General features: G+C 45.2%; 4 protein-coding genes across 16 annotated transcripts in view; 3 read left to right on the forward strand and 1 right to left on the reverse strand.

Annotated features, from left to right (window-relative positions):
- The window catches only part of LOC115172812 (ADP-dependent glucokinase), an 18181-nt gene extending 10062 nt beyond the window's left edge, over positions 1-8119 (forward strand). Inside the window, exons 5-6 of the mRNA XM_029730581.1 lie at positions 4641-4777; positions 5524-8119. Coding sequence (XP_029586441.1) covers positions 4641-4777; positions 5524-6230 — 844 coding nt within the window. The 3' untranslated portion in view covers positions 6231-8119. The remainder of the gene's footprint in view (positions 1-4640; positions 4778-5523) is intronic.
- Positions 8120-16941: 8822 nt separating this feature from the next.
- LOC115172814 (homeobox-containing protein 1) lies at positions 16942-40013 on the forward strand. 7 transcript variants are annotated; one of them, XM_029730584.1, is made up of 10 exons: positions 16942-17192; positions 23334-23894; positions 32543-32628; positions 32989-33099; positions 34952-35108; positions 35658-35812; positions 37940-38035; positions 38661-38752; positions 38926-39009; positions 39455-40013. In XM_029730584.1, the coding sequence occupies exons 2-10, from the start codon at positions 23335-23337 to the stop codon at positions 39821-39823; spliced, it is 1710 nt and encodes a 569-aa protein (XP_029586444.1). In that variant the 5' UTR covers positions 16942-17192; position 23334; the 3' UTR covers positions 39824-40013. The 7 variants fall into 7 exon arrangements, with proteins under 7 accessions (XP_029586444.1, XP_029586442.1, XP_029586445.1 ...); XM_029730582.1 differs by having other exon boundaries at positions 16943-17192; positions 38658-38752; XM_029730585.1 differs by having other exon boundaries at positions 16943-17192; positions 38664-38752.
- A 4351-nt stretch (positions 40014-44364) lies between these two features.
- Positions 44365-118679, reverse strand: LOC115172815 (kinesin-like protein KIF13B). Of its 7 annotated transcripts, none has more exons than XM_029730594.1 (40): positions 118575-118679; positions 117513-117873; positions 102751-102844; positions 82276-82288; positions 80602-80662; positions 79926-80018; positions 79604-79784; positions 78191-78278; positions 77494-77628; positions 72318-72430; positions 72000-72111; positions 71544-71756; positions 70227-70337; positions 69884-70018; positions 69656-69786; positions 68198-68284; positions 67798-67991; positions 67273-67552; positions 66218-66380; positions 65951-66097; positions 65396-65545; positions 64004-64129; positions 63589-63762; positions 63069-63241; positions 62351-62483; positions 61027-61176; positions 60432-60461; positions 60068-60167; positions 59575-59701; positions 59402-59457; positions 58415-58539; positions 57833-58108; positions 57404-57556; positions 57091-57168; positions 56915-56968; positions 56668-56782; positions 55512-55645; positions 52296-52358; positions 51161-51869; positions 44365-50048 (listed from the first exon to the last, which is right to left on the reverse strand). In XM_029730594.1, the coding sequence occupies exons 2-40, from the start codon at positions 117580-117582 to the stop codon at positions 49840-49842; spliced, it is 5556 nt and encodes a 1851-aa protein (XP_029586454.1). In that variant the 5' UTR covers positions 117583-117873; positions 118575-118679; the 3' UTR covers positions 44365-49839. The 7 variants fall into 7 exon arrangements, with proteins under 7 accessions (XP_029586454.1, XP_029586453.1, XP_029586450.1 ...); XM_029730593.1 differs by having other exon boundaries at positions 118509-118667; XM_029730590.1 differs by having other exon boundaries at positions 118476-118667.
- A 9928-nt stretch (positions 118680-128607) lies between these two features.
- Positions 128608-129598, forward strand: LOC115172153 (tripartite motif-containing protein 35-like). The gene is made up of 3 exons (XM_029729314.1): positions 128608-128618; positions 128704-128822; positions 129039-129598. The coding sequence occupies exons 1-3, from the start codon at positions 128608-128610 to the stop codon at positions 129578-129580; spliced, it is 672 nt and encodes a 223-aa protein (XP_029585174.1). The 3' UTR covers positions 129581-129598.
- The last annotated feature ends 14581 nt before the right edge of the window (positions 129599-144179 follow it).

The raw sequence follows: 144179 nt of genomic DNA on the forward strand, positions 1-144179 counted from the left end.
AACCATGTTTAAAACTCATCCTGGGTCGCTAATTATTGGTTGATAACAAACAACATTGTTCAGTCATGATACCTAGCTAGCTAACAACCTGGTAACTTGACAGTAGTTTTAGGCACATTTGATTTATACAGGAAGAAAGGAAAAGGGTCTGCTACTCATAAGATGTGCTTCAAAAGGTAGGATTCATATAGGCATAATGTAAGTCTAAACTATATCAAAAATCTATTTCTTTCTGCTGCTCCTTCAATTCTGTTTGGTGCCCAATGTTTTAAAAGTAGGGAGCAGTGTGTGTATTTGTGTTTGTGGGAGAGCGAGGGTGGTGTGTTTTTATGAGAGTGAGGGAGACAGTGGGTGTCTGTGTTAACTGAAGAGTAAAGAAGGTTTCATGCAGTGTTTTCTCCTTACTGACAATGATATGCAGATCATCATGCAGTGTTTTCTCCTTACTGACAATGATATGCAGATCATCATGCAGTGTTTTCTCCTTACTGACAATGATATGCAGATCATCATGCAGTGTTTTCTCCTTACTGACAATGATATGCAGATCATCATGCAGTGTTTTCTCCTTACTGACAATGATATGCAGATCATCATGCAGTGTTTTCTCCTTACTGACAATGATATGCAGATCATCATGCAGTGTTTTCTACTTACTGACAATGATATGCAGATCATCATGCAGTGTTTTCTACTTACTGACAATGATATGCAGATCATCATGCAGTGTTTTCTCCTTACTGACAATGATATGCAGATCATCATGCAGTGTTTTCTACTTACTGACAATGATATGCAGATCATCATGCAGTGTTTTCTACTTACTGACAATGATATGCAGATCATCATGCAGTGTTTTCTCCTTACTGACAATGATATGCAGATCATCATGCAGTGTTTTCTCCTTACTGACAATGATATGCAGATCATCATGCATGTATGTCACAGGAGGTTGGTGACACCTTAATTGGGGAGGACAGGCTCGTGGTAATAGCTGTTGCAGAATGAGTGGAACGGTATCAAACTATGTGTTTGATGCCGTTCCATTCGCGTTGTTCCTTGTTCCAGCTATTATTATGAGCCGTCCTTCCTTCAGCAGCCTCCACTGATGTATTTTCGTCCAGCCAAATTGCAGGTAGGCCTTTGCAAATATGAGCAAATCAGCCATTCTATGCAGTATTCTACTGAACAGTGTGATGTTAAATTCAATGTGTTGTATTGAGTAGAAGTGTGAATTTCAATGACAGGTTTTTGGAGAATGTTTAGAAAACAAGAACAAGCGTTTGGGAGACGCGGTGAACAGGATGTTTAATTTTGTTCCCCGTGGTATCGCGATACTACTCGCCCACAGGTTGAAGTGTTTGTTGATAGCCTATGCGTATTGGCTACAGCCTGTCATGTTCAGACCGATGCCGACATGAGGCGCCTAAAAATGTAGCCGAATTTGAATAGGCTAAACGGCAGTCATGTTTGACAAATATAATTTAGGATCATTATTAGTACACTACATGACCAAAAGTATGTGACACCTGCTCGTCGCACATCTCATGCTGAAATCATGGGCATTAATATGGAGTGGTGAAGCGTGATTCATCACTCCAGAGAACGCGCTTCCACTGCTCGAAAGTCCAGTGGCGGCGAGCTTTACACCACTCCAGCCAACACTTGTCATTGCGCATGGTGATCTTAGGCTTGTGTGCGGCTGCTCGGCCATGGAAACCCATTTCATGAAGCTCCTGACAGAACAGTCCTTGTGCTGAGGTTGCTTCCAAGGGTAGTTTGGAACTCGGTAGTGAGTGTTGCAACCCGAGGACAGACGATTTTTACGTGCTTCAGCACTCTGCGGTCCCGTTCTGTGAGCTTGTGAGGCCTACCACTTCGCGGCTGATCTGTTGTTGCTCTTAGACGTTTCCACTTCACAATAACACACTTACAGTTGACCGGAGCAGCTCTAGCATGGCAGAAATTTTTGGAAAGGTGGCATCCTATGACTGTGCCACATTGAAAGTCACTGAGCTCTTCAGTAAGGCTATTCTACTGCCAATGTTTGACTATTGAGTTAGCATTTTTTTTACACCTCTCAGTAGTGGGTGTGGCTGGAATAGCCGAATCCACTCATTTGAAGGGGTATCCACATACTTTTGTATGTACAGTGCATTCGAAAGGTATTCAGACCCCTTGACTTTTTCCACATTTTTGTTTTACTTTAGTCTTATTCTAAAATTGATTAAATAGTTTTTTTTCCCTCATCAAGTATTCAGACCCTTTACTTAGTACTTTGTTGAAGGACCTTTGGCAGCGATTATAGCCTAGTCTTCTTGGGTATGACACTACAAGCTTGGCACATCTGTATTTGGGGAGTTTCTCCCATTTATTTTCTGCAGATCTCCTCCAGCTCTGTCAGGTTGGATGGGGAGCGTTGCTGCACAGCTATTTTCAGGTCTCTCCAGTGATGTTCGATCAGGGCTCTGGCTGGGCCACTCAAGGACATTCAGAGACTTGTCCTGAAGCCACTCCTGCGTTGTCTTGGCTGTGTGCTTAGGGTCGTTGTCCTTTTGGAAGGTGAACCTTCGCCCCATTCTGAGGTCCTGAGCGCTCTGGAGCAAGTTTTCATCAAGGATCTCTCTGTACTTTGCTCCGGTCATCTTTGCCTCAATCCTGACTAGTGTCCCAGTCCCTGCAACTGAAAAACATCCCCACAGCATGATGCTGCAACCACCATGTTTCACCGTTGGGATGGTGCCAGGTTTCCTCCAGACATGACGCTTGGCATTCAGGCCAAAGAGTTCAATCTTGGTTTCATCAGAACAGAGAATCTTGTTTCTCATGGTCTGAGAGTCCTTTAGGTGCCTTTTGGCAAACTCCAAGCGAGATGTCATGTGCCTTTTACTGAGGAGTGGCTTCCGTCTGGCCACTCTACCATAAAGGCCTGATTGGTGGAGTTCTGCAGAGATGGTTGTCCATCTGGAAGGTTCTCCCATCTCCACAGAGGAACTCTGGAGCTCTGTCGGAGTGAACATCAGGTTCTTGGTCACCTCCCTGACCAAGGCCCTTCTCCCCTGATTGCTCAGTTTGGCCGGACAGTCAGCTCTAGGAAGAGTCTTGGTGGTTCCAAACTTTTTCCATTTAAGAATGATAGAGGCCACTGTGTTCTTGGGGACCTTCAATGATGCAGACATTTTTTGGTACCCTTCCCCAGATCTGTGCCTCGACATAATCTTGTCTTGGAGCTCTACAGACAATTCCTTTGACCTCATGGCTTGGTTTTTGCTTTGACATGCACTGTCAAATGTGGGACCTTAATATAGACAGGTGTGTGCCTTTCCAAATCATGTCCAATCAATCGAATTTACCACAGGTGAACTCTAATCAACTTGTAGGAACACCTTAAGGATGACCAATGGGAACAGGATGCACCTGAGCCCAATTTCGAGTATCATAGCAAAGGGTCTGAATACTTATGTAAATAAGGTATTTGTTTTATTTTTTAATAAAAAAAACAATGTATTTTTCTAAACCAGTTTTCACTTTGTCATTTATGAGATATTGTGTGTAGGTTAGTTCGGATTTGTATTTATTTCATCCATTTTAGAATAAGGCTGTAACGTAACAAAATGTGGGAAAAGTGATGGGTTCTGAATACTTGCCAAAGGCTCTGTATAGTGTATCTAAAGGCTTGATTCTGTCTATACTTGAGGCAGTGTTCATTCTGATAGGAGAGAAAGGGCTGTTACGCACTGCAATGTCACCCACCTTGCAATCTGAGCGGAGGCAGTCAACATTTTGAAACTATTGAACCATAAACTTAAAACATAGACGCTTTTTGTCATTTTATGAGGCATGTCTTACCTTGTTCCAACCATAGGATTGTCGAGGGGATTGTTTTATAAACACTTCCTCATATGCCATTGAAACCAGTATTTCTCTCGTTCTCAACATTCTTTCATTGTCCAGCAGCCAAAGACACAGTCCTAGTTATATTAACAACCCATGCTTGTTGTCTCATCTTTAGATCTTCCCTCTTTCTACTTTTCTGAAGGATATTTTCATCTGTCATATGAAACCACTTGCATTGGCAGTACACTTTTGAGAATGGTATTTTCCGGCTAATTGTGTTTTTGAACATTTGTGCTTACTGCCGTGTCGCATTGCTGCGTTTATAATGTGAAGAAATAGCTTATCAACATTAAGCTAAACGTTCTGATTTGTTGCATCATCCTCATTTGCTTTTTTTGATGTACAGTGGTTTAATAAATGTTTGAAATATTTATTTATTGCACAGAACGACAAGATGACATGCAATGCCTGTGAGAAGGACCCGATCACGTGGCGGGCATTGGCTAATAAGAATTTAGATATCTGAGAGCGCCATGTGAGTGAGAGGTGCTTCGAAACTCAGCGATTGGAAGGCGGGAGAAGGGAATTCATTATTATATTCAGCCCAAGGGCACAATGGCCACTTTGGCCGCAAGGCATATATTCTTTTATGGGGAATTATGGCCACACAAGGGCGTTGATGCCGGGAAATCCGAGGCCTGAAGTACCTGTAATATAGTCCATTATGACCATTGCCTTGTGTCACTAACGTGTGTGTGTGTGTGTGTGTGTGTGTGTGTGTGTGTGTGTGTGTGTGTGTCCAGGTACATAGTCCACAGTGATGACCATAACCCATACCTAGCGTCACTGGAGGACTTTGAGGATAAGCTGCAGGACTTCCATCCTGACCTGCTAGTGATGGGCGGGCTCCAAATGATGGACAGCTTCCCCTTCCAACAAGGTGAGGGGATACTTCACCACCTTGTCCGCTACTGAGCTCGGTCTCCAATAGGGAGGCCTGGGCCCGTATCCACAAGCCTTTGAGTAGGAGTGTTGTTCTAGAATCAGCTTTATCTTTTAGATCAAAATGAATAAGATTACATGGACAGGCGGGGACCTGATCCTGAATCAGCACTCCTACTCTGAGACGCTTTGTGGATACTGGCTCGGAGGTGTTTTCAGAGCAGTGCTGGTTCCCATTGAGTAACAGACTGTTGGTATTTTAGTGGTTTGTGTTTCTGTGAGGCAGATTGAGGGGAGAGCAGGCGATTGAGGGGAGGGTTGTTTTCCAGTGATGTGCAGACTGTTGGTATTAAAGGGGATTAACATGCCTGCCTCTATACAGTAGCTCTGTAGCCTCACACACAGGCCACTGGCCCCCAGTCGGCATGGGAAGGCTCTGTAGCCTCACACACAGGCCACTGGCCCCCAGTCGGCGTGGGAAAGCTCTGTAGCCTCACACACAGGCCACTGGTCCCCAGTCAGCATGGGAAAGCTCTGTAGCCTCACACACAGGCCACTGGCCCCCAGTCGGCATGGGAAAGCTCTGTAGCCTCACACACAGGCCACTGGCCCCCAGTCGGTGTGGGAAAGCACATACCGGGAGTGTTTGTGTGTTGGGGTGTATCCAATGTTGTGTCAACACGGCTTTGTGATGTCAGACTGGTTTAACTACTTTTGATAATTTATCTTTCGCTCTCTCTTCAGGTGAGAGGGAAAACCTGCTCTCTCGGCTTGGCAATCTCCTCTCCTCCTCCTCCCCTCGGACGGGCGTCCATTTTGAGATGGCCAGCTTCGTGGATGAGGGTCTAATGGGGGACCTGCTGCGTCTGGTCCTGCCCCACGCCGACTCCCTGGGGATGAACGAGCAGGAGCTGCCCAACCTGCTCAGCCTTTTGAGGGGCTCTAACGTCACCGTACTCTCTGACCCTAACCCCCGCGTTGCTACCGTCCTCGACCAGATGAGGGAGCTCTACCGCCTGGTCAACCAGCGCTACCGCCATGCTAATGAGGATAGCGGCGTAGACGCTAATGCAGCTAGCGCTAAAGGCCGGCTGCTGTCCAGGCTCCACGTGCACACGTTGGCGTTCCAGGCCATGATCGTGACGCGTGGCTCCCAGTGGAAGAACACCATGTCGGCCGTGGCCAAGGCCTCGCTTACTGCCAACCGCCACGTGTGCGGCTCGCCGGACATCGACCCCAGCAAGGCGCGGCTCATCATGGACGAGTCATTCTCTGTGAGCCGGCAGGAGGGCAGCCAGCGGATCCCTCTAGAGGAGACCAGGCCTGTCAGCTGCTGGGACGAGGATGACTATGAGATCTGTGTGGCGCCCAACCTAGTGTGCACAGATGTTTACCAGACTGCAGGGGGAGGGGACAACATCTCTGCCGCAGGACTGGTGCTGCAGATCTGAGCCGACTTTAGCGACCAACGGCTAACTCTAGCAAAGAGATCCCCTAACATGTGAAGTCTTTTATCATTCTGGTTTTAGGTGTGTTGTTTGTGTTGCCGGTGCAATGCAAATGCTGTGTGCAGTGTGTCTAGCAGGGCTGAGCCTACTCCTCTTCTGTGCTTTTAGCTGTCCTCTGCCTACTCTCCCCCCTTTCCTCCTGTGCTCCTCTTTCTCCTGTCCTCTCTCTGAGCAGTATGACCTGACACATCCACACACACTCATACACTCTCTCATTCCATCAGGTGGAGCTCATCTCATAATCTCACTCATATCATATGGGACCTATTTCCTCAACCAGGGCCACGTTCCGTAGCCAAATGTTGCAGATAGAAATACCACGAATAGAGCTGACGTGATTCCTTACTCTACATGTCAGAGGCATATTTGTTCTACATAGAAATATGCTATCTGAATATCCAAAACGTTGCGTCCTACTGAACGCTCCCCCCATGTGTGTGTGTGTGTCTTCCTTTGACGTGTGTTTGTCAGGTGTGTTAAGGTCCAGACACTATTCACGTACACGTCACATATACACTCCCTGTAGAGCGTTACATATATACATATCTGGTGTCCATAGCTATTCCATTCTGTTCCAGGATATCCACGCACAAAACAAACATTCCAACAGTTTCACCATTTCAGCCAAAACATTCTATAGTTTTTTTCTGAAAGGAAAGCTTTCCTTTGATATGACTGTTTTCATGTTAACCTGATTTAGAGCTGGTGGCATACGGGCCTTATTTCATGTATCTAGCGCCTGTACACATAATGCACTGTGATGTTGTCATCTTCAGTCTGAATCCTATGTAATGATTGACAACCACAGGGGAGTGTTTCTCTGTTATGTCTGTAATGTGAAAGAGAGACTTTTTTTTTTTACCCTTGACATGAGCGTGTATTCTTCTCATAACCTCCTCACTCTCCGTATACTGCCTGCATCCTATCATATCATTGAGTCATACACACATTAGGTGCTTAAGTTGTGTGTTTGAATGATTCTCGCATGGGCCACATACAAGGCGCTTTGGATAAAAGCATCTGCAAATTAAGTATGCTATATCAGACAAACAAGTTTGTGTCATTTAGATGTGTTTTCTCTGCAGAACAGCCCATATGATCTCTTTACCTGGGCCCATATTCATAAAGATTCTTGGAGAAGGAGTAATAATCTAGGATCAGTTATCTTTTAGCTCATAGGCAATTGATTAAGTTTACATGGACCGGGGTTAACCTGATCCTAGATCAGCACTTCTACTATGAAACTCCTTATGAATACAGGCCCTGTTCTAAAGGGGGACTGGGTGCATCCTACCAGTCTAAAGTGGCTTTCTCTCCTTGTTTCCTTTATTTAATTGGTCAGAAAGAACTGCACCTATCCCCAATCATATAAGTTGAGATGAGTTGCAGAGGGAAGGGAGGAAGCTGCTGTGTACTACTGAGATGCAGCATGAAGCCTGTAGGCTTGGCAGGGTTTCTCCACTGTCCTCTTAAGGCGGTTGCATTTATTTTAGTCCACCCGTCTGCGTGTGTGTTCCTGCTTCTCTGCAACTGCTTGTACACACCCATGTTGTGTGTGCGGATGTATTTGCATGAGTGTGCATGCTTGCAGAATATATTTGCTCGAGTGAATGAATGTGTGTGTTGCTCTGGCCAGCTGACGTAATTGTTGTCTCAGGGATTATCTGACCTGTGCTGTTAAGGAGGTGTGGAATATCTGGGTCCGTCTTTCTGGAGGCTCTGGGATAGACACTTCCAGATGGATCGCAGTACATGGAAGGAAGGATGGCTCATGGCCAGGTGAATTGGTTTGTTCTGAGTGACTTGGGCGAAATAAAGAAACACACATTCCATCTTGTGGTGTCTATCCTGTCTGTTATTTACACAAAGTTATTTTCAGCTCATCCAAGCCATGTCTGAATCTGTCAAACCCACAATGAGGACACACTCAAAGGGTAGACCCTTTTCATTGGTGTGTTCAAAGATACTGAGTCGTTATTGAATGAGATTTTGTAGATTTGTGAAATGTATGCTATTTGGCGACATCTGCTGTTCCGATTGTTGGGAATTTATTCAAGCTGCCATCAATCAAAATCAACATAGGTCACTACTTTTCAAATGTTTAGTTGTTTACATGGTTACACAAATACTCCCGAGTCGATATTCACGTAATAATAAGGAATTCCCCTCGACCACACCTGCAAATTGGGGATAAAATATTTTCAATTGACCCCCATTGTAAAAGAGACAACTTTTTTGTTATACTGAAATAACAAAACATACCGAAAGCTGCTTTGTTGTTCAATGTAATGTTACACTGAACAAAAAATATAAACGCAACTTGCAACAATTTCAAAGATTTCACTGAGCTACAGGTCATATAAGGAAATCAGTCTATTTAAATAAATAAGTTAGGCCCTAATCTATGGATTTCACATGACTGGGAATACAGATATGCATCTGTTGGACACAGACGCCTTCTAAAAAAGGTAGGGGTGTGGATCAGAAAACCAGTCAGTATCTGGTGTGACCACCATTTGCCTCATGCAGCCCGCCACATCTTCGCATAGAGTTGATCAGGCTGTTGATCCACTCCTCTCCCATAGGGCGGCCCACAATTGGCCCAGTGTCGTCCGGGTTATGGGTTGGCCGGCGTAGGCCGTCATTGTAAATAAGAATTTGTTCTTAGCTGACTTGCCTAGATAAATAAACAATTCAATGGCTGTGTGAATTTGCTGGATAGCCCTGCTGGAAAATCCAGTTTGGAACCGTAGCGGTGTGTGGTACAATCACTGGCATAACTCCCCCTCCCCTCATGCCGTGCGACCGTGAGATATAGGCCTAAAGGCCAGGACAATAAGAAGACACAGTGGCAGAATGAATTCAACTATACCTTTGTTTTATTTTATTTAAGTAGGCAAGTCAGTTCAGAACAAAATCTTATTTTACAATGGCGGCCTACCCCCCCGGCCAAACCCTCCTGTAACCTAGATGACGCTGGGCCAATTGTGCGCCGCCCTATGGGACTCCAGATCACAGCCGGTTGTGATACAGCCCGGGATCGAACCAGGGTCTGTAGTGATGCCTCTAGCACTGAGGTGCAGTGCCTTAGACCGCTGTGCCACTTGGATAGCAACCTCTGTCCAGTGAAGACCACAAAGCATATTGCATGTACAGCAACAGAAAATTACATGACCTACTGCATGGTCAAGCAAGTTAATGTTTACGACATTTTCGGACTACTAAACAACTATGGATTTAGAACCATAGAGAGTTACCGTAACTCGCAAAGAAAACAGGAGCTGCCTCCACTATTCCAGCACCATTTCAACTTCATTAAAATCACCTCTGCTTAGTCTAATACAGTAACAACTAAAATATACCAAAAACAATTTAGTCCAATCAACATCAGCTAAATATGATGTGGGTGTCCATGTTTCTGATTTATGTGTGTGTGTGTGTGTGTGTGCGTTCGCGCAGTAGAAAAACACGTTGACTCACGAAACAGTCTGTCACTCTGTCATACAGTACACGCTGTTATTATTTGTTGTCCTAGGCTACCTGGTTAAAATTCTTGCTGGCTATCCTAACTTCCAATCATGGGCAACGTTAGCTAGTTAACATTAGCCTCCTATATCTAATTTCCATCCTCTCGAGCCAGGGGCACAACAATGTATGAATTAATTGTTGGATCAGAATCGCCGTTATAATCATTGGCCAGTATGGATCCCTATCTCCATCAATCGTTAATTTAGGAAAGGGCCAATTTTAGTTAGCTGGCTAGCTAGCCATCGGAGGACAACAACACAACAAGATGCAACAATTTAAGTTTTTCTGTCAATGATGTATGCTCTCAATGGGATTTGATCGGAACGACGCCAAATCCAAGCTGGCTTCCCTTGACACTTTTTTGGGGTGTGCCAGGACCATTCACATTTGAGCTTGCTTAGTTTAGCTCAACAATGATTGGCACATTTTTTATACTTTTTTTTAATCAAGGGAGGCCAGATGCTCGCTGGCTTCCCTTGCCTTCAACGCTACAGCCGGCAACAATGTCATACTGGTTTGGACCAGACAGCACCAGATAGATGGCCTACAGACAGAGGGGCGCTGTTTCACTCGCTCAGATGCTTTCTCCTATGAGATACATCAAATCAAATTGTATTTGTCACATGTGCCGAATACAACAGGTGTAGGCCTTAAAGTGAAATGCTTACTTACAAGCCCTTAACCAACAATGCAGTTCAAGAAATAGAGTTAAGAAAATATTTACTAAATAAACTAAAGTAAAAAATAAAATCAAAAGTAACACAACAAAATATCAATAACCAGGCTATATACAGGTTAATGTATACATTAAGTCTCTTGCGAATTAAAGGAAAAGTATCTATTCTAGGTATTCTATTGTTTACAAAAATTATTACAAAGTCTGATTGTTGTGGCTACTAATCTTAGATGTCAAATTAGCCGCTTGATGCTTGAATGAATGTTGACTGCATTGTACACGCTTGGCAAACAGTCTTGGAGAGGAGGGCAGGGTTACTTGGTATATACTACAGGTGAGTCTTGGAGAGGAGGGGTAGGATTACCTGGTATATACTACAGGTGAGTCTTGGAGAGGAGGGTAGGATTACCTGGTATATACTACAGGTGAGTCTTGGAGAGGAGGGCAGGGTTACTTGGTATATACTACAGGTGAGTCTTGGAGAGGAGGGCAGGGTTACTTGGTATATACTACAGGTGAGTCTTGGAGAGGAGGGTAGGGTTACCTGGTATATACTACAGGTGAGTCTTGGAGAGGAGGGCAGGGTTACCTGGTATATACTACAGGTGAGTCTTGGAGAGGAGGGCAGGGTTACTTGGTATATACTACAGGTGAGTCTTGGAGAGGAGGGCAGGGTTACCTGGTATATACTACAGGTGAGTCTTGGAGAGGAGGGCAGGGTTACTTGGTATATACTACAGGTGAGTCTTGGAGAGGAGGGTAGGGTTACCTGGTATATACTACAGGTGAGTCTTGGAGAGGAGGGCAGGGTTACTTGGTATATACTACAGGTGAGTCTTGGAGAGGAGGGTAGGATTACCTGGTATATACTACAGGTGAGTCTTGGAGAGGAGGGGTAAGATTTACCTGGTATATACTACAAGTGAGTCTTGGAGGAGGGGTAGGATTACTTGGTATATACTATAGGTGAGTCTTGGAGAGGAGGGTAGGATTAACTGGTATATACTACAGGTGAGTCTTGGAGAGGAGGGTAGGATTACCTGGTATATACTACAGGTGAGTCTTGGAGAGGAGGGTAGGATTACCTGGTATATACTACAGGTGAGTCTTGGAGAGGAGGGTAGGATCACCTGGTATATACTACAGGTGAGTCTTGGAGAGGAGGGTAGGATCACCTGGTATATACTACAGGTGAGTCTTGGAGAGGAGGGTAGGATTACCTGGTATATACTACAGGTGAGTCTTGGAGAGGAGGGGTAAGATTTACCTGGTATATACTACAGGTGAGTCTTGGAGAGGAGGGTAGGATTACCTGGTATACAGTACAGGTGAGTCTTGGAGAGGAGGGGTAGTTTTACCTGGTATATACTACAGGTGAGTCTTGGAGAGGAGGGCAGGGTTGCCTGGTATATACTACAGGTGAGTCTTGGAGAGGAGGGTAGGGTTACCTGGTATATACTACAGGTGAGTCTTGGAGAGGAGGGTAGGGTTACCTGGTATATACTACAGGTGAGTCTTGGAGAGGAGGGCAGGGTTACCTGGTATATACTACAGGTGAGTCTTGGAGAGGAGGGCAGGGTTACCTGGTATATACTACAGGTGAGTCTTGGAGAGGAGGGCAGGGTTACTTGGTATATACTACAGGTGAGTCTTGGAGAGGAGGGCAGGGTTACCTGGTATATACTACAGGTGAGTCTTGGAGAGGAGGGATAGGATTACCTGGTATATACTACAGGTGAGTCTTGGAGAGGAGGGTAGGATTACCTGGTATACAGTACAGGTGAGTCTTGGAGAGGAGGGGTAGGATTACCTGGTATATAGTACAGGTGAGTCTTGGAGAGGAGGGCAGGGTTGCCTGGTATATACTACAGGTGAGTCTTGGAGAGGAGGGTTAGGATTACGTGGTAAATACAGTACAGGTGAGTCTTGGAGAGGAGGGTAGGATTACCTGGTATATATAGTACAGGTGAGTCTTGGAGAGGAGGGTAGGATTACTTGGTATAGTGCAGGAGACAATGTCATAATTATCCAAATCTAGGGACAGGCCCGCTGGCCAAAAACCAGTTGAATCAACGTTGTTTCCACGTCATTGCAACCCCAAAAATGTATGTGATGACATTGAATCAACGTGGAAAACTATTTGGATTTGCAAGAAGTCATCAATGTAAGGGCATTTAATATTTTTTTCACCCAACTTTTAACCTAAATCCAATGACGGTAAATATTTTTTGTTGATTTCACGCTAGTTGACAACTCAATCAAATGTAAATCAAAACTACACGTAAAAATAAGTGTTCAGTTAATGTTGGTTTGCCTGTAGAACAATAGGGGAGACAGTCCTTTCTTCTTGGTCCAAAAATACTCCTGATGAAGTCCCTGATGAAATGATGTTCACTGAAGTAGTTTAAACCTATACGGTTATGTTTTCCAGATCCATATTGCTTCTACATTTGCATTGCTTGATGTTTGGGGGTTTAGGCTGGGTTTCTGTATAGCACTTTGTGACATCTGCTGATGTAAAAAGGGCTTTATAAATACATTTGATTGATTGGTTCATATTGGAGAGGGGGTTTTCAGGCAGGCTGGATGGGCCCTACTGTTCACCCAGTTCAACTTCTCCCTCTCCTACCGGCTGGGATCAATGAACATCAAGCCAGATGCACTGTCACGCCACTATAGCCCCACGACTACTACCCCAGAACCTGAGACCATCCTTCCCACCTCGTGCCTGGCGACGGCACTCAGCTGGGGAATAGGGAAGCAGGTTCGGGAGGCGCAGCATTCCCAGCCGAACCCCGGGGGGGGTAACCGGATGTTCGTGCCTGACGCGGTCTTGGAGTGGGCCCACTCCCCCAGACTTGCCTGCCACCCAGGCTCCCGTCGGACCTTGGCTTTTCTGCGACAATGCTTTTGGTTGCCTGCCATGGTCCCTGACATCTCCACATTCGTCCCCGCTTGCACGTTTTGTGCACAAAACAAGACTCCTCAGCAAGCGCCGCCTGGTCTCCTCCAACCCCTCACCGTCCCTGGTCTCACATTTCCCTGGACTTTGTCACAAGTCTTTCCCCGTCTGATGGCAACACCGCCATCCTGACTGTGGTGGATCGCTTTTCCAAGGCCACCCATTTCATTCCTCTCTGGAAGCTACCCTCTGACAAGGAGACGGCCCAGCTCATGGTGCAGCACTTCTTCCTGATCCATGGACTGCCCGTGGACATGGTCTCCAACCGGGGTCCTCAGTTTTCGTCCCGGTTCTGTAAGGTTTTCTGCACCCTCATTGGGTCGTCGGCAAGCCTGTCCTCCGGGTTCTACCCCCAGTCCAACGGCTAGTCGGAGCGAGCCAACCAGGACCTCGAGACTACTCTGCGCTGCCTGGTCTCCGCCAACCCCACCACCTGGAGCCAGCAACTTGTGTGCGTGGAAAACGCCGGCAACACCCTTCCCTGCTCTGCCACGGACCTATCGCCATTTGAGTGTTCCCTGGGGTATCAGCCCCCCTCTTCCCCGAGCAGGAAGAAGAGGTCAGCATACCTTCTGCCCAGATGTTTGTCCGCCGCTCTCGTCATACCTGGAGGAAAGCTCAGTCGGCCCTCTTCAAAACCACCTCCATGTATCGACGACAAGCGGATTGCCACCGGACCCCGGCATCGTCTCGGGCAGAAGGTATGGCTATACACCCGGGATCTGCCCCTCCGGGTGGAATCCCGCAAACTCTCCCCCTGGTTTATTGTCCCGTTTCCCATCTCCAAAATTATTAGCCCCTCTGCTGTTCGTCTTCTGTTGCCCCGAACCCTTCGTATATATCCCACCTTTCATGTGTTCAGAGTTAAACCCATGTCTCACAGCCCTTTGTCTTCTGTTTCCAGGCCCACACCTCTCCCCCGTCTCAACGACGGCCAACTGGTGTACATGGTGAGGCGTCTCCTGAAGGTTCGACATTGGAGAAGGGGGTTCCAGTACCTGGTTGACTAGAAGGGTTATGGCCCAGAGGAGAGGTGCTGGGTCCCCTCCAGGGACATCCTGGGCCCAGGCCTCATCGCGGATTTCCAACGCAGACACCCCGGTCAACCAGGTATGTGCCCAGGTATGATGCCAGGTGGCGGCCCTATGACGCCTGGGTCCCCCTTATTCATCAAACCTACCAGCGTTTGTTCCCCTGCTCCTGCCTGTTTTCCTGCTCCTGTTTTCTAGTCCTTCCCGGTTTTGACCGTTCTGCCTGCCCTGACCCTGGGACTGCCTGCCGTTCTGGAGCCTTTATACGTTCTCTAGATTATTGACCCCTGCCTGCCTTGACCTGTCGTTTGCCTGCCCTTGTTAGGAATAAACTTTTGTTTCTTCAACTCTGTCTGCTTCTGGGTCATACCTCAAACGTGATACCCTTAATGTCAAACAGAATGTATCTAGAACTTACAATGTTCTCAATATACCACATTAATGTTCTAGATGTGTTTTATGGGATGTTGGAAGAACATTAGTGTCCAGTTTTCTGACGGTTAGGAGAATATTCCATCAACGTTCCACCAAACATAAACAGAACATGGTTGCCATGTTCTCAGAATGTAAGATAATAATGTTCTAGACATGCTTTATGGGAACATCGCAAAAATATTTCTGTGTCAGTTGTCAAGATGTTGCCAGATAGTCCCAAAGATAATTTTTTGGGGGGGGGGAATGTTATTACATATCACGCCTTGTTACTGTTGCCAAGCACATCAAGGCTCTGATTGGTGAACCACTGATTCATTCACAGCTCTTTTTGTCTGTTGGCAAGGTTACTCATACTCAGAGTGCTTTTAACATACAGAGTTTTCAAGTTACATATTTGACACATTATTACATTGTGCATTTTTATACAGTAATTGTTAGTCAAATGTATTTGATGACAGGTAAGATGACTGAGAATACATTCTCATTTACAGCAACAACCTGGGGAATAGTTACAGGGGAGAGGAATTTGCCAGTTGGAAGCTGGGGATGATTAAGTGGCCATGATGGTATGAGGGCCAGATTGGGAATTTAGCCAGGATACCAGGGTCAACATCCCTACTCGTACAATAAGTCCTAGAATAAGAGCTAGAACAAAGCAACCATGTCTGTCGGCGGAGGGTTGACAAGATATTAACTGCTTATCCTCAATTTTTTTATGAGAAATATTACTATGAAAATTCCAGATTCTCTACATAACCAAATAATATATAACTCAGACACCCATACATACCCCACAAGTCATGCCACCACAGTCCCCAGGTCCAAAACGAATTCACGGCAATGCACAGTGTTATACAGAGCCATAATCACATGTAACTCCCATCCATCTCCAATTCCTCAAGCAAACAGCAAATTACCTTTAGAAAAGTTATAAAACAACATCTCATGGCACAATAGGTATTGTGAAATTATACACACACACAGACACACTCTAATACACACATTATTCTTTAGTTATATTGTTAGTACTTTGTTATATAAAATATGTGTGTGACTGTTCTTGTCTATAAGCGTATCAGTGTTTTGTTACTTGTCGTGTTTTATATTTTTGTGTACTCCAGGAAGAATAGCTGCTGCTTCGGCAAAAGCTAATGGGGATCCAAATATGACAATAGGGGCGGGGCGTCAGGGCCTCTTGAAATCCTTGCCGCCCAGAGTGTTGAAAGCCACCAACAAAGCCACCAACAAATTAACAAAGACAACATTTTAAAGCATCTCTCAATCCGTTTGGTCGCTGAGCGAATTGAAAAAGCAACTACTCTCTAAAGAGGTAGGTGAGTTGTGGTGTTAAAAATGTTTGATTGGACTGTTGTGCAATACAGTGAGCTATGATGTCATAAAGGGCATCCAACATGTCACCCCAATCTAATTATGATGATCGCCCTCCTTTATGACATCACTACTATACGATAAATTGAATGTTGATGATTTCAACAGGGTGATAGATTGAAATGTGTCTATGGAATAGAGTTTTCTCTGATTCCAGTATTACCTGTAGTGAGTAGGTAGACAATAACATGGCCAACAGAGAAAGTCTGTTTTAACACTTTGCTTCTTCCCTTATAGAGAGCTTACTGTTAAGTTAGGCTTGAAAGGGTGATTGGTTCTTACCCTCCATCATGTCTGTGACTCCAATCCTGCCCTTTCCCTCTCCCTAACCACAGACTAAACAGGCACTCAGCTACCGTGTATCTCTCTCTCCCAGACCAGGACCACATAAGCACACACACACACAACTCGATGAGAACACGTTAATAATAAAGCAGTTGATTGTGGTCTAATTTAGTGAATAACTTTCTCAACTTTTTGGAAAGCAGTAACTCTGATAAAGTTTGATTGCCTCATTAGTCAACAAGTCCGCCAGGGGGCGGTCAAAGTCAATCAAATATACTGTTACAAACAAAGCGTTTATCAAGGGTGCATTCAAGATCATATGTTTCTGGGACGTTGCTGCAACAGCAATTTCCAAAACTACGAATCCCAGGGAACCTCACCGCGCTTGCTATGTCAATATGGCCACTGTCAGACAGACAAAGGCACATCAATCTCGCCACGAAATGAAATTAGCAGACTAGAGGACGGCTGTCATTGTGAAAACCGTCTGGTGTCTGTTCCCGTGTCGGGGATATAGAAGAGGACTTGTCGCAAGGACCAACTAAACACCGGTTTATTAAATGCTGTGGTGGACGGGGGACCTAGATTCTAAGATCAAGGTAAGACTTGCATGACTGGTTAGCTAGCATAACTAGCATTTCTTCAGGCTCGCCCGCAGTCATTGGCACTGGTCCCAATGCTAGTCAGCAAGCTAACTTGAATAGCTAGCTAGCTAAACGTTGCTGGTCAGTGGTAGAGGAGGGGCGAGAGGTTTTACTCCGCCCAAAATCTGTCCACGATAATAAGCCCACGAAGTAAAGAATTTGTCTATGGAGGTCAATGAGAGTGTGGTCAACAAAACATTTAATTGCTAATTTGCTACGTGAGGCTTATTTAATATAATAGACATGTCGTAGTGGTTAGGTTAATGCACTGATATAAGTGGCATTTCGGTAATTTGGGGTAAAAAATACTTTTATATTGGAGTTGTGCCTGTTGTCATAGAGACGGACTCATCATGGATATAACCCGTTTTAGCATGGACATTGCTATTGAGAGCTTTCACCATTTTAAAAGTAGTCAACTAGGTGGGGATTCCTATGAGTTAGGAGCAATCAGCCAATGAAGAAGAAAAGGTATCTATCTATCTATCTATCTATCTATCTATCTATCTATCTATCTATCTATCTATCTGTGTCCTGTTCACATGCAATATATGTCCTCTCATTGGCTAGAATGGTGGTGCATATTCATTAAGTAAGCCATTTACTGTTTTTAAGAAGCAAACGGAGCAAAACGAGTTTATATTGGACAAATTCAGGTAAGTCCCTCCCCGTTTTGTTCCGTTTGCTTCCGTTTAATAAACGTTTTGTAACAGAATTTGCGTAAAGAATACGCCCCTGGTCTTGCCTTCTCCCGCCTGCCTTCTATCCATCGTTAGATTGGTCTTTATATCCATTGTCAGTGGTCACTTTATAGCTAATGCCAGGTCAGCTTTTATGAAGTCGTTGGAAAAGTCTGCTTGCTCTATGGAGGTTGTAAAGATTACTAGCTAGCTAACTAACGAGATGTCATAGCTACAACAAAGATTTGTATAACTAAACCAAGATAGACCACAGCCTGTCATTTCCAATAAGACCAAATGAGTCCTAGTGGGCAGAACCAAGCACGACCTAGTGAGATCCTATGTATGTGTTCTAGCATGTATCCGCATATTTTCTCTGTGAAGTTCGCGTGTGCAATAACTACATTTGCCTTTGCAGTCCTTCTAAACAATGTGATTAAAAAAAAAACATTTTAAGGGTAAAGTCAACAAAACTTGGGCCAACAGATTCTAGTTTGGGGAACAGAACTGTATTGAGATAAAATGTTTCATTGATGAGAACATTTGCAGAATTTCTGCCTAAATCCATCTTCTCCCACAGCCGGACAGTGGGCTTCCTGTCACTACCATATTTAGTAGTGAGTGGAAACGCCAAGTGGATGCTTCACATTTACACATCCGGTGAAATATCTGTGTCATTGTTCCATCGGTGGCTACAACATTAGCTTATATATTTGCCAAGCTAACTAACTAGCTAGTAATTAACGGTACCCTGTAGCTATTTGTCATTGAACAACCATACTGCCATACTCAACTAATTAGATCACTAGCTAGCAACATGAATTTTGAACACAAGCCATGCCATACTCAACTAATTAGATAGTTCATGTCAAACAGAGCTATTTGCAAAGGTTGGCTAAGTAAGCTAGAGCTGGACTGTGATTGAACACCCCTCCTGTCCCCAAACACTTAGCAAACAGTTGTCAACTCTTACCCCTGGGGTGTTAGCTTGCTGTTTATCTACAGGTTATACATATGGTTTTTGCATTGCATAACTGTCTGGACTGTGTTTGAGTTATTAGATTGTGCGATTGAGTGGATCGTCCACGCCATATGATACATGGGCGTTCGTTTCCCTGTTGATTCACCGTGATTGTCATTTGAGTCACCATGTTGAAAGCCCCCACTTAATTTTAATCTAGACACGCACCTAATACCAAACTGACACCCCTTTTGAAATAAAACATTCTATTTTTTACATTATGCACTCTCATCACATACTTTGAGGCATTTGACTATAGCTTTTGAAAGTAAGCAGCCATAACAGGGGAAAAAGGTTGGTTTAACTACAACCACAAGCTAAAGATTGACTTTTCAACCAAATGTTTGCTTGCCATTGATTAAACCAATTACTTTGGATGACAGTAAACTGTTCCAACTCTGGTCAATGTTTGAGTCTCCCTAGTTAAGCATGCACATGTTTCCTCTAGTCCAAATTTGTATATCATTACTCAGGTTACCCATTGCATTTCCCTGTGTAGGCTCTGTGTTGCAAGACTAGATTAGCAGTCAGTGTTTGCAATACAAAACCACAGCACAGACAGACACCAAATTCACCAGTGGTGTAGGCCTTTTCATTACGCCGATTCTGTTTTGCAACAGAAACCGTTTACTCCAAACGGAAAACGTTTTGCACCGAAAACAAGAGTTTCTATTGGACAAATTCAGGTAGGTTTCCCCCTTTTTCATTCTGTTTGCTTCCGTTGATTCCTAAACTGTAAACAGTTTCCGTTGGAAGATGGTGTATAATGAATACACCCCAGTATCCACCTTTCACCAGGTACCTGGTAACCCAAAAGGTTTCTAGGCACAGGGAGTGAGGGAAAGTTTGCCATTTGCTGTGAAGCTACTAGCTAGTGGCTACCTTCCACATCTGGCTAAATACATCTTCCTGGCACCTACTCTTTTCCAGGGGTCCTAACGATTCAACTAAACAGTTTACAAGCTTGGAATGGTTTATTAGGCATGGAAAAATGTGTAGCTGCAGGCTAAGCTCTTTTAGCTTGTGTACCAGTCTGTTTGTGCTATCATGCCACTCCTTTCAACTCCTTGTCATGCCAAACAGTTGGAATGATGGCACAAACAGATCTGGGACCAGGCTACGATATTTTGCTCTCGAGGACTATAATTTCCTTGGCATTGCAGTTTCCAGCACAAACATGGTACAATAGATGCGAAGAGGTCAGTGGAATGCAGACCGTGGGGGATAGAAGGACGCCGGATTGGCACACGTTCAACCAATCTGATCTAACAATCAGTCATGATTGATGTATTGTAACAGACTGACAATGTGGCTACTAAAGTCCCATTTTGATATATTTGGCTATTTTCACTGCGTATCATTTAGCAGTTGTTACTTTTCAGGTTTAGAAGAAGTGACTGCTAAATGCTAACTCCCGTTCATATGAACTGGTAGCATAGCTAGCATACAGAAATCTGTGGTGGTAGTCCAAGTTGTTTTTTTAACTGCAATGCAGTTGATTGGTGAAGATGATATGAACATGTGTTGGGGTTGACATCCATACAATCATTCTACTCAAATGTTTTACCTCAACATGGTGTGAAATACACATAGAAACAATAGCCTAAATGTAGGCACATTTTGCTGTGTGGCAATGAGATGCTGGATCTTTCCCCCATGCATTTCTATTGTTTGGGTTGAGTTCCGCATCTATGGTTTCACAATCGTAATATGCTAATAGTTGCATCCACTTGTGTAGTATAAGTCACCCAGTCAGACTCAAACATGCTCAGTGCATGTGTAAGACTTCATGTTTTTTCTGCTGAGTGTGTTCTGACACACAAACATTTTAAAAGCCATGAGGCTCTCAGGGCATAGTCAAGTGGGCATAGATTTCTCTCTCTCTTCATGCCGCCCTTCATCCCTCTCTCCCTCCGGTCTTTCTGCTGAGTAGACATCTATAAAGATAATTGACCAGTGCTAGTCAACTCAGCAGTACAGAGACTCTGCACCAGAGGAAGACAGGAAGGTCAGGGAGTTAAAGATTTGTGGAGAAACTTGTTTTACTGAACCAAGGAGTAGCAGCTTGACTCCAGCCCAGGGTTTGGAAATTGCAGACTGACTAACTACAATTGTTTCTCATGGTTTCTTCTTTTTGTTCCTGCCCACACCTAGCTGGCACACCTGATTCAACTAGTCAAGCCCTTGATGATTAGCCCAGTTCATTTATTAGTTGTGGGTTGTGTTTGCACTGGGCTAGAGCAGAACATGTAGGGTAGGTGTTGGTGTGTTGTATAAGGCTGTACATAACATATAGGCTATATGCAGGTCTCATTAGCACAGATAGAACAATGAGCCAGATGTTTCACCGGATGTATAAATGTAAAGAATCCGGTTTGCATTTCCACTCACTACCAAATATGGTGGTGAGAGGAAGCCCAGTGGCTGGCAGTGGGAGAGTATGGAGCGAGATGGATTTTTGCTGACATTTTGAAAATTATGTCATCTATGACGCATTTGATCTCAATGCAGTTTTATTTTCCCAAAACTAGAATCTATTACAAACAAAGTGGACTAAGTTTTGTAGACTTTACACTTTGCGAAAGTTTCTAAAAATGCCATTGTTTAGGTGTGCAAGGGTGAATTGAGTTATTGCACACCCGCACTACAGAGCAGGAAATCCCTAATGGAAATAGAACGCAGCAAACAGGATCTAGCTAGCTCGTGCTCGGCTCTGCCCACCTTGCTTGTTCTGCCTACTATAATTAATTTGCTCCCATTGGAAACGACAGGCTGTGGTCTATCTTGGGTTAGTTATCTTTGTAACTATTATGTAATATGGATTAAGACTAAGTCTAGTCCTTCTCCACCAGCCTTCATTCAGTAGGTCTAGACACTAGCCTGTGTGTGTGTGTGTGTGTGTGTGTCCTGGCTGTGTATGTATGTTTTGCACACTACTGTATGTACTTGTCTGTCAGTGATATCCTATACACTGTCCTATGACTCATCCCCGCTCTCTTTTAAAGGGAAAATGTGGAGGTTGGCCGCTTGGGACAGAGATTTTTCTTGGCGTTTTTCCCAAGTCACACTGTCTCTTAACCCCCTCCCTTTGCCTCTCAATCTTTCTTCTCTCTCTCTCTCTCTCTCTCTATCTCTTATGCATGTGTTTTCTGTCAGTTCTTTCTCTCTCTCACACATAAGGTTCACTCTCTCTTTCTATTTCCATCTCTCTCACCCTCCTCCTCCATTCACACTATCTAAGTCTGTCTCTCTGTGTCTGTCTCTCTCTCACCCTCCTCCCCCCATTCACACTATCTCTGTCTGTAATAATCCATTTAATGTCTGTGCTGCAGCTCCTGAACCAGTCTTCTCTAAGCATGCTGCCGATGAGGTGATAAAGTGTGTAAGCTGTATGGTGTTTGTTCCTGAGTGCATACGTGTCTCAGCGTAGTCTTTTTGTAAGAGCTGCCATGGTCTCCCGCATAATAATAGGTTATGTCAACATGTCTTATGTCTATGCAGCAGTTTTCTGGATGTATACCAGACAGGGCCTAAGGGGATGGTAGTAGTTTTCTGGATGTATACCAGACAGGGCCTAAGGGAGATGGTAGTAGTTTTCTGGATGTATACCAGACAGGGTCTAAGGGGATGGTAGTAGTTTTCTGGATGTATACCAGACAGGGTCTAAGGGGATGGTAGTAGTTTTCTGGATGTATACCAGACAGGGTCTAAGGGGATGGTAGTAGTTTTCTGGATGTATACCAGACAGGGCCTAAGGGAGATGGTAGTAGTTTTCTGGACAGGGCCTAAGGGAGATGGTAGTAGTTTTCTGGACAGGGCCTAAGGGAGATGGTAGTAGTTTTCTGGACAGGGCCTAAGGGAGATGGTAGTAGTTTTCTGGACAGGGCCTAAGGGAGATGGTAGTAGTTTTCTGGACAGGGCCTAAGGGAGATGGTAGTAGTTTTCTGGACAGGGCCTAAGGGAGATGGTAGTAGTTTTCTGGACAGGGCCTAAGGGAGATGGTAGTAGTTTTCTGGACAGGGCCTAAGGGAGATGGTAGTAGTTTTCTGGACAGGGCCTAAGGGAGATGGTAGTAGTTTTCTGGACAGGGCCTAAGGGAGATGGTAGTAGTTTTCTGGACAGGGCCTAAGGGAGATGGTAGTAGTTTTCTGGACAGGGCCTAAGGGAGATGGTAGTAGTTTTCTGGACAGGGCCTAAGGGAGATGGTAGTAGTTTTCTGGATAGGGCTATATACAATACAGCAACAGCCCCCATCTCTCCAACCATTCATCAATCCCTGAATGTATCATCCACAGTCTTGTCCCTCTCTCCTCCTTTCTCCATTCATCCTATCTAAAATCTCTTTTCTCTCACTCCATCTAAACCCTCCTCCTCTCCTCCTCTCTTCCTCTCCAGGATGTCTCGGTATACCGACGAGCCTCGTTTCACCATCGAGCAGATTGACCTGCTTCAGCGGCTGAGGAGGACAGGGATGACCAAGCCAGAGCTCCTCCACGCCCTGGACATCCTGGACAGACTGGATCACCAGCACGGACACAAGTTCGGACGGCGTCCCCAGCCCGCCCATCAGGGGCCGACGCCCAATTACAACACTAATACAACGTCTTCTTCGGCGTCCTCATCAACGTCCACGACCGCCACACAAACTGGTTACCTGGGGAATGGGAGTGGAAGTGGCGGGAGTGGCCTGTCGCCGTCCCCTAGCAACGACTATGATATGTCACCGCCCCCTCCGGCGGTTGTATCCGCCCCGGTTGCTATGGCAGTGGTGGCGCAGAACGGGCGTGGGGTTGGTGGCGGCGACGAGCTGGTTGCCATGACGAACGGGAAGTTGTCTCCACCACGGTTTTCTGACAATGTAGGCGCTGTGAGTGGCGGCGTGACGGGGAGCGGCTACGGGTTTGAGGCCAGCGAGGAGGAACTAGACGTGGAAGACAAAGTGGAGGAACTCCTGAGGTGAGGAGGAGGAGCCTGGGTTTTTTCTGAACACATCAATAGGAACAACATGAGAACCAAACAAACTACATTTTACACCACCTCAACCTGTCTTAATAAGAATCCTCATTTTTGTTTGGGGTTTTTAATGTTTTCTAGTGAACTAGACCCTGAGCCCAGAGTTTAGTAATGCATTAGGTGACACCTGTCACTAAACATAGGCACCACATCAGTCACACACACACACACACACACACACGCACGCGCGCCCTGTCCGTCAACCTTTTTGCTGCTCTTTTGTATTGTGTGTTGTTTGCAGTGATAAAGTCAGTATTGATTTAGATGGAGTGATGAAAATGAAATGAAAGGGAAGGAGAGAGAAATGCCAATGAATTTCTGGCAGCTCAGCGCTGCCTCTGATTCTCTCACGTTTTCCATGAAGAGGAATCAATATAAATGTAAATGAGAAGGCAGTGTATCGACAGACAGAAGAAAAGACTGTGTGTGTTTCCAGTGTTTTCACAGACACGTCACATCTATGGGAATCGCTCTCGCTCTCCCACCCTCGCTCTCCCACCCTCGCTCTCCCACCCTCGCTCTCGCTCTCCCCCCTCGCTCTCGCTCTCCCACCCTCGCTCTCCCACCCTCGCTCTCCCTCTCGCTCTCCCCCCCTCGCTCTCGCTCTCCCACCCTCGCTCTCCCCCCTCGCTCTCGCTCTCCCCCCTCGCTCTCGCTCTCCCCCCTCGCTCTCGCTCTCCCACCCTCGCTCTCGCTCTCCCGCTCTCGCTCTCCCACCCTCGCTCTCGCTCTCCCACCCTCGCTCTCGCTCTCCCACCCTCGCTCTCCCCCCCTCGCTCTCGCTCTCCCCCCCTCGCTCTCGCTCTCCCCCCCCTGCTCTCGCTCTCCCCCCCCTGCTCTCGCTCTCCCCCCCTGCTCTCGCTCTCCCCTCCTGCTCTCGCTCTCCCCCCCTCGCTCTCGCTCCCCCCCCCCGCTCTCGCTCTCCCACCCTCGCTCTCCCCCCCTCGCTCTCGCTCCCCCCCCCGCTCTCGCTCTCCCACCCTCGCTCTCGCTCTCCCCCCCTGCTCTCGCTCTCCCACCCTCGCTCTCGCTCTCCCACCCTCGCTCTCGCTCTCCCCCCCTGCTCTCGCTCTCCCACCCTCGCTCTCCCCCCCTCGCTTTCGCTCCCCCCCCCCGCTCTCGCTCTCCCACCCTCGCTCTCCCACCCACCCTCGCTCTCCCACCCTCGCTCTCGCTCTCCCCCCCCCTGCTCTCGCTCTCCCACCCCTCGCTCTCCCACCCCTCGCTCTCGCTCTCCCCCCCTGCTCTCGCTCTCCCACCCTCGCTCTCGCTCTCCCACCCTCGCTCTCCCGCCCTCGCTCTCCCGCTCTCGCTCTCCCCCCCGCTCTCTCGCCCTCGCTCTCCCCCCCCTCGCCCTCGCTCTCCCCCCTCGCTCTCCCCCCCCTCGCCCTCGCTCTCCCCCCCGCTCTCGCTCTCCCACCCTCGCTCTCCCCCCCTCGCTCTCGCTCCCCCCCCCCGCTCTCGCTCTCCCACCCCCCCCCCGCTCTCGCTCTCCCACCCTCGCTCTCCCACCCTCGCTCTCGCTCTCCCCCCCCTGCTCTCGCTCTCCCACCCTCGCTCTCGCTCTCCCACCCTCGCTCTCGCTCTCCCCCCCCGCTCTCGCTCTCCCACCCTCGCTCTCCCCCCCCTCGCTCTCGCTCCCCCCCCCCCCGCTCTCGCTCTCCCACCCTCGCTCTCCCACCCACCCTCGCTCTCCCGCTCTCGCTCTCCCCCCCCCTGCTCTCGCTCTCCCACCCTCGCTCTCCCACCCTCGCTCTCGCTCTCCCCCCCTGCTCTCGCTCTCCCACCCTCGCTCTCCCACCCTCGCTCTCCCGCCCTCGCTCTCCCGCTCTCGCTCTCCCCCCCGCTCTCTCGCCCTCGCTCTCCCCCCCTCGCCCTCGCTCTCCCCCCTCGCTCTCCCCCCCTCGCCCTCGCTCTCCCCCTCGCTCTCGCTCTCCCTCTCCCACCCTCGCTCTCGCTCTCCCCCCCTCGCTCTCGCTTTCCCACCCTCGCTCTCCCACCCTCGCTCTGCCACCCTCGCTCTCCCACCCTCGCTCTCCCCCCCTCGCTCTCCCCCCCTCGCTCTCCCCCCCTCGCTCTCGCTCTCCCGCTCTCGCTCTCCCACCCTCGCTCTCCCGCTCTCGCTCTCCCCCCCTCGCTCTCCCCCCCCTCGCTCTCCCCCCCTCGCTCTCCCTCTCGCTCTCCCACCCTTGCTCTCCCACCCTCGCTCTCGCTCTCCCGCTCTCGCTCTCCCGCTCTCGCTCTCCCGCTCTCGCTCTCCCGCTCTCGCTCTCGCTCTCCCCCCTCGCTCTCGCTCTCCCACCCTCGCTCTCGCTCTCCCACCCTCGCTCTCCCCCCTCGCTCTCGCTCTCCCACCCTCGCTCTCGCTCTCCCACCCTCGCTCTCCCCCCCCTCGCCCTCGCTGTCCCCCCCCTCGCCCTCGCTCTCCCCCCCTCGCCCTCGCTCTCCCCCCCTCGCCCTCGCTCTCCCCCCCTCGCCCTCGCTCTCCCCCCCCTCGCTCTCGCTCTCCCGCCCTCGCTCTCCCGCTCTCCCCCCTCGCTCTCGCTCTCCCACCCTCGCCCTCGCTCTCCCCCCCTCGCCCTCGCTTTCCCCCCCTCGCTCTGCCACCCTCGCTCTCCCACCCTCGCTCTCCCCCCCTCGCTCTCCCACCCTCGCTCTCCCCCCCTCGCTCTCCCACCCTCGCTCTCCCCCCCTCGCTCTCGCTCTCCCCCCCTCGCTCTCGCTCTCCCACCCTCGCTCTCCCGCTCTCGCTCTCCCCCCCCTCGCTCTCCCCCCCCTCGCTCTCCCCCCCCTCGCTCTCGCTCTCCCCCCCTCGCTCTCGCTCTCCCTCTCGCTCTCCCACTCCCGCTCTCGCTCTCCGCTCTCGCTCTCGCTCTCGCTCTCGCTCTCCCCCCTCGCTCTCGCTCTCCCACCCTCGCTCTCGCTCTCCCGCCCTCGCTCTCCCCCCCTCGCCCTCGCTCTCCCCCCCTCGCCCTCGCTCTCCCCCCCTCGCCCTCGCTCTCCCCCCCTCGCTCTCGCTCTCCCGCCCTCGCTCTCCCCCCTCGCTCTCGCTCTCCCACCCTCGCTCTCCCCCCCTCGCCCTCGCTCTCCCCCCCTCGCCCTCGCTCTCCCGCCCTCGCTCTCGCTCTCCCACCCGCTCTCGCTCTCCCACCCTCGCTCTCCCCCCTCGCTCTCGCTCTCCCACCCTCGCTCTCCCACCCTCCCTCTCGCTCTCCCACCCTCGCTCTCCCACCCTCCCTCTCGCTCTCCCACCCTCGCGCGCACTGTCTTTTGTCACATTCACACATAACCATAAATGATGTTATTTTCTTCTAAAGTGTTGTTTCTGGATGGGTTTTGAGCTTATGAATCTGATGGATTTATGCTGCCAGTAGATGCCAACGTTTCAAATAGGCCTAGCTTGTGTATCACTAGCTATCACCAGCTAACAGGGAAGAAATCTGAGGGCGAGCACGGAGCGTGACTGGGCCAAGCTACAACAGCTTGTGAAGTTGCTGGATTTGCGAAAAGCTCCAAACTGACATCCAGTCGCTGTCTGATTTGGTTCTGTGCCTTCTCAACCTTGAGGCACACTTGCAGTCAACTACTGTTGCAAAACAGTTGGCACAGGTCCTCCTGAAGTCACTGTGTGAGCACTTCACATGCATACTGACTCCTGGGAATATCTTCCATCCAACCCCTGCAGCAGCTTGCCTGATGGACCAAGTGTGTGTCTGCCGCTTTGCTCAACAGAGATGAAGTCCCTGATGAGGCAAGCAGAGTATTTTGTACTTCAGGAAATCAGAGGGTACAGCTGTGGAGCGGCAGGACCCCAGGAAGATGCCAACACGATGAATCCAGCAAGCATCTCCACCACAGTGCTTCAGAAGTATAGCTTCCTCATTGAAGATTGTGTCTGAGTCACTGTCCAGCCGGAGGGTCAGACTGGCAGAGCATTACGTGTTGAAATACCTGGAAAAGGTAAAGAGGGGGCATGTTTACAGACTCACCTGTCCAGCTCTGGCAGGCAAGGATGGCTGGTTATTGAAAGCTGTGCTCTGTGGCACTGCATCTGGTATCTGCCCCTGTGGACAACTGTCATCAGGCTTGACAAACCCAATGATCACCTCTTTGGAACTTTGAACCAACTTTGTACCAGAATATTGGTTGGTTGAACAGAAACACACACAAGCTGTCTGGCTGTGAACTGATAGATTTGTAATGCTTATGTTTTTGCTGCTGTTGCAGCTGTTTTCATGAACCCTGTTGGAAGAGGTTAGTCAGTGATACATGTTTAATATTACATCAACATAACATGTCAAATGTGCCATGACTTCATTAGTTGATCCCCCCCCCTTTCTTTCTGTCAGGTAAAGATGCATGATGATTCTTACATCTACTAAAGTAAAAACAACAACATAGGATTGGTGTAAACATGGGCAAGAGTTTCCTTCCAACATATTTCTTGCAAAGCAAAACCTATTAATCCAAGTCACGTTAGGATTGATTTATAATTTAAACCTAACCAAAACTATGTCCTGGCCATGGAGTTGTGTGGAGTCCTCTATTGGCCAAAAGCCAATGTTGGCAATGGCAGTTCCATTGAGGACTTACACCATTTTTATTTAGTCAACTCGGAACTTCCAGCTTCATTGGCTGATCCGCCCTGATGACCAGGTTGGAGTCGTGACAGCCGGTTCATCAGGAGGGATCAGCCAATGAATTTTACTTGTGAAGAAGAGAATTTGACTTTCAGATGGAGAAGGCCTCAATGGCACTGCCCATGCTCTCACAAACACCATCATGACACAGATGCAGAGATGTTATGTCTATGGTCCTGGCCCATCACCTTATGTATTAGTGCCCCCCAGTGGCAAGAAGTGACATCACAAAAAACACACCATACGCCTACATCATCTAAATGGCTCCTCGCCTCCCAGGCTGCTGTCTGTCCCTAACACTGAAACTAACATTGACACTGAAATTAAATCATATGAACAGGAAATAGAAATGTGTTTATGGAACTGAAACTATACTGAACAAAAATATAAATGCAACAATTTCAAAGATTTTACTGAGTTACTTTTCATATACTGTAATGAAATCAGTCAATTTAAATTAATTCATTAGGCCCTAATCTATGAAATTCACATCAAATCAAATGTATTTATAAAGCCCTTCTTACATCAGCTGATCTCTCAAAGTGCTGTACAGAAACCCAGCCTAAAACCCCAAACAGCAAGCAATGCGGGTGTAGAAGCACGGTGGCTAGGAAAAACTCCCTAGAAAGGCCAGAACCTAGGAAGAAGCCTAGAGAGGAACCAGGCTATGAGGGGTGGCCAGTCCTCTTCTGGCTGTACCGGGTGGAGATTATAACAGAACATGGCCAAGATGTTCAAATGTTCATAAATGACCAGCATGGTCAAATAATAATACACATGACTGGGAATAGAGATATGCATCTGTTGGCCACAGATACCTTTAAAAATATAAAGGTCGGGGCCTGTATCAGAAAACCAGTCAGTATCTGGGGTGAACTTAATTTGCCTCATGCAGCGCGACACAGTTCCTTCGCATAGAGTTGATCAGGCTGCTGATTGTGGCCTATGGAATGTTGTCCCACTCCTCTTCAATGGCTGTGCGAAGTTGCCGGATATTGGCAGGAACTGGAACACTGTCATACACGTGTATCCAGAACATCCCAAACAGGGCCTAAAATTTACTTTTTGGTCCACCAGCCACTGGCAGGTAGATTTAAAAATCTACCAGCCACTCAAATATTTTTGCTACTAAACATTTTTTCTGTTAAAATTACACCAACAAAACACCAAAAAATTGATTAGCATGCTTTGTAATGTTTCTAAAAAAAATAGATATATATTACTAATAAGAAGCAATGTGGTATATTGTTGAATTACATTTTTTGTACCTGACTCTCTTAAACAAAATATCACAGATGAGACAAAAATATTCACCTGCCCCTTTAAGGGTGGGATGTTACCGTAGTAACGCGACTCCTGTCATGTTTGCGCGCGTGCGTCCGCCATCGTGTGCAAATGTATTTTGTTCCCTCACACCAAACGTGATCAGAACACGCAGGTTGAAATATCAAAACAAACTGAACCAATTATATTCATTTGGGGATAGGTCGAAAAGCATTAAACATTTATGGCAATTTAGCTAGCTTGCAGTTGCCATCTAATTTATCCTATTTAGCTAGCTAGCTGCTAGCTGCTGCTGTTGCTAGCTAATTTGTCCTGTGATATACACATTGAGTTGTTATTTTACCTGAAATGCACAAGGTCCTCTACTCCGACAATTAATCCACAGATAAAACGGTCAACCGAATCGTTTCTAGTCATCTCTCCTCCTTCCAGGCTTTTTCATCTTTGGACTTTATATGATGATTGGCAACTAACTTTCATAATAAGGTGTATTACCACAACTGACCTCAGTTCATCTTTCAATCACCCACGTGGGTATAACCAATGAGGAGCTGGCATGTGGGTATATGCTTCTAAAAGCCAATGAGGAGATGATAGAGGCAGGACTTGCAGCGTGTTCTACGCCACAATAGAATCAACTTCTATTTTAGCGCCTGGCAACGCAGACGTTCGTTGGCTCGCGTGAGCAGTGTGGATGCAATGATTGAATAACGTGTGTGTAAATTTATTTTGTAACGCTCGCGCACGCGACTGGTGTGGTCAGCATGATTGAGTCTGACTAGTAGAGGCATTGTCATCTCTTCCCTGGCAGTTAAAATTCAAACATCGAAAACAACCTAGCTTGTGAACAAAACAATGTAAATAGCCAAGAAACACAAGTATATTAGACCAACTTTTATGCATGTGCGCAGCTCTTCACGTGCACACAGCCCCCAGGCAGGCAGTGTTGCAGCGCGAGTTGGGATAGGCAATATAGGATTCGTAGTTCTTTGACTTTGTGGGAATATTTTACCAGCTATGAAACAAAACGGCAGACTTTCTTCAAACAGCTACTGCAGCATTTATTTTACTATAAATATGATCATACTTGACTATTTTTATTCCAATTGTGTTCGTTGTCTGTAGCCCATACCATAACACCACCGCCATCGAAGGTGAGCATTTGCCTACTGAAGTCGGTTACGACGCCAAACTGCTGTCAGGTCAAGACCCCGGTGAGGACGACGAACATACAGATTAGCTTCCCTGAGACGGTTTCTGACAGTTTGTGCAGAAATTATTTGGTTGTGCAAACCCACAGTTTCATCAGCTGTCCGGGTAGCTGGTCTCAGACAATCCCACATGTGAAGAAGCCGGATGAGGAGGTGCTGGGCTGGTGTGGTTGTGAGACCGGTTGGACAAACTGCCAAATTCTCTAAAATTATGGATGCGGCTTATGGTAGAGAAATTAACATTACATTCTCTGGCAACAGCTCTGGTGAACATTCCTGCAGTCAGCATGCCAATTGCATGCTCCCTCAACTTGAGACATCTGTGGCATTGTGTTGTGTGACAAAACTGCACATTTTAGTGGCATTTTACTGTCCCCCAGCACAAGGTGCACTTGTGTAATGATCATGCTGTTTAATCAGCTTCTTGATATGCCACACCTGTTAGGTGGATGGATTATCTTGGCAAAGGAGAAATGCTCACTAACAGGGATGTAAACAAATTAGTGCACAAAATTTGAGAGAGACGCTTTTTGTGCCTATGGAAAATTACGGGATCTTTTATTTCAGGTCATGAAACATTCAAATGTTTCATGAGTAGTAAACTTGACTGATACTGTATATAATTACACAATTGGAATAAAAATAGTCAAGTATGATCATATTTATAGTAAAATAAATGCTGCAGTAGCTGTTTTCGAAGTAAGTCTGCCAAAAAAAAGTAAGCCAGCCCCAAAAAAATATACAAATATTTGTTTTATTCAGTGTAAATAAGAGTAAATCTAAAAAGTCTAAAGTTTTATCTAACAAACTAATAATAATAATAATAACAAAATAATTATATACAGTATCAGTCAAGTTTACTACTCATTCAAGGGCTTTTCTTTATTTTTACTATTTTCTACATTTTAGAATAATAGTGAAGACATAAACAATGGAATAACCAAAAAACCAAAATATATTTTAGATTCTTCAAAGTAGCTACCCTTTGTTCAAAGCTGTCAATCTTGGCATTCTCTCAACCAGCTTCATGCGGAATGCTTTTCCAACAGTCTTGAAGGAGTATATTAAAACAAAATGACAACTATAATAACCTTGGCATACACTCATTTTCTCTGCACTTACCACTATTCTCCTTGCTTTCTCTCAGCCCCTTATTTCCTTATTTTTATTCAGTCTTTCCTTCCTATCCAACTCAATTGTACTTTCCAGTCTCCCGCTCTTCATGGCTTATCTTCATTTTCTCATTTCCTCTCCGTCTTTCCACAGTCACCTCTCTTTTCCTTACACCATCCTATCTCTAGCTTCCTAGTAAAGGGAACAATGTTCTCTTTTCTATGTTTTTTCTATTTTTCCTCTCTTTCTCTCGCTCTCTTTCACTCTCCCGCTCTCACTCTTTCTCTCTCTCGCTCGCTCTCTCACTCTCTCACACTCTCACTCTTTCTCTCTCTCCCTCCAGAAGGGACAGTGCCATAATCAAGGAGGAGATCAAGGCGTTCTTGGGGAACAGGCGCATCTCTCAGGCTGTGGTGGCTCAGGTCACAGGTCAGTATGCTTCCTAATACAGCACACTACACTATGTTGGAGTGGAACTGTGCTCACTTTGGTGTACACTTAAAACAGAGTTGTCATCATGATTTCTAGGAGTGTTGGTGTGGCTTGAATGACACATAGCAAGTACTTCATCCACTGTATATGCATTGGCTAGTTAATAAATCTTGCTTTCTGTGCTCTTCCTCCCTTTCCCTCCCCCATATTTTTCTCTCTCGGTCTCTTTCTGTCCCCCCCCCCCCTCCCTGCCTCCCTCTCCCCCCCCTCCCTGCCTCCCCCCCTCCCTGCCTCCCTGCCTCCCCCCCTCCCTGCCTCCCCCCCTCCCTGCCTCCCTGCCTCCCCCCCTTCCTCCAGGTATCAGTCAGAGTCGTATCTCCCACTGGCTGCTGCAGCAGGGCTCGGACCTTAGCGAACAGAAGAAGAGGGCCTTCTACCGCTGGTACCAGCTGGAGAAGACCACCCCTGGTAATGCCCACCACCACCACCCGCATGCCCAGTCCCACCACCACCTCCACGTCCTCCACCCGTTGGCAGACCCCCTCCTCAGCCCCCCCACCTCCAGCCTCCTCCCGTCTGTCCAGTCCCTCTTCAGTTGTTCCACCCGTTCCATCCACTATTAGACACTCTGATTCTGCACAAACTAGAGAGGGCAGAAGGGGTTATACGATGACAACTGATGGGTGAGTCCATTGACTATTTCTTGACATTCTAGGGCTGGAAAGTAATGATTGCCCTTCCAAATCCTTGCTATCTATCCCTAAACTGTTACTTTGGCCCAATGTAATGCACTTTTCTAGGGGGCACTAATGCCAAATCTGTCTTTGTTTGTAGTCACTACATGTGACTACACTACCCATATGCCCTCTTGCGCCCCCTCTGTTTCAATGGACATAGCTTCTCCGCAGTATTAAAGTCCTTCCCCCAAACTGTTCCAGTCAGTATTTGTCCTGCCCCAAATCCTTTTACAGCACCTTTCAAACTCCCCTACAACCTGTTTCTGCCCCCACAACCCCATTGTGTGTCTGACTCCATCCTGTGTCCAAATGTGTCACTTCCCATTTCCTGTGTCCCTCCCTGCCCTCTGGGTGCAGCAGCCAATAAGCTATCACAGCCACAAATATTCAAATGCTCATTAGTGGCAGGTGTTTATGAGTAGTAGTATTTGTAGTTGTATAGCTACGATGTTGCTACTACAATTGAGTAGAAATGTAAAGTGCTTTAAGCGCTGTATAAACCTCATTGAATACGTTATTATGATGACTATAGCTAGGCCTAAAAGAGTACTGGTGTCTGACTGTATATGACCATGGTGAAAAACAGATTTTTAATAAAAAGCAAACTTGTGAAATCACACCGGCCTCTGTGTCTGTGTTGAGGGGAGGGTGTAGTGGCGCGCCCTGGTGGACTGTGTATGTCACAGCACCTATAGACAATTACTGTAAGTGTGTACAGTGCTACATACAGCAGAGTATTTACATCCGGGCTTCCAGCCCTGCTGTACTGCAGGTTGTTCTTCTTTCTCCCTAGTCATTGATTGATTGATTGGTCCATGCCACTGATTGGCCCAATAGTCCACTGTAAGGTCTTTATCAGTCCCTGATTAGAGGGGAAGAAACAGCAGTGGTGTGGAACTCGAGGCCCCGATTTTAAAGCCTGCTGATCTGTGTTGACTGTATTGATCTAGATGGATAACATATTATTGTAGTTTATTATTTTAGTTACAATTTAAAAAAAAAAACATGCCTAGATGTGAGTCATAGATTTGCAGTCAGGAAGTAATACATGTAGGTTCTAGTCTCAAGCACAAGCAAAAACATCGTCACATGAGTTACATATTTATATGTAAACAATCACATTCCCAACCCACCTTTCCCTGGCTGTGTGTGTGTGTGTCACAGCCAACCAGCAGCTTTCCTTGTTCATTAGGTTAATGCTCTGTGGTGCTATGCCAGAAACACCAACACTCACTACATACTGTAAACGGACCCATATTTCTGTCCAGACACACACACACACTACATTTGATGAGGCTTCAGAGGGGGTTCACTGTGAATTACTGTCTACAGTCCAGGTTCTTTTATAGTCGCCACACAGCCAATATAACACTCTAAAGTTATTGTTCTTCTATACAATAGGGTGCTGAATCATCATAAATGTACTCATCAACAATGAAAATCACAGCCTTTTCCAAATAGATTTCAAACATTCTGAACGTTTCACCTCACTAAATACACCCATGGCTAGTTACATCATGGTTGTATTTCCATGGTTACATCATGGTTGTATTTCCATGGTTACATCATGGTTGTGTCTCCAGGTGCAACTCTGACGATGCGACCCGCCCCCATGGCTCTGGAGGACGGGGTGGAGTTGCGGCAGACTCCACCCCCTATAAGCTCCACCCCCGGGAGCTTCCGTCTGCGCAGAGGCAGTCGCTTTACCTGGAGGAAAGAATGTCTGTCTGTGATGGAGAGGTGAGGAGGAGAGAGGGAGGGGTGATGGAGAGGTGAGGAGGAGAGAGGGAGGGGTGATGGAGAGGTGAGGAGGAGAGAGGGAGGGGTGATGGGGAAAGAGTTGAGGAGGGGGGGAAAGAATGTCTGTCTGTGATGGAGAGGTGAGGAGGAGAGAGGGAGGGGTGATGGAGAGGTGAGGAGGAGAGAGGGAGGGGTGATGGTGAGGAGGAGAGAGGGAGTGGTGATGGGGAAAGAGTTGAGGAGGAGGAGGGAAAGAATGTCTGTCTGTGATGGAGAGGTGAGGAGGAGAGAGGGAGGGGTGATGGAGAGGTGAGGAGGAGAGAGGGAGGGGTGATGGAGAGGTGAGGAGGAGAGAGGGAGGGGTGATGGAGAGGTGAGGAGGAGCGAGGGAGTGGTGATGGAGAAAGAGTTGAGGAGGGAAAGGTTGAAAGGGAGGCAGATGGGACGTGTTGTTGTGCTAGATAAGGGAAAGGAGCTTCCGTTACATTTGGAACAAAGTGAATATTGCCTAGTAAATAGTGTTGTGGTTATTTGTGTTTTCTCTTCCAGTTACTTCAATGAGAACCAGTACCCTGATGAAGCTAAAAGAGAGGAGATCGCTAACGCCTGCAACGCTGTCATCCAGAAGCCAGGTGAGAACCAGAAGCCAGGTGAGAACCAGAAGCCAGGTGAGAACCAGAAGCCAGGTGAGAACCAGAAGCCAGGTGAGAACCAGCAGGAGGAAAGTTTAGAGAAAGGACAGTGCCTTCAGAAAGTATGCAAACTCCTTTACTTTTTCCCCCAATATTTTTTTACAAAGTAAGATTAAAATGGATTTAATTGTAATTTTGTGTCAACTATCTACACAAAATACAATTTAATGCAATTTTTTATTCATGGAAAATATAACCCTACCTTGATTAGATAAGTATTCAACCCCGTGAGTAAATGCATGTTACAATCACCTTTGGCAGCGATTACAGCTGAGTCTTTCTGGGGCATTTATCAATCATGTGTAGGCACAAATCTGAGCTTAAACCTTGGGTTCATTTCCACAAGAAGATTTATCAATATGATTGTTTGCTTGAGAGTGTGTGTAAATGTACGCACAGCCATGACCATGAGTAGGCACAGTGCCAAGTGGTGGAATAAGGAAACTGCTTGTCAAGCGCAGAATGGGGAAAATATATGTTGAAATTGTGAGAGTAATAATTCAATCATTTTCGATTTCATTGTGAATTCATGTAACATATTTTGACAGTATATAAGCTGTATAATTTGACCACATCAGGGCATTCGTTACCATTATAATCTATATAAAATAGGTCTACAGTAATGTGTTAAATTCAAGGCATGTGTGAAATTGTTGAAATACTATTAAATCCTGAGATCTTGCTCTGTTGGAAGATTTGGCACAAGCTGCATTTCGCAGAGAGCGTGTTTTTAGAGACAGAAACCAACATGTCAGCAGCAGCTTGCTGATCGGAATCTCACAGCCCTCGACGAGCCAATGTTTTGGAGTCGGTCATCAGCAAGACGAACAGTAACATACAATTTCCATACACCATCACACAACAGGTTGAAGTCAAGAGGGGTTTCTTTGCCATCAATGGGTTCCCGAATACGAACAGAGCAATAGACGGCCCCCACATCGCCGTAAAAGCGCCATCCAAAAGCGAGTTCAACTATGTGAACAGAAAAGGCTTCCACTCTTAATGTGCAGGTGACAGGTGATTCACCAAAAACGCTGCTGATTGGTGGTGGCCAGTTGGAACGCACGACTCGTTCATTCTGCAGAACAGAAGTGTTGGCCTAGACACCTACAGGAGGGAGCTGTTGAGGATGGTTTGTGTTGCTTATTGGTTAGTGTTGCCTACTCTGAAGTATACTAAACAAAAATATAAACGAGCTGAAATTACAGATCCCATTTTTCCATACACACAAAAATGTGGGACGCAAATTTGTTTACATCCCTGTGAGTGAGCGTTTCTCCTTTGCCGACATAATTTATCCACCTGACAGGTGTGCCATATCAAAAAGGTGATTAAACTGCATGATCATTGCACAGGTGCACCTTGTACTGGGGACAATAAAAGACCACTCTAAAATGTGCAGTTTTGTCACACAACACAATGCCACAGATGTCTCAAGTTTTGAGAGAATGTGCAATTGGCATGCTGATTGCAGATAATTGCAAGTTAATTTCTCTACCATAAGCTGCCTCCAACGTCCTTTTAGAGAATTTGGCAGTACATCCAACCGGCCTCACAACCACAGACCACATGTAACCATGCCAGCCCAGGACCTCCACATCCGGCTTCTTCATCTGTGGGATCGTCTGAGGCCAGCCACCCGGACAGCTGATGAAACTGAGGAGTATTTCTGTCTGTAATAAAGGCCTTTTGTGGGGAAAAACTCATTCTGATTGGCTGGGCCTGGCTCCCCAATCATGTGAAATCCATAGATTAGGGCATAACACATTTATTTCAATTGACTTATTTCCTTATGAACTGTAACTCAGTAAAATCGTTGCAATTTGTGTTTATATTTTTGTACAGTATATGTGACTTGTTAAGCGCATTTTTACTCCTGAACTTATTTAGGCTTGCCATTACAAAAGGGTTGACTCTCAAAATACTTACTGACTCTCGACATTTCAGCTTTACATTTTTTATTCATTTGTAAACATTTCTAAAAACATAAATCCACTTTGACATTGAGGTATTGTGTGTAGACACAAAATTCAGGCTGTAACACAAAGTGGAAAAAGTCGAGGGGTATGAATACTTTCTGAAGGCACTGTATATTGAGTAAATACACTTTCAACACAGAATGTGTGTTTGTGAGTGCAGGGAAGAAGCTGTCTGATCTGGAGAAGGTCACGTCTCTGAAGGTCTACAACTGGTTCGCCAACCGCCGCAAAGAGATCAAGAGACGTGCCAACATAGGTAACGTTTACGACCCCCTCGGGGTGTGTATCTGTGTGTGTGGTAGAGAGTCTGTGTGTCAGTGTGTGTGGTAGAGAGTCTGTGTGTCGGTGTGTGTGGTAGAGAGCCTGTGTATCTGTGTGTGTGGTAGAGAGTCTGTGTGTCCGTGGTAGAGAGTCTGTGTGTCGGTGTCCGTGGTAGAGAGTCTGTGTGTCGGTGTCCGTGGTAGAGAGTCTGTGTGTCGGTGTCCGTGGTAGAGAGCCTGTGTGTCGGTGTCCGTGGTAGAGAGCCTGTGTGTCGGTGTCCGTGGTAGAGAGCCTGTGTGTCGTGTCCGTGGTAGAGAGCCTGTGTGTCGGTGTCCGTGGTAGAGAGCCTGTGTGTCGGTGTCCGTGGTAGAGAGCCTGTGTGTCCGTGGTAGAGAGCCTGTGTGTCCGTGGTAGAGAGCCTGTGTGTCGGTGTCCGTGGTAGAGAGCCTGTGTGTCGGTGTCCGTGGTAGAGAGCCTGTGTGTCGGTGTCTGTGGTAGAGAGCCTGTGTGTCGGTGTCCGTGGTAGAGAGCCTGTGTGTCCGTGGTAGAGAGCCTGTGTGTCGGTGTCCGTGGTAGATATCAGATATGTTATGATCAGGTCTGTTTTTTTTCCGAAGAAGCAGCAATCCTGGAGAGCCATGGGATCGAAGTCCAGAGCCCTGGAGGACACTCCAACAGCGACGAAATCGACGGGAATGACTTCTCTGACCAGGTAACCACCAGTAAGAAATTGGAGTGGTCCAGAACCCATGCACTTTGTTGTATCTGACAGGTGGTCTATGATACACATGATGGATCACCCCTGAGAAAGTGAAATGGTCTCTCCCAGTTTGTGTTGTAGCCAAGGTGCGTGGTTTAACACCTTGCCTCTTTGTTTACCTACAGGGCTGTGAGGTTCCTCTGTTTGAAAAGAGAGTTGTGACCAGACCTTTCAGTCTCAGTCGACGAGACCTGTCCTCTCCCACACAGGTACTGTATCCTGTTACAACTCCTATTGTATCATGGTTTACATATTCCTACTGTACTCCATGTTTGGTACAGAATTTTTTCTCTATACCAAATCTGTTAGACGGGTAGCTAACCAGCAAGTGGGGGGGGAAAACAAATTCTTATCATTTGTTTGCATGCGTTTGACTATGCGAACCAGTTGTCTTCCGTAACCGAACAAGGGTGCATCTCAAGCAGATTCTCCATCTGAAAATACAGGAAAGTGGAAATCAACCTGTTAGACTTTGCTTTTGCTATCCCTGTCTTTCAGGTCAGTGTAGGTCAGGGGCCTCAAACCCAGATGTGCTCTGTGAACTGATTTGTGGTTCTGCTAGGCAAATGTGCTGCTCACTTGTCTGTGTCGGCGGGTAGAAGACCACAGATGTGTAAACATGACCCATGACTCCTCCCCCTCTTGCGGTTGCAGGTGCCCACCCTGCTGCCAAGCTGGCTGGCGGCTTGGCCCGGCTCGGGCAGGGGGGGCTTGGCCGCCCACAGGGCCAGCTCTCTGATTTGCCGCTCCTTGCTCTCGGGAGCGGGTCTCGCTCAGGGGGCAGGGACGGAAGGTTCCAGACTGACAGGTGTGTCCTGGTCTGCCCCCTCCCCCCCCTCCCTCCAGGACGACTCCTCCACCAATCACAGCAATGCCCTGGAGCACCAGGACCCCATCACTCTCGCAGTGGAGATGGCGGCCGTCAATCATAGCATCCTCGCCCTGGCCACGCAGGCGGGGGGAGGATTGGCCCTAGGCGGGACAGGCAGTGACATCAAGACCGAGGTGGTGGAACCCAACTAGAGGGTGGGGGGGAGACTGTGGATGAGTGGGAGGGATGAGAGGGAGGGAAAGGTATGTGTGTATACATGACCATATGAAAGGAGGAGGGAAAGGTGTATGTATGACAGTATGAAAGCGGGAGTGAAAGATGTGTGTGTGTGTACATCACAGTAAGAAAGAGGGAGTGAAGTGTGTGTGTGTGTACATCACAGTAAGAAAGAGGGAGTGAAAGGTGTGTGTGTGTACATCACAGTAAGAAAGAGGGAGTGAAAGGTGTGTGTGTGTGTACATCACAGTAAGAAAGAGGGAGTGAAAGGTGTGTGTGGTGTGTGTACATCACAGTAAGAAAGAGGGAGTGAAAGGTGTGTGTGTGTGTACATCACAGTAAGAAAGAGGGAGTGAAAGGTGTGTGTGTGTGTGTGTGTGTGTGTACATCACAGCAAGAAAAAGGGAGTGAAAGGTGTGTGTGTGTGTGTGTGCATCACAGTAAGAAAGAGGGAGTGTATACTACCGTTTAAAAGTTTGGGGTCACTTAGAAATGTCCTTGTTTTTGAAAGAAAATTTAAAAAATTGTCCATTAAAATAACATCAAGTTGATCAGAAATACAGTGTAGACATTGCTTATGTTGTAAATGACTATTGTAGCTGGAAACGGCTGATTTCTAATGAAATATCTACATAGGCGTACAGAGGCCCATTATCAGCAACCATCACTCCTGTGTTCCAATGGCACGTTGTGTTAGCTAATCCAAGTTTATCATTTTAAAAGGCTAATTGATCATTAGAAAACCCTTTTGCAATTATGTTAGCACAGCTGAAAACTGTTGTTCTGATTAGAAACAATAAAACTGGCCTTCTTTAGACTAGTTGAGTATCTGAAACATCAGCATTTATGGGTTCGATTACAGGCTCAAAATGGCCAGAAACAAATAACTTTCTTCTGAAAATCGTCAGTCTATTCCATGAGAGAAATTGCCAAGAAACTGAAGATCTCGTACAACGCTGTGTACTACTCCCTTCACAGAACAGCGCAAACTGGCTCTAACCAGAATAAAATGAGGAGTAGGAGGCCCCGATGCACAACTGAGCAAGAGGACATTACAGTGTCTAGTTTGCGAAACAGACGCCTCACAAGTCCTCAACTGGCTGCTTCATTAGTAGTACCCACAAAACACCAGTCTCAACATCAACAGTGAAGAGGCGACTCCGGGATGCTGGCCTTCTAGGCAGAGTTCCTCTGTCCAGTGTCTGTGTTCTTTTGCCCATCTTAATCTTTTATTTTTATTGGCCAGTCTGAGATATGGCTTTTCCTTTGCAACTCTGCCTAGAAGGCCAGCATCCTGGAGTCGCCTGTTGACGTTGAGACTGGTGTTTTGTGGGTACTATTTAATGAAGATGCCAGTTGAGGACTTGTGAGGCGCCTGTTTCGCAAACTAGACACTCTAATGTACTTGTCCTCTTGCTCAGTTGTGCACCGGGGCCTCCCACTCCTCTTTCTATTCTGGTTAGAGACAGTTTGCGCTGTTCTGTGAAGGGAGTAGTACACAGCGTTGTACGAGATCTTCAGTTTCTTGGCAATTTCTTGCATGGAATAGCCTTAATTTCTCAGAACAAGAATAGACTGACGAGTTTCAAAAGAAAGTGCTTTGTTCCTGGCCATTTTGAGCCTGTAATTGAACCCATAAATGCTGATGCTCCAGATACTCAACTAGTCTAAAGATGGACAGTTTTATTGCTTCTTTAATCAGGACCACAGTTTTCAGCTGTGCTAAAATAATTGCAAAAGGGTTTTCTAATGATCAATTAGCCTTGTAAAATTATAATCTTGTATTAGCTAACACAAGTGATGGTTGCTGATAATGGGCCTCTGTACGCCCATGTAGATATTTCATAAAAAATCAGCCGTTTCCAGTTACAATAGTAATTTACAACATTAACAATGTCTACACTGTATTTCTAATCAATTTGATGTTATTTTAAATGGACAAAAAATGTGCTTTTCTTTCAACAACAAGGACATTTCTCAGTGACCCCAAATGTTTGAATGGTAGTGTATACGTGACTGTGAGAAAGAGAGTGTACATGGGGATGAGGTTATAGTGGAGTATGAAAACATTGTTTGTCATGGTGCAAGTAGAGCTTATTGGAATGTTATGCTGTAAATCAGGAGTGTCAAACTAATTTTGCCCTACGGGTCCTACCTCCACCCTATCCCCTCCCTAATACCTCTACCACCCTAGTAAACCCTTTTAGACTGTTCTAGAGGTGTTGGGAGGCCTGGTTCTACCTCCACCCCTATCCCCAAATAGCTATACCTCGTTACCCCCTAGTACCCCTTTTAGACTGTTCTGGAGGAATTGCGTTGGCAAGTCTGGTCCTGAAGGTGTGGGTGTAGGTATGGTATATGCTCTTGTCTGTGTGGGTCTAAAGATTCAGAATAGTTTATTATGGAACCCTGCACACCTCCCTCTGAGCATGGAGGACCCCTGCCTTGGCACCTTCTCCCCAAGGTGCTCTGCACACTTTGATTCTCTCATCGCTCTCACTCCCTATGCCCGTCATCACTCTCTTTGTCTCCCACCTCCAACTTCGCAGTATAAGGGAGACGGGAAGCGGTGAGGGTTTTCAACAGGCCTCTGGAGATGGGAAGCGGTGAGGGTTTTCAACAGGCCTCTGGAGACGGGAAGCGTTTAACAGGCCTCTGGAGACGGGAAGCGTTTAACAGGCCTCTGGAGAAGCTTATATATTCCCTACATGTATTTCCTTGTTGTAGCACTACCTAAACTGGTTAGGTTTAAAGCCAGTGAGATCAGATATTCATTATATTATTGCTTACGAATGATGCTATAAAAAACTGCCCCTAAATTGTTAATAATTAAGGGAATAGATAGAATCATGTTCGCTAGTGAGAGGGGCCTTGTATGTGCTTGTTATGGGGGTAACTATAAGCATATTGTAGCTGTACCCAAAGCATTTGTTTTTAGCTTTTAACCTTAATTTAAGGCAATCGACTGATGTTATAATCACGTTCCCCAGTTGAAAGGAAATTATTTACGCTTTTAAAAGATTGCCAATCAAGGGTGCATTATAAATGTCCCTATTGGTACTGGGAGTAACGCAAGCACTTATTTTTCTATCTGCTTTATATGCCATGACGTGTTCTACACACAAGCTGTTATCTAAGATATTTACTTTTAGATTGTATTTTAAAAAGACACTTTATGGGAGAAACTACATGGCGCTTCAGTTTCCTCCCCTCGTAGCTTATTGGTCATCCTGAGTGATTGACAGACCAGGCAGGCAATAGGAGGAAGGAAGACTGATCTGCTGGCTGACACATGTTCAAGGGTTAGGGGTAATTTGGTGTTTTAAACACCATCACCCCTTCCCTATTAGCTAATTCCCCTCAACTCCCAGGTCACTGCTTTTAATGTGAAATAAGTTATATAGATGAACAACTTTGATTTAACATTTACAGGGGTAGTTCACCTTGAAATTCAAGTTGACTGGTTTAGTTGTGTAGGTCCTATAATGATTACATCTGTAGACCTCAATCCCAAACGATTTGGAAACTTTCTCATTGCCAGATCTACACAACGATTGGAGTGATGCCCCCTGCTTATCGTTAGACTACTTCTAAAGTATTGACAAATGTCTCTCGTGACACTGTTAGCTGACCAGCGCGCATGCAAGATTCAACTAACATTGTTTGGGGTGAACTGTCCCTTTAAGTCATCCAGTATGTATTGAATGACAGCCAAGCTGACCCGAGGACAGTTTCTGCTGCTTCAGAACCAGAGGTTCTGCTAGCCATTGACCTAGTGCTTTGTTCTAATCAAATATGTATCTTACAAGATAAGAGATTTCAGTTTTACTTCCATGTGTAAAATTCTGCCAAACAGGAATGTATATTAGATTCATGAAATGCTTTTTATTTTTTATATCATGTTTTGTGTTCGTTTTCCATTTGATATAGGCACAATCTGCCTTGTGTGTTTTGTATTGCATCACTCAAAGGCAAAGCTTCTTCCTTCAGGTTTCTGAGGTCTTTACTAGTCTCTCAAGACCGTTAACCTGAGACTTAATGCCACATTAAGTAGCGTTCACTGACGGATCAGTCAAAGCTCTGCATATTAAACCAGGTGAAAAGGTTGCATTTGCTCAAGAGTGCTACTCAATGAACTTTAACCTGTGTGGAAGGTGCTTTGCCTTTGACGTTCCGAAGGAACGGATATCGCCAGTCCTTGTATTCACATTATGTATGAGTGTTAAATGAGTCCTGTTCTCCTACTTCAGAATTTAGTGCCTTTTTTGGACAGTAGACTGTTCTGTAATGAATATGTAGAAAACTATGCCTTTGTTACATTCTCATTTGTTTACTGTACCTACTAGAGAATAAAGAATGATTGATGAACAATGTGTGGTTTTGTTGAGCTGCATGATTTCACAAAATGTGTATCAACTGGTTCAAATCTTGAACTTGAGCTGCACATTTAACTCGAATGCGTGGCTTCTGGAAGATTACCCAGCGTTATCCATAAAATAACTGCAGACGATAGAAATTACATCAATTCATTTTTTTATTCTTTCCTTTACAGAGAGATTATTGTCCAGGCGATTAAAAAAGACCAATGCATTATTATTCTTTGGATTTCAGCATAGAATTACACAGAACAATTAAATTAAAACCCAAACTTGCGCTCAGATTGTTAAGTCTTAATATGCAAATATATACAGTCAAGCCTACACGCATTCGCTCACAGAAATACTCAAATACACTTCATGACAACACAATCATATGCGCAAATGATTGATTATAATAATAACTCAAGACTCCAGGACAAGGCACAAACCAGAGCTGGTCTCAAGTGATTCGTTATGTCCAAATTGGAACCCTATTCTCTACACACTATTAAAAAGTGCACTATATGGGGAGTAGGGTGCCATTTCATGACGAAACCGTTGTACAAATGGTCTGAAGATCGGGCCCAATTCCATTTCTGTCCCTTCCTCCAGCTCAAACCCCTTTAGTATTGGACAGAAATGGAACGTGGCTGCTGAGTTGGGGGTAAAGATTCTCTGCTCTAGTTGATGTCTGTGTTGGGGTAAAGATTCTCTGCTCTAGTTGATGTCTGTGTTGGGGTAAAGATTCTCTGCTCTAGTTGACATCTGTGTTGGGGTAAAGATTCTCTGCTCTAGTTGACATCTGTGTTGGGGTAAAGATTCTCTGCTCTAGTTGACATCTGTGTTGGGGTAAAGATTCTCTGCCCTAGTTGACATCTGTGTTGGGGTAAAGATTCTCTGCTCTAGTTGATGTCTGTGTTGGGGTAAAGATTCTCTTCTCTAGTTGACATCTGTGTTGGGGTAAAGATTCTCTGCTCTAGTTGACATCTGTGTTGGGGTAAAGATTCTCTTCTCTAGTTGACATCTGTGTTGGGGTAAAGATTCTCTGCTCTAGTTGACATCTGTGTTGGGGTAAAGATTCTCTGCTCTAGTTGATGTCTGTGTTGGGGTAAAGATTCTCTGCTCTAGTTGACATCTGTGTTGGGGTAAAGATTCTCTGCTCTAGTTGATGCCTGTGTTGGGGTAAAGATTCTCTGCTCTAGTTGATGCCTGTGTTGGGGTAAAGATTCTCTTCTCTAGTTGACATCTGTGTTGGGGTAAAGATTCTCTTCTCTAGTTGACATCTGTGTTGGGGTAAAGATTCTCTTCTCTAGTTGACATCTGTGTTGGGGTAAAGATTCTCTGCTCTAGTTGATGTCTGTGTTGGGGTAAAGATTCTCTGCTCTAGTTGACATCTGTGTTGGGGTAAAGATTCTCTGCTCTAGTATCCTCTACTAACGTGAGCTCCCATGGTCCCATGTGGCAGTGGGTCTGATGTAGTGTGAAGAAAGTCTTACAATATACAGGTCTCTCTATGGCGGGAGTTTAAAGGTTTGCAGTTATTGAGTCTCGCATTGCCAGACTGGGTTTAATAACTAAAAACCTCAGAGGGGGACAGACTGACTGACTTGTAGACTGAAGGCCACATAAAGGCAGGTGTTATATTGCTCTGAGCTCTGGACCAGGGTTGCCAAAGATATACAGGAAATGCATACTCTTGAAATATTATTTCCCCCATAACGATTTGTTGCATCTGTGTCCTTGGGCCTTTAAAAATATATGCTCACAGTAGCACTTGATAAAAAACAAAAGAACATGCCTTCTGTGGAATGATGAAAGGGTAACTGTATAGACGGATCCTTAATCAGGTATAGACAGTCTAAGGGTCAAACTCAATACAATACAGGGGTGTATTCATTAGTTGCAGACCGTAGCAAAAAGTGGTTTTCCATTTACTCCACACAAGAGTTTCTATTGGACCAATTCAGGTAGGTCCCTCCCCGCTTTGTTTCGTTTGCTTCTGGTTCCTAGTGAATACACCCCTGATGTGGTTCTGAGCGCAAACAGTCACATCCATATATGGTCAAATATAAAGTCCATGATGACGCCTATTGAAATGAAAGCCAGAGGATGCATGTATGACAAATGACTTCCTCTTCCTGTCGTTACACAGCATTCAGGTACACGTACCTGCTTTTCAGTAGAAAAATGGATGCACTACTGTAAGTCGCACTGGTTAAGAGCGTCTGCTAAATTACAAACAAATAAAAAATGGTGAATTTTTACAGAAATGAGGACGGTTTCCGCAAATGCGGGAACATTGCCTTTAAAAGGTGCATAGCTGACAAAGTGTGAACAGATTGAATCCCGGCCTCACTGCAACTATTTTGAGTCAGAAGCGAAGACTCCACTGGCAATGTGAAATTCCCGATAAGTTACTTAATAATGAAATGTGTTTGAATCAGAGCTACTTCCTGATATGAGAGAGACAGAGAAAAAGAACGAGGCACGGAAATAAAGAAATAGATAAGCCTGAAGTGATCTCAAAACACTCTTCAGTCTCTGTGCAGAGAGGCGTGAAGACAAGGCCAAATCCATCCGATACACCACCTGCTCTCTCTTCATTACAACACCGCGCGTTCACACACACACACACACATACACACACACACACACACACACACACACACACACACACACACACACACACACACACACACACACACACACAGTTCCCCTCCTATTACCACAAGTATGATCACTTGGTAAACGCTTGACGACAAACTTAAAAAAAAAGCCTAGCTATAGAAAGAGCAATGTAAAGTGTCTGACCAACTTGGGGACAGTACATGACAATAAATAAGCACTTCCTACGTTCCATCTCTCTATCTATTGGCCAGTCATCGGCCCATAGACGACGACTCCTTACTCTCTCCCATCTCAAGTGGTGTATAGAAGGCTAAAAATCAATTCCCAAAAGGAACTAGAATGTCAATGATCGAATCCATATACAGTTATATAACAGTGGCTATAGCAGCACCATTTCTCATAAAATCACTTGTGCAAGCAACAATTTTTTTCAGTACAATTTAGAAGGCTTTATCTATTTCACATGATAAAGGCATATGTACAACCATTAAAATATATATAACAATGCAAATTTAGGCTTCTCTTAAATCAGATGATAAAGAGAAAAGAAATGTCATAGCGTTGGGGTGAAGGGGTTTAGCTTTCAGATCCTTCATGTTTCAGATCCTTCATGTTTCAGATCCTTCATGTTTCAGATCCTTCATGTGGCTGCTCCTTCATGTTTCAGATCCTTCATGTTTCAGATCCTTCATGTTTCAGATCCTTCATGTGGCTGCTCCTTCATGTTTCAGATCCTTCATGTTTCAGATCCTTCATGTGGCTGCTCCTTCATGTTTCAGATCCTTCATGTTTCAGATCCTTCATGTTTCAGATCCTTCATGTGGCTGCTCCTTCATGTTTCAGATCCTTCATGTTTCAGATCCTTCATGTTTCAGATCCTTCATGTGGCTGCTCCTTCATGTTTCAGATCCTTCATGTTTCAGATCCTTCATGTTTCAGATCCTTCATGTGGCTGCTCCTTCATGTTTCAGATCCTTCATGTTTCAGATCCTTCATGTGGCTGCTCCTTCATGTTTCAGATCCTTCATGTTTCAGATCCTTCATGTGGCTGCTCCTTCATGTTTCAGATCCTTCATGTTTCAGATCCTTCATGTTTCAGATCCTTCATGTTTCAGATCCTTCATGTGGCTGCTCCATGCTTGCTGGATGGACTAGTGTTAAAACCCATTCTGCATCTCGTTACAGTTTGTACCTCCGCTCACTAGGTGAGAATACACAGTTTACATTTCTATTCAATGGAATTTCAAAAAGAGGCAATCTGCAGTTGTTACATCCATTTCTGGATGTTTAAATGAATGATATACACCCATTGATTAATCTGAGAGCGGTTACATTTCTCCAGTCCCATTCCTATTTACCAAAACTGTGGCGGGGACACCACTTTGTTGTTGTTTGAACTGCAGATTGCCCTTTTAAGTATTAACTTCAAATGTCTAATAAAAATGAGATTCACTACATTGTAAGAACTTCAGGGATCAATTAACATTTGAAATAAAATTCCATAGTTTCAAACGAAATAACTTGTAAAACAATGCTCCCAAAGCCATCGACTCAGTATGTAAATGATAGACCCTATTACAGATCTGTATCTTCACACAAATGGTGAATGTATGCATAGAGATCTTTATCCCCCAAACACAAATCAAATGACCAGCATAAAACATACCAGATCCTACCTTCCATCCAACATCCACACGTTACATAAAGCTCCATACACACAAGGCCAGCTGTCCAGCATACACCATACATACCACCGATACTTCCTCAAACAGTTCTAGAACCAAAGACAACCATTCTGCTAACACACATCACCACAGTCAGTCACCGTGCAAAATCTCCCAGTGAGCACTTGGATGTTAAAAAGACATTAAGAAAACCAATTTTTCTCCCTGGGCTTCTCATAGTGGAACCATCCTTCAACTGACTTCTCAACGTGAAATTTAAAACCAACGGTTATTACTTTTGCACAAACCACATCGTCATAACGACGGAGCTTCATCTTTCAGATCAGCCGGAAACGTGCACACACACAGACGTGCATATACACACACGCACAGGGATCATACTGTAAATTGCCATGGTTAAATTCAGCTTCAAGGGCCCAACTTTTAAAACACAGGCACACACACACACACACAAATCTTCTCACAGGTACGTCCATGTCGACTCTGCAGTCCCTGAGATCACCTCACACTTACACAAGGCATTCTCGTCAAAGCTCAACAGAGGGAGAAATGTGTCGAATAAAACCACTAAGAAATATAACAAAGAAAAAAACTCGAAGGCACATTCTGGAAGAATCCATCATTTCAGATGAATGACTTCACACAGGGGAAACAGATACAGTAACTGTTAATGTCAGTCCACAAAAAGGACTGATAATTTCATTTAGTTAAAAGGGACAGTTCCATTCAAAAATGGGGGGGTAAAATGGACAGTTCCATTGAAAAAAGAGGGGCGTTCCGGACAGAGTCCGGTGGAATAGTAGTCTCATTCTTTCAGAAGGATTCTCGAAGTGTGACCAGAGTTTGATGACGTCAGAGAAAGTGATGTCATCACTTCAGAACCTGAACCTTGGCCCGAGGAGAAACAGTTTCTATTGGCCACCCTGTGGGTCACTTCATACAGACAGCAACACTCTGTAGACTACTTCAGGTGCTGTGGAACCACTCAGGGCCTGTGCCCAATCCATACCACAGGCAGCACCACCAGTGCTGTGTCCAGATGGGGAGACAGCAGGGGCTTGTTGGGTAAAGGTCTTCCCTATTGAAATGAACCCAGACAGATCTAACCCAGAGCATTAAGGTACATAGCTATGGGTGGGCATAGGACAGGGACCCTTTCCATTAGATGCAGTAGTATTGCATAGTTAGGGGGAGATTGAGAGAGAGGGTGCTAAGCGAGACGGAGGCTTAGAAACAGGATGTGTGGGTTTTCTAGTTGATCCGAGCCAGAGGGATGTGTAGAATAATGGTCTCTCCCAGCCAGGCCTGTTTCTCTCCAGTTCAGCTGCTCCAGGACTTGCGGTTCTCCCCTCTCCTGTTAGTGGACTCTCCCCGCAGAACGGGCTGGTAGAACTCACCACTGCGCTGGTTCTCCGGGTTCCGTTTGGTGGAACGCTCCCGTCGGAGAACCCGGTCGGGACGCACCAGGACACCGTAACCAGGATTACAGCGGAAGTAGTGGCGCCCGCCTACGGAGCCGTCGTTCTTACCTGTAGAGAGAGAATAAGAGAAAGGGGTGAGGGGTAGACAAGGAAGAGAGTTGGTTTAGTACCGTAATTTCCGGACTATTAAGCGCACCTGAATATGAGCCGCACCCACTGAATTTAAAAAAACATATATTTTGAACATAAATAAGCCGCACATGTCTATAAGCCGCAGGTGCCTACCGGTACATTGAAACAAATGAACTTTACACAGGCTTTAACGAAACACGGCTTGTAACAAAAATAAATAGGCTTTAACGAAACACGGCTTGTAACAAAAATAAATAGGCTTTAACGAAACACGGCTTGTAACAAAAATAAATATGCTTTAATGAAACACAGCTTGTAACAAAAATAAATAGGCTTTAACGAAACACGGCTTGTAACAAAAATAAATAGGCTTTAACGAAACACAGCTTGTAACAAAAATAAATAGGCTTTTACGAAACACGGCTTGTAACAAAAAATTAGCAGTAAGCTTCAGTTGTCTTTTTGCACTGAGTCAATTCCTCACGCTGCTGTTTCCAACGTCTTATCATCGACTCATTAAGACCAAGCTCCCGTGCAGCAGCTCTATTTCCTTTTCCAACAGACAGATCAATCGCCTTCAACTTGAAAGCTGCATCATATGCATTTCTCTGTGTCTTTGCCATGATGAGGGTGACAAAATGACTACCGTAATCAGAATGATGGGAAGTTTGAGAGCGCTCGATTTAATCTAAACAGTAAACAAAAAAGTTTTTGACCTTAACCCGTTCGGCAATTTCATTGGTCTAATGAAAGCTTCATGCCACCAAAAAACTGAGCACGTCACAGAATGTGTTTTTTTGGCGAGCAAAAATTTGAAAGCGGGAAAAATCCATATATTAGCCGCGTCATTGTTTAAGCCGCGAGGTTCGAAGCGTGGGAAAAAAGTTGCGGCTTATAGTCCGGAATTTACGGTACTTTTATTTCCTAAACTAAGCATTGCCTGCTCTGATGATTCTCATGTACATGTGGACAAGGCCCTCTAGATTTGTTATTTTCAGGCTATTTGCTTAGAGTTACATTTCTTCTAGTGTCATTATGTTGAGTCATGCAATTCTGTGTGAACAGTAAACACACATACACAAACACACCTGAGGGCGAGTCAAGCTCCACCCCGACCCACACGCCCTCGGCGAACTCAGTGTTGCCCACGTAGCGCACTGTCCCGCCCTTATTGGCTCCCACCGTCACGCACACCCCCTCTCTCAGCCAATCAGGTAGCACGTAGTCGCAGCCGCCATCCTCGTCGTCCAGGACGATTTCCAGTCTCTCCAGACTCCCTTGTCTTCCTCCTCCTCCTCCTCCTCCTCTCGCCTCCACTTCCTCCCCCAGGATGCGCTGCTGGAACGACTTCAGGTCCGACGCCGACACCCTCTGTACGGAGAAGGGCTTGTTGCCTGTGGTGACGCTGTAGCCGGGACCTGTGGTGGCCATTTTGTTGTCATACTGAGGAGAGGCAGCAGTAACACCGTTCCGTTCAGCTCGCTGCTGCTGCTGGGTTCTGGGTAACGTAGTTTCAGGAGCATCAATCCCCTTTAGACCCACCCCTGCATCTAGGAGGGTGAGGGAGGAGGAGGGGCGGAGGGGGGTGGCAGGGTGGTCACCAGCAGCGCTGGCTGAAGCCTCGGTCAGGGTCGCCGTGGAAACACTAGTGGAGAAGTAGCCGCTGGAGGCCTCGCTGATGGGGCTGAGGGGATAGTCATGCTGGGAGGACAGAACAGGAAGAGGGGCTTCGGTGGACTCTGACCACCTGTCATTGGTCAGGGCCGGGATAAGGGCGGTCCTCCCTACCTTAGCAACCTACGGGGAGGAATCGCGGCAATCACACCACAACAGGAATTTAAGAACTCCAACAAACTTAAGACTGACTGGAGCAAACCAGGACATCATGATGCCAACACAATTATCAATATCATAATGATCATCACCACCATCTTCATCATCATGAGATCCTCAGATCCCCTAGCTTACTACCAACCATAGCTTCATATTACAGTCAATACACTGTCTCAGCCTGGAGAGTTGTTGTAAACTAACTGATTTCAACTAATCAACTACAACTAGACTGATCTCTAACAAACTACAACTCCCAGTGACCACAAGAAGTTGAAAAGACATCTTTTTAAACATATTTTTAACATACTCATAGGGAGTAGAACATTGAACAAGGGGGAGCAGGCAGGAGGAGGGTTGAAAAGAGATGACAGACTGACAGAGGGTTCTTACCGATTCTATCCGGTTCCTGCTGTCTTCAGGCCCCGTCGTCTGCATGATGATACGAGGTGTGTGCTGCCAGGAAGAGAGAGAAACACAATTATTGTTCAAATGATTGAATTTTCAATTATTCACTGAAATACATGAGTATTGTCTCACATTGTCCATAACTTTACGAGTTAATGTAAACATTCAAAAGCTCAGTTGATTATATTCAGCTCTTGACAAAAATGGTTTTAATCCCCAAATTTTTTTCTAAATCCATAGTGGAATTATCTATCTTTAAAGAATGACAAACAGATGGTGGTATTACTAAAGATATATCGTCTCTATGGAAATTAAATAGCAAGCTTAGTATATCCTACATCCAGTGTTCAGCGACTTTTGACTTCATTATATATGGCCATAACCAACTCAGTGGCATGTGGTTTGAGTGTCTGCCCTGAGATTGGAAGGTTGAGAGTTCAATCCCCGGCCGAGTCAAACCAAAAACAGGCAGTGAGCATTAAGGAGATAGATTGGGGGAAAGGCCCTGTCAGTTGTTTGTTCTTCCTTTACCTTAAGGCTTGGACACGCCGAGAGCACTCAGCACCTTTGAAAAAATGTGTGCAAATCGATTCTACATGTAGAAACAGTCAAAATGTCCACCGGCTGGTTTGGGCTGGGCGATATGGCCTAAAAACCACCCCCAAATTGTTTTACTTTTAGCCGATTCACAATACAGTGCATTCGGAAAGTATTCAGACCCTTCCCCTTTTCCACATTTTGTTACTGTAATAGGAATTTTAATGTTTGTGCTTTTCTTATAACCAATTTCTGTGTTCATGCAAGTGACTGACTGAACAAATCCTCACTATCAGTAGCTGCAATTTGGCAGTACGCCCAGACCTTGTTTTGAGAACGAACTACAGATATCTCAGTTTCAAGGTCTTAGCTTAGAGAGAAGAAGCCTCGTGAGGTATTGGTCTGTCACATGTTATGAACCAGTATTGGTCGGTCACATTAATGAAACAAAACGGTAATGATGAATTAATGATGCTAAATCATGCAAATATAACTTGTCTGTGTATAGCCGTACATAACTGCTGGGACTGCCCCGGCAGAGCTCCTGATTGACGTGTACTATGGTGCATTGTGGTGGACAGAACCTCTCCAGCACACTGACAAACAATGATTCATTTAAGATCAACTTTGAGTAACCTTGTGTAAGAATTTCCACAACATTACCTTACAGCCTTCTTCTAAAATGGATTAAATCGTTTTTTTCCCCTGATCAATCTACACACAATACCCCATAATGACAAAGCGAAAACAGTTTAGAAATGTTTGTTAATGTATATTAAAAAAACGGAAATACCATATTTACATAAGTATTCAGACCCTTTGCTATGAGAATCGAAATTGAGCTCAGGTGCATCCCGTTTCATCCTTGAGATGTTTCTACAACTTGATTAAGTCCACCTGTGGTAAATTCAATTGATTGGCGGCACACACCTGTCTATATAAGGTCCCACAGTTGACAGTGCTTGTCAGAGCAAAAACCAAGCCATGAGGTCAAAGGAATTGTCTGTAGAGCTCCGAGACAGGATTATGTCGAGGCACAGATCTAGGGAAGGGTACCAAAACATTTCTGCAGCATTGAAGGTCCCCAAGAACACAGTGGCCTCCCATCATTCTTAAATGGAAGAAGTTTGGAACCACCAATACTTTTTCTTGAGCTGGCCGCCTGGCCAAACTAAGCAATCAGGAAGAAAGGCCTTGGTCAGGGAGGTGACCAAGAACCTGATGTTCACTGACAGAGCTCTACAGTTCCTATGTGGAGATGGGAGAACCTTCCAGAAGGACAACCATCTCTGCAGCACTCCACCAATCAGGCATTTATGGTAGAGTGGCCGGACAGAAGCCACTCCTCAGTAAAAGGCACATGACAGTCCACTTGGAGTTTGCCAAAAGGCACATAAAGACTCTCAGACCATGAGAAACAAGATTCTCTGGTCTGATGAAACCAAGATTGAACTTTTTGGCATGAATGCCAAGTGTCACGTCTGGAGGAAACCTGGCACCATCCCTACGGTGAAGCATAGTGGTGGCAGCATCATGCTGTGGGGATGTTTTTCAGTGGCAGGGACTGGGAGAGTAGTTAGGGTCGAGGCAAATATAAACAGAGCAAAGTACAGAGAGATCCTTGATGAAAATGTGCTCAGGACCTCAGACTGGGATGAAGGTTCACCTTCCAACAGGACAACGACCCTAAGCACACAGCCAAGACAATGCAGGAGTGGCTTCAGGACAAATCTCTGAATGTCCTTGAGTGGCCCAGCCAGAGCCCAGACTTGAACCTGATCAAACATCTCTGGAGAGACCTGAAAATAGCTGTACAGCAACACTCCCAATCCAACCTGAGAGAACTTCAGAGGATCTGGAGAGAAGAATGGTGTGCCAAGCTTGTAGCGTCATACCCAAGACTTGAGGCTGTAATTGCTGAAGGTGCTTCAACAAAGTACTGAGTAAAGGGTCTGAAAACTTAACTAAATGTGATTTAATTTTTTTCTTGTTAAGAAATTTGCAAAAATTTCTTAAAACCTGGTTTGCTTTGTCATTACGGGGTATTGTGTGTAGATTGATGAGGGAGGAAAAAATACATTTTAGAATAAGGCTGTAATGTAACAAAATGTGGAGAAAGTCAAAGGGTCTGAATACTTTCCGAAGGCACTGTACCTCACCCCCTCAGTCCTTATTGCTTAATAATAGCACTAAACCGCTCTATCCCCAGTCTGTCTTCTGAGAGAGGTTTCATCTGGAAGCTGAGTAACATTCACTGGTCTAGATGGGACTTCCTCTGAACGCCCTAAATACCATCTCCACTTTCCTCTGCTCAAATGCAGATGATGATGGGTCTCATTGTGATAGCAGCACTTGGTAAAAGGCCTGATGGACAAAATAAAAATGGAAATACAGGCTACACTGAAAATAAGGCATGGATTACAGCAATGGTTTGAGGCAGAGGATGGGGAGACGGTGAACTATAGTGGATTATAGACTCACATCGACCATCCAGTTTCTCTGGGCTCCCAGTTACTGACTGGTGTTGTGGCTAGAAACAGGGTTTGGTTTATTTGGTGTATCACAAGAAAATGGGAAAGGATTCAATGGGGTTACAAGATAAAAAAAAAGGGAATGACTTATTTTAACCAAGGTCAAAAGGTCACTGGGGTATGTGCATCCTACCTGTAGAGAGTGGGCTGAGGGGCGTAGGTGCTCCTTCTTGTCCTCGCGGGCAGGGAACAGGGACTTGAGCAGCTTGGGCATCTGCGGCACCAGGGCTTTGACTGAAAGATAAGAGGCAGCAAGCCCTGAACGACCTGAGGGGAGAACCGGTGAGAGGAGGAGGAGGAAGAAAAGATGAGGAGCAGCAGGAATAAAAGATGGAGAGGAGGAAAAGAGGATGGTGAGGAGGATTGGAAAGTAGGGGAAGTATGAGAGATTAAGACAGGAAGTTGAAAAGCAAGCCCAGGAAATGACATTGAAAAAAGACACACAATGAAGAAAATGGCTGGACCAGGTCAGCGAGACAAGGCAAAGAATTGATTAAAATAACTGAAAATAATCAAATAAACATGATTTTAGCATGTGATAACATATTATAATCTCTGGATTATAATCATAAAAGACTGCAAATTAATCTAAATGATTAACTAACATTGGTCACACTCACATTCATTACAATGATATCACTACTGAGAAAGTGAAATCAAAGAAAGAAAAAACAGACAATGTGACTACTGTATGTAACACACTTAAAACAGTTGAAACACGAGACAACACTAGTAGACAGGACAGACAGAACCACACCAAAGGTCTACTGCACAGAAAAGAGATGACAGGAGGAGAGAGAGGGGAGAGAGAGGAGACTGAGGTAGAGTCAGCCAGTCAGCAAGGCCAGGTTAGTACAGCAGTCTCAGGGGTAGAAAGGTAGAGAGAACAATGGAGCAGGGGGAGAGGAGAGGAGGAGTCAGGCTCTTACCTTGCTCTGGGTCCTGGATCTGGTTCTGTGGGGGAGTAGTAGGGGGAGAGGAGGAGTCAGGCTCTTACCTTGCTCTGGGTCCTGGATCTGGATCTGTGGGGGAGTAGTAGGGGGAGGGGAGAGGAGGAGTCAGGCTCTTACCTTGCTCTGGGTCCAGGATCTGGTTCTGTGGGGGAGTAGTAGGGGGAGAGGAGAGGAGGAGTCAGGCTCTTACCTTGCTCTGGGTCCTGGATCTGGATCTGTGGGGGAGTAGTAGGGGGAGGGGAGAGGAGGAGTCAGGCTCTTACCTTGCTCTGGGTCCTGGATCTGGTTCTGTGGGAGAGTAGTAGGGGGAGAGGAGAGGAGGAGTCAGGCTCTTACCTTGCTCTGGGTCCTGGATCTGTGGGGGAGTATTAGGGGGAGAGGAGGAGGGGCGAGGCAGGGTGTGGCTAAACTGGGGCGAGGTCATGATGTCCTGCTGGCTCTCCCAGCGAGTCTGGCGCAGAGGAGACAGAAAAGAACAGCAGAGGGAGGTTAAAGATGTGAGGAATGATCTGTGTACTTTGGCATGTGGGGTTGTTCAGTTTGACTATTAACAGTTACACAGCTTCAACAGGGTTGTACTGACCTTGTTGTCGTCCAGATTGCAGTCAGAGGACAGGTCCTGTCTGCTGCCAGACAGCTGAAGACGACAAGGAGAGAGAGGGAGGGAAAAAAAGACTAATGTCATGACCTCATTGGCTTAAAACTATTCAATAAATCAATAGGACCCAGTAATACCCCAACAGACGATGTGCCATTTACCCTGTGGACACTGGGGGAGCTGAGACTGCGTCTGTTACCCTTCCCTTTGCCTGCCAGGTGCTCCTTCACCGCCACTTCCTGCACACACACATGAAATAAGCAACAGTACCATTAATACAAATGTGTGTTAAGCATGTGAACAGCGTTTCCTGGTGACCCCAAGGGGTTCATGTGTAGTTTTTTGTCCTAGCACTACACAGCTTTATCCAATAACCAACTCATCAGCCTTCGATTAGTTTAATCAGCTGTGTAGTCTTGGAGCGAGTTTGGGAAACACTGCTGTAGTGTGGTATGTAGTGTGGTATGTAGTGACCTGTCGTAGTCGGTCCAGAGTGAGGATGTTCTCCACAGCCAGGACACTGCGGAGGTATTTCTCTATGGCCGCCTCGTTGTCGGCCGACTTGGGGTTCTCAGCGCTGGCGGCTAGACGAGCCAACATCTCCCTGTCCTCTGAACCCTGGGCATCCTGAGAGAGAGAGTTAGTAGAGCTGACAAAAAGACAGACTCGATCTCAATTGCTAAGAAATCTCTTCCCCTTCATATGCACTGGTTGGAAAACACTACTTGACAGATGAAAACAATAAGTGGCGCCAAGGGTATCATTAGGTTGGCATTTCACCTTCTTCATATCAGTGCAACGAAAGAGAGGACGTGAGGAGAGGACAGACAGACCGTCGAGAGCTACAGAGGTTGTAGTAAATCACTACCAAAAAGAGTGATTTCCCTCCTGTCACACCCTCACCCCGGGGATGTTGGAGACCACCTCGAAGGTGACCCCACAGCCGGGGATGGTGGAGCGCGTGGACATCCTCTTCAGGAGGTTCTGAGCGAAGCCCTGTCTGCCGGGGTTCAGGTTGACACAGATCCGTTTCCTCAGCACCAGCTGCATGTCTGCCGGGTGGCTGAGCTGCACCACGCAGCGCACCGTCAGATAAACCCTCTGCTCCGGGCACGCTCCCCCGCGGCTCAGCTGGGGACACTGGTGCACTGTGGAGTCCCACGATGCCTCAGCTTTTACCTAGTGGAAGGGGTGGGGATACAGGGTCGTGTTCATTAAGGACGCAAAATTCCAGTAACTTTCCCAAAAATTCCCAGAAATCCTAGTTAATGGATTTCAGATTTCCTGCTGATTCCAGTAATGTTCCAATTTCTGGAAAATCTGGAAATATTGGGAACGTTACCGGAATTTTGCAAGGGACCATATTGGTGAAATAAGAGTGGGGGGATTAGGTGGACTTGCCCAATTAGAAACACTGGTTTTGGGTTTCCATTGCAAAGCGTTTTGCTATGCCGTGCCCTGATGCAAAGGACCCCTGGAGCTCACCTCTTCATCATAATGTTTGACGATCTGCAGGTCGAAGAATTCTTCCTCGTCCTCTCCGCTCAGAGTGGCGTCCCAACCTCCAGCCTCCGGGACCTCCAAAGCATCCTGGGAACTGAAGTCATCCGCTGGAGAGGAAAGAGAGATGACGAGGATGGGGGAGAGAGAGAGGGGGAGGTGAGAGAGATGACAAGGATGGGGGAGAGAGAGAGGGGGAGGTGAGAGAGAGGGGGGAGGTGAGAGAGATGAGGATGGGGAAGAGAGAGAGGGGGGGGAGGTGAGAGAGAGGGGGGGAGGTGAGAGAGATTAGGATGGGGAAGAGAGAGAGGGGGGGAGGTGAGAGAGATGACGAGGATGGGGAAGAGAGAGAGGGGGGGAGGTGAGAGAGATGACGAGGATGGGGAAGAGAGAGAGAGGGGGAGGTAAGAGAGATGACAAGGATGAGGAAGAGAGAGATGGGGAAGAGAGAGAGAGGGGGAGGTGAGAGAGATGACGAGGATGGGGAAGAGAGAGAGAGGGGGAGGTGAGAGAGATGACAAGGATGAGGAAGAGAGAGATGGGGAAGAGAGAGAGGGTGGGAGGTGAGAGAGATGACGAGGATGGGGAAGAGAGAGATGGGGAAGAGAGAGAGGGGGGGAGGTGAGAGAGATGACGAGGATGGGGAAGAGAGAGAGGGGGAGGTGAGAGAGATGACAAGGATGAGGAAGAGAGAGATGGGGAAGAGAGAGAGGGGGGAGGTGAGAGAGATGACGAGGATGGGGAAGAGAGAGAGGGGGAGGTGAGAGAGATGACGAGGATGGGGAAGAGAGAGATGGGGAAGAGAGAGAGAGGGGGAGGTGAGAGAGATGACGAGGATGGGGAAGAGAGAGAGGGGGAGGTGAGAGAGAAGTAAGAGAAAAACTTGAGTTAAGCGTGAAAGTGAGGATTTTAATAATTGACTTGTCACTAAACCAGTCAGAGATATTATAACACTCAAGAAGGAAAACTTACCACTGAGGTCCAGGAAAAGAACAGGGGTATGGGCCTCCATTCCAGGTAGAGGGACCCTAAAGACAAAAATGTACACAAGATTCCCTTCCTGAACAATATTTATATATATAAAAAAAGATCATTTTACATTTAAGTTTAGAACCAACTCTCCCACACACTCTTTGGTCTCTCACCACTCTGCAGGAGCTCCAGGGATGCCGCTCCCAGCTGAAGGCACCATGACGGCGTTCCTCTCCTCGGTCAGTGTCAGGCGCCATTCCAACAGCTGGGCCTCCCTCTCCACGTCATCCTCTGTCTTCTCTGTAGAGGGAGCACAACAATGTCAAAGTCTATCTTCCTCAATTCCACACAGATGTTCACCTAGATGTTCACCCAGATGTTCACCCAGATGTTCACCCAGATGTTCACCCAGATGTTCACCCAGATGTTCACCCAGATGTGTAGGCAATCAGAACATGACTATCTTCCCTAACCAGAGGAATCTGTTTCCTGCCACCACTTCCTCTCCCTCATTTGCTGTGCCTTTTGACCTGCTGCCCAAACGCCACTCCAGTAAAGGCAGTTATACTTCCTCGTTCCTCCACTACACACTGACTGCAGTGTGTGTGTGTGTGTGTGTGTGTGTGTGTGTGTGTGTGTGTGTGTGTGTGTGTGTGTGTTAGTTACCTGGCTTGCTGACCAGGGTCTGGAGGTGTTGGTCCAGGTACTCCTGTCTCTTGGTGAGAGCCGTCAACCACTGACGACGCAGACGCTCCAGATCACGCTCCTATTGGACAGAACGCACACACCGACGACCAATCAGAGCGAGGATAACAGGACCAATCAACCAGAGCGAGTGCAGGAGGGATACCGGTCAAAACAAATCACACAGAAAAAAACAAGACAGACATGACCAATCCATCACAGATCCACAGAAACAGGCACATGCATTGTAGCATCCTCTTCATTGGAGTCGTCTGAATTGATCAGATACAGTGGGGATATATGAAAGAGATATTTCAGTCAAGACAAGACAGTGAAAAGTGTTTACCTGATAGCTGTCCATCTCATCCCCCTCCATCTGTGAGACAAACAAAATACACAATTGTATTAGTCCAGAACAGACATATCGTAAATGGCATTCACAGCCATTGCCATCTTCCTGCATAGTAATGTACAGTGCATTCGGAAAGTATTCAGACCTCTTCCTTTTTCCCACAATGTTACGTTACAGTCTTATTCTAAAATGGATTAAATGTTTTCCTCATCAATCTACACACCTGACAGAGCTTGAGAGGATCTGCAAAGAAGAAAGGGAGAAGCCCCCCAAATAAAGGTGTGCCAAGCTTGTAGCGTCATACCCAAGACTCGAGGCTGTAATCGCTGCCAAAGGTGCTTCAACAAAGTACTGAGTAAAGGGTCTAAATACTTATGTAAATGTGATATCAGTTTTTCATTTTTAACACATTAGTTAAAATAAAAACCTGTTTTTGCGTTGTCATTATGGGGTATTGTGTGTAGTTTGATGACATTGTTTTTTTCCTTCATCCATTTTAGAATAAGGTTGTAACGTAACAAAATGTGGAAAAAGTCCAGGGGTCTGAATACTTTCTGAATCTGCATAGGTATGCGTCCGTGTGTGTTACCTGTACGGGTTCGTTGTTGGCCTTGGCCTGGCGTGTCTGTCTGATCTCCACACAGCCCACAGACACGGCCAGCAGCACCTCTGCTATCAGCGGCATCGTCCCACTGTCCTGCACAGACTTCACCTCCACCTGCAGACGTCTGGACTGGCCCTGGGGGGGGGGGTAGAGGGAACAACAGATTAGACATGTCTTTGGGACTGGCCCTGAGGGGAGAGGGAGGTGGTGAAGGAGAGGGATAGAGGGAACAACAGATTAGACATGTCTTTGGGACTGGCCCTGAGGGGAGAGGGAGGTGGTGAAGGAGAGGGATAGAGGGAACAACAGATTAGACATGTCTTTGGGACTGGCCCTGAGGGGAGAGGGAGGTGGTGAAGGAGAGAGATAGAGGGAACAACAGATTAGACATGTCTTTGGGACTGGCCCTGAGGGGAGAGGGAGGTGGTGAAGGAGAGGGATAGAGGGAACAACAGATTAGACATGTCTTTGGGACTGGCCCTGAGGGGAGAGGGAGGTGGTGAAGGAGAGGGATAGAGGGAACAACAGATTAGACATGTCTTTGGGACTGGCCCTGAGGGGAGAGGGAGGTGGTGAAGGAGAGGGATAGAGGGAACAACAGATTAGACATGTCTTTGGGACTGGCCCTGAGGGGAGAGGGAGGTGGTGAAGGAGAGGGATAGAGGAACAACAGATTAGACATGTCTTTGGGACTGGCCCTGAGGGGAGAGGGAGGTGGTGAAGGAGAGGGATAGAGGGAACAACAGATTAGACATGTCTTTGGGACTGGCCCTGAGGGGAGAGGGAGGTGGTGAAGGAGAGGGATAGAGGGAACAACAGATTAGACATGTCTTTGGGACTGGCCCTGAGGGGAGAGGGAGGTGGTGAAGGAGAGGGATAGAGGGAACAACAGATTAGACATGTCTTTGGGACTGGCCCTGAGGGGAGAGGGAGGTGGTGAAGGAGAGGGATAGAGGGATCAACAGATTAGACATGTCTTTGGGACTGGCCCTGAGGGGAGAGGGAGGTGGTGAAGGAGAGGGGTAGAGGGAACAACAGATTAGACATGTCTTTGGGACTGGCCCTGAGGGGGGATCAACACAAAATAGAACATTAGTGGTGAAAACAGCTGGGCCTTCCTCCTCTTACTGATTCAATCAACAATTCAGTTGGTGGACTTGACGCTTTTTCTTCTCATTGATTCTAATGTGTGTATTGTTGTGTTCCTGGTGTAAATATGTATTGGATTGTCTTTTTCATTCTGAGGTAAAGGACGATTTGGAATTCCTGATTAAAACATGAAAAAGACAGACAGAGACATAACACCTACCTGTCGTAGTTGGAATATACCTCCAGTGCGTACGTCTTTGGCAGGTATGACCTCCACAGGCATGAAGTCTCCGTTCTCATTGATCTCCAACACCTGGATCCACATCTCCAGACGACGTGTTACCTCGCTCCACCTGTAGGGGGAGACAGACAACACCAATATGGAATTTAGAAGGTTGCTTTCATGTGGAACTGGAACCTCTGGCATATGTGTCAGTGTCAACTTCTGCTGTGTTTACCTGTCCCGTAGGGTGCGCGTTTACCTGTCCCGTAGGGTGCGCGTTTACCTGTCCCGTAGGGGGCGCGCGCGCCTACCTGTCCCGTAGGGTGCGCGTTTACCTGTCCCGTAGGGGGCGCGTTTACCTGTCCCGTAGGGTGCGTGTGCGTTTACCTGTCCCGTAGGGTGCGTGTGCGTTTACCTGTCCCGTAGCGTGCGTGCGCGTTTACCTGTCCCGTAGCGTGCGTGCGCGTTTACCTGTCCCGTAGCGTGCGTGTGCGTTTACCTGTCCCGTAGCGTGCGTGTTTACCTGTCCCGTAGCGTGCGCGCGTACCTGTCCCGTAGCGTGCGTGCGCGCGTACCTGTCTCGTAGCGTGCGTGCGCGTTTACCTGTCCCGTAGCGTGCGTGCGCGTTTACCTGTCCCGTAGCATGCGTGCGCGTTTACCTGTCCCGTAGCGTGCGTGCGCGTTTACCTGTCCCGTAGCGTGCGTGCGCGTTTACCTGTCCCGTAGCGTGCGTGTCTTGGCTTGTATGATGCTGAGGTCCCAGAAGGCAGGGTTCCTGCCTGAGTCAGCCTGTCCGGCGGCAGCCTGTCTGTGTCCGTACACCTCCATGGCCACTGCCCCCTCTGTCAGATACTCTATAAACTCCTCTGTTACAGACACACCCATCTCCTATAGGGGGAGAGACGGAGAGAGAAACAGAATTAGAAAGGGCAGAAATAATAGCATAAAAAACCAAGAGGTGAATTAGCAGAAAACAGAGCATAAACACACTGTAAGAAGACTAAGAAGATAGGAAGGGTCCTAATACATAGCCTGGTTAAACGAGACTGAACGCTGTGCTCACCACTAGTTAAACCTGATTCATTCTGGGCTATTAGAGCTATCTGCAACATGACTGAGATGTGCATTTATTTTATATCCTGCTGGATTTTTTAACATTGTTGCTTTTACAATACAAGTACTTTTACCATGCCAATATGTCAGTAAAGCATTTTAAATTTAATTGGATGTCTGACCTTGCAGCTGTCAAAGACCACCATGCAGTGAGGGTCCTTGCTGCTTGGGGACGAGGCAGAGGGGTCCACCTCTGGGGCCACGATTACAGGCTCCGCCTGGTCCCAGAACGAGTATTGGCAGAAGACAAAGTTGGAAAGGTACTGGGGGAGACCTGTTGCCTGAAGAATCTTGATCTGGAGGGAGAGAGAGAGGGAGAGAGAAAGGGAGGAGGAGAGAGAGGAAGATTGGGAGGGAGAGGGAGGGAGAGAGAAAGGGAGGAGGAGAGAGAGGAAGATAGGGAGGGAGAGGATATGATTAAATATGATTTGAAAGAGAACAAGCAAACTATATTGCTTGGCATTCCAGAAGAACTATATAAAACAATTGACTTTCCTGTGTATGTGTGTATTCTATGAGTGTTCAAAACGGACTCACCATGCAGACCAGTTTCCTCTCCTGCACCTCTCCGTCGGGGCTGGTCTCATTGTCCTCGCCGCCAGCCATGCTGTCCTCAAACCCCCCCGCAACTCTCACCACCTCCACGTGTAACCTCCCAACCACCTACAAGACAACCAACGCCTGGATGAAACCATCATAACACGATTCATTCTCTGCTGCATCACATAGCGACAACGTGAGGTTTTCATTTCAGCACATCACCAAGACACCTCGTTCCTCCAAACAATCGACTCAGGACAGTCGTCAATCTAGATGCCGATTAGTTTTATCAGTGTGTTAGTGCTGGGTTGGAACACGTTGGGCATTAGGCCTGGGCGGTATACTGTATTTTACTATATACCTGTTTTGATGCACAGACAGGATTGGGTTTTTACTTTACCTTCTATAACGGTAATTGAATGTGATAGTTTACTCCGCTACTTGAGTCATCTCTCTCTCGCTCTCTACCTCTCTCTCCCTACCTACCTACCTACCTACCTACCTACCTACCTACCTACCTACCTACCTACTCCCACCCGTCACTCAAGGAGCACATGTTGTTTGACCACGAGACACTTTCGTTCAGTCTGCGTGGTCCATGCAGCCCATGTTGATGACAACGATGTTGTTTCCACTTTGATCTTAATATTCATCCACAAGCGTTCTATAATTACAATACTAGTTTGTGTTTCTTACATCTGCAAACAGCTAGTTTGTATTTTCTTAGCAAGTTGAGCTAAATCGTGTTAGCCACTAATGCTAATCAGTAGTTAACTGGCTAGCTGATAAAAGTACTGAGTCAGAGCAAACGTAGCTAGCTAATACAGCCTGATGCCAGTGCTGGTGGAGGCTTAAATCAGCATGTTGTTTGTGCAACAGTATCTTCTAAATCAAAGAGGAATAGGCTAAGCATGAATATGTTGGCTATATGAATAAAGATTTAATGTTGCCAAAGATTATAGGGTCCCCTAGGAAACACTGAACTTCACTTTGGTTTCTACCCTGTCGCAATAACTCCATGACTTTTTCAAACAGCGTGTTCAAAGTGCCCACTATTATTTATACTCCAACTATAGAATTATTATAAACATTATATTTCCATGTTTCCAAAAATTCTACTCATTAAGTAAATGTACAACTTTTATTAATCAAAAACATAAAATACTGTCAACAATTTGAAAAATACCATATGATATTTTGACCATATCGCCCAGCCCTATTGGATATCACTGGTTGAGAAACAGGGTTGTGTTAATTTGGCGACTAACAGAATAAAACAGACAAACAGGGAGGAACTACCTGAACTTCTCCAATAGGAAATGCTTCTTTTTTTTAATTCCATTTCCAAAAAGTTCTGCTACGCTGTGTCTCTAATGAATACGACTTTACCTCCCCCTTCTGGTTGATGATGGGTACTGCGTATTGCAGCTTGACGTCATAGAACAGACAGGACAGGAAGACATTGGCTACGCCGATCAGACTGTGGTTCTCCTGCTCATCAAAGAACGGGTCGGCACGCTTAAAGTAGGAACGCATCACCTGGAGAGGAGGGAGAGAGTAGAGAAGAGAAATGTGATGAGATCCTAAATGGAGCCCTTACAGTACATGTTAACTGAAGATGTGGGATTCCATTCATTTTCAAAATCAGGCGTTTCAAGCAAATACTCCGCGATAAAGCCAATCGATGCTCACTATAGGCTTCCAGACCCAAGTCGATTGGCTGTTGATACCTAGCATGCTTGCTAGCACCACCTTAAATGGCGTTTGTGTACATCTGAATGGACTAGACTCTCAAAAACAATGATTTATCACACAGGGTTCATCTTCGTTGTAGTCCAAGTTCACAGCACCACACTCACACTCGACAACGACACTGGTTGGACAGGTTACCATACACACCCATTCACCCACCCTATGCACAACCACCCTCACACACACACTCACCGGGTTGTCATCGTCGTACTCCTTCCATTCCTGGTACAGTTCTCTCATGTCCACCAGTCTGTTCTCCATCTTCTCCAGAGCCCAGATCTGCTTCCCTTTCCCCTTACGCCTCACCTGCACCGCAGGCTCACTGAGCACTGCATCACGCTGCGAGGAGGGAGGGAGGAGACAGGTGGTAAGTGTGTGTCTCTATGTGAGAGAGAGAAATAGAGAAGCGACACACTGCACCAGGTGTGTGTGTGTGAGCATGCTAATACTCGTGTGTACCTTGCGGTTGGCATTGAGGTTAGCAGCAGGTATCTGCAAAGTGACTCTGTACTCGGTGCGTTTGTCCAGCTCCTCTGCTATGAAGCCAGCCTCTTGCACCAGCAGGTTAGCTCTCACTATCTGCTCCCTCAGCTTACGCAGGCTGCGAGTCAACACCGCCTCTCTGAGGGGGGAATCATCGTCAACATCTCATTCAAACTGTACACACACACACCATCCACCCCCCAGCCACACACACACACACACACCACCCCCCCCCCCCCAGCCACACACACACACACCATCCCCCCCCCCAGCCACACACACACACACCATCCACCCCCAGCCACACACACACACACCATCCACCCCCAGCCACACACACACACACCACCCCCCCCCCCCAGCCACACACACACACACCATCCACCCCCAGCCACACACACACACACCATCCACCCCCAGCCACACACACACACACACCACCCCCCCCCCCCCAGCCACACACACACACACCATCCACCCCCAGCCACACACACACACACCATCCCCCCCCCCCCAGCCACACACACACACACCATCCACCCCCAGCCACACACACACACACCATCCACCCCCCCCCAGCCACACACACACACACCATCCACCCCAGCCACACACACACACACCATCCACCCCCCAGCCACACACACACACACCATCCCCCCCCCCCCCAGCCACACACACACACACCATCCACCCCCAGCCACACACACACACACCATCCACCCCCCCCCAGCCACACACACACACACCATCCACCCCCAGCCACACACACACACACCATCCACCCCCCAGCCACACACACACACACCATCCCCCCCCCCCCAGCCACACACACACACACACCATCCCCCCCCCCCCCAGCCACACACACACACACCATCCACCCCCAGCCACACACACACACACCATCCACCCCCAGCCACACACACACACACCATCCACCCCCAGCCACACACACACACACCATCCACCCCCAGCCACACACACACACACCATCCCCCCAACCCTGTGTTCCACACCCTCCCTCTCACCTCTCCTCGCTCCACTGCTTCAGCCTGCTCTGTGCGCTGGGTGAGTTGGACATGCTGAGTCTCTCCAGGCTGCGGTAGTGGGGCTGTCCCGGCCTGTCAGCCTGGCCCTGTGATTGGCTGGGGGCCATGCCTGTCTGTCCTACAGACGGTCTGTCCGGGTGCAGCCGTCGTCTCAGCTGTTGCAGCTCCTGTTCGTACATCAGCCGTTGTCTCTCCAGCGCCGAGCGCTTCTCCTCCTCGTGCTGCCTCTCTAGGGACTGGAGCACTGCCTGCATGGGGTCTGAAGGTGACGGACAGGGACAAGAGCCAATCAAGGACGGGGGATCCGGATAAGCAATCAATCGTGATTCATATGCGGTGTGATGGACAGAAGTTGCAGTCAATCAGTGATTCTCAACATGTTATTTGTTTCTGAAGGGCACTTATCATTAGTTCTCCCTTCCTCCTTTCCCTCTCCTTAATACACATCCCTCTCGTCGTTGTTTGTAAGGACCTGTGTGTGTGTGTGTGTGTGTGTGTGCTCACCGTTGTTGCCCAGGGCCTTCATCATGACCTCTGTCTGGGCGAACTCGTAGGAGAAGGAGACCTCGGAGGAAACCTCACTGTTGGTGTCTCCGTCGCCCTCCAGCTGTTCACTACTGCTACTGTTCTTCATCAGGCCTCCCTCACCCTCCTCTTCCTCACCACCACCCCGCGACCGCCACTTAGGCAGGTTGATCCTGTGGGGAAGAGAGCAGGAAAGGGGAGAGAGGAGGGGGGAGAGAAAGGGAGAGGAGGGAGAGCGAACAATCCAGGGGTTTCAGTAATATGGTGAATATCCAGTATAACAGATGAATTGTTTTCAAACCAGCACAAGTAGCTGAGGGAGACATTGTGATTTGCAGTATTGTCAGAACTGTCACAAGACACACACGTGTGCACACACCTGAAGAAGTGGTTGTTTCCCCACAGGATGCGGTCTCCATGGTGGAGCTGCTGAGGGCTGGTGCAAGGAGAGCCGTTCACACACGTTCTGTAACATAACCACATCATAAACACATAACCACATCATAAATACACACGTTCTGTAACATAACCACATCATAAATACACACGTTCTGTAACATAACCACATCATAAATACACACGTTCTGTAACATAACCACATCATAAATACACACGTTCTGTAACATAACCACATCATAAATACACACGTTCTGTAACATAACCACATCATAAACACACACGTTCTGTAACATAACCACATCATAAATACACACGTTCTGTAACATAACCACATCATAAATACACACGTTCTGTAACATAACCACATCATAAATACACACGTTCTGTAACATAACCACATCATAAATACACACGTTCTGTAACATAACCACATCATAAATACACACGTTCTGTAACATAACCACATCATAAACACACGTTCTGTAACATAACCACATCATAAAAACACACGTTCTGTAACATAACCACATCATAAACACAAGTTCTGTAACATAACCACATCATAAATACACACGTTCTGTAACATCACCACATCATAAACACACACGTTCTGTAACATAACCACATCATAAACACACGTTCTGTAACATAACCACATCATAAACACACGTTCTGTAACATAACCACATCATAAATACACACGTTCTGTAACATAACCACATCATAAATACACACGTTCTGTAACATAACCACATCATAAACACACGTTCTGTAACATAACCACATCATAAATACATGACCTCATCATAAACACACGTTCTGTAACATAACCACATCATAAACACACACGTTCTGTAACATAACCACATCATAAATACACACATTCTGTAACATAACCACATCATAAAAACATGAACGCTTAAGAACACACGTTCTGTAACATCAATAAATTAAACCACAAGAAGATTACCATACAGTTAGCTCCTTCAAGCAGGCAGTGGCTGGTGGGAGAAGCTATAGGGCTCATTGTAATGGCATAAAAACAGATGTTTGATGAGTTTGATTCCTTTCCAGCCATTACAATCAGCGCGTCCTCCTATAGCTCCCCCCACCAGCCTCCTCTGCAAGCAGGCCATGTAATCCCTAAGGGCCTAAAGGCAACATGACATCATCCTTATCTGGAAGCAGAGAAGTCATGAGGTGAGGAGTGACAGTGGGCTGACCAGGATCATCATCCTGATGATGTGGACATTGAGATGATATTGATGACTAAGCTGGTGAACCGTGACTCCTTGTGGGGTGCGAGGTGCCAGCGGGCAAAATATGACATTTTTTACAACCAGATTTCAACCTGTTGGTTGTAGAGACGCTATTTTACCTAGTTTTGCCCCACTGGGAATTGTGATGATGGAGACGAAGAGTAGTGTTCTATACGTACCTTGAGTTCCTGTGAGGAGTGAGGACCACCCGTTGGTCAGCTGTGATGTCTATGATGCAGTGTTCAGCCTGAATACCCATCCCACACAGCTGGATGTCCTGGGAGTCTGCTGAACCAACCTTAGTGTGCTCCTACAGTACACAACAACACATGGTCACACACAATGTTACAATGGTGTGTGTGTGTGTGTGGAAGCATACGTGCATGCACCATTGTGTGCGCGCGTACCTTCAGGTAGTAGACAAGCAGTTCGTTGAGAGCGGGGTCAGCGTTGAGGTTGACTAGGAAACACTTGTCTTCTCCCACTCTGATGCCAGACGACTGGAGAGAGATGCCCAGGGACTCCAACTGTTTCTGCCGCTCCTACAGGCCATACAACAGAGGAACTATTGATCCAGCCTCCAGACTCCACTTAATTAGGGCACACTTTTCAAAACGTTGTGCAACAGAAAATGAAATTAAGCATTTCTTATTGGACAATTTCAGAAACTCCCCGTTTCAGACGGTTGTCTTCTGTTTCGTACCTAATGAACACAACCCAGGACAGAATGTACAAAGGTGTGTTGTGTACCTGTGCGATCTCCTCCGTCTTGCGTAGCTTCTCCTCCCAGGTGACGGTCATCTCCTGGATGAGTTTTTCAGACTCCTCCAGCCTCTCCTTCAGCTCTGGGGCCTTCATAGACTGGATAGGAGACAAGAAAACACTCTTTCCATCTCTACAAGCAGGAAACATGTAGAAGTCCATGTCACCGATGTTCTGGTTAAAAAGGCTTCATACAACCAAATTACAACCAACAGGTACCTGCTACAATCAGATGAAGACATTGTTTTCTGGATGCAAAAAAACATCCTTATACGACCACAACGCAACCTTAACATGACCAGATTTGCCAGCTGGTATAGCCAGGTTCTTTCTCCACCATCCATCCTTACCCTGGACTGTCAGTTATCTCCCTCTTCCCCCTCTTTCTCTACCCCTCTCTACCGCCCCCTTTCTCCCCCACCTTTTCTCCCCCCACCACCTCTGCCTGTGTCAGCTGGTCCCGTAGTTTCTCCCCCTCCTTCCTTCCTCCCCCCACCACCTCTGCCTGTGTCAGCTGGTCCAGTAGTTTCTCCCCCTCCTTCCTTTTCTCCCCCCTACCTCTACCTGCTGGTCCCGTAGTTTCTCCCCCTCCTTCCTTCCTCCCCCCCACCACCTCTGCCTGTGTCAGCTGGTCCCGTAGTTTCTCCCCCTCCTTCCTTTTCTCCCCCCCACCTCTACCTGCTGATCCCGTAGTTTCTCCCCCTCCTTCCTTCCTCCCCCCCACCTCTACCTGCTGATCCCGTAGTTTCTCCCCCTCCTTCCTTCCTCCCCCCCACCTCTACCTGCTGATCCCGTAGTTTCTCCCCCTCCTTCCTTCCTCCCCCCCACCTCTACCTGCTGATCCCGTAGTTTCTCCCCCTCCTTCCTCCCCCCCACCTCTACCAGCTGGTCCAGTAGTTTCTCCCCCTCCTTCCTCCCCCCCCACCTCTACCAGCTGGTCCCGTAGTTTCTCCCCCTCCTTACTTCCTCCCCCCACCACCTCTGCTTGTGTCAGCTGGTCCCGTAGTTTCTCCCCCTCCTTCCTTTTCTCCCCCCCACCTCTACCTGCTGATCACGTAGTTTCTCCCCCTCCTTCCTTCCTCCCCCCCCACCTCTACCAGCTGGTCCCGTAGTTTCTCCCCCTCCTTCCTTCCTCCCCCCCCACCTCTACCTGCTGATCCCGTAGTTTCTCCCTCTCCTTCCTTTTCTCCCCCCCACCTCTACCAGCTGGTCCAGTAGTTTCTCCCCCTCCTTCCTTCCTCCCCCCCCCCACCTCTACCAGCTGGTCCAGTAGTTTCTCCCCCTCCTTCCTTTTCTCCCCCCTACCTCTGCCTGTGTTAGCTGGTCCCGTAGTTTCTCCACTTCCTCTCGGAGCTCCCTGATGATGCGTGCGTTGGGGTCCTCGTTGACGACAGCGTGGTTGACGATGCTCTTGGCCCGGTCGGCGTAGCGCAGCGTGGACAGCGTCTCGTCGTAGTTGTCTGCTGCCGGGCTCACCGTGGCCACCATGGCCGTGCGGCTGTTACCGCCCAGGCTGTCCTGGAGACGAGGAAGAGAGAGAGATGAGGGAGAGACGAGGGAGAGAGAGGGAATGAAAGAGGAAGATACAAGGTCGTCAGAACCAAATCTTCAAATGATTGTAGGGACAGAAGCGTTCAAATCTCTAAAGGAAACAGGAAGATAAGCCTCCATCCCTCTCATGTTGAGCGGAGCGAGAGAGAGAGGGAGGACCAGAGAAGTTATAGTAAGAGCAGGGAAAAATACAAAATGTGTGTCTCTTACCTTTAGCAGCCATGTTAGCACAGAGTCTCTGTAAGGGACAAATTTGGTCTTGTTTTTCCCACATCCCTGTTCTGCCAGAGCAGATATGACCAGGCCTAGAGTAGTCAGAGACCTGCAGAGAGACACAACAACCCACTATCATAACAGGTGGCATATTTGCTAAGTGAAAAGTGTCCATCTTTGTTTAAAAGGGGAACTAGAACACTTGGTGCTGTGTGTGTGTGTGTGTGTGTGTGTGTGTGTGTGTGTGTGTGTGTGTGTGTGTGTGTGTGTTCTCATTGAGGTGCGGGTGCGTTATCAAAGTGCTTGGTAACATACTTGTTGATGTTGCTCCCCTCCTTCATCCTCTCTCCAGTAGCGCCAGTCTTAGCTGCTCTCTCACTGCCAGCCAGGTCTACCAGACTCAGCTTACTCACCTTCTCACCACTCGTCTACAGAGGGGGAGAGGCGAGAGAGAGAGATACAAGGAAGGGGAGAGCGGATAGAAAGTCATCTTGGTAGATTTGATTTTTGATAACATCCTTCATTTTAAACTGTTAAAATGACTCCAATCCTGCACATTGCATAAACCTCCGGAATGCAAACACATCAAAGATTTCCCATCTCATCCCAGTCATTTCCATGCAGGCTACAACCATCATGTCTCCCTGCTCTAACATAAAGGTCCAGGAAGGATAATATATATATGAAAGGATTCATTAACCAGGTATTCCTATGGAGAACAGAGGCCAAAAGCCACACACAGCGAGGCAGAGATAGAGAACGAGAGAGAGTGCGAGGAGAGAGTGCGAGGAGAGGGAACGAGAGTGCGAGGAGAGGGAACGAGAGTGCGAGGAGAGGGAACGAGAGAAAGAAGAGAGGGAACGAGAGAAAGAGGAGAGGGAACGAGAGAAAGAGGAGAGAGAACGAGCGCATGCGATTAAGAGATAAAAAGAGCAAGAAAGAGCGCGTACGAGAGCGAGGAGAGAGAGAAAGAGAGAGAACAAGAGGGCGTGCGACAGCGTGTGAGAGAGAAAGCGAGCTGGAGAGAGGCTGGAGTAACAATTGTTCTTTGTGATTTACAATGTTAGCTGCAGGGGTGGAGCTTCACTCACTGTATTTGTGTGTGTGTGTGTGTGTGTGGTGTGTGTGTGTGTGTGTGTGTGTGTGTGTGTGTGTGTGTGTGTGTGTGTGTGTGTGTGTGTGTGTGTGGTGTCCTTATCTTAAATAAGGTGTGTGCATTAAGGACTGGAGCTTGACTGGGAGAGAGAGAGATAATGGAGATAAGAGAGTAGGGGAGGTAGGGACGAGAGAGAGAGAGAGAGAGAGAGAGGGGGAGGTAGGGACGAGAGAGAGAGAGAGAGAGAGAGAGAGAGAGAGAGAGAGAGAGAGAGTAGGGGAGGTAGGGACGAGAGAGAGAGAGAGAGAAGGGGAGGGTAGGGACGAGAGAGAGAGAGAGAGAAGGGGAGGTAGGGGCGAGAGAGAGAAGGGGAGGTAGGGGCGAGAGAGAGAAGGGGAGGTAGGGGCGAGAGAGAGAGAGAGAGAGAGAGAGAGAGAGAGAGAGAGAGAGAAGGGGAGGTAGGGGCGAGAGAGAGAGAAGGGGAGGTAGGGGCGAGAGAGAGAGAGAGAGAAGGGGAGGTAGGGGCGAGAGAGAGAGAAGGGGAGGTGGGGAGGGATGAGAGGAGGAAGGAGAGATCGTGTAAGAGGAAGAACAGAGAAAATGCATGAATGCAGTAGTGGAAGGAAAGAATGTGAGAATTTACGCTAAATATATAGAAAGAGAGAGATGGGGTGAGTGAATGATTTGAGCAAGAAATGATAGAAAGAGATGGGGGTAGAGAGACAAAGGACAGCGGGGGCAGAGGGGGTGTGTGCATTATGGTGTGTGTGTGTGTGTGTGTGTGTGTGTGTGTGTGTGTGTGTGTGTGTGTGTGTGTGTGTGTGTGTGTGTGTGTGTGTGTGTTACGTCCGGCGTCGTGCTGAGTGGGAATAGAGCGGGCAGAGATTACAGTGAGTTGTGAAAACAAAGGCTGCCCTTGTCCCCAGAGAGAGCGAGGAGAGAGAGAAGAGCGAGAGAGGAGAGAGAGAGGAGAGGGGAAAAAAGCATAAAACAGGGTGGACCTGAGTCAAAAATGATTTGAAGTATTTGGCTGATACCTCATTAAATGTGGAATTCAGTATATTTTAAACTCTTAGGTCATCTAGTTGAGTAACAATCTTGCAGGATTTGTCCCTAGTATTTGCCTACGGTTTAGTTAATGTGCACTACCAAAGCAACATCTCAGAGACATTCAGATTACTCTCTGTCACCAGGCCCCTGTGAATTTGCATAGGACTGAGTTTCCATGGAGATTAGTAAAGGGAGGATAAAGCCAAGTGAACCTCAGCAGAAATAGGAGGCCCAAAGACGCTCTTGCTCTTTATCTCACTGTGTGTGTGTGTGTGTGTGTGTGTGCGCACACACACACACTGAGGCAGACAGCCTTTATTTGTGCATCAGTTTAAATGATCAGACTCAGACTATATTTAACTCTGTTTCCATTCCACCACAGGTGCACCTGGGGCTGCGTTCAGCAACACAACAAGGTATCAAACTGTTACAGCCTCCAAAAGGGAGGCTCAGTCAACAATGTGCAACACTTTAGATCAGGGATGGGACTCTTTGATGGGGGGGGGGCACAACAAAACTGAAAGTATCATGAAGGGCTGCAGTGGCTTAAGGGGTCGGCTACCGACATCCATACCACACATGCAGTCACAGCTGGCCCTAGGGTTTTGGGGGCCCTAAGCACCACCCACATCAAGATCATTTTTACTTCATTTACTGCAATTGTAAACATTTTGCCATGGGGTGTAGAGAACATGTATCAGTTTGTTTCAATTCTACACATATGGGGTTAGAGAGCAATGTTTGCAGTTTTTAATACATCTGAGTGACTGACTAACAAATCGATGGGGGTCATCCAGTCGGTAATTCAACCATGATTACTAAACTCAGGGGAAAAAAAGAAAGATCCTCGCACTGTCAACTGCGTTTATTTTCAGCAAACTTAACATGTGTAAATATTTGTATGACCATAACAAGATTCAACAACTGAGACAAACTGAACAAGTTCCACAGACATGTGACTAACAGAAATGGAATAATGTGTCCCTGAACAAAAAGGGTCAAAATCAAAAGTAGCAGTCAGTATCTGGTGTGGCCACCAGCTGCATTAAGTACTGCAGTGCATCTCCTCCTCATGGACTGCACCAGATTTGCCAGTTCTTGCTGTGAGATGTTACCCCACTTTTCCACCAAAGCACCTGCAAGTTCCCGGACATTTCTGGGGGGAATGGCCCTAGCCCTCACCCTCCGATCCAACAGGTCCCAGACGTGCTCAATGGGATTGAGACCCGGGCTCTTTGCTGGCCATGTCAGAACACTGACATTCCTGTCTTGCAGGAAATCACGCACAGAATGAGCAGTATGGCTGGTGGCATTGTCATGCTGGAGGGTCATGTCAAGATGAGCCTGCAGGAAGGGTACCACATGAGGGAGGAGGATGTCTTCCCTGTAACGCACAGCATTGAGATTGCCTGCAATGTCAACAAGCTCAGTCCGATGATGCTGTGACACACCGCCCCAGACCATGACGGATCCTCCACCTCCAATCCATCCCGCTCCAGAGTACAGGCCTCAGTGTAACGCTCATTCCTTCGACGATAAACGTGAATCCGACCATCACCCCTGGTGAGACAAAACCACGACTCGTCAGTGAAGAGCACTTTTTGCCAGTCCTGTCTGGTCCAGCGACGGTGGGTTTGTGCCCATAGGCGACGTTGTTGCCGGTGATATCTGGTGAGGACCTGCCTTACAACAGGCCTACAAGCCCTCAGTCCAGCCTCTCTCAGCCTATTGCAGACAGTCTGAGCACTGATGGAGGGATTGTGAGTTCCTGGTGTAACTCAGGCAGTTGTTGTTGCCATCCTGTACCTGTCCTGCAGGTGTGATGTTCGGATGTACAGATCCTGTGCAGGTGTTACACGTGGTCTGCCACTGTGAGGACGATCAGCTGTCCGTCCTGTCTCCCTGTAGCGCTGTCTTAGGTGTCTGATAGTACGGACATTGCAATTTATTGCCCTGGCCACATCTGCAGTTCTCATGCCTCCTTGCAGCATGGCTAAGGCATGTTCACGCAGATGAGCAGGAACCCTGGGCATCTTTCTTTTGGTGTTTTTTAGAGTTAGTAGAAAGGCCTCTTTAGTGTCCTAAATTTCCACAACTGTGACCTTAATTGCCTACCGTCTGTAAGCTGTTAGTGTCTTAACGACCGCTCCACAGGTGCATGTTCATTAATTGTTTATGGTTCATTGAACAAGCATGGGAAACAGTGTTCAAACCCTTTACAATAAAGATCTATGAAGTTATTTGGATTTTTACAAATTATCTTTGAAAGATAGGGTCCTGAAAAAGGGACGTTTCTTTTTTTGCTGAGTTCAGACAGACAGAAAAAAATGCTAATTGACCGACATGAGAGGAAAAACTGTTGATGCACAACCACATTTCTACATTGCACCTTGTACATTCTACTATTCTAACTCTCAAAGGTAAGTTGAGACCCGACTGAGTTTTTTGGGGGTAATTGATCTGCGGGCCTACAGCGGGCCTACAGCGGGCCTACAGCGGGCCTTACAGCGGGCCTTACAGCGGGCCATCCCTTCGTTAGATTAACTGCCTGCGTTACATTCGTTAGGAAGAGTGTTCCCAAACATTCTGAAATGTGTTTAATTTGAATTCGCTTTTTTGAAATACTGATGTGGATAATAACATAACTGTCCTTATGGGGATAATAGAGGTTCACGTGTCTGTTCTAGCCTTAATTGAGCCTTATTTGACCCAAACTAGAATCAACTGTTCCAGGCTTTCTTTTTACCTGAACTGGAATCAACTGTTCCAGCATTTCTTCTTACCTGAACTGGAATCAACTGTTCCAGCCTTTCTTCTTTTTTTTTCTCAACTAGAATCAACTGTTCCACTCCTGCATTATTCACCCTGTGTGCTTCCGATATAATGCAGGGAGACCAGGGTTGGGTGATCAGGTGACACACGCACAGACACAAGCTCGCAACACACACACAAACATACAGTCCCAGGGCTGGATGACCAACCAGGCGTGGATAAAACAGGAGCAGGCTAACACAGCAGATCAGCTGACATCAAGACAGACAGAGAGAGCACTTCATTACTTATTTACAGGTTTCCTGGAGGCTGACATCACTAGCTAGTTCCTGAACAGTAGGAACTAGGGCTGACTGACAGGACAGACAGTCTCTCTGGGACACTACTACCCTCAGTGACCTGGTTCAACAGTGCTTTAGAACTAGAGGGAGACAGAGTGACATGACGAAGATGCAGTAGTCACAAAACATTACAGCAGTCGACTAAGATGTTATGGGGGAGAGGTTGGATTGACCGTTGCGTAACAATCAGTTGGAGAGTGTGTGTGTGTGTGTGTGTGTGTGTGTGTCTTACCCCAGACTGCAGGTCTTTGAGTGTGTGTGTGAGGATGATGTTGAAGACAGCGTGAGATCTGCTACTCTCCTCGTTCATGTTGGTGGCGGCCACCGTACGAGACTTATTCCCCTCCGACATCAGAGACTCAATGTCCTAGAGAAAAGATAGGAGAGAGGGAGGGATGGATGGAGAGAGGGGACAAGGATGGAAGGCCGGGGGGAGGGAAGAAGAAGAGGAACAGGGGACAGAAGGCATGAGATGGGGGGATGGAGATAGGGTTGGAGGGAAGAAGAGAGAGAGGAAGGAAGAGAGAGAGAGATAGATAAATAAATACTTTTCTCCAGAAAAAGCAACCCTCTTGAGCAGGGCTAAATAGTAGCTTACCACCGATATGTGAACAGCTGTCAAAGTCATTAGCCACAGTAAGCCTTGAATCCAGGGAGTGTGACGTGAGAGTGTGTGTGTGTAGTCAGCCTTCAAGTCAGTGTGTTGATTAAATAAGTGTGTGTGGTTAACTCTTTTTGACAGAGCTCTCAGCTACCACACCCCTCACTACGCTCTCCTCTACACACCAACCCAGAACATGAACATTTCACATCATTTATTTACCATCATATCAATTCTGTTGTTTAGGAATCCAGAATAAAGGTCAAATCATCAGTAGCATGGTCATATCAGTAGTCATTCTACTAGTGATGATAGTGGTGTAGTGTACCTTGTAGCTGGCTACAGCCAGGCGTGACAGGCCGTCCACGTATGGCCCCAACACCTTGTGCTCCCTCACTCTAAGAGCCTGCCTGCTCCTGGGGGGGACACATATCAATGTGGTTAACTACAAAAACAGTCATCATGCTTCCATGTTCTATCAAAAAACTTTTTTTAATCATCTGAAATAGTATTTTATTTGAGATGTATCCCACTACGCCAGGGTCGTGCATCAGCAGCCACTCAATTAGCCCATGTCAGTAAACATTGTTTTAGACTGGTAAGAGTCTAGTGGCAGTCACTCAATTAGCCCATGTCAGTAAACATTGTTTTAGATTGGTAAGAGTCTAGTGGCAGTCACTCAATTAGCCCATGTCAGTAAACATTGTTTTAGATGGGTTCGAGTATAGTGGCCAGCTGTCTAAACTAGGTGTAAGCATGGTCCAATTACTTAACTGCAAACGTCTGCCTCCACCATATGTCAAAATGTGTAGAATTGCATCAAACTTGCTTTAAAACAGCACCCTTTTCTCTACGCCCCATTGTAAAATGCGCAGAATGGCAGGAAATGAACTTCAAAACATAATTTATTTCTATCTTCACTGTCACAGGGGGGTGCTGCTAAAACGTTTTGCTCGCAAAGTGGTAGGTGGGTGGTATGGATGCGCAGACCTACAAGCCACTGCGGCCCCTCACCAGTTCAATTTTGTTTGTGGCCTCCACCCCCATCAAAGTTGCCCATCCCTGCTCTACACTCTCCGACATTCTGTGTATAAGTAACAGTTCTCCAAATAGAATGTGCAATAGCCAGATCAATACTCCATATAGAGCTACAGGCTCAACATCATCCTGTGTAGCGTGGCAGACTGACTCCATATAGAGCTACAGGCTCTACATCATCCTGTGTAGCGTGGCAGACTGACTCCATATAGAGCTACAGGCTCTACATCATCCTGTGTAGCGTGGCAGACTGACTCCATATAGAGCTACAGGCTCTACATCATCCTGTGTAGCGTGGCAGACTGACTCCATATGGCTGGACCATGTAGAGCCTGTTATTCTATAGGTTGCTTTAACAGAGGTGATGGGGGCATAACCTTTGGGGTCAAGCGGGGTGCCATAGGACCTCTGAACAGGCAAGCGTGTGCGAAAGCACTGAGGCCCAGTTCTGAAACATGTTTGGAAATGATGTACTTGCTTCCTCAGACTGTAATCACTGATAGGCGAAAGCGATGTCATTGAACCACTGCTTATACCAATCTAATTGCGTTAGATCAGTGACTAGACTTCAAGGAAGAGAGGAGGCATGTTAAACTATTTTAAAATGGGGCCACTGACAAATTGTTGCATATTCCAACAAATAACTCAAACAAAACAAGAGTCCAAGAAGTGGTTAAAGGTCAATATTCAGGGTCATACGTACCCTTTGGGGTCGAGGAGGTCGCGGACCTTCTCGTTGTATATCTCCATGTAGGACACCTCTATGGTGAAGCCTTCCCCCTCCCTCTGCTCCTGCAGGGTGCGGTCAAACAGAGAGCTGCAGAGCCGTGGGATCAGACCTGGAGAGTCCACAGAACCCATCATGGTGTACGACTTTCCTGAACCTGGAGGGACACACACGCAGCCAATGGATGAGAGCAGCCGTTAGGAGACAACCAATGAACTTCAACCTGTTTTAAACTTGAAACTGTAAAACTCCGTTCCATTCCAACAATATGAGGCCAGTTAGTAGTGTCATAACATGCCTGTCTGTCCGTAGGCGAAGATGCAGGCGTTGTAGCCCTGGAAGGCGTTGTGCAAAAGACTCTCCCCAAGGCACTGGAACACCACGTCCTGACCTGGAGACAACCACCAGGCAACATTACACAATACAATATAAAACCCTACAATGTGACTTGACTGATCCCCTTCGGGGTGATTTAGAAATCATCTGGAGCACACTAACACAATTACAAGATAATGGACCCGTTATGCATGTGTAACAAGTGTTAATTCATATAGGACCTTCAGACTGTATACATGAACAGTGTAAGAAACAGCATAGGTACAATAGGCCCTAGTTGGGTTTTGGCCTACAGCACAAAGAGGTGGATGACTAGCAGGTCTGACAGGAATATTTGACATTTAAATTAAGCCAAACACCTAGAGATCCATCCAAGCAAGTAAACATCAAAGAAAATTCAGGTGGGATCCTTAAACCTGAAACCTGAATACCTGAAAACCACCTGGACAGACCTATAGCTGGGGTGCATTCAACAGGACGCACTGTTAAGGGAACACTGAGATAGAAATATGTTACATAGAACAAATAGGCCTCTGTAGGCCGTCATGTAGAACAAGGAATAGTGTCGACTATTTGTGGCATTTCTACCTGCAACGTTCGATAACGTTTGGCAACTGAATGTGGAAACAAAAACTGACCCGCAAACTTGTCCTTTTCCGACTCGTCCATGGACCAGAAACAGTAGTCATAGGCGAAGGTCTGAGGGGACGAGAGACCGAGGACACAATGAAACTAAATAGTTTACAACACATTTATAACAACTGTAATCCAGCAGGCAAAACACTTTGAAATGATCAGTTGAAATGACATTGTTATGACGTTATTTCTAACAGTTTTTCCCCGTTGGGTGGTTCTTGTTGAGCACAGGCAGTGATAAACATGGCATACAAATTAGCCTAACAGTTTTTGAACATGTCAATATACAGTCGTGGCCAAAAATTGAGAATGACACAATTATTAATTTTCACAAAGTCTGCTGCCTCAGTTTGTATGATGGCAATTTGCATATACTCCAGAATGTATGAAGAGTGATCAGATGAATTGCAAAGTCCCTCTTTGCCATGCAAATTAACTGAATCCCCCAAAAAACATTTCCACTGCATTTCAGTCCTGCCACAAAAGGACCAGCTGACATCATGTCAGTGAGTCTCTCGTTAACACAGGTGTGTTAACGAGGACAAGGCTGGAGATCACTCTGTCATGCTGATTGAGTTCGAATAACAGACTGGAAGCTTCAAAAGGAGGGTGGTGCTTGGAATCATTGTTCTTCCTCTGTCAATCATGGTTACCTGCAAGGAAACACCTGCCGTCATCATTGCTTTACACAAAAAGGGCTTCACAGGCAAGGATATTGCTGCCAGTAAGAGGAAAAACATCAGGGACAGACTGATATTCTGCAAAACGTACAGGGATTGGACAGCTGAGGATTGGGGTAAAGTCATTTTCTCTGATGAATCCCTGTTCTGATTGTTTGGGGCATCCGAAAAAAAGCTTGTCCGGAGAAGACAAGGTGAGTGCTACCATCAGTCCTGTGTCATGCCAACAGTAAAGCATCCTGAGACCATTCATGTGTGGGGTTGCTTCTCAGCCAAGGGAGTGGGCTCACTCACAATTTTGCCTAAGAACACAGCCATGAATAAAGAATGGTACCAACACATCCTCTGAGAGCAACTTCTCCCAACCATCCAGGAACAGTTTTGTGACGAACAATGCCTTTTCCAGCATGATGAAGCACTTTGCCATAAGGCAAAAGTGATAACTAAGTGGCTCGGGGAACAAAACATTGATATTTTGGGTCCATGGCCAGGAAACTCTCCAGACCTTAATCCCATTGAGAACTTGTGGTCAATCCTCAAGAGGCGGGTGGACAAACAAAAACCCACAAATTCTGACAAACTCCAAGCATTGATTATGCAAGAATCAGTCAGGATGTGGCCCAGAAGTTAATTGACAGCATGCCAGGGCAGATTGCAGAGGTCTTGAAAAAGAAGGGTCAACACTGCAAATGGACTCTTTGCATCAATTTCATGTAATTGTCAATAAAAGCCTGACACTATTGAAATGCGTGTAATTATACTTCAGTATTCCATAGTAACATTGACAAAAATATCTAAAGACACTGAAGCAGCAAACTTTGTGAAAATGTATATTTGTGTCATTCTCAAAACTTTTGGCCACGACTGTACAAGTACAATGATTGCTATATAATCACAGCTTCACAAAGTAGCTAGTGTGTCAACACAGAGACCATTATCAGCATTGACAACCAAGCATTAACACAAATCAGTAATAATGTACTGGACAGGGCTTACCTTGGTCTGACTCCTGAGGAAATTCACACAGGCGTTAGAGGTCAAAGGATGGTTACATGGGTAGAGAGAGAGAGAGAAGGATCATATCTCAGACACCAATGTAAACAAACACCAGTGGTGTAAACCAACACCAGTGGTGATATCATTGGTGCACACCGTAGCAAACGTTTGCAAACAGGAAAACTCTTTGCAACAAAACCAAGAGTTTCTATTGGTCAAATTCAGGTGGGTCCCTCCCTGTTTAGTTCTGTTTGCTTCTGTCTGGTTCCTAGTGAATACACACCAGGACATTTTGATGTACTGTAGTGTACACCCAGAGAGACAATCACACTAACAGGATTTTCTAAGACTGGTAAAAATAGTAAAAAAGTCTGTCACTGTGTCATGGATACACACTGGTGAATGACAGATTAATATCCATCAATAATAACCAAAGACCACAAGGTTGTTAGCCTGTCTGTCAATAACCATTTTACTTGAAGTAGGCTACACAGTTTATGAGCACAATATGGTCTATCAGACTGGTGAAAGAGATTACATCCTATTATCAATCATGTGATCGGCACTTAATAACAAGGGAAGAAAAGACTACAGGCCTGTCTCAATGACAGGCCTACAGATCAGAAAATACACAGTATTCATTCTGTCAGAGGTCTGCAAATCCGCCATTCCTGATAAATGAGGAACAAAAAAACAAAACATGTAAAAAAAAAAATCACATCTCCCAACAAACAGGATGCAGCACAGGCAATAGAGCTAACTTGAATCAAGATGCCTATTCATAAGAATGTAGGCTTGCTTCCACTCAAACTTCCTGCTCTCTTTCTCTCCATTTCTCTCAGTCTGACACTCTTTCTCTCGCTCTCTAAAATGTTCAGTCCTGTGGGTGCCAAGGTCTGGAGATGATAAACCCTTGTTTACGACAATGTTTCAATGTTACTCAACCAGGGTGGGATATTAACGCATGCCAAATGCGGGTACATTTTGTCGTCATTGGTGGGTAAGAATGTCTATTTCACCAGCCACATTTGCAGGTGGTCACACAGAGCATTTGGCTACTAAAGTGTGACTTTGTCATCGTGTTTCTTGTCTAGTTACATTATTTGTTTACACGCTAGGTTGTTTTTCAATGTTAGTTTCAGTTTGCTTCAAGTCATCTGCTTTTTGGTGATTGTTGGTGTAATTATGATGGGGGGGAATGAGGAAGAGAGTAAAAGACAAACTCACAGAATGACAGAGGGAGAGTCGAACAGAGCAGCCAAATAAATAAAGGATTTGTATCTTTCCCTTTCAAGACGATGCTATACGTATTGTTGGAAGTTGGACGTTTAAATACACTTTTTCCAACAATTGTTTACAGACAGATTATTTCACTTATAATTCACTGTATCACAATTCCAGTGGGTCAGAAGTTTCCAGAAAATGATGTCATGGCTTTAGAAGGTTCTGATAGGCTAATTGACATAATTTGAGTCAATTGGAGATGTACCTGTGGATGTATTTCAAGGCCTACCTTCAAACTCTGTGTCTCTTTGCTTGACATCATTGGAAAATCAAAAGAAATCAGCCAAGACCTCAGAAAAAAGTGTAGACCTCCACAAGTCTGGTACATTCTTGGGAACAATTTACAAACGCCTGAAGGTACCATGTTCATCTGTACAAACAACAGTACCAAGTATAAACACCATGGGACCACAGCCGTCATACCGCTCAGGAAGGAGACGCGTTCTGTCTCCTAGAGATGAACATACTTTGGTGCAAAAAGTGCAAATAAATCCCAGAACAGCAGCAAAGGACCTTGTGAAGATGCTGGAGGAAACAGGTACAAAAGTAACTATATCCACAGTAAAACGAGTCCTATATCGACATAACCTGAAAGGCCGCTCAGCAAGGAAGAAGCCACTGCTCCAAAACCGCCATAAACAAAGCCAGACTACAGTTTGCAACTGCACATGGGGACAATGATCGTACTTTTTGGAGAAATGTCCTCTGGTCTGATGAAACAAAAATAGAACTGTTTGGCCATAATGACCATCGTTATGTTTGGAGGAAAAAGGAGGAGGCTTGCAAGCCGAAGAACACCATCCCAACCGTGAAGCACAGGGGTGGCAACATCATGTTGTGGGGGTGCTTTGCTGCAAGAGGGACTAGTGCACTTCACAAAATAGATAGCATCATGAGGATGGGAAATTATGTGGATATATTGAAGCAACATCTCAAGACATTGTCCATTTGGGTCTTCCAAATGGACAATGACCCCAAGCATACTTCCAAAGTATGTGGCAAAATGGCCTAAGGACAACAAAGTCAAGGTATTGAGTGGCCATCACAAAGCCCTGAACTCAAACCTATAGAACATTTGTGGGCAGAACTGAAAAAGTGTGTGCGAGCAAGGAGGCCTACAAACCTGACTCAGTTACACCAGCTCTGTCAGGAGGAATGGGACAAAATTTCACCCAACTTATTGTGGGAAGCTTGTGGAAGGCTACCCAAAACGTTTGACCCAAGTTAAACAATTTAAAGGCAATGCTACCAAATACTAATTGAGTGTATGTAAACTTCTGACCCACTGGGAATGTGATGAAAGAAATAAAAGCTGAAATAAATCATTCTTTCTACTATTATTCTGACATTTCACATTCTTAAAATAAAGTGGTGTTCCTAACTGTGACGACCCTCCCACTCTGTCTGCCGTATTCTCCCTTTGTTCTTGTTTCTTTATTAGGAGGCCGATGGGCGGAGTTGGAAGGGTCGTCAGATAAATGGGAAACACCTGGGCTCGGGTGTTTCCCAGGATAAATGGACCTCTTCCACAGTCATGGGGGAGACTCTCTCCACACAGACACCTTGTTGATTTTGGTTGTGTAGTTTTGTGGTTTTTTTGGTTATTTGCTTTAGCACCTTTCAACACTCTGCATTATTACATTCAAGTATGCAACACACTCACTTACACTACTGATTACTGATTACACATGCCATTGTTACCTTCTTAGTTGCTTTATTTAATAAATATATATTTTTGATACACCTTGTCTCCACGTTGTCTCCCTTTTGTTGCGAACCCTGAGCCGGTTCGTAACACTAACTGACCTAAAACAGGGCATTTTTACTAGGATTAAATGTCAGGAATTGTGAAAAACTGAGTTAATGTATTTGGCTAAGGTGTACGTAAACTTCTGACTTCAACTGTATTTAGATACATGGGCTCCGATCCAATACAGGAAGGATATGTTTTAGTTTGAAACGATTCGGTTTATTAGAGAATAAATTGACACGATTCCCTTTTGATGCACTATTATTTGTTGCATAAACACATTCAATTTCCATTCTGCATTAAAATCTGCTGCTGATGGAGCTAATGAGCTGGGCCTCTCTGAGCTGGATCTGTCCGAGCGGACTTCTCTGTGTGTGTGTGTGCGCGTGCATGCGTATAAATGATGTATGTCTATGGTGTATGTACTATGTAGGCACCTGAGCTGAGCAATAAGGGAGACTAGGAATCTACCACCCCACTACCAAATGAGTCAGGGCAAACCACCACCCACTAATTAACTTGTCATATTAACAGATTAAGTGTTTGAGCCATTAATGAGTCAATAGTTTACCAATTAGCTATGAAATAACCAATGAATATATAGCACAATTTTGTGCCATCTCAAAATCAAATTGTTTTGACTGTTTGGAAGTTTTTACGGAGTGATCTCTCGCTACGGCCATGCAGTGTGCCTCGCAAAAGTGATTGCTGTCCTCGTTATGAAATTATCAACTTTATCCAGTATATCTAAAAACGACCAGATACACTGATTAAATCAAAACTACTGCTGATGGTGAACCTGAACAATAAAATATTTGGTTAAGCTCCGCTTAGCAGGTATAGCCAGATGAGAGTTCTCTCCAGTAGCTTACTTTTATTCCAGTAAAAAAAAAAAAAATGTTTCCAACAGCACATAGATCATAACCTAGCACGTAACATAGGTTGTCAATAAACTAATACAGCCTAATATCACATAAAACATTTTAGCATTTGAATGCTGAAGTTGCCGCGCAGGTGTGCAAGATCAGGAACAGTCCTCTTCCTGCTGATGATCAGTGTGCGAAGCTGGACACAGCGCACTTTGACAAGGCTACTGATATTGCCTGGGTTTGTTCTGCATGCTAAATGACTTATATCAATCACAGTCAACACAGTTATATGCAGTTTAACAATGAAGGAGAGGACGCATCGTGTCATAAAAGAGGAGGTCATTCGGAAGGTAAAAAGAATGTAATATGAGCTAAACTAATTTGGGAACCGGCAATTCGTAATATTAGATTTTTAGATTTTCTGACCGACGCATGTTACATTTGGATCGGTTTGATGTCTGATGCACTTGGAATGTATTCAGACCCCCTTCCCTTTTTGCACATTGTTACGTTACAGCCTTACTCTAAAATGTATTCAGTTGTTTTTCCCCCCTCAATCTAACCACAATAACAAAGCGAAAATGTATTTATTTAAAATAAAAATAACTTATTTACATAAGTATTCAGACACTTTGCTATGAGACTCAAAATTGAGCTCAAATGCATCCTGTTTCCATTGATCATCATTAAGATGTTTCTACAACTTGATTGGAGTCCACCTGTGGTAAATTCAATTGATTGGAAAGGCACACCTGTCTATATAGGGTCCCATAGTTGACAGTGCATGTCAGAGTAAAAACCATGAGGCCAAAGGAATTGTCCGTAGAGCTCAGAGACAGGATTGTATCGAGGCACAGATCTGGGGAAGGGTACCAAAACATTTCTGCAGCATTGAAGGTCCCCAAGAACACAGTGGCCTCCATCATTCTTAAATGGAGTAAGTTTGGAACCACCAAGACTCTTCCTCTTCCAAACTGAGCACACAGGGGAGAAGGGCCTTGGTCAGGTGATAAAGCTCCAGAGTTCCTCTGTGGAGATGGGAGAACCTTCCAGAAGGACAACCATCTCTGCAGCACTCCACCAATCAGGCCTTTACGGTAGAGTGGCCAGACGGAAGCCACTCCTCAGTAAAAGGCACATGACAGGCCGCTTGGAGTTTGCCAAAAGAAACCTAAAGGACTCTCAGACCATGAGAAATAAGATAAAATCGGTCTGATGAAACCAAGATTGAACAGAGCAAACTACAGAGAGATCCTTGATGAAAACCTGCACCAGAGCACTCAGGACCTCAGACTGGGTCAAAGGTTCACCTTCCAACAGGACTACAAACCTTAAAACACAGCGAAGACAACGCAGTAGTGGCTTCGGGACAAGTCCCAATGTCCTTGAGTGGCCCAGCCAGAGCCCGGGCTTGAACCCAATCGAACATCTCTGGAGGGAACTGAAAACAGCTGTGCATGGCCTCCCGGGTGGCGCAGTGGTCTAAGGCACTGCATAACAGTGCTAGCTGTGCCACCAGAGATTCTGGTTTCGAGCCCAGGCTCTGTCGCAGCCGGCCGCGACCGGGAGGCCCATGGGGCGGCGCACAATTGGTCCAGCGTCGTCCGGGTTAGGGAGGGTTTGGCCGGCAGGGATATCCTTGTCTAATCGTGCACTAGCGACTCCTGTGTCGGGCCGGGCACAGTGCATGCTGACCAGGTCTCCAGGTGTACGGTGTTTCCTCTGACACATAGGTGCGGCTGGCTTCCGGGTTGGATGGGCATTGTGTCAAGAAGCAGTACGGCTTGGTTGGGTTGTGTTTCGGAGGACGCATGGCTCGCGACCTTTGCCTCTCCCGAGTCCGTACGGGAGTTGCAGCGATGAGACAAGACTGTAACTACTACCAATTTGATACCACAAAATTGGGGAGAAAAAAGGGGTAAAAAAATAAATATATATTTTTTTAAATAGCTGTGCAGCTATGTGTGGTGTGCCAAACCTGACAGAGCTTGAGAGGACCTGCAGAGAAAGGGAGAAACTTGCCAAATAAAGGTGTGCCAAGCTTGTAGCGTCATACCCAAGAAGACTTGAGGCTGTAATCACTGCCAAAGGTGCTTCAACAAAGTACTGAGGCAGAGTCTGAATACTTATGTAAATGTGATATTAACATTTTATTTGTATAAGTTCCCAAACATTTATAAAAACCTGTTTTTGCTTTGTCATTATGGGGTATTGCGTGTAGATTGATGAGAATTTAGAATTTAACCATTTTAGAAAAAGGCTGTAACAAAATGTGTAAAAAGTCAAGGGGGCTGAATCCTTCCGAATCCACTGCATCTTAAACAAAAATCAGGGACCGGTGTATCAGTGAATCTTACACCCCTAGTAAAATGCCTGAGTACTCCCTTATCTACCCCATGGCTGGGAAGAAGCTTTGCACAGCACTGAATGAACCCAATGACCAACAGTAATATTATACACTAACACACTAACTCACAGGCAGTGGGAGAGACAAGGAGACACTCAGTTTCTACAATGCATTCACAAAAATGCTGGGGATGCATTGTAGAAGAGACACGCATTTACACACACTTTCAGACATTTTGTGTGTTCTTTAAAGGCCCCACATACTGACTATCCATTAGTACAGAAGTGGAATAATAGATGTTATGTCTGCTTTCTGCACATCATACTACAGACATTCACAATGACCACAATAAACATGGGCTGTGTATTAGCTAGCACGTCAGTGGGTGCGGACCAGGCCTCCATGTCTCCGGCCCAGAGGCAGACAGAGCCGGGTGGTGGGCATACCCAAATCAGGCATTAGTGACTAGAACCAGCATAGCCAATCAGGCTTTAGTGACTGGAACCAGCATACCCAAATCAGGCATTAGTGACTGGAACCAGCATACCCAAATCAGGCATTAGTGACTGGAACCAGCATACCCAAATCAGGCTTTAGTGACTGGAACCAGCATAGCCAATCAGGCTTTAATGACTGGAACCAGCATAGCCAATCAGGCTTTAATGACTGGAACCAGCATAGCCAATCAGGCTTTAATGACTGGAACCAGCATAGCCAATCAGGCTTTAATGACTGGAACCAGCATAGCCAAATCAGGCTTTAATGACTGGAACCAGCATAGCCAATCAGGCATTAGTGACTGGAACCAGCATAGCCAAATCAGCGCTCAGGTTCAAGCCCAGTGCAGCTATCGGACGATATGCGGACACACTCATTGTAGCAGGCAATTGGCAGAGGATACAATAGTTTAGCTTGCATGTTGGATAAAATCTGTCTGGCACATAGGCCATTCTCAATAGGAGATAAGAACTCATCTCACAGAGACAGTTGTTTGATGCTAGGGGTGTGGCGGTAGCTGTAATAGACTAGCCCAAGGCCTATAAAGGATTATTGGCTGATTAAACATGTACTCACTTTTTACAGCCCTGCCTGCGACCTCAGGCCTACGTTGCCGACTGCTGAATCAGAAGGAAGGGTGTGAATGAGTGAGAGAGAGAGAGAGAGAGCGAGCAGATTGCTACATGTTCTCACACACACCCCAGCCAACTCCCTTCCAAAACAATGTAGCAACAGTTACTTTGCCCTTGTCCTATCACTGACTGCTCCTCTAGTCCATGGCACTGTTATTATCAGACCCTATCACAACACCATTACATGGCCAGAGACACATGGCCAGAGACACATGGCCAGAGACACATGGCCAGTCAGCAAGGTGGACCACCACAGCTATATGGATGGTTAAGTAGGGGAAACATTAAATGACTACTACTGTCAGATGGATTCTATGCAGAGACTTGATTTGAAAACCCTAGGGCTGACCACAAAAATGACGCCGGAGAAGGCAGCAGACGTTTTACTTGTCCCCAACCGATTGTGTTTTTTGTTTGTTTATTTGCGTACATAATGTTGCCGCTGCCATCTCTTATGGCCGAAAATAACTTCTGGACATCAGGACTGCGATTACTCACCATGGACTGGCAGAATCCTTTTTTTCCTTTAACGAGTCTGACGAGACCGAAGTGAACGATATACTGCTTTCTCGGGAACAGGCCCAGATCCCCGTGATTTGCGTGAAGAGGCGACGGAGAATAAAGGGGCCAGAGGGCAGGCTGAGTTTTGAGAATTCGTAGGCGATCAAATAAACCCCCACTTCCTTCCATTCTGCTAGCAAATGTGCAATCTTCGAAGAATAAAATCGATGACCTATGCGCAAGATTAAACTACCAATGAGACATTCAAAACTGCAATATCTTATGCTTCACAGAGTCATGGCTGAACGACAACACTATCAACATACAGCTGGCTGGTTATACGCTGTACCGGCAGGATAGAACAGCGGCGTCTGGTAAGACAAGGGGCGGCGGACTATGTATTTTTGTAAGTAAGACCTGGTGCACGATATCTAATGAAGTCTTGAGCTATTGCATCTCATGATAAGCTGTAGATCACACTATCTGTATTTTTCATAGCTGTTTACATAGCACCCCAGTCAGAGGTTGGCACTAAGACAGCATTGAATGAGCTGTATTCCGCCATAAGCAAACAAGGAAACGCTCACCTATAGGCGGCGCGCCTAGTAGCAGGGAACTTTAATGCAGGGAAACTTCAAATCTGTTTTACCAAATTTATAATCAATATGTTAAAATGTGCAACCAGTGGGTAAAAAACCTGGACCACCTTTACTCCACACACAGAGATGCATACAAAGCTCTCCCTCACCTTCCATTTGGCAAATCAGACCATAATTCTATCCTCCTGATTCCTGCTTACAAGCAAAAACTAAAGCAGGAAGCACCAGTGACTAGATCAATAAAAAAGTGGTCAGAGGATGCAGATGCTAAGCTGACAAGTCCTGCCACGGACAGTGAGATACCCCAGGCTTAGCTCTCTGACAGCCAGGGAGGGAGGGAAGGTGTGGGTGAAGGAAGGATGGTCGGTAGGGGAGTGGTAGTAATTGGCAGCTGCTTCCCAGTCCTCTTCCCACCAACCTCGCCCCACAGCTTGCTCTCCTCATCCCCTGGTATTCCTATTCCCCACTGGGGCCTGGCTACAGCATGCTGTTACAGCATCAGCAGACCGGTCTGCTGTCTCAACCTGTCTGGGTAGTGAGAGTAAAAGACAGCTTAGAAGCATGCCCGCCAGGCACGCCGACTGCACCCATAAAACATGTGGGCCTTATGAATCATGATATGTGGGCTGGGGGAAAAAGGTTGTCTGATACAGGCTGGAAACTCATTGTAAATAGTTATCCAGACAATCAGACTGTGTGTGTGTGTGTGTACCAGTGCAATATTGTGTGACTGTTTGTTCACTCCCATTGGCAGAGCGGGGACAACCAGGTAGGCGAGATGTAAGCAAACGACTAACTTCCCAGATCCTTTCCTAGAAGATTCCTGAAGGAAAGTGGCTTACAAATTGGACAGTCAATCAAACTCAACACTAAAAACAGAGGATTGTGGAGTCAGAACAGAACCTGCCATTCCCAGCCTGTAGAGTTAAATCTAGTGTCCTCTAGCCAGACAACTTCCCTCTATCTAGTGGGCTGTGCCTCAGACCTCACTTAGATTATTTGGTACTTTGGGAGTTTATTGGCCAGGCTGTTAAGTTCAGTTCATGCCCCAATTAACCCAAACCCTGGAGTGGTCCCAGTGAAGACAAGCATTGACTAATGGAGGCAGGGGGAATCCTCTCCACTCTCCTGTGACGTGCTGCTTTGTTTACCATCATTCCGGACAATAGATGATCCAGCCAGAAATAATCAGACACCCATTTTTCAAGCTAGCATATAATGTCACATAAACCAAACCACAGCTAAATGCAGCACTAACCTTTGATGATCTTCATCAGATGACACTCCTAGGACATTATGTTATACAATACATGCATGTTTGTTCAATCAAGTTCATATTTATATCAAAAACCAGCTTTTTACATTAGCATGTGACGTTCAGAACTAGCATATCCACCGCAAACTTCCGTTGAATTTACTAAATTACTCACGATAAACGTTCACAAAAAACATAACAATTATTTTAAGAATTATAGATACAGAACTCCTTTATGCAATCGCTATGTCCGATTTTAAAATAGCTTTTCGGCAAAAGCATTTTTTTGCAATATTTTGAGTAGATAGCTCGCCATCACGGGCTAGCTATTTTGAACCCCACCAAGTTTGGCCCTCACCAAACTCAGATTTACTATAATAAAAATTGGATTACCTTTGCTGTTCTTTGTCAGAATGCACTCCCAGGACTTCTACTTCAATAACAAATGTTGGTTTGGTTCAAAATAATCCATAGTTATGTTCAAATATCCTCTGTTTTGTTCGTGCGTTCAAGACACTATCCGAAGGGTGACGAAGGGCCCGACGCGTTTCATGACAAAAAAATTCTAAATATTCCATTACCGTACTTCGAAGCATGTCAACCGCTGTTTAAAATCAATATTTATATGCGATTTTTCTAGTAAAAAAATCGATAATATTCCGACCGGGAAACCCTCTTTTCGTTCAAAGACGAAAAAATAAAAACATGGTGTCGCCTCGTGCACGCGCCCCAGTCTCATTGTTCTCTGATCGACCACTATCCAAATGCGCTACTGTTTTTCAGCCAGGGGCTCCAAAGGCATCATTCACCGTTTTGCCGCCTTCTGAGAGCCTATGGGAGCCGTAGGAAGTGTCACGTTACAGCAGAGATCCTCAGTTTTCAATAAAGAGAGCGTAGAAGCCCAAGAAATGGTCAGAGAGGGCACTTCCTGTAAGGAATATTCTCAGGTTTTTGCCTGCCATACGAGTTCTGTTATACTCACAGACACCATTCAAACAGTTTTAGAAACGTTAGGGTGTTTTCTATCCAAAGCCAATAATTATATGCATATTCTAGTTTCTGGGCAGTAGTAATAACCAGATTAAATCGGGTACGTTTTTTATCCGGCCGTGCAAATACTTCCCCCTACCCTAGAGAGGTTAACAAAAGTGCATTTGCGAAAAAAGCACAATCGTTGCACGACTGTACCTAACCATAAACATCAATGCCTTTCTTAAAATCAATACACAGAAGTATATATTATTAAACCTGCATATTTAGCTAAAAGAAATCCAGGTTAGCAGGCAATATTAACCAGGTGAAATTGTGTCACTTCTCTTGCGTTCATTGCACGCAGAGTCAGGGTATATGCAACAATGTGGGCCGCCTGGCTCGTGGCGAACGAATTTGCCAGAATTTTACTTAATTATGACATAACATTGAAGGTTGTGCAATGTAACAGGAATATTTAGACTTATGGATGCCACCCGTTAGATAAAATACGGAACGGTTCCGTATTAAATGTTTTGTTTTCGAGATGATAGTTTCCGCATTCCACCATATTAATGACCTAAGGCTCGTATTTGTGTGTGTTATTATGTTATAATTAAGTCTATGATTTGATAGAGCAGTCTGACTGAGCGATGGTAGGCACCAGCAGGCTCGTAAGCATTAATTCAAACAGCACTTTCGTGCGTTTTGCCAGCAGCTCTTCGCAATGCTTCAAGCATTGCGCTGTTTATGACTTCAAGCCTATCAACTCCCGAGATTAGGCTGGTGTAACCAATGTGAAATGGCTAGCTAGTTAGCGGGGTGCGTGCTAATAGCGTTTCAAACGTCACTTGCTCTGAGACTTGGAGTAGTTGTTCCCCTTGCTCTGCATGGGTAACGCTGCGTCGAGGGTGGCTGTTGTCGATATGTTCCTGGTTCGAGCCCAGGTAGGGGCGAGGAGAGGGACGGAAGCTATACTGTTACACTGGCAATACTAAAGTGCCTATAAGAACATCCAATAGTCAAAGGTATATGAAATACAAATCGTATAGAGAGAAACAGTCCTATAATTCCTATAATAACTACAACCTAAAACTTCTTACCTGGGAATATTGAAGACTCATGTTAAAAGGAACCACCAGCTTTCATATGTTCTCATGTTCTGAGCAAGGAACTTATACGTTAACTTTCTTACATGGCACATATTGCACTTTTACTTTCTTCTCCAACACTTTGTTTTTGCATTATTTAAACCAAATTGAACATGTTTCATTATTTATTTGAGGCTAAATTGACTTTATTGATGTATTATTTTAAGTTAAAATAAATGTTCATTCAGTATTGTTGTAATTGTCATTATTACAAATAAATAAATAAATAGGCCGATTAATCGGTAGCGGGTTTTTGGGTCCTCCAATAATCGGTATCGGCGTTGAAAAATCCTAAATCGGTCGACCTCTAGTGCACACTCACCCACACAAGCACGCACAGCTTACATAGGCCTGGCTACATACCACCGAGACAGCCTAGGGGAGGAAGAGATGGGAGGAAGAGGAAGAGATGGGAGTGGAATGTAACCCTCTAGGTGGTGATAGTCCTGTTACCACATCTGTCCATCTAAACCATCGGAAGAGTCATGAATTTCTCACACACCTAATCCAATCCAAAAGGGCTGCACTACCACCTCAACATTTTTTGGGGGTGGCTGTCAAAAATATGTAATTTCTTCATTAGGCTTATGAGATTAAATGCAGTATATCTGAAGGGCTCTGATCAACTGCAGCCAAACCCAATCTAGCATAGGCTAGTTCTAGTGGGAACTAACATGACATGTACAGTTTCTGCTAGCTCTAGTGTTCCGCAGCATCAAATCATCATTCTCATTCACAAGTGCTTTGTCTCCCTCCTTCTGCCCTCTACCTCTTTTTCTACTCCATTTCTTCCCTTGCATTTAGAGTGTTGGGCCAGTGACCGAAAGGTTGCTGGATCGAATACACGAACCGACGTGAAAAATCAGTCTACGTGCCCTTGAGCAAGGCAGTTCATCCTAATTCACTCCAGTGCGCCGTACTACTACAGTGAGGGATAAAAAGTATTTGATCCCATGCTGATTTTGTATGTTGTTTGCCCACTGACAAAGAAATTATCAGTCTATAATTTTAATGGTAGGTTTATTTAAACAGTGAGAGACAGAATAACAAAAAAATCCAGAAAAACGCATGTCAAAAATGTTAGAAATTGATTTGCATTTTAAAAATGGGGGAAATAAGTATTTGACCCCCTCTCAATCAGAAAGATTTCTGGCTCGCAGGTGTCTTTTATACAGGTAACGAGCTGAGACTAGGAGCACACTCTTAAAGGGAGTGCTCCTAATCTCAGCTTGTTACCTGTATAAAAAGACACCTGTCCACAGAAGCAATCAATCAGATTCCAAACTCTCCACCATGGCCAAGACCAAAGAGCTCTCCAAGGATGTCAGGGACAAGATTGTAGACCTACACAAGGCTGGAATGGGCTACAAGACCATCGCCAAGCAGCTTGGTGAGAAGGTGACAACAGTTGGTGTGATTATTCCCAAATGGAAGAAACACAAAAGAGCTGTCAGTCTCCCTCGGCCTGGGGCTCCATGCAAGATCTCACCTCGTGGAGTTGCAATGATCATGAGAACGGTGAGGAATCAGCTCAGAACTACACGGGAGGATCTTGTCAATGATCTCAAGGCAGCTGGGACCATAGTCACCAAGAAAACAATTGGTAACACACTACGCCTTGAAGGACTGAAATCCTGCAGCACCCGCAAGGTCCCCCTGCTCAAGAAAGCACATATACATGCCCGTCTGAAGTTTGCCAATGAACATCTGAATGATTCAGAGGACAACTGGGTGAAAGTGTTGTGGTCAGATGAGACCAAAATGGAGCTCTTTGGCATCAACTCAACTCGCCGTGTTTGGAGGAAGAGGAATGCTGCCTATGACCCCAAGAACACCATCCCCACCGTCAAACATGGAGGTGGAAACATTATGCTTTGGGGGTGTTTTTCTGCTAAGGGGACAGGACAACTTCACCGCATCAAAGGGACGATGGACGGGGCCAAGTACCGTCAAATCTTGGGTGAGAACCTCCTTCCCTCAGCCAGGGCATTGAAAATGGGTCGTGGATGGGTATTCCAGCATGACAATGACCCAAAACACACGGCCAAGGCAACAAAGGGTGGCTCAAGAAGAAGCACATTAAGGTCCTGGAGTGGCCTAGCCAGTCTCCAGACCTTAATCCCATAGAAAATCTGTGGAGGGAGCTGAATGTTCAAGTTGCCAAACATCAGCCTCGAAACCTTAATGACTTGGAGAAGATCTGAAAAGAGGAGTGGGACAAAATCCCTCCTAAGATGTGTGCAAACCTGGTGGCCAACTACAAGAAATGTCTGACCTCTGATTGCCAACAAGGGTTTTGCCACCAAGTACTAAGTCATGTTTTGCAGGGGGGTCAAATACTTATTTCCCTCATTAAAATGCAAATCATTTTATAACATTTTTGACATGCGTTTTTCTGGAATTTTTTGTTGTTATTCTGTCTCTCACTGTTCAAATAAACCTACCATTAAAATTATAGACTGATTGATCATTTCTTTGTCAGTGGGCAAACGTACAAAATCAGCAGGGGATCAAATACTTTTTTCCCTCACTGTGTCTGCCCCTGTAAAACACATTTCACTGCACCTATCTTGGTGTATGTGACAATAACAATAAAACACATTGCACTTGCAGGCTCAATACTCTGGCTGGAAAAAACTATTAGAACACCCCCCCAAGAACAGACTCAATTCGTTGGGGCATGGACTCTACAAGGTGTCGAAAGCCTTCCACAGGGATGCTGGCCCATGTTGACTCCAATGCTTCCCACAGTTGTGTCAAGATGGCTGGATGTCCTTTGGGTGGTGAACCATTCTTGATATACATGGGAAACTGTTGCGCGTGAAAAACCCAGCAGCGTTGTGGTTCTTGACACAAACCATACCCCGTTCAAAGACACATCTGTTGTCTTGCCCATTCACCCTCTGAATGGCACACAATCCATGTCTCAATTGTCTCAAGGCTTAAAAATAAAATAAAAACATTATTTAACCTGTCTCCTCCCCTTCATCTACACTGATTGAAGTGGATGGAACAAGTGACATCAAGAAGGGATCATAGCTTTCACTTAGTCTGTCAAGGAAAGAGCATAGTTCTTAATGTTTTGTACACTCAGCCCACTCCTCTCTCCCCTGGTCATCCTCTCCTCCCACATAACATCAGCCTCTAGCCCTTTCTTGTCCTCCATTTCACTCATCCCTCCATGATACCTGTCAAACCAGACAGGACGGAATCAGACTCATAAGATGCGCACTACAGGCAAAACAACCTGAAGGCATAGACGAGACACACACACACACACACAACAAGGAAAAACCCATACACTCAGAGGCACACGCTAGAAGTGTTGCACGCGCGCACACACGAAAAAACAAACATACACTTGACGCAAACGACAAAGAGATTGTTGACAGACAATCGAAACAAATATTTCACCAACTAATACATTTCACTTTGTGATATGCCCAACTTAGACAGACACACACCTGTTTCCCTTTATCCATGCACATTCTTTGAAAATGCCTCAGCTGCACTTCTTCAGCTCTTTAAAAACATCCAAAACTCTGGCAGGTATCTGACACGGGACAATTCCAATAAGTTGTATGTTTTGTTTAACTTCGCAATCATTGGTTTTTGTTTTACATACATTTGAAAGTGAAACATCTGAGTATCAACATCACTCCGTTATAGTGGAATTGCCCTATGTCATTTCACTGACACTAAGCTACATAGAACTGACATAAGCCTACATAGCCTATTTCCCTAATAGCTCCAACTGACAGTAGGCTACATAGAACGGACATATTGGCCTACATAGCATATCACCCCAGTAAGTCAAACTTTTGTGCCATTCTCCAATACAGAGAGTAGATAGGCCGTGTGATTTACCCTCTAGTTAGGACTAGGCCCATAGAGGCTTTGAACATGTCTCTTCTATCCTTCCACCACGATGCCTCTGTCTCTTCTATCCTTCCACCACGATGCCTCTGTCTCTTCTATCCTTCCACCACGATGCCTCTGTCTCTTCTATCCTTCCATCACAATGCCTGTCTCTTCTATCCTTCCATCACGATGCCTGTCTCTTCTATCCTTCCATCACGATGCCTGTCTCTTCTATCCTTCCATCACGATGCCTGTCTCTTCTATCCTTCCATCACGATGCCTCTGTCTCTTCTATCCTTCCACCACGATGCCTCTGTCTCTTCTATCCTTCCATCACAATGCCTCTGTCTCTTCTATCCTTCCATCACAATGCCTCTGTCTCTTCTATCCTTCCATCACGATGCCTGTCTCTTCTATCCTTCCATCACGATGCCTCTGTCTCTTCTATCCTTCCACCACGATGCCTCTGTCTCTTCTATCCTTCCATCACAATGCCTGTCTCTTCTATCCTTCCATCACGATGCCTGTCTCTTCTATCCTTCCATCACGATGCCTGTCTCTTCTATCCTTCCATCACGATGCCTGTCTCTTCTATCCTTCCATCACGATGCCTCTGTCTCTTCTATCCTTCCACCACGATGCCTCTGTCTCTTCTATCCTTCCACCACGATGCCTGTCTCTTCTATCCTTCCACCACGATGCCTCTGTCTCTTCTATCCTTCCACCACGATGCCTGTCTCTTCTATCCTTCCACCACGATGCCTCTGTCTCTTCTATCCTTCCACCACGATGCCTCTGTCTCTTCTATCCTTCCATCACAATGCCTCTGTCTCTTCTATCCTTCCACCGCCCCCCTTCCTTTTATCTCTGGCTTTTCCCATCATACTCATCTCTCCCAGACCAGGGGCCGTGTCTCGCGCACACACACACACACACACACACACACACACACACACACACACACACACACACACACACACACACACACACACACACACACACACACACACACACACACAGAGAGAGAAAACCCCCCAGCCCATAATTTCCCCCAATTTCTTCCCAAGAACTTAGTGAACACTGTATAGTCCAGTGAGTCAGTATAAACCCTGCAGCCCCACAGCACAGCTCAGTCTAACCAACCCTCGCCGACAGCACAGCTCAATCTAACCAACCCTCGCAGACAGCACAGCTCAATCTAACCAACCCTCGCCAACAGCACAGCTCAATCTAACCAACCCTCGCCGACAGCACAGCTCAATCTAACCAACCCTCGCCGACAGCACAGCTCAATCTAACCAACCCTCGCCGACAGCACAGCTCAATCTAACCAACCCTCGCCGACAGCACAGCTCAATCTAACCAACCCTCGCCGACAGCACAGCTCAATCTAACCAACCCTCGCCGACAGCACAGCTCAATCTAACCAACCCTCGCCGACAGCACAGCTCAATCTAACCAACCCTCGCCAACAGCACAACTCAATCTAACCAACCCTCGCCAACAACACAGCTCAATCTAACCAACCCTCGCCAATGCCTTGTTACTGGATGTCTTTCTTGCCCAGTTTGACCGTAAAGAAGAGGAGAACCCTCCCGCCCCCCAGCCATAACCCACTCAGAGGTTGACGGTCGCCACACTGACAGCTGTCACAGCGAGTCAGGGGCCGGGATGCAGCACTGGGTTGGGGGGGGGGGGGGGGATTTCAGACTCCAGAGGGCTGTGAGGGGCCCCGTCCCGCACCCCATAACCCAGTTACACATCACGCGACACGGCCCACCGGCCAATGAGAGGAGAGAGGGAGGCAGTCAGGAGACTGAGTGCCGCCCGCCAGCCTGTCCTCCCTCGTTCTCTGGATCTCTCTGTTACGATCGCAGTCACTTAAAAAAATAAGTTTCCGCGTGGATGCACGCTGCCCGCTCACTCCCCTCTCCTGTGACTGTGCATGCCATGGTTGCGGAAGGCATGGGGAGAGTGAGTATGGAGAGGGACAAGGTTCAGCCTGGGCTACAGCCTATTACAGGTAAGGGTTAGGGAGGATGGGGTAGGGGACACCCTCCCCTGTGCTCTTAGTGTACTATTGACCTAAATACAGGGATGCAAACTGGTGACCACTCCAATTTGCATACCGTCCCAACAGATCCACAGATGATGCAATCTCGATTGCACTCAACACTGCCCTTTCCCACCTGAACAAAAGGAACACCTATGTGAGAATGCTGTTCATTGACTACAGCTCAGTGTTCAACACCATAGTACCCTCAAAGGTCGAGCACACCCCCATCCTCATCAACGGGGCTGTAGTGGAGCAGGTTGTGAGCTTCAAGCTGCAACAAACTATCATGGTCTATGATACAGCTGCACCGTCAAGAGCATCCTGACTGGTTGCATCACCGGCTGGTATGGCAACTGCTCGGCAAGGCGCTACAGAGGGTAGTGCGTATGGCCCAGTACGTCACTGGGGCCAAGCTTCCTGCCATCCAGGACCTCTATACCAGGCGGTGTCAGAGGAAGGCCCTAAAAATTGCCAAAGATTCCAGTCCTCCAAGTCATAGACTGTTCTGTCTACTACCACACAGCAATCGATACCGGAGCGCCAGGTCTAGGTCCAAAAGGCTTCTTAACAGCTTCTACCTCTAAGCCATAAAACTGCTGAACAGCTAATCAAATGGCTACCTGGATTATTTGCATTGATCCTCCCCCTTTTTTTACAATTATCTATACATAGTCACTTTACCCCTACCTACATATTACCTAAATTATCATGATCATTTTCCACCCATGAATCACAATACACCAGATCAGGCAACACAGAAGCTGCTCCAGTTTCAACTGTTCTGCCTGCGGCTATGGAACCCTGGCCTGTTCACCGGACGTGCTACCTTGTCCCAGATGCCCCTCTCTCTACCGCACCTGCTGTCTCGACCTCTGAATGCTCAGCTATGAAAAGCCAACTGACATTTACTCCTGAGGTGCTGACCTGTTGCTCCCTCTACAACCACTGTTATTATTATTTGACCCTGCTGGTCATCTATGAACATCTTGAAGAACAGTCTGGCCTTAATGGCCATGTACTCTTAATCTCCATCCAGCACAGTCAGAAGAGGACTGGCCACCCCTCAGAGCCTGGATCCTCTAGGTTTATTCCTAGGTTCCTGCCTTTCTAGGGAGTTTTTCCTAGCCACAGTGCTTCTACATCTGCATTGCTTGCCATTTGGGGTTTTAGGCTGGCTTTCTGTACAGCACTTTGAGATATCAGCTGATGTAAGAAGGGATTTATAAATACATTTCATTGATTAACAGAGAGGGCTATCCCTGTTTGTAACTATTGCTACAGGGGAGAAAAACACCATTAAGACACTGGAGCAGAGACAAAACATTGAAAGTTCAATGTTCCACTAGTCACAATGGAGACAGATCAGTTAGACAGGCAACAACGTCCCACCCTCCACATGCTGGGAGCAGGAAAAAGGACAGGGGTGTGGAGGGATACAGATTGGGTTAGGCCTACGTTGTCTGACAGAGAACTCCAGTGGAAGCGCTGTCTGCTCATGGGGAGTGGGACCCCCCCTCCACCACCACAGACACAGATCCACTCATACTGCAGTCATGTGAACTTGGGCCATAGGAGGCATCTGGGGCCCTATGGCAATGAAAGCCTATGGGAGTGGGAGAGGTGCCTCGGTCTTAAATAAACCAAAGAAACTGGGCGCAACACTGAGCTGTGTATACTGCAGACAGTCGTGTGAACTGGGGCCATAGGAAGGCATCTGGTGCCATGAGAGTCAGTAGAGGCTCTATAGGAGTGAGTGAGGAGGGCCTCTCTTTAGCATTCATCTCTCCATCCCAGGATGAGTCTCAGCAGCAGGTCCCACAACATGAACCCAGCTCCACCGTTTAAGTGTCTGGAGTGTGATGGGGAGCAGCCGGCTCAGTCTTTTTCCAAGTTTGAAACCTGTTCGTCACCCCCCACCCACCACCTCTCGCCCCATTGTCTCCCAGATGGAAAGAAAGAGGCAGAAAGAAAAGAAGGAAGAGAAAGAGAGAAATGATAGCGCATCCCTTGTTTAACCCCATAAAAGCCAGTAGAGGATCTTTATGGCCGACAGATGCTAAAGCAAACGTGTGCTTCTTCTTTCGCTCTCTCTTCCCTTTTTTTATTTTATGTCCCTCGCTCCCTAGCTTCTCTAAAAGTAAAAGGGGGTCCCGTGGTCGCCTGGTATTGACCCCTGTGTGACCTCCCCCCACATTGTCGGGGCAACGGAAGGGTTGAGAAACAGAGAAGAAGTCAGCCGGAGGAGAGTTATGCCCCAACACAGGCAGAATGAGGAGAAGAGCAGCAGGCAGCCTGGGAGAGAGAGGAATGGGCCATCGAGTGACACACACACAAGCTCTCACACATAGACCTGCTCAACCCATCTTCCTGACCCAAATCATTGTGCACTCAGCAGGTGATACAGACAGACTGTCGACACGCAAACAGTCATGTGACACTCTCCAAATCACTGGACTCCCACTCTCAACAACTGAAAATTAAATCAAATGTATTTATATAGACCTTTTTACATCACCTGATATGTCAAAGTGCTGTACAGAAACCCAGCCTAAAACCCCAAACAGCAAGCAATGCAGGTGTAGAAGCACGGTCAGCCGGAGAAAAATGAGTCCCATGGGTGGGTGGGCGGGCACGTGCGCACACACACACACACACACACACACACATACACACATACACACATACACACATACACACACCAACCTGGAGTCTCCTTTGCCCAGGTTTCCTCCGCCTGGATGCAGGATGGTCTGGTTGCCTTCCATATCCACAATACATTTTGTGTTCAGGTCCTTTTCTGTGAGGGAGAGAAGGGAAAAGGTTCAGAGTACTATACAAACATTCAGAACAACCTCCAGTTGCACGGTAGGTACTTCATCATGCAGGCACATCATCATGTGACTAGAAAGGAGAATAACCATACACTGTTTACTGATTACATTGTGGACCTGAATGGCTCAGTTGGTAGAGCATGGTGACTGCAACGGCAGAATTGTGGGTTCGATTCCCAGGGCCACTCATGCAAAAAATTTATGCACACATGACTAAGTCACTTCGGATAAAAGCGTCTTCTGAATGGCATTTGAATTCAATCACTTTTTGACAGCATCTCCTATGACTTAAAATAAAACCTTCCATTAGGTCTGTCCCCAACTTAAAAAAATATTGGGTGACCGAAAGTCTGTTCTTTCGACCAATTTATTGGTCTATTTTTAAATGTGTATTTTTACATATAGACACACCCTAAGTGCTTTAATAAAATCAACTATATGCATTGAGCTTGTCTGATGCTTAAAGCTTACCGTTTGATGAAATATGACAAATGCCTCAAGATGGCGCCAGAGATCTAGATAACCAGAAGAAAAAAAGCGTAACCTGACCCAACTATTCTCCTCTCGCTCCAGATTCTGCCATTACACTCCTGAAGTTGCAGATAATAGGCTACATGAGGAGTCCGAAACCTTTCATGTGGAATGCCAATTTAATCTTCCCATTTCTACCTATCTGCGTGCCAGTTATGGTTTTCACATGCACATTTTCATTTAAATTTATAATAAACATCTTCATCTCTCAAAATAATTGTCATGTGGTTAATCAAAATTCTATCCAAATCTAAATCATACAAACAAAAAAGTTACTTCTATTGCCAACTATGTAAAAATAGCCTCCATAAATCCAACAAATAAAAACATTGCAGCCTGCAGGTAGAAAATATCCTGATTAAATAAATATCCTACATATCACATTGGCTACACATGGTCTGTCTGTAACAAACTTGAAACATTGTATCAACTATTAACTTGGGTCTGGCCCGAAGCTAGCGAACTTGCAACATTGTGTAAAATACAGAGCTTCAGAGTTCCTCTGTGGAGATGGGAGAACCTTCCAGAAGGACAACCATCTTTGCAGCACTCCACTAATCAGGCCTTTATGGTAGAATGACCAGATGGACGTGACTACTCAGTAAAAAGGCATGACAGCCCGCTTGGAGTTTGCCAAAAGGCAACTAAAGGACTCTCAGACCATGAGAAACAAGTTTCTCTGGTCTGAAGAAACCAAGACTGAACTCCTTGACCTGAATGCCGAGCATCACATCTGGAGGAAACCTGGCACTATTTCTACAGGGAAGCATGGTGGTGGCAGCATCATGCTGTAGGGATATTTTTCAGCAGCAGGGACTGGGAGACTAGTCAGGATTGAGGGAAAGATGAATGGAGCAAAGTACAGAGAGATCCTTGATGAAAACCTGCTCCAGGGCCCTCGGGACCTCAGAATGGGGCGAAAGGTTCACCTTCCAACAGGACAACGACACTAAGCACAAAGCCAAATCAAAGCAGGAGCGGCTTCGGGACAAGTTTCTGAATGTCCTTGAGAGGCCCAGCCAGAGCCCGGACTTGAACCCGATCTAACATCTCTGGAGAGACCTGAAAATAGCTGTGCAGCAACGCTCCCCATCCAACCTGACAGAGCTTGAGAGGATCTGCAGAGAAAAATGGGAGAAACTCCCCAAATACAGGTGTGCCAAGCTTGTAGCGTCATACCCAAGAAGACTTGTGACTAATTTCTGCCAAAGATGCTTCAACAAAGAACTGAGTAAAGGGTCTGAACACTTACAGTACCAGTCAAAAGTTTGGACACACCTACTCATTCATGGGTTTCTTTATTTTTACTATTTCCTACATTGTAGAATACTAGTGAAGACATCAAAACCATGAAATAACACATGGAATCATGTAGTAACAACAACAACAACAAAAAAAAGTGTTAAACAAACCTAAACCAGCTTTCTCTTTTTTTCCTTTAACTAGGAAAGTCAGTTAAGAACAAATTCTTATTTACAATGACGGACTACCCCGGCCAAACCCAGACGACGCTGGGCCAATTGTGCGCTGCTCTGCAATGCTTTTCCAACAGTCTTGAAGGAGTTCCCACATATGCTGAGCCCTTGTTGGCTGCTTTTCCTTTCCTCTGCGGTCTAACTCATTCCAAACCATATCAATTGGGTTGAGGTCAGGTGATTGTGGAGGCCAGGTCATCTGATGCAGCACACCATCACTCTCCTCCTTGGTCAAATAGCTATTACACAGCCTGGAGGTGTGTTTTGGGTCATTGTCCTGTTGAAAAACAAGTGATCGTCCCACTAAGCGGTGCAGCAGGTAGCCTAGTGGTTAGAGCGTTGGACCAGTAACCGAAAGGTTGCTAGATTGAATCCCCGAGCTGACAAGGTATAAATCTGTCGTTCTGCCCATGAACAAGGAAGTTAACCCACTGTTCCTAGGCCATCAATGTAAATAAGAATTTGTTCTTAATTGACTTGTAGTTAAATAAAGGTAAAAAAATTATTATAATAATTAAGCGCAAACCAGATGGGATGGTGTATCGCTGCAGAATGCTGTGGTAGCCATGCTGGTTAAGTGTGCCTTGAATTCTAAATAAATCACCAGCAAAGCACCATCACACCTCACCCTCCATGCTTCATGGTGGGAATCACACATACGGAGATCATACTCTACGTCTCACAAAGACACGGCCGTTGGAAACAAAAATCTCAAATTTGGAATCATCAGAACAAAAGGACAGATTTCCACCAGGCTAATGTCCATTGCTCATGTTTCTTGGCACAAGCAAGTCTCTTCTTATTGGTGTCCTTTAGTAGTGGTTTCTTTGCAGCAATTCGACCATGAAGGGATGATTCACACAGTCTAATCTGAACAGTTGATATTGAGATGCTTCCCAGACTTCAAGTAACAGACACATTTATTTGGGCTGCAATTTCTGAGGCTGATAACTCTAATGAACTTATCCTCTGCAGCAGAAGTAATTCTGGGTCTTCCTTTCCTGTGGCGGTTCTCATGAGAAACAGTTTCAACATTGCGCTTGATGGTTTTTGCGACTGCACCTGAAGAAACTTTCAAAGTTCTTGAAATTTTCCGGATTGACTGACCTTAATGTCTTAAAGTACTAGACTATCATTTCTCTTTGCTTATTTGAGCTGTTCTTGACATAATATGGACTTTGTCTTTTACCAAATAGGGCTATCTTCTGTATACCACCCCTACCTTGTCATAACACAACTGATTAGCTCAAATGCTTTAACCTCTCTAGGGTAGGTGGATCCAAATCGTCCCACCTACGTAACAGCCAGTTGAATCCTGTGGCGAGATATTCAAATACCTTAGAAATGCTATTACTTCAATTTCTCAAACATATGACTATTTTACAGCATTTTAAAGACAAGACTCTCGTTAATCTAACCACACTGTCCGATTTCAAAAAGGCTTTACAACGAAAGCAAAACATTAGATTATGTCAGCAGAGTACCCAGCCAGAAATAATCAGACAGCCATTTTTCAAGCTAGCATATAATGTCACAAAAACCCAGAAGACAGCTAAATGCAGCACTAACCTTTGATGATCTTCATCAGATGACACACCTAGGACATTATGTTATACAATACATGCATGTTTTGTTCAATCAAGTTCATATTTATATCAAAAACCAGCTTTTTACATTAGCATGTGACATTCAGAACTAGCATACCCCCCGCAAACTTCCGGCGAATTTACTAACAATTTACTAAATTACTCACGATAAACGTTCACAAAAAACATAAATTATTTTAAGAATTATAGATACAGAACTCCTCTATGCACTCGATATGTCCGATTTTAAAATAGCTTTTCGGGGAAAGCACATTTTGCAATATTCTAAGTAGATAGCCCGGCATCACAGGGCTAGCTATTTAGACACCCAGCAAGTTTAGCCTTCACCAAACTTCTACTTCAATAACAAATGTTGGTTTGGTCCCAAATAATCCATAGTTATGTTCCAACAGCGGCGTTTTCTTGTGCGTTCAAGACACTATCCGAAGGGTAACGAAGGGTGACGCGCCCGGCGCGTTTCGTGACAAAACATTTCAAAATATTCCATTACCGTACTTCTAAGCATGTCAAACGCTGTTTAAAATCAATTTTTATGCGATTTTTCTCGTAAAAAAGCGATAATATTCAGACCGGGAGTCGTTGTTTTCGTTCAAAGACTGAAAATGAAAACATGGAGTCGTCTCGTGCATGCGCGCACAAGTCTCATTGTTCTCAGATCGACCACTTACTAAATGCGCTACTGTTTTTCAGCCATGGCCTGCAAAGTCATCATTCAACGTTCTGGCGCCTTCTGAGAGCCTATGTGAGCATTAGAAAATGTCACGTTACAGCAGAGATCCCCTGTTTTGGATAGAGATGATCAAGAAGGCCAAGAAATGGTCAGAGAGGGCGCTTCCTGTTTGGAATCTTCTCAGGTTTTGGCCTGCCAAATGAGTTCTGTTATACTCACAGACACCATTCAAACAGTTTTAGAAACTTTGGAGTGTTTTCTATCCAAAGCTAATAATTATATGCATATTCTAGTTTCTGGGCAGGAGTAATAATCAGATTAAATCGGGTATGTTTTTTATCTGGCCGTGAAAATACTGCCCCCTAGTCATAACAAGTTAAGTAAAGAAATTCCACAAATTAACAATGCATTCCAGGTGACTACCTCATGAAGCTGGTTGAGAGAATGCCAAGAGTGTGCAAAGCTGTCATCAAGGCAAAGGGTGGCTACATTGAAGAATCTCAAATATAAAATACATTTTGATTTGTTTAAACATTTTTTTGGTTACTACATGATTCCATATGTGTTATTTCATAGTTTTGATGTATTCACTATTATTCTACAATGTAGAAAATAGTGAAAATAAAGAAAAACCCTGGAATGAGTAGGTGTCCAAACTTTTGACTACTGGTACTGTATGTAAATGTCATTTCAGTTTTAGATTTTAAATACATTTGCAAAAATTTCAAAAAAGCAGTTTTTGCTTTGTCATTATGTGATAGTGTGTAGATTGATGAGGAAAAACCGATGTATTCTAAAATTGATTAAGGCTGTACTGTAACAAAAATGTGGAAAAAGTAATTGGTTCTGAATACTTTCCGAATGCACTCTATATCCTGGTGCCTATTCACCTTACCCCTGTACATATCTACCTCTATCTAGTATACCTGCACATTGTAAATATGATACTGGAACTAACTCTGTATATAGTATGCTTACTTAGTGTTCTTCTTATTTCTATATCTTGTGTGATTTTGGTCTCCCTTGTTTTTTTTAGTATTACATTGTTATTGATTACTGCATTGTTGGGGTGAGAGCTTGCAAGTAAGGCATTTCATTGTATTTGTGCATGTGACATTAACTTGAATATTGGGTGGGTGTCATTTCATAGAAATATAATTCATAGAACAAACCTATCCATTCAGACCAATGCAATTTAGCTGGTACACCATTGAAATTGAAATGTTAAATGCTAATTACTACCAGAAAGATGACATCCGGTCCACCAAATGGTGAATGTCAACTTAAATAGTAATGTCTATTCTATTCTAATATTTATATGCTATCAATATGTTTCCTATGGAGGATTGACAGTATAACTTAAAACAGATATTCCCATTTTAGTCAACATTTTCCGATGTGTGGACCATCAACCATATGTGGTACCATTTGAAAGTTAAATTATCAGACGAATCATGACATACGTATTCAAGAGCATGTTGTGTCTCAACCGATTGTGGGCACAACACAAAAAACCTTAGATGATGTAAAATAGGGTCTAAGCTATAACATATTCGAATATGAATAAAATCTGAGTTCACATATTTTTAGATAATGGATGGTTAAAAGTAAAAAAGATACTATTTTCATGAAAAACATTTTTTACCATGTTTTCGTGGTATGGTGGGGTATGCAAAATGGGTCAACGTTGAGCACCTTTATCTCAAATGTTTTGTCAAATGTTTTGGTCCAAAAATACCCTTTCTGAGCACTTCTACAATGGGCAAATATGCATGGAAGATTTCATTCAAATCAGAAAGGGGTGATGTCAAAAAGTGATTGAATTAAAATGGATTTACCCATATATTATTATTAGTATTCTAATATTAATTACATAACCCACCGCTGCTCCCGAGTGGCGCAGTGGTCTAATGCACTGCATCTCAGTGCTAGAGGCGTCACTACAGGACCTGGTTAGATTCCAGGCTGTATCACAACGGGCCATGATTGGGAGTCCCATAGGGCGAAACTCCCCAAATACCCAAGAAGACTCAACGCTGTAATCGCTGTCAAAGGTGCTTCAACAAAGTACTGAGTGAAGTGTCGGAACAATTATGTAAATGTGATTTAACCAGGGTTATAAAATTAGCGAAAGTATATAAAAAACTATTTTTGCTTTGTCATTATGGGGTATTGTGTGTAAATTGACGAGGAGAAAAAACGATTTAATCCGTTTTAGAAGAAGGCTGCAACGTAACAAAATGTGGAAAAAGTCAAGGTCTGAATACTTTCCGAATGCACTGTATATGCTATGTATAAGAGGCTATTTAGTCTTGGCAGAAACCTTTGTTAAGTGATTGGTGGCCGGTGCTGGGTAGCCTAGGCCCTGGCTTGTTGCCTTTTCTCTTGAGAGTTGAGCTGTAACTCAATCAATAACTGTAGAACAAAGTGTCTGAAACCATTACTCCTCCTCACACAAATACCTCATGTGATGTGGGACATTGACTCAACCACACTTTGACCCTGACCCTCTGATGCCAAACCATGACTCACCACTTGGCCTTGGAGACAACAGCCATCACTTGCACCACTCAGGCTCAGTCAAATGGCTCAGTACTACTTACTTGATTGGAAGATGGTGCTGACTGTCGCAAAAACCAAGTTTGCGAGTTCAATTCCCACAAGGGAAACATGCCTGATCAATGACCATGAAGAAATAATGTTACTTTAGCCAAACTGGAAAGAGAATAAAAAGAAATCCCATTAAATAAAAGAGATCCCATGATATATCCTTTGCTGAACTCCCAAACTGTTCTACGGCCACATTGAATGCACAATGATTTTGGCTAAGGCCCTGTCAGTTAGTACATGGTAGCTAGTGTAGCCTAGCGGTGCATCTAGAGGCCGAATAATAGCAGCATTGGTTATTGGGCTATCCAGCTGTACTGCTAGCCTAAATATGGGCCAATCCCTTTCCACATTCAGCTTCCTCATTTCAATTGCCACCCTGCATCACACTGCTGGCTTGCTTCTGAAGCTAAGCAGGGTTGGTCCTGGTCAGTCCCTGGATGGGAGACCAGATGCTGCTGGAAGTGGTGTTGGAGGGCCAGTAGGAGGCACTCTTTCCTCCGGTCTAAAAAATATCCCAATGCCCCAGGGCAGTGATGCAGGGTGGCACTGCCCTGTGTCGTCTTTCGGATTATATGTTAAACGGGTGTCCTGACTCAAGGTCAGAGTAGGGGTGTTAACCCCGGTGTCCTGGCTAAATTCCCAAGCTGTCCCTCATACCATCACAGTCAGCTAATCATCCCCATCTTACAATTGGCTCATTCATCCCCCTCCTCTCCCCTGTAACTATCCCCCAGGTCATTGCTGTAAATGAGAACGTGTTCTGTTCTCTCAGTTCTCAAAACCAGTTATGGTTTTCATATGCCAGTGAACTTCCAACATTGTATCAAATATTCTTGGCCCTCAGAGTTTCCTGCACCAATGAGCACGGGACAGACACAGATGTAGGCTATTTGCGCAAAGGATAAGAAGCAGTGCTTGACTTCGGCAAGAGCTAACCCGGAGCGGAGTACAGGCAAACCAAAATGTTCTACTGCTTGAGCTCCTGTTCCTTTTATAGAATATTAGCTCAAAAGTATTGTGGAGGTCCTGCACCTAAATATAAACAGTACCAGCACCCAAAATGAGTACCGAAACCTATTTCAGTCCAAGTCAAGCGCTGATAAGAAGTAAATCGGGTAGGTCTATTTTATGACGTTTCCACTGGATCAGAGCATGACATTTTTTCCTTTCACGCTGAGTGGTTATCGAAAGGGAAAGAGCTGGAAATATTTTTCAAATACATTGAGGAACTATTGTGATTCTCAATGGATGTACAAAATACTGTTTGCTTGCTGTTTGAAGTGAAGACAACATTACTCTAAGAAGCTCCACAGGTCATTAGTGGTGGTGCGTTTAGCCAATCAGAAACACTATCATTTCCCCAAATGGGCACATTTATATGCCTACATTTGCACACAAGCATGTCATTAATCAACATTGACAGGAGCGCTCCAAACAAAAGACAATGACTAAATTGACAGAACTTGTAAATGGAATGAAATGAATCAAAACATGTTTCTCACTAGTGTAGCATAGGCTGTGCACTCTGCAAACAATGAGTCCACTCTGACAATGAGAACAGGAAGGCTGGAAGAATAATATTGAATTCAAATAAATGACCGTAACCAAAGCAAAACATTGTAGATTAGGAATTATCAGAATTAATTAAGAGTGAATGTACAGTACTAAGGGTAATATACAGTCGCAGTCAAAAGTTTGGACAGAGGATTTCATTCTGATTCCATAATCCTCACAGCTGTCATTCAATCACAATATTTATGCAAATTAGACATATGATATATATTTGAGAAAAGAAGCACCTTACTCTTGTGTTCACAACGAACTGGCGGGGAAGTTTGAATGGCTAAAGCTTCTCTGGTGTGATGTGATCAACCAATTTGTAAGTCGCTCTGGATAAGAGCGTCTGCTAAATGACTTAAATGTAAATGTTAAATGTTCATGAGGTAGTCACCTGGAATGCATTTCAATTAACAGGTGCATCTTGTTAAGTTACACAAATTAACTTATTTCCTTCTTAAATGTGTTTGAGCCAATCAGTTGTGTTGTGACAAGGTAGGGGTGGTATACAGAAGATAGCCCTATTTGGTAAAAGACCAAGTCCATATTATGGCAAGAACAGCTCAAATAAGCACATTAAGACATTAAGGTCAACACGTAACATTTCAAAAACGTTTAAAGTTTTGTCGAGTGCAGTCGCAAACACCATCAAGCGCAATGATGAAACTGGCTCTCATGAGGATCGCCACAGGAAAGGAAGACCCAGAGTTACCTCTGCTGCAGAGGATAAGTTCATTAGAGTTACCAGCCTCAGAAATTACAGGCCAAATAAATGCTTCAGAGTTCAAGTAACAGACATCACAACATCAACTGTTCAGAGGAGACTGCGTGAATCAGGCCTTCATGGTCGAATTGCTGGAAAGAAACCACTACTAAAAGGACACCAATAATAAGAAGACTTGCTTGGGCCAACACGAGAAATGGACATTAGAGATCGGTGGAAATCTGTCCTTTGGTCTGATGAGTCCAAATTGAAGATTTTTGGTTCCAACCACCGTGTCTTTGTGAGACGCAGAGTAGGTGAACGGATGATCATCGCATGTGTGGTTCCCACCATGAAGCATGGAGGTGGTGGTGTGATGGTGCTTTGCTGGTGACACTGCTTGTGATTTATTTAGAATTCAAGGCACACTTAACCAGCATGGCTACCACAGCATTCTGCAGCGATACGCCATCCCATTTGGTTTGTGCTTAGTAGGACTATCATTTGTTTTTCCACAGGAGAATGACCCAAAATACCTCCAGGCTGTGTAAGGGATATTTGACCAAGGACAGTGATGGAGTGCTTCATCAGATGACTTGGCCTCCACAATCACCCAACCTCAACCCAATTGATATGGTTTGGGATGAGTTGGACCGCGGAGTGAAGGAAAAGCCTCAAGTCTTCTTGGGTATGACGCTACAAGTTTGGCATACCTGTATTTGGGGAGCTTCTCCCATTGGGGAGTGTAGCTGCACAGCTATTTTCAAAACTCTCCAGAGATGTTTGATCAGGTTCAAGCTCGGGGTCTGGATGGGCTACTCAAGGACATTGAGACTTTTCCCAAAGCCACTACTGCATTGTTTTGGCTTTGTGGTTAGGGTCATTGTCCTGTTGGAAGGTGAACCTTCACCCCAGTCTGAAGTCCTGAGCGCTCTGGAGCAAGTTTTTATCTCTCTGTACTTTGCTCCGTTCATCTTTCCCACGATCCTGACTCTTCTCCCCTGATTGCTCAGTTTGGCTAGGCGGTCAGCTCTAGGAAGAGTCTTGGTGGTTCCAAACTTCTTCCATTTAAGAATGATGGAGGCCACTGTGTTCTAGGGGACCTTCAAAGCTGCAGAAATGTTTTGATACCCAGATCTAGGCACAGATCCCTAGATCTGAGCTCTATGGACAATTCCTTCAACCTTGGCTTGGTTTCTGCTCTGACATGCACTGTCAACTGTGGAACTTATATTGACAGGTATGTGCCTTTACAAATCATGTCCAATCAATTGAATTTACCACAGGTGGAATCCAATCAAGTTGTAGAAACAGCTCAAGGATGATCAATGGAAACAGGATGCACCTGATCTCAATTGAGTCTCATAGCAAAGGGTCTGAATATTTAGGTAAAGGCATTTTTATTTTTTTTATTTTTAATACATTTGCAAAAATTTCTAAACTTGTTTTCACTTTGTCATTATGGGGTAGTGTGTGTGTAGATTTATGAGACTATTTATTTAATCCATTTGCACTGACTCTACCTCAATTACCTCGTACCCCTGCACATCGACTGGTACCCTGTGTATATAACCAAATTAGCGTTACTCATTTTGTATTTATTCCTTGTGTTATTATTTTTCTATAGATCTCTTTTTTTTCGCTCTGCATTGTTGTCGGGAAGGGCTCGTAAGTAAGAATTTCACTAAGTATTTCACTGGTGTTTACGAAGCATGTGAAACTGTAAGCAAGGAATTTTTATGTAGAAGGACCGAGAAGCTCAATCCTGGTGACTTTTAAAAAGGAAATTCTACTCCAAAATGACTTAAAATAAAATGATGCTGACACCATCTAAAATATAATTTTCACCTCCAGAAATGAGCCCAATAACATATTGGTTAAATTATGTTAAAATATTGGATCATGCATATAACCCAGCGGTTCTCAATCCTGGGAACACATTTTTGTTTCATCCCTAGCACTACAGAGATGACTAAAATGATCAACTCATCAGGCTTTGATGATTTGAATCAGGTGTGTTCAGTTCAACTTAAACACCCCCCAAAACATTCTGCATTTTCCTCAATTTCTTCTATTTCTATAGTTAGAATTTAATAGTGCGAACTTAAAATACAGTGTTGCTTGACATTACAACGAATGAAAATATCAGGGAAGCGTTATTGTTGTCAGTGTTGCCTAACATTTAAAGTTCTCTCTTAGCTAATTCAGGTAGCTAACATATTTATGCTTTGCGTATTCCTCTTTGATTTAGAAGATACTGCTGCACAAACATGCCGATTTAGGTAGCACCATCCCTGGTATTATCAGGCTGTATAGCTAGTTACGTTTGCTCTGACTCAGTACATTTATTAGCTAGCCAGCCAGCTAACTAGCGATTAGCAGATGTGGGACCAAGTCATTGTTTTACAAGTAAGTCTCAAGTCCTAAACTTTGAGTTGAGTTGTAAACATGTCATAATGTGCTCTTCACCAAATGTAATACCATTTCATATCATATATTTCATAAGAGTAATAGTTAGTATATTACATTTATGCAAATCATGAATGCTTTAAAAAAATATTTATTACTTTCCAAATAAACATTATATTTCCATGGAAATACATGGGTAGCCATGAGAAAGACACACCCCCCCCCCAATAGCGATCAACTATCGCAATCGGGCAATGTAGGCTTGTACACAATCGCCCAACCTTAACACACACCCTCTCTGTGTGGTTACAGTAGGAACAGCAGTAACATCAGGCAGGATTTAGGCTACCTACTGCCTAGCCAGTTGTAGCTCAATCTTGGGTGCAATGATCACGTTCCCACACTGACTGACTGGAGGCTCATTGATTTAATGTTACGTTAGCCTACATGCTACACAAGCAAAGTTATATATAGCTGTCGGCTATATTAGCCACGACTTACCTTTCTTTGTGCAGCTTCAAATGTCAAACAAAGTTGGAAGTTGTTGTGCCTCCGTCTAATTTTCTTCTTGCATCTTTTGCAAGTTGCAATCCATTTTTTGTTGACTACAGCGTAGTCTTTATATCCAAAAATAATATTTTTGGGTATCATCTTTCCAAGGGATCTATCTGAATTCAACCACCGACATTCCTCTGCACTGCCACGCACAACTTTTTCTCAGCTGGCACAATTTGATTGGCTGCTGTCCGATTCAAACTGTAATCCATTAAATGAAGAGTTGATATGCTGCACACTTTTTTTTTTGTTTTTTTTTTTTTTTTTTTAAATCGCATAATTTTTTATATTTGGACTCGGGGAGGATATCAAGTCAGTTCGAGTCAAAGGGTTCAAGTCCAAGTTAAGTCACGAGTCATTGGTGTTAAAGTCGAAGTCGAGTTGCAAGTCATCATATTTGTGAATCGAGTCTGACTCGAGTCCAAGTCATGTGACTCGAGTCCACACCTCTGGCGATTAGTATTAGCGGCTAACCCCGATTTAGGCCCAAGTTGCTAAGACAAATTAGCAGTTTGCAAATGTAAGAAACAAACTATTAGTGTAATTATAGAACGCTAGTGGATTTATATTAAGAAGCAAAATGAAAACAGCATTTTTGTCAACAAAATTGTTGCATGTGCTGCATTGACCATGCAGACTGAACACAAGTGTCTCATGGTCGAGGAACAACAAATGTGCTCCTTGAGTGGCAGGGGAAAGGTCTCTGTGGAAAGCAGCATATACAGATAGAGATGACTCAAGTAGCAGAGTAAACTATAAAATTGACATTACACACGGCGTGTCACATTTAACAAACATTCAAATACTGTTATAGAAGGTAAAGTAAAAACCCAAGCGGGTTCGTGCATCAATAATGATTTATCGTAAAATAAGCTATACCACCCAGCCCTATTTCAAATGGTGTTAACTGATTTGGCTCATGCAATGGAATGTATTTTTTGCAATGTCAGTCGAGTTGAATCAAGAAATCACAGCACATATTTATGGTACACTTCCGGTTTCAACCTCCTCGCAACGGCCGCCAGTCTACCCGTTATGCCATCATTAACTTGAATGGGGACGCCCGTTATATTCATTCCACTAACGCCATCCAAAATGCCATTACCGTCACAGCCCTAGTGTGTGTGCGCATGTTAGGGGAATCATCACATGGGTATGAGCGTCAGCTCTAAGCAAAGGCTACGTTAAGACCACACAGAGTTCACTGGTAGTACGGATCAGTGGGTGTGTTCATACACCTGCTAATCATGTTATAACCAGTTATGACTGTTCAATGACTTTCAGGAATAGCATTGAGATCTTCCTTTTCTCAAAGGAAATAGAAGAAAAATATCTGAGGTAAAATGCAATGATGAGTATTCATCTCATCTTTCACCAGATTCTCTCCAGTACCAGCAAATGTTCCACTGGCACTTTTGCTTTCTTCCATGCGGTAAGTGAAACAGCACTGGGCTTGGTTGGTGGTACAATGGGCATGACATCAGTGTGGAAATGGAAAAGCCGTGTCTATGCTGTGACTGGGATGGAGCCGATGAGGCTGTTCTTCGAAGGCCTAGCCTCTCAATAACTCCTCTACCGCCATGGGAACATGGTCAGTTATGCAAAGCTAGCAAATAGTCCTTTCAAACTGACTCCCTTCCTGCCTTTGTCCAGCACAGCCAGAGACCAGCTAGCTCCGACTGACACACACACACACACACACACACACACACACACACACCAAGGTTAAAAGAGAAATATGATGCCTTGCCAAAACACAGGGCACACATTGAGATGTCAGTGACGCATAAACCAAACTTAAGGTTCCATCAACAGTGTGAAAGAGAAAATGATGTTATGTTCTGATTTATGTGGTTATTAGCAAATCTATTACAGTTTATCTTCAAAGAAGAGGCTTCAGTCTATGATCTGTTTTGGAGGGAATCCAACTCATTCGTAGACAGTGGGCTACTATCAAAATGGACAAGGACACGAGTAGTTTGGGATATAACTGTCTGAATGGATACATACTGATACTGCCCTGGGCTTGTTTCATTCTTTGGTTGGAGGCTACCAGAGCGAGTTCCCCCGTCTTGTGACCGATTTCTACACTCTGTGAAAAGGCACGTGACATGGTCCGCTACATTGTAGCTACACACAGTATTTTCCGCCTCAATAGACTCCTGTTCTTCCAGTTATGTTCTCCCACGGCTAAATTCGACCAGGCACACGGCTAAAATGTCATTTCTTTCCCCTGAGCGGCATTCATAGCCCGAATTATAATTGAAAAAATCATTGCACAGATTCATTAACTGGAGGCACGTCACTGTGCATTTATTATAGCGGCTTATGTTATGAAAGGGTGACTACACATGTTCAGGCCGATCACATTAACTTCTTGAATAGGCAGCTAGTTTGTGTATTATGGGCCAGGGTGTCCAAAACCATTTAGTACCGTGGATTTTAGGCCCGTTTCACAACAACTGAGCCGAGTGTTAAGTCATCAATTTAAGCGATAAGCCAGAAAATGCTACTCACCTCTCCTGTTCATAGGACGAACACGGACTGCGACCTTCACATTCGAGTCGTTCAGACTGGTCTCCCCCATTGTGTCCACTGTCAGACGGACAGACAATGCGACTGTCTCGGCGATAAGTTACAGGACCTCTCCAAAAGATAAATGATCCCCAATGGACTCCAGTCGAAGAATCATCCAGAATCCTTGATATGTGGTGCCAACTGCCTGGTCAGCCAGCTAAGTTAGTTACAAAGGTTCGTCCTCATATATTGCATTTTCCATCATCACACAATGGCTTGCTACTTGGAGGGAATTCTCTCCTTCAGCAAATCTTCAAGAAACAGCTATTCTCCAGATCATGCATGTCCCGAGGGGTTTAATCTGTAAAATAAAATCCAGAAAATACGTCAATAAATGCTGAAAACAAGCAATAACTCTGAGGAGCTTCACACAAGACAAGAGTCCACACGTTAGCTGGTACCGCAAACTAAGTCGCTAATGCCGGTTGTTTTTGCGATGTAGACATGCATTTGGCATTCACCTGTTAGCGTTAAAAACTCAGCTAAACAATTTCAATTCATAGTTCATCGGCTAACGCGTAAAATAGCATATTCATGGATACCTTGGCTATGAGCTAACCAAGCGAAATGATCGTTTTGATCCACTAATTTAACCCTGTGACATCTTGCCCTCGGAAAAAAACAATTTTCTGTCTTCAAACAGAATGACAGCAACTATTGATTAAAGGACACACCCAACAAGCATACCTAATAACTGAATAGTTTATACCATGACAGTTTCCATATGCAAACAACGAAATATATTTGCATTGCGACCGAGCCCCTTGGCTGACAAAAATGAGCTAGTTAGCGAGCTACATAGCTAATAATGCTAACGGGATAGCTAGCCAAACAGCTAACGGGCTGGGTCGAGGGACTCAACTTCGCCATGTAGGTACAAGAAAGTGCTAGGGCTCAATCTACCGGCTAACGGCACTGTTTCATGTTTTAAATTACACTCTTGTTCGGAACGGAGAAGTGGTTTGAGATGAATGTCTCCGTTGTCTTCGCCAATGTTTCCACCTGTTTGCCGAACAGCTCTCTGTCTCAGCGCCGCGTTCTATTCCGACGGTTCTGTCCGCGAGCTCTCAACCCAAGGATAACAAAAAGAAACCGGGGATAACCTCGTGCCCGCCCCTTCCGGTAGGGAAGGTCGGTAACAAATCTTGAGCAAAGTTTCACTGCATTAACATTGCAGAAAGAAACGTGATTTTTTTGTCTTCGAAAACAGTCGTATCATGATTAGTTATCTGTCACTTGAAATAAATTAAATGTTTCTCTCTTACGTGAAATACATTATATTTCAAAGTGCAACGTTGAAGAACATTGTAGAAAGAAAGGCCGACAGACTCCCTGGCCATAATGGTAAGGTCAAACATATGTAATGTTGTGTGTTGGTAGGCCACACAAACCTATTTAGGCTTACAATGGATTTGTTTACAATAGGCTAGGCCTACATGTTGCCCATTGTTGATCGTAGGTATAATGTTGTGTTTGACCACCACATTCCTCATCTACTGTACTGTTTAATTTGATGATTGTCAGTCAGTGCTAGCTGGCTGCCAACAAAGCAGTGTTGTCACCATTTCTCTGTGTCAATCATAAAACACAATTCCATGACCGCCAGAGTTAATCATTTATTATAACTAGTTGGCACCCTACTTGTGACTGAGTCAACTGGCCTATAAAAGAAGGATCCTCCCTTACAACACGCCTATAATTCATCAATGCAAACATATGTCAGGGTCCAAAAGGTCATCTTTTCAAGGGCCCTGTTCTGCAGGTCTTTGGTGCTTCCTGGTTCAATGTTAACCACATGGTGTGACTGCTGGCACCTTATGCAACTGGGTAGTTGACCTGCATGGGTCAGTGATAAAGAGATCTATGCAAACTAAAGAAATAGTTTCAAAACAAGGAAGGGGACATGGGACAACTGCTGCTTATGTTTATACAGCAGAAGGGATTTTTACAGTGATATGGCAACACTTGCTGGTGATAGCCGTATAGTGAAGTAAGCACCAGGGTTGGGCTCAACTCAATTTTGAATTGAGAATGCCCCATAAATTCCAATTATATTCTTGAATTTGAATTGAAGTAGTAAACATAATACAGAATTGCAATTTGAATTTGAATGAAATGAAATATAATTGAATTTTGTGAAATTCAATTAAATTGAAATACCTCTTCCATATTAGGTGTAGTGTATAGAAATATACATATTGTACATAAAACATTTTGTTATATAGGCCTACATGCATATAAAATATTGTTGTAACAATTGATTTTCAGGATAAACTCTTGAAATGAATGATCAAGGAAAACAAATGGGCTATTCTAAGCACTAAGGTTTGAATTGAGCTCAACCCTGGTATGCACCCCTTCATGCATTTTAAAGGAATAGATTGGAGTGGAAAGTCTGTCAATTCACTCCATGGGGGGAGTTAACAAGTGCACATGTAAGGTTGAGAATCAGACTCGGTGAATCTCAATTATATTTCCTTAATTTCTTGTGTCCTTTTTTCTCCAAATGCATTTGGTTCCACTAGTTAGTAGAAGATGCAGTGCATCTACACTGGACTGCACTAGAGGGAGCCATGCTACCAGACTCAGAACAGGGCTATTCTTTTCCTCTCATCTTCAAAGAAAACTATTGCTGTCATTCATCTCATAGATCAAATTAAATGTTTGTGTGAAAGTGCTAGACACTCCCATAACCAATTAGTGGATCCCCATAATCTTGCAAAGATTAGAATTCTTGGATCATGATCTCCTACATGTTTAGAAAACTCCTCTTGCTCTTTCTTTCCCCTTCAGTGTTGATATATTTGAAGGAACATATTTGAAGGAACTGTGGAAGCAATGGCGGAAGCTTGTCTCTTCAGGTCTGAAAACAACATGGGCTGGGACAAGTAGCTCTACTTTCTTTAACATAAACTCAGAAAAAAAAGAAACTTCCCTTTTTCAGGATCCTGTCTTTGTAAAAACCAAAATAACTTCACAGATCTTCATTGTAAAGGGTTTAAACACTGTTTCCCATGCTTGTTCAATGAACCATAAACAATTAATGAACATGCACCTGTGGAACGGTCGTTAAGACACTAACAGCTTACAGACGGTAGGCAATTAAGGTCACAGTTATGAAAACTTAGGACACTAAAGAGGCCTTTCTACTGACTGAAAAACACCAAAAGAAAGATGCCCAGGGTCCCTGCTCATCTGCGTGAACGTGACTTAGGCATGCTGCAAGGCGGCATGAGGACTGCAGATGTGGCCAGGGCAATAAATTGCAATATCCGTACTGTGAGATGCCTAAGACAGCGCTACAGTTAGACAGGACGGACAGCTGATCGTTCTCGCAGTGGCAGACCACGTGTAACAACACCTGCACAGGATTGGTACATCCGCACTTCACACCTGCGGGACAGGTACAGGATGGCAACAACAACTGCCCGAGTTACACCAGGAACTCACAATCCCTCCATCAGTGCTCAGACTGTCTGCAATAGGCTGAGAGAGGCTGGACTGAGGGCTTGTAGGCCTCTTGTAAGGCAGGTCTTCACCAGACATCACCGGCAACAACGTCACCTATGGGCACAAACCCACCGTCGCTGGACTAGACAGGACTGGCAAAAAATGTTCTTCACTGACGAGTCGTGGTTTTGTCTCACCAGGGGTGATGGTCGGATTCACGTTTATCGTCAAAGGAATGAGCGTTACACCGAGGCCTGTACTCTGGAGCGGGATAGATTGGAGGTGGAGGATCCGTCATGGTCTGGGACGGTGTGTCACAGCATCATCGGACTGAGCTTGTTGTCATTGCAGGCAATCTCAACGCTGTGCGTTACAGGGAAGACATCCTCCTCCCTCATGTGGTACCCTTCCTGCAGGCTCATCCTGACATGACCGTACAGCTTGTCAATGCCACCAGCCATACTGCTCGTTCTGTGTGTGATTTCCTGCAAGACAGGAATGTCAGTGTCCTGCCATGGCCAGCGAAGAGCTCGGACCTCAATCCCATTGAGCACATCTGGAACCTGTTGGATTGGAGGGTGAGGGCTAGGGCCATTCCCCCCAGAAGTGTCCGGGAACTTGCAGGTGCCTTGGTGGAAGAGTGGGGTAACATCTCACAGCAAGAACTGGCAAATCTGGTGCAGTCCATGAGGAGGAGATGCACTGCAATACTTAATGCAGCTGGTGGCCACACCAGATACTGACTGTTACTTTTGATTTTGACCCCCCCTTTGTTCAGGGACACATTATTCCATTTCTGTTAGTCACATGTCTGTGGAACTTGTTCAGTTTATGTCTCAGTTGTTGAATCTTGTTATGTTCATACAAATATTTACACATGTTAAGTTTGCTGAAAATAAATGCAGTTGACAGTGAGAGGACGTTTCTTTTTTTGCTGAGTTTATGTCTCTCTGAAATGTCAAGCATCATCTCTCTCTCTCTCTCTTTCTCTCTCTCTCTCTCTCTGTCTCTCTCTGTTTCTGTTGGTACAAAGTGAATGCCCTTGCTGCTGTCTTGTCTCTTGGTCTACTATAGAGCGAAAGGCTGTTGGTTGAGTAAGATTACCTTTTCATTTTGCAACGCTAAGAGCTCTCCAGACCCACCAATGGAGTGAAATTACAAGGATAGGCAGAGCTGTGCAGTAAGTTATTGCAGTGTGTGTGTGTGTGTGTGTGTGTGTGTGTGTGTGTGTGTGTGTGTGTGTGTGTGTGTATGTGTGTGTGTGTGTGTGTATTGCGGTAAGGTGTCTCCATCCTCTCCTGCACTGCTTATGACTCAAAAAAATGTTTGAACCAAAGACCAACTTTCTGCCATAGAAAGTTGGTCTGTGAAACTCGACTAACATAGACCTAAAGTGGCTTTGTGTAGCTGCAGTGCTTCAAGGGTTCATCTCCCTCTTTCTTGCAAAATTACCCAAAAATCAGTTACCACAGTTACCTCAAATCAAATCAAATGTTATTGGTGGCATACACATATTTAGCAGATGTTATTGCTGGTGTAGCGAAATGCTTGTGTTCCTAGCTCCAACAGTGCAGTAATATCTAACAATACACACAAATCTATAACGTTAAATAATGGAATTAAGAAATCTAGAAATATTACAGTCATTGATTAGAGATTAGACGCATGAAATGTCTCTCGCATTTGTGTGTGTGTGTGTGTGTGTGTTTACAGATGTTGTGTGTACAGACTCTGACAGTGTCTTTGAACCTGGCTAATTTAATGTAAATGTTATGGCTGTTGTAGCACTCTGGATAGCCGGTGGTATCATGGCAGGACCTTGGTTGGAGAGGCTGTGATGTGAGCAGCACTGAGGGGTTTTGAATCTGGTCTCCTTTCCACTCAGGCCCTCTACCTCTCTCTCTCTGTTTACCTCTTCTCTGTCTCTCGATGCCTGTGTGTGCCCGTCGGTGTGCCCGTACGAGCGCCCGTCTGCATCAGTGCACGCATGTGGGATGATGGCAGCTGATATTGTGCGTAGGCGAAGGTCTCCTGGATTAAGATGACCAACGTGGTCTCTCCTTATCAGCTGCTTCATTAAGATACCTGATTACAGTAATTGTTCCGGCCGCTAATCAGACCGAAGCGCGGCAGGGGATGTGCGTGTGTGTAAGCTGGGCATAGAAAGGGGCGGTGTTGATTGATTTTAAGAATGACCCTTATCTTTCCTTTGGCGGTCCAGAGAGCAAGGACAGTTACATGGGTGCCAGACGGAGATTTCAATATCACTCAAAACTCAGCTACAAATCAGACTGAAATGTAACTATTTCTTCACCCACAGCATGATATCTCCCAGTGGGTAACGCGCAGGTGAAAGGTTTAATGTTGTATGTTTTCAGCACAGTACGGTTCCAGCAACTATGGCGGTTGCGTAACCAGGCCAGTATAGCTTGGCTTGGTTCTTCCTTATGTGAATCCGTTTTTCTTTAGCTCTCTTTGTCCCCGCAGCATGACCCAATAGCAGTGAATGCAGAACCACTTTCTCCATCTTAATAACTATTCAACCTCAACTGATGCACCTTCAGATCAATAGAGAATTACATAGCGAGTTGGCCTTGAAGACCAGGTTTGTAATTGGTGGTAAGTAACCGGGTCAATGGTTTGATTAACCCCTGAGAAGTAAATAGAAACCGCAGTCTATTTGTGGTTCTGAAATGGAAATGGAGAGGAGAGAGGGGAGAGGTTTTTAAGTCAGCATAATTTCAAGGAGGATTTCACAATCTCATTCGGGCAGTGTAATGCTACTTTGCTACTTTGTTCCACTGCAATTACAGAAGTGTGTGTGTGTGTGTGTGTGTGTGTGTCTGCAAGTGAGCTAGCATATGTATCTATGCATGCCAGCGAGCAAGTGTGTGTGTGTCAGAGTGAGTCACGCAGGCCCAACATGCTGTGTCCAAATAGAAGATTAGTGTTTTGGAGGCAGAAGCCTTTAGAGTCTGGAGGTGAATGCTCATCTTCCCACAATGAAGGAAGATTCAAAAAGAGAGAGAGAGAGAGAGAGAGAGAGAGAGAGTGTGTGTGTGTTTATTGTATGCTGTAGGTGATAGAGTGAGTGTATATATATATATGGTCTCAAAAGCACTCTACATTGTGTCAGGGTAACTCATATTGAACAACAGCACACAGATGCCATCCATATGTGGAAGAGATACAGTTCCTAATCCTATATATGTAAAGCTTGGATGGCAACCTCTCTTCCCCTTTTCTCCATCATCCCCTATTTCCATCCCTTCATCTTCAGGCCATATCGCTCCATCCAACCTCATTGCCCAACTTCTGATTGCAACTCCATTTCATTTCAATATGAAAGAAGAAAAAAAACTATGCAATGTTTTCAGTTACCTCAGTGGCTAATATCCTACATGTTTGGTGATGGCTGAGACTGAGAGTGGTTTGACGCAGACGATAGTCTTTTATGGTCGTTGGTTGCAGCCAGCGATGACCTTATAGACTCCCATTATTGAGGGTTCAATTAAGACAAATTAATTGAGAGGGTTTATGGGTAGGGGGTAATTACTTAAGCAAGGGAATTGAATCTGTTGTCTAACCGCTGCCCGCAATGTGGTCACACAGAACTGCATTGTGGGTAAATTGGTCCCCTGTGGGTTTAGAGACAGAAGAAATGGAAAAAAACAGACCCATACTGACTGATATCTTTCTTAGCTGCTGTAAGTGATTTATTTTCAAGTGGAAAAAAGTGGAGAAAATCTCCTTGAAAAGTATCTGTTTTTTTTGTGTTTGCGAGTGTTACATTAGTTTGATCCTGGCCGTGGATGGTTTGCTCTCTCTACAGTAACTGTGTTGTCTTATCCTCTCCTCCATTCACCCTCTTCAAACCTCTCTACGCTGCTCACCGTCTCTTCCTCACTTCAGTGTCATTGTGTCATTCAAAACAGTGCTTTTGCCCTATAAAGAATTCTCAATCCAATACTGCACTATAATCTGTAATAGCACAACAGTGACTGGAGAATTTTCAAAGTGAGTGACGCTCATTAGCCAACAAATCGTGCATTGAGTGAAAATAAATTAATTCAATATTAGTAATGATCAAACTAATTAGGCATTATCTGGATGTTGTCCTGGGAGACCCTTGAGCGTAATGGGAAAATGAAGTTGTGTTGTACTGTAGGTAATGTACGGCATATGTCAGACTGAGAAGTGTTAACGTGAGAGCTTGTATATACGGTGATGTTTGCCTATGTGCAGAGACACTTGACAAAGAACGAGTGTGTGCGTGCGTGTAGGTCTTTATTTCCTATTTCTGTCTGTCTTTTTCTTTTTTTCTTTCTGTCTTCCTACCTTGCCCTCCCTCTGTCTTTCCATCTCCCTCCATCACTATCTACATTTTTTCATGCCTCCCTCCCCTCCTTTCAACCTTCCTTCCCTCCATCCATCCAGTCAGCCTTGCTGGAACATAGTTACAATTAATGCTAAATGACTAGCTAGATAGATAGTATGATTCATGGTATTGAGGTGTCATAGAAAAAAATTGCACCCCCGTTGCAAATATTTTCAAATGACCCAACCTTTTACTGTAACAAAATGCACACCCTCCCCCCTCATACTCATAGAATTAACTCAAAATCATGTTTGCGACCACAGATAACAATAACTTTAGCGACCCTGTGTTTATTAACGTGGATATCGACTTTGCTACTTCAGCATGCTTTTGTGGCGCAGGGATGCAGGCCAGAAGGTTGAGGGTTCACCAACCATCACTCTCACTGCCTGTTTCATTACACTATGATCAGAGCCGGTTGCAGACAATCATCAGCTTGGTAGAAATCGGATTTTCAATATTTTTATGCTATATTTATAATTATATAAAATACTGTATATGCAACAATTGTTCCACCAGCAGGTTTCTGTGCCAATACACCACACAACCAATAAGCAAAGCATACCGACTTTGGTGTCACGTCCTGACCAGGTAAAAGGGTAATTTGCCATAGTAGAATGGTCAGGGCGTGGCAGGGGGGTTGTTTTGTGTGTTTTGGGGTTTGTTTGTTTCCAGGGGAATGTGTCCTAGTTTTCATTTTCTATGTTTTGTTTTCCAGTTTTGGCCGAGTATGGTTTCCAATCAGAGGCAGGTGTCTTTCGTTGTCTCTGATTGGAAGCCATACTTAGGCAGCCTGTTTTCCTTTGGGTTTTGTGGGTGGTTGTTTTTTCATATAGTTAGTACCTTACGGAACTGTCGTTTGTCGTTTGTTTATTTTGTTTAAGTGTTCTCTCATAATAAAAGAAGATGAGCACTCAACACGCTACGCCTTGGTCTGTCCCTTTCGACGCATGTGACATTTGGGCACTTCAACATCATGGTTTGCATTTTCAACTGCACAATCAATCTCCACAAACAGAAAATAAGCCTATATCCCTCCCTCGAAATTTACTGGTGGGGTTGTCAAATATATATTTTTTGCCGGGAGCATATGTGGCCACATTATTATAGGACGACTTGGGAGAATGGTGATCTGCAACAGACAGCGAATGTCATTATCAGAAGTAAAAAATACAGCCAGACTGGCCTGCTACTGTGTCTTTCTAGACCCTATAAACTGACGAGAGTAGACCCACAACTGATCTAAATGGACTGAAACATTCAAATCACTTATCACAGGTCTTTTGCACCGTTATTCACATGACATTTCCCCTGCAGCCTAGAGTAGAATTCTGTACTCAGTTGTTGTTGTTGGATAGTCTAGGTAGGATCATTGTGTTGTAGGCTAGTCTAGGTAAGATCATTGTGTTGTGGTCTAGTCTAGTCTAGGTAGGATCATTGTGTTGTAGGCTAGTCTAGGTAGGATCATTGTGTTGTAGGCTAATCTAGGTAGGATCATTGTGTTGTAGACTAGTCTAGGTAGGATCATTGTGTTGTGGTCTAGTCTAGTCTAGGTAGGATCATTGTGTTGTGGTCTAGTCTAGTCTAGGTAGGATCATTGTGTTGTAGGCTAGTCTAGGTAGGATCATTGTGTTGTAGACTAGTCTAGGTAGGATCATTGTGTTGTAGGCTAGTCTAGGTAGGATCATTGTGTTGTAGACTAGTCTAGGTAGGATCATTGTGTTGTGGTCTAGTCTAGGTAGGATCATTGTGTTGTAGGCTAGTCTAGGTAGGATAATTGTGTTGTGGTCTAGTCTAGTCTAGGTAGGATCATTGTGTTGTTGGCTAGTCTAGGTAGGATCATTGTGTTGTGTTGTTGGCTAATCTAGGTAGGATCATTGTGTTGTGGTCTAGTCTAGGTAGGATCATTGTGTTGTGGTCTAGTCTAGGTAGGATCATTGTGTTGTGTTGTTGGCTAGTCTAGGTAGGATCATTGTGTTGTGGTCTAGTCTAGTCTAGGTAGGATCATTGTGTTGTGTTGTTGGCTAGTCTAGGTAGGCTCATTGTGTTGTTGGATAGTCTAGGTAGGATCATTGTGTTGTAGTCTAGTCTAGGTAGGATCATTGTATTGTGGTGGTGTAGACTAGTCTAGGTAGGATCATTGTGTTGTGAAAGTAGATTTGAAATAACCTCAGAAGCCATTACAGACAGAGAAAATGGCTTCCAGATCGTCTCTACTAGAGGAGGATCTCTCTTGTCCTGTGTGCTGTGACATCTTCCTGGATCCTGTGCTCCTGTCGTGTAGCCACAGCTTCTGTAAATCCTGTCTGCAACAATGCTGGAAAGTAAATGAAACTCGGGAAAGTACTATTTGCAGAAGATCTTCAAAACACGAGCCTCTGAGCAACCTGGTTTTAAAGAACCTGTGTGAGGCCTTAGAGGAAAGGTGTCAGAGAGCTTCAGCAGGGTCCAAACTGCTCTGCAGTCTGCACAGCGAGAAACTCAAGCTCTTCGGTCTGGATGATAAACTGCCTGTCTGCTTTGTGTGTCTTTTGTTGTCTCTGATTGGAAGCCCTACTTAGGCAGCCTGTTTTTCCTGTGTTTTTGTGGGTGGATATTTTCTGTATAGCCTGTGTGCCTTATAGAACTGTTTCGTCATCTGTTTATTTTGTTTTGAGTGTTCTCTAAAATAAAGAAGAAAGATGAACACTATACCCGCTGCGCCTTGGTCTGTCCCTTTCGACGCCTATGACACATAGTTAAAGTAACATGTGATAGAACAGCAGACCACAAAAAGGTAAGACTACTGAATGCTGCTAGTATGCAATATTTTGTATATATTTAATTCACCAAGTGTGTGGATAAACAGTTACCCACGTATTCCTCTCACTGTATCCAGAGCCAGGCCCAGACTACAGAAAAGCAAGTTAAGAAGGAGTTTGAGAAGCTTCACCAGTTGCTACAAGAGGAAGAGGCAGCCAGGATAGCTGCTACGAGGGAGGAAGAGGAGCAGAAGAGTCATCGGATGAAGAAGAAGATTGAGGAGATGAGTAAAGAGTTATCATGCCTTTCAGACACAATCCGAGCCATACAGGAGGAGCTGGGAGCTGAAGACATCTCATTTCTACAAGTAAGAACCAACATATTTGTCCTTTGTAGACAACGATTGTCTGATAAATTGATTGATAACATTGACAAACCTCTATCCTTCTGCAGAACTACACAGCCATGGTGAAAAGGTAAGTAATCTCCCTCCTGTGTCTCTCTTCTCTGTGGTTCTGAACCCAACCTCACAACAGCACTGAGTCTTCAATGTTCTTCCAGAGCCAAGTGCACACTGCCAGATCCACAGCTGGTCTCCGGAGCGCTGATAGATGTGGCCAAACACCTGGGCAACCTGAAGTTCAGAGTCTGGGAGAAGATGCAGGAAATTGTTCAGTACAGTGAGTATTGTGTTATGATTATACAAATAAAATTGATGATTATATATTTATACCAAAGAAACAAACAGAACTAGACAGTCATGGATATGCACATTTATAATTGTATTGAAAAATATGCAATGTATTATGTTAATCATAGCATAAAAGTAGTTATTAAAAAATAAACATCATATGAAATGTCCTTGTTTTAGTCATACTGTGTTTCCATCTCTTTAGGTCCTATGATTCTGGACCCCAAAACTGGTCACCCAGGTCTCCTCGTCTCTGATGATCTGACCAGTATGAGATGCATTGGAGTGACACAGAAGTTACCTGACAACCCAGAGAGGTTTGATAAATCTGACCTTGTCCTGGGCTCAGAGGGCTTTAACTCAGGGACACACAGCTGGGACATTGAGGTTGGAGATAGTCAATTCTTTGTTGTAGGTGTGGCCCCAGAATCTGTCTCCAGGAAAGGACATGGCCACTGGGTTAGAATGTGTGGAAAACAGTGGTGTAATGCTGGATACATGCCATATTCGTCCCCCACCCTATTCACACTGAAACAGAGAGCTCCTCAGAGGGTCAGAGTACAACTGGACAGGGACAGAGGAAAGCTGTCATTCTCTGACCCTGGTAACAACACACACCTACACACATCAACACACACTTTCACTGAAAGAGTCTTTCCGTTCTTTTACTTTAATTGGTCTACTTTCTCACATTCACTAAGAGTCTTACCAGTGAAAACCTCTGTAACAGTGGAACAGCACAACTAGAGTAGGGAGGGCGATTGAATGGGCTTCTACACAGTCATTTGGGGCAGAGCATTGGGCTAGTAACCGAAAGGTTGCAAGTTCAAATCCCCGAGCTGACAAGGTACAAATCTGTCGTTCTGCACCTGAACAAGGCAGTTAACCCACTGTTCCTAGGCCGTCATTGTAAATAAGAATTTGTTCTTAACTGACTTGCCTAGTTAAATAAAGGTAAAGAAAATGATGGGAATTCTTTCTTTAGCTCCTTGTTAAATTGCGCATAAGAAGAGAAACCTCTCTAAATGGTTAAACCAGTAACAAATATATGTGATTATTGTAAAAATCTGTGAATTTGCTTAATTTACTATCATCCTAAACTAAGATATTTCATTATTTTGCTATATCTAATTATTTTGCTATATTATACTACTTTCCATGATGTGGACAGCATGTCCACATTACACAAGCTGCCATTTTGACCACATCGAATTAGTATAAAAGTTTATAGTCAGCACGATAACACAAAATCAAAACATAAAACAGATGAATATCTTTGGTTTTGTACTGTTGATTTTGTCATACGTGCTGGGGGTCGCAGAACTCTTGCTGTCAGTAACTAGGTTTCCATCCAATTGCTGACAGATGTTCATGCAATTATCCTCAAATCTGCATAAAGAAAATATGTGCATTTTCCCACCAGTGGTGTGTTCCACCAAACGGACTTGTTGAGGATAAAAATCAGTGTGTGATGACGTAGTGCACACAAAATGCACGTGCACTCTAGCCAACACCTCAAATCAAATTGCAGGTACAGTGTGGGTAGGCTGTGTTGGGTAGGCTGTGTGGGGTAGGCTGTGAAGGTAGGCTGTGTGGGATAGACTGTGAAGGTAGGCTGTCAAGGTAGATTGTGTGGGGTAGACCGTGAAGGTAGGCTGTGTTGGGTAGACTGTAAAGGTAGGCTGTGTTGGGTAGGCTGTGTGGGGTAGGCTGTGTGGGGTAGGCTGTGAAGGTAGGCTGTGTGGGGTAGACTGTGAAGGTAGGCTGTGAAGGTAGGCTGTGTGGGGTAGACCGTGAAGGTAGGCTGTGTTGGGTAGACTGTGAAGGTAGGCTGTGTTGGGTTGGCTGTGTGGGGTAGACTGTGAAGGTAGATTGTGAAGGTAGATTGTGTTGGGAAGGCTGTGTGGGGTAGGCTGTGAAGGTAGGCTGTGTGGGGTAGACCGTGAAGGTAGGCTGTGTTGGGTAGAATGTGAAGGTAGGCTGTGTTGGGTTGGCTGTGTGGGGTAGACTGTGAAGGTAGGCTGTGGGGTAAGGCTTTGTTGGGTAGGCTGTGTGGGGTAGACCTTGAAGGTAGGCTGTGTGGGGTAGACTGTGAAGGTAGGCTGTGTTGGGTAGACTGTGAAGGTAGGCTGTGTTGGGTTGGCTGTGTGGGGTAGACTGTGAAGGTAGGCTGTGGGGTAAGGCTGTGAAGGTAGGCTGTGTGGGGTAGACCGTGAAGGTAGGCTGTGTGGGGTAGACTGTGAAGGTAGGCTGTGGGGTAAGGCTAGTTTACATGATGAGAATATTATTAATAAGAGCGAGAATATTTTTTATTTGTCAACAGCAGTCAAGTATCAATCATCATGTCTCCAGAATAAGACCCTGGATATTTATTGAAAGGAGCATCAAGCTCATCACCGTGCACTTTCACCCCCCTGTGAAGTTCATCATAACTTATGATGTAGCATAATAAACTGCATGCTTTCCAGAGTCATAGTGGGAGGACCACACAACATGTCATCGCGTGACTCCAAGTTTACTTCGATATGATGGGTATTATATCAATATTTCAAATCAAATTGTATTAGTCACATGCGCCGAACACAACAGGTGTTACAGTGAAATGTTTACTCACGAGCCCCAAACCAACAATGCAGTTAAAAATAAGAATAAGAACTGGTGCAGCTGTAGAACTTTTTGAGGACCAATGCCAAATCTTTTCAGTCTCCTGAGGGGGAATAGGCTTTGTCCTGCCCTCTTCATGACTGTCTTGATGTGCTTGGACCATTCTAGTTTGTTGGTGATGTGGACACCAAGGAACTTGAAGCTCTCAACCTGCTCCACTACAGCCCCGTCGATGAGAACAGCTAAACTAAGCTCATGAGGCATTTATAAGTTATATTCTTCAAGAATCAATGGTCACATCTAATTAATTCATAAGTGAACAAAATGTATGTAGCACCCGCAGATTGCCCCTTTAATTGGTTGCAACTGAATCAACTTTGAATCTTGTAGGCTCATATTTTCTGTATCATTATTTCTCTCTCTCGTGACGGAGTCCTCTCTAGCCACTTTGAACAACATCTTCAATCCAATCAATGAAATGTATTTATAAATCCCTTCTTACAACAGCTGATGTCACGAAGTGCTGTACAGAAACCCAGCCTAAAACCCCAAACAGAAAGCAATGCAGATGTAGAAGCCCGGTAAGACCATTGGTCTTGCATTGACACTGCCATCTCACAAGAGAACGACCACAGCAGGTCGTAACAGTATTGTTTGTTGTTGTTCTTGAAATTCCATATATTACCAAATGTTGTGTGCACCCCATGTTCTATAACATTGTCATGGAAAATATGAATGTTATTTCCAATCAGCAACTATGCCGTAAATCCGGCTGCATATTAAAGGATAAGATTGCTGAAAAGCCAGTCTCTTTGGCAATGACAAGGAGTGGAATGTTAGCTAAAGATACTGGTACTCAGGCTAGGTCTCCTTTCCCGCCAGCAGGAAAATTGGTTTTCTGGAGCTAAGGATAGTAATTTGGGGATTATTTATTTTTATATAATAGTATGCATCAATCACCAATTTAACTTTCCTGAAAGCTGCACTTTATTAGATTAAATTCACAATTTTTGAAAATGAACATAGGCTACTGTTTTATGTGGGATGTAGTATATCAAAGTGATAATGCTCTGTCTGTAGTTTGCATAATAAATCTAAAATGATCCTGAGGTGAATAAAATCATAATTACGCTGTTATATTCTCTCTATTGTCACCCAGTTTGTTTAATAAAGAAAATTCACAACGTCCTGATTATCAAATCGACCTGTTAATTCAACCATCTTGATGAGCAACCTTGACATACTGTACATTAGGTATCCATAGTAACAGTGTGACCTCTGACCTAGCAGGATGTTACAATCAGCATGAGTCAGTATTTGTGTCCGAAATGGCACCCTATACCCTATGGTGCACTATTTTTTTTACCAGGGCCCATGGGCCTCTCATCAAAGGTAGTGCACAATATTAGGGAATAGGGTGCCATTTCGGATACAAACAGTATGTTGAACAGCACATACAGTATTGGTCTCATACAGCAGCTAACAGTGGGGTTAAAGGGAGGTGAGTGGAGGATCACTGTCAGAGTTATGGACACACACTTAACGAAAAGAGAACGTTCCTTTATCTTCACTGAGAAAACGAGAGGCCTCGTTTCAGGTCTCACACCAGAAGGTAAACCTGACCAGTCTTAGGAGGAAACACACAGGGGAATAATTATTATAACTCTGTCATGTACACCATCATTGTAGGCAGGTAACATTAAGGAACAAGCAGAGGACACCTGCTCCTCTCCCCCTTTTGTCTACCAGCCAGCCACGCATCAAGGAGCAAGATTGATCGTTTATTTTTAGGGGCTGTGTGTGTGTTTGTGGTATCGGGAGGAGGAGCGACACTCAACATGACTTCCGTTAGAGGAGGTAGTGTTTGTGTGTGTGTGTGTGTGTGTGTGTGTGTGTGTGTGTGTGTGTGTGTGTGTGTGTGTGTGTGTGTGTGTGTGTGTGTGTGTGTGTGTGTGTGTGTGTGTGTGTGTGTGTGTGTGTGTGTGTGTGTGTGGTAGGATGAGACAGACAGTGATAAGACAGTATCGACATCCGATTGATCTTCCGTATCGATTCGCTAGACTGCCAAATCGACTCGCCAGCCTGCCACATCCTGCTCACACGTCACAACTTAGACTGGAGCCGTGCTCTGACAGAGAGATGGAGGGGGAGAGAGAAAAGGAAGGGGGGAGAACAGCAAGAGAGGAGGGAGAGGGATGGAGAGAGAGATAAACAATAGAAATAAACCCATTATTGTATTATTTTTACTATCTACTATTTGAATAGTGAAATGTCATTACAAATGTTGAAATCTAAAGTCCACAACACCCTTGGTAGTTAATTTGAAAGTTTCTCCTGGACGCCGCCCCACTCCAGTTTTGTCGTGACGTACTGTAAGTCTCCTGCCTCCTCCCTCCACCGCCATCCCACGGTAATCTTCACGCTTGGAGAATAAAGAGGATTAAACTTCATATCAAACTCTGTCTGCTCGCCAAACTCAGGTAAGCTGTTCCACACAGGCACTGTGTGGCCTCGTACCTCCTAACCTGTGTGTGCCTGTATGAGTGTGTGCCTGTGTCTGCCTGCGTGTGTGTGTGTGCATGCGGAGCCGGACACGGACAGAGATCCAGCTGTTCAGGGAACTCTCAGAGATAAGAGAGCAATCACTTCCTGTCGCTCCGATAAGGACAGGAAGGAAGGACAACGTGTATGTGTGACAGAGAGAGAGAGAGAGGGAGTGTGTGTGTGGTGCCGAGAGTGTATGTCTCTCTGTCTGACAGAGATAATTGTTTGTGTGAGTCTGAGATATAGTTTGGTGTGTGTCTGTGTGTGTCACTGTCCTAGACACATAAAGTAAAGTTTACGTTACCTTTTTTGAGAATAATAAAACCCACTCGGTAGCTAAACTACAGTTGTTGGTCTGAGTCAGCTATCCTTGGGTCCGTTTTCTCATCACAGCTCTGACAGACCTCAAGGCTAGTTTCCCACAATCCCTTTCACTGTGACGGCTCTGTCCGACAGGCCTCGCCCTCCTGCCGCCTCTTCAAATCCACAACTAATGCTTCTGACCCCAATTAGTGCCCCTTCCTTTCCCCCAACCCCCTTACCAGCCCCAATCCCCACCCATCATCAGAGGGCTGTCTCTATCCTTTCTGTTCCCTTCTTCCTCTGCTCTCCTTTCCCCCTCCATTATCTCTTCCTACTGCTCTTCATCCTTCCTTCCTCTTCATCATCCCTCTCTTCTTCCTACCACTCTCTCTTCTCTCCCCTGTACATTTCTCCTCTCCTCTGTACGTTTCTCTTCTCCTCTACTCTCATCCTGTTCTTCTTTCTCCCCTTCCTCTCTCATGTCCTCTCTTCCCTGACCTGTTCTCTCTTCTGTGTGAAAACTGACAGATACTGGGTACATACAGAATTCACCCATCGTTCAAATTTGGTCCAATGCGCTCATCAAATCAAGCACATTTGTCTCAAGCTCTGAGCAGCAGAGTTTAACCCTCCCTTTTCAGATTACTGGGACTAATCTGGCCTCTATCACACTTCTTCTTCCTCCTCCACTCCTCTCCTCCTCTCCCCATCCCTCGTTCTGCACCCACCAACTGTGCACCATTAGTGGGGTTAGCTGGGCCAAATGAGAGGGTGGTGTTCTGTGTCAACAGGTGTCTCTGTGTGTCGACAGGTGTAGCATGTCTTGCGACAACGCCCTCGCCCTATCCCCTGCTAGCACTGATAGCTATAATGAGACATATGACCAATGCTAGGATTACGGCGTCGATATCAGGAAGTCGCCAGGGAGGATTGTGTGATGATTTCCTAATATGGATGCCGTATTCTTCACCATGTATGGACAGTGAAGCTAAAATAAAAAATGCACCTCCATACTCCAGCATTTTGGATTTGAGATCAAATTATCATTATGACACAATAGTACAAAATGTCACCTTTTAGTTGAGGGAATTTTCATACATATCTGTTTTACTATTTTGACATAAAAGCACTTTATGTATCTAGTCCCCTCATTTGAAGAAATCATATGTACTTGAACAAATTCACTTAAAGTTTGTTAAAGTAGTCTAAAGGTTAGTAGGCCTATTTGGTCCCATATTGCTTGCACCAATGACTACATTAAGCTTGTGATTCAACCAAAAAAAAAATGAACAACTCCCAACTCCCAGCTTGTCCTAAAGTTAACTCTTAAACGTATGAACTTTAATCAGATATGAGTTTCCTCAACATGTATTTTAGATCGAAGCTCCTTAACTCTGCTCTTTTAATAATTTGGCCCATAAAGTGGAAGTTAGAGTTAATTGCATTAATGTACTTTGTTGTTTAATTAAGTGATAGGAATCACGAAATCACTATGAGGACTCTTTCGGTGGCACTCGTGTTATCGCGTGTTCCCCATTTCCCGTGTCTGAGTGCTGGGGGTTGATTTGGGATGCTCTATGCCTGTCTTCTCTTCTATCGTTTCCTGCTTCCTTGTACTCTCTTCCTCCTTTCTTCAACTCTCCTCTTGTCTCCATCTCTCCCTTTATACATGGCTTTCCCTGTCTCCTCTATCTCTGCTTACCTCCTCTCCTCCTGTTCTATTTTCCCCCCTCATCTCCTCTCTTCTCATCTTCTTCTCCTCTTCTGCTGATGCCCTCCTCTCATCCCAAGCTTCACTCCTTCCCTTTCTCCTCATCTCCTTCCCTCTGCTCTTTCCCTTCTTTTACTCTTCGTTTCTCCTTCAGGGGTGGACTTAGGGCCAGAGCATCTTGCTAGGCAGAACCCAACGATGGCTGATCTGATGATACATTAATCAGCCTGAGGGAACTGTGATGTCATAAGGTCTCCCAGCTATTCAGTCTTTTTCTCTCTCTCACTGATCTGTCGGTTATAATGGCTCATTATAGATTCTGAAAGAGAACAAGTCACATGATTAGATGACAGAACCAATCAAGGCCTGGGCACGATGACTGGTTATCGCCATGACGATGTTTCCCGGAACATCTACCGCGTAAAAACCACGAGGGGCCCAAACGAACAAGATAGCAATGTTTTCTTCATGGGCTTCTCTCTGTTCATTTGGCAAAAGCAATAGCCAATTACATTTCAATCCTGGCCTGCACACTGCATCAAATACACAATGATTTACTGCTCTGTAAAAGGCACAGTGTAACAAATGCTACTGATGACAAATGGTTGGTAATAAAGGGGATAGGTAGATTTCTATATCCTGACGGTGTGTGTGTCTGTGTGCGAGCCCTACGGGAGCCCGTGAGGTGGTAATGATGACAGAGAATATGAGGGAGGCAGTAAACCCTTACCCAGAGTTCATGGATTGGCTTTATAGTGTACACACACATCAGCTGGTCAATTACCAATGTGTTATCGTATAGAATTATGATGATGATAACCGCAAGGCAAGGTTTAAGAGAGGAGGAGAGTGGATTAGTGGAGAAGAGGAAGAGACAGGAGAGGAGGAATGGAGAGAAGAGAAGAGGGGAACAGGAAAGGAGAGGATGGGAGAGGAGAGGAGAAGAGGAATGGAGAGGAGGCGAGAAGTGAAGAGAAGATTAGAGGAGAGAAAAGAAAAAAAAAGTCTCACGTCAGAATTAGACGTTCATCCATATTTCTAAAACGTCAAATTTTGAAGTTGTTCCAAACATTACATTTCCAAGTGTTTGGTTACTTCTCTCTATCATTCCAAGGTTAAGTTTAGGCATTAACTCTAAATTCTTAAGGTTAAGCATTAACTCAGAATGGTTAAGGTAAGAGTTAAGGTTTGGGATAGGCTTAAAACAAAAATATCAAAAACAACTGTCTATTGCTAGATTCAAACATGCAATCCTTGGAACCACAGGTAGATGCTTACAGCCTTCTGCCATCCTTGTCCACTTTACCCTAGCAAAACCAAAGCCTACTTGAACGTAACAGTGCTCACTGTTGCCCCTAGTGGCCGGTTTCCACATCATCTCCCAACGTCCTCAGAAATGGATGGCCGTCGAATACTGACTTGCATCACGTGTGACCTGCCTCGAGGAGAGGGGAAGAGGAGTGGAGAGAAGGAGAGGAGTCATCTGATTCTTTTTACCCACTGGCCAGTTCTGAAGGACATTGCAAGGCGTGAGCTAGAACGCCAGGCTCGTCAGTGCTATGACTCCTGGGATTTGTGTACGTATGTGGGACTAATGGCACCATTCTCCCCTCATTGAGCTCAGTCCCACGTGGGAACTGGGAAGAGAAGGTTATCGGGTTTGACTGAGACGTCATCGTCCAACAAAATATCTCCTGCTTGGCTGATTCACATAGCTTTGTGATCAATGTCTTATTGTGAGTTCGGAGAAAAGCAGTGAGTTAGGAGAAAACAGTAGCCCCTTTCCCCTCATCCTCCCTTTTGTCCATCTATCCATTTATCCTAGGTTCATTGAAAGGTAGGACATATTGGTGTTTTACTGTAACGTCCCTGGCAACAAAAGCAACACTGGTCGTAGCAGTCATGTAATTGTACGATTCACAATCTATTTTCCATTTGCTACCTTTCAGCAGTTTGCTGTCTCTACTTTGAAACATTTTGAGGAAGACGTTTTCCGACTGTGTTTTGCAGGGGGAAGAATGGCTCTGAAACTTTGCATCATAATTCTCAGAGTAATAAGCAAGATCAAACGCCATATTTCTGTAGTTCAAGGCTATGTAGTGGTGGTAATATTATTCAAATTCAATTGTGCAAAGCAAATCATAGCGTTTTCTTTTCCTGAGTCAGATATTTAAATGAAGGAAGCTCCCATCAAGGGGTAGATAAGAGACAGACTGGGTTTACCACACTCCAACCCAACCGTCTGGAACAAGGTCGACATGAGGAAACTCTATATGTTTAGCGATATAAATCAATTTGAGGTCATGAAACGTTGAAATGAGGATGCATGTCTCTAAATCCTCTCTAGGTCATGCCTAGATAGCCATATGAGAAAAATATAAGCAGATGTATTTTTGGTTGAAAATACTTTTGATGGTCTTGTGCTCACTGGGAGGATGCCATTCTGAGGATCTTCATTTCAGTCCTGCTGTTGAAGCATGTATCAACTTGTTCATGGATTCGATACGATGCTCACAGTAGTAGTCTATTCGCACTTCAAGAAAACGGTTTGATACCTCTGACCCAAAAAAGCTGGGCTGTTGTGGTTGTCGTGGCAACAGTTGACTTAAAGGGATAGTTCACATTTGATAAATTATTACATTTTCTGAGCATAAACTTAAGTATCTCTAAGTCTCAGGAAAGGTGACATGTCAACTAGAATGTGTTCAGAAATATACACTTAGTGCACAAAACATCAAGGACACCTTCATGATATTGAGTTGCAGCCCCTCTTTTGCCCTCAGAACAGCCTCAATTTGTCGGGGCATGGACTCTACAAGGGTTCAATGGACTGTTGAAGCGTTCCACAGGGATGCGGGCCCATGTTGACTCCAGTGCATCCCACAGTTGCATCAAGTTGGCTGGATGTCCTTTGGGTGGTGGACCATTCTTGATACACAGGGCGAAATTGTTGAGCGTGAAAAACCCAGCAGCGCTGCAGTTCTTGACACAAACCGATGCGCCTGGCACCTACTACTGTACCCCGTTCAAAGGCACTTAAATCTTTTGTCTTGCCCATTCACCCTCTGAATGGCACACACACACAATCCATGTCTATCTCAAGCTTCTGTCTCAAGGCCATCAGATTGTTAAACAGCCACCACTAGCACAAAGAGGTGGCTGCCTACCTACAGACTTGATATCATTGGCCACTTTAATAAATGGACCACTAGTCACTTTAATAATGTCACTTTAAGAATGTTTACATATCTCGCATTACTCATCTCATATGTATACACTCTATACTGTATCCTTCACTCTCTATTCTTTACTATCTATTGCATATTAACCGTCCTGTCACTGCTCATCCATATATTTTATACTTATATATTCTCATCCCAGTCCTTTACTAGATTGTGTGCATTAGGTTTTGTTGTGGGATTTGTTAGATATTAGGTTTTGTTGTGGGATTGTTAGATATTACCTGTTAGATACAGCTGCACTGTCAGATCTAGTAACATAAGCATTTTGCTACACTCGCAATAACATCTGCTAACCATGTGTATGTGACCAATAACATTTGATTTGATTAAATTTGATTTGATTTGTCTCGATTGTCTCAAGGCTTAAAAATATTTATTTAACCTGTCTGCTCCCCTTCATCTACACGGATTGAAGTGGATTGAACAAGTGACATCAATAAGGGATCAGAGCTTTCCCCTGGATTCACCTGGTCAGCATATGTCATGGAAAGAGTAGGTGTCCTTAATGTTTTGTACACTCAATGCATATCCTCATTACAACTTGTTTCAAGGGGGATTAGCTAGCTCAGGTCACCACTACTATGTAACCATTGTTACATCACAGAAGAAGACTGTTGATTTGTAGATTCTTATAGAATCCCTGTACAGTGCCTATTCATCACCTTCCTGCTATCACTCCTTTCGGTTGCCTTTAGCTGACCAGAAATATGGCCGCCGTCAGCAAGGCACCATTAACCTAATGGAGAGTGGGTCGTTGAGACAGGAATAGATGGGAAATGTCTGGGTGAGGGAGGAAGGGGCAGGGACACTAACCTTTTGGGCTTCTGCAATGGCTAGTGGAAGATGGGAAGATAACACACTTGGGCGCCTTTTAAATTAATCACACCTGTGACATTTTATCCTGAGAGACAAGAGAGAGGGTTGGCCTTTTCCACTAGTCAACCTACACCTCCCACCGAGCAGCCAACGCAACACACAACTGTCCTCTTCCAACACATGCGCACACACAAACTTCAGAACTGTTAACATTGATTTCTGTTGTCTTTTAGCGATCGTTGTCTCTAAGTTTTACCCTGCTGACACAATATAGAACGAAGGAGCAGCACACCAAGCAGAAAGTCTCACTGTCAGTAACTAAATGTCTTTCCTTCTTCTGTGAATTAACATTATTTTTACTCATCGTTGGAGTACCTCAGCTCTGCAACCCAGCAGTTCTGTGTAGCCTAGAGAAGGCCTGAGGTGGATAATTATTTAATCATCATTATAACACACTTTAGCTCTCAAGCTTCGCAATTCACCGCTCTGCTGCACTCTACTGCAAACACCCACTGTTGTGCTGCCAACCAACCAGACCTAAATTGGTGTTTCCATTAAAGCAGTGATAACAGCCTCCAAATCAGGACTTCTTCTCTTCTTTCAGGAGGATTCCTGAAAGTGACTTAAATGAGGACAGGAGGCTTAGAGGTGACTTATCACTCCTGCACAGATGGGAGTTTACAGTTGGACAAATTAGCCTATATAGGGTGGGGAAGAGCAGTGTAAAGCAAACACCGGGTTCCATCATTGTCTCACGTCAGATGGCGTCACTCTTACACAAAGCTCTTCCCTCAACCAATCTGTCTTGTAGGGATTCTTATGTTGTTGATTTTTCTCATCCGCCTAACACTAGTTCCTAATTATTAAAATCACTCCGCTCTCGGTAGCTATGACTCACTGGCTACTACGGCAAGCAATGTTCGATCAGTTGACTAAACTTGCTCCAGCTAGCAGCCTAGTGTAAGCTTGTTTGAATATCCCTATGGTAGCTAGTTTGCCAACTTGTTGAATAAGTTGTACAGCCCCAAAGGTATAGGACTGTTCTCAGCAATAAGCATGTATCTGACTCTGACAGCTGGCACTGTACAGTGAGGGGGAAAAGTATTTGATCCCCTGCTGATTTTGTACGTTTGCCCACTGACAAAGAAATGATCAGTCTATAATTGTAATGGTAGGTTTATTTGAACAGTGAGAGACAGAATAACAACAAAAAATCCAGAAAAACGCATGTCAAAAATGTTATAAATTGATTTGCATTTTAATGAGGGAAATAAGTATTTGACCCTCGCAGGGAGAAAGATTTCTGGCTCCCAGGTGTCTTTTATACAGGTAACGAGCTGAGATTAGGAGCACACTCTTAAAGGGAGTGCTCCTAATCTCAGTTTGTTACTTGTATAAAAGACACCTGTCCACAGAAGCAATCAATCAATCAGATTACAAACTCTCCACCATGGCCAAGACTAAAGAGCTCTCCAAGGATGTCAGGGACAAGATTGTAGACCTACACAAGGCTGGAATGGGCTACAAGACCATCGCCAAGCAGCTTGGTGAGAAGGTGACAACAGTTGGTGTGATTATTCCCAAATGGAAGAAACACAAAAGAGCTGTCAGTCTCCCTCGGCCTGGGGCTCCATGCAAGATCTCACCTCGTGGAGTTGCAATGATCATGAGAACGGTGAGGAATCAGCCCAGAACTACACGGGAGGATCTTGTCAATGATCTCAAGGCAGCTGGGACCATAGTCACCAAGAAAACAATTGGTAACACACTACGCTGTGAAGGACTGAAATCCTGCAGCGCCCGCAAGGTCCCCCTGCTCAAGAAAGCACATATACATGCCCGTCTGAAGTTTGCCAATGAAGTTTGTCTGAAGTTTGCCTGCATAGACCAATTATGGTTTCCAATCTTTCCAAAATAATGTGGTGACCGGTGGTGCCGAAAGACGCACTATTTTTTATTTATTTATTTATTTCACCTTTATTTAACCAGGTAGGCAAGTTGAGAACAAGTTCTCATTTACAATTGCGACCTGGCCAAGATAAAGCAAAGCAGTTCGACAACATACAAAAACACAGAGTTACACATGGAGTAAAACAACATACAATCAATGATGCAGTAGAAAAAAATAAGACTATATACAATGTGAGCAAATGATGTGAGATAATGGAGGTAAAGGCAAAAAAATGCCATGGTGGCAAAGTAAATAAAGTATGGCAAGAAAAAACACTGGAATGGTAGATTTGTAGTTTGATGAAAGTTAAAAGTTAAAATATAAATAATATGGTGCAAAGGAGCAAAATAAATAAAATAAATAAATACAGTAGGGGAAAAGGTAGTAGTTTGGGCTCAATTAAAGATGGGCTATGTACAGGTGCAGAGATCTGTGAGCTGCTCTGACAGCTGGTGCTTAAAGCTAGTGAGGGAGATAAGTGTTTCCAGTTTTAGAGATTTTTGTAGTTCGTTCCAATCATTGGCAGCTGAGAACTGGAAGGAGAGACGACCAAAGGAGGAGTTGGCTTTAGGGGTGACCAGAGAGATATACCTGCTGGAGCGCGTGCTACAGGTGGGTGCTGCTATGGTGACCAGTGAGCGGAGATAAGGGGGGACTTTACCTAGCAGGGTCTTGTAGATGACCTGGAGCCAATGTGTTTGGCGACGATGATGAAGTGAAGGCCAGCCAACGAGAGCATACAGGTCGCAGTGGTGGGTTGTATATGGGGCTTTGGTGACAAAACGGATGGCACTGTGATAGACTGCATCCAGCTTGTTGAGTAGGGTATTGGAGGCTATTTTGTAAATGACATCGCCGAAGTCGAGGATTGGTAGGATGGTCAGTTTTACGAGGGTATGTTTGGCAGCATGAGTGAAAGATGCTTTGTTGCGAAATAGGAAGCCAATTCTAGATTTCACTTTGGATTGGAGATGATTGATGTGAGTCTGGAAGGAGAGTTTACAGTCTAACCAGACACCTAGGTATTTGTAGTTGTCCACAAATTCTAAGTTAGAACCGTCCAGAGAAGTTATGCTGGATGGGCGGGCAGGTGCAGGCAGCGATCGGTTGAAGAGCATGCATTTAGTTTTACTTGTGTTTAGGAGCAGTTGGAGACCACGGAAGGAGAGTTGAATGGCATTGAAGCTCGTCTGGAGGGTTGTTAACACAGTGTCCAAAGAAGGGCCAGAAGTATACAGAATGGTGTCGTCTGCGTAGAGGTGGATCAGAGATTCACCAGCAGCAAGAGCGACATCATTTATGTATACAGAGAAAAGAGTTGGCCCAAGAATTGAACCCTGTGGTACCCCCATAGAGACTGCCAGAGGTCCAGACAGTAGGCCCTCCGATTTGACACACTGAACTCTGTCAGAGAAGTAGTTGGTGAACCAGGCGACGCAATCGTTTGAGAAACCAAGGCTACTAAGTCTGCCGATGAGGATGTGGTGATTAACAGAGTCAAAAGCTTTGGCCAGGTCAATGAATACGGCAGCACAGTAATGTTTCTTATCGATGGCGGTTACGATGTCGTTTAGGACCTTGAGCGTGGCTGAGGTGCACCCATGACCAGCTCTGAAACCAGATTGCATAGCGGAGAGGGTGCGGTGGGATTCAAAATAGTCGGTAATCTGTTTGTTGACTTGGCTTTCGAAGACCTTAGAAAGGCAGGGTAGGATGGATATAGGTCTGTAGCAACTTGGGTCAAGAGTGTCACCTCCTTTGAAGAGGGGGATGACAGCAGCTGCTTTCCAATCTATGGGAATCTCAGACGACACGAAAGAGAGGTTGAACAGGCTAGTAATAGGAGTTGCAATAATTTCGGCAGATAATTTTAGAAAGAAAGGGTCCAGATTGTCAAGCCCAGCTGATTTGTAGGGGTCCAGATTTTGCAGCTCTTTCAGAACATCAGCTGAATGGATTTGGGAGAAGGAGAAATGGGGGAGGCTTGGGCGAGTAGCTGTGGGGGGTGCAGTGCTGTTGAATGCAGTAGGGGTAGTTAGGTGGAAAGCATGGCCAGCCGTAGAAAAATGCTTATTGAAATTCTCAATTATAGTGGGCTTATCGGTGGTGACAGAGTTTCCTATCCTCAGTGCAGTGGGCAGTTGGGAGGAGGTGTTCTTATTCTCCATGGACTTT

Source organism: Salmo trutta, chromosome 33 (assembly GCF_901001165.1).
Source record: "Salmo trutta chromosome 33, fSalTru1.1, whole genome shotgun sequence".
Lineage (NCBI taxonomy): Eukaryota > Metazoa > Chordata > Actinopteri > Salmoniformes > Salmonidae > Salmo > Salmo trutta.

Bases quoted from the DNA above. Each gene is read 5' to 3' on its own strand.
- LOC115172814 (XM_029730582.1), top strand. From the start codon at position 23,335: ATGTCTCGGTATACCGACGAGCCTCGTTTCACCATCGAGCAGATTGAC. The intron at 23,895-32,542 runs GTGAGGAGGAGG...CTCTCCCTCCAG, and splicing joins AAAGTGGAGGAACTCCTGAG to AAGGGACAGTGCCATAATCA. The intron at 38,036-38,657 runs GTAACGTTTACG...TTTTTTCCGAAG, and splicing joins CAAGAGACGTGCCAACATAG to AAGCAGCAATCCTGGAGAGC.
- LOC115172815 (XM_029730594.1), bottom strand. From the start codon at position 117,582: ATGGGGGAGACCAGTCTGAACGACTCGAATGTGAAGGTCGCAGTCCGT. The intron at 69,787-69,883 runs GTACGCGCGCAC...TGTGTACTGTAG, and splicing joins TGCTTGTCTACTACCTGAAG to GAGCACACTAAGGTTGGTTC. The intron at 59,702-60,067 runs GTAACTAACACA...CTCCCTCTACAG, and splicing joins GACCCTGGTCAGCAAGCCAG to AGAAGACAGAGGATGACGTG.
- LOC115172153 (XM_029729314.1), top strand. The intron at 128,823-129,038 runs GTGAGTATTGTG...CCATCTCTTTAG, and splicing joins GCAGGAAATTGTTCAGTACA to GTCCTATGATTCTGGACCCC.